This window comes from Squalius cephalus, assembly GCF_949319135.1.
Source record: "Squalius cephalus genome assembly, chromosome: 13".
Classification (NCBI taxonomy): Eukaryota; Metazoa; Chordata; class Actinopteri; order Cypriniformes; family Leuciscidae; genus Squalius; species Squalius cephalus.
Window position 1 is genome coordinate 12,367,040 of NC_137134.1, and position 144,179 is coordinate 12,511,218.

At 40.6% G+C, this 144,179-nt stretch overlaps 2 protein-coding genes and 2 long non-coding RNA genes across 4 annotated transcripts in view; all 4 read right to left on the reverse strand.

Moving 5' to 3' along the window:
- The window catches only part of LOC307170443 (NACHT, LRR and PYD domains-containing protein 3-like), a 93,948-nt gene extending 80,266 nt beyond the window's left edge, over positions 1-13,682 (reverse strand). Inside the window, exons 1-2 of the mRNA XM_079891529.1 lie at positions 13,587-13,682; positions 3,853-4,011 (exon numbers count right to left, since the gene is read on the reverse strand). Of these exons, the coding sequence (XP_079747655.1) occupies positions 3,853-3,995 (143 nt within the window). The 5' untranslated portion in view covers positions 3,996-4,011; positions 13,587-13,682. The remainder of the gene's footprint in view (positions 1-3,852; positions 4,012-13,586) is intronic.
- A 7,939-nt stretch (positions 13,683-21,621) lies between these two features.
- Positions 21,622-22,831, reverse strand: LOC307170343. The gene is made up of 4 exons (XR_013823352.1): positions 22,789-22,831; positions 22,528-22,554; positions 22,023-22,133; positions 21,622-21,804 (listed from the first exon to the last, which is right to left on the reverse strand). It is a non-coding gene; the product is annotated as an uncharacterized lncRNA (long non-coding RNA).
- A 2,797-nt stretch (positions 22,832-25,628) lies between these two features.
- Positions 25,629-94,751, reverse strand: LOC307169583 (protein NLRC3-like; the record flags this gene model as incomplete). Its single annotated transcript, XM_079890317.1, has 7 exons — positions 25,629-26,173; positions 26,362-26,408; positions 30,413-30,577; positions 30,659-30,832; positions 33,063-33,233; positions 89,512-91,371; positions 94,609-94,751. The coding sequence occupies 7 exons, from the start codon at positions 94,749-94,751 to the stop codon at positions 25,629-25,631; spliced, it is 3,105 nt and encodes a 1,034-aa protein (XP_079746443.1).
- LOC307170445 lies at positions 35,314-35,862 on the reverse strand. Its single transcript, XR_013823391.1, has 3 exons — positions 35,667-35,862; positions 35,467-35,558; positions 35,314-35,378 (listed from the first exon to the last, which is right to left on the reverse strand). It is a non-coding gene; the product is annotated as an uncharacterized lncRNA (long non-coding RNA).
- Positions 94,752-144,179: the final 49,428 nt, after the last annotated feature.

Here is a 144,179-nt window from a genome sequence, read left to right on the forward strand (position 1 = left end):
ATGCATATGATGCAAGTATGTGTCATTTTGTCATCAGAGTTACATTTTGACAAATGAATGTTAGGTTTTGATAGTAGAGTTTCAATTTGACACAGATGTGAATGGTATATTTCCCAGTGTTGTGTCATGTTTACTTGTGTGTAGTGTTTTGGCACAATGAGCGAAGTTTTGCAAAATGTGTTCAAGCAATGGGCAAAAACTGTAAGAGGTTATCAGTTGTGGCATAATGTTGATAACCTCAAAAATAAATTTCAACTGGTCCCTCATTTTCTTTACAAAAGCCATAAAAAAAAGTTTTTTCTCTGTAATGTTATATACTGTCAAATTTTACAACTTCGTTGCCAACACAACGCCTAAAAACCAAAGGTAAAATGATGATTTAGACAGCTAAGGTTTAACAGAAGAATTAATGTGTGTGTGTGTGTGTGTGTGTGTGTGTGTGTGTGTGTGTGTGTATGTGTGTGTGTGTGTGTGTGTGTGTGTGTGTGTATGTGTGCCCTTGTTTATATTACATTGTGGGGACCAAATGTCCCCATAAGAATAGTAAAACCTGAGATCACCTACATTGTGGGGACCAGCCAGCGGTCCCCACTTTTCAAAAGGCTTATAAATCACACAGGATGAGTTGTTTTGAGAAAGTAAAAATGCAGAATGTTTCCTGTGATGGGTAGGTTTAGGGGCAGGGGCAGTGTAAGGGGATAGAATGTACACTGTAAAAAATTTCTTACCCTCCCAAATCAAAAATTTCAAGTGACCGATAACATCTACATTTTTCAATTGGCCCAAGTGAAATTCTGTAAATTATAAAATTAAATTTACAGATTTTCACTTGGGCCAATTGGAATTTACAGAATTTCACTTGGGCCAATTGAAAAATGTAGATGTTATCGGTCACTTGAAATTTTTGATTTGGGAGGGTTACAAATTTTTTACAGTGTACAGTTTGTACGGTATAAAAACCATTACGTCTATGGAGAGTCCCCACAAAGATAGTGAACCAGACATGTGTGTGTGTGTGTGTGTGTGTGTGTGTGTGTGTGTGTTTAAATAAGCTACCAGGAGTAACATTTGTAATAAAAACACAAAATTGGCCCTCCTCTCTTTCTCCTAGAGATACAGAGAGAAGACAAAGCAATCGTTTTGTTTCTTAGCACTATCTGATGTTTCAGGTTCGTGTCTCAAATACTGGACAAGTAATCTCACATGTGTTCAGAGGTGACAGCTCCACTTCTGAAACGTATGGGTGGATTCATTGAATTTGTAGACTTTATAGACATGCTGCTGGGACATGGTGCATCATCCTCTCCTCTCCTCTCTTTAGCAGGAGAGTTCTCCTCTGTATCCATTATTACAGATGCTTTTCTGAAAAATGGACGTGAGCGATCCCCCCACCTTGTTACATTTCTGGTGTTCCTGGTTAAAAATGACCAGCCTACAAAATGTCTTATAAATCTCTCATAACTCTATATTATCACCAAATATTGATATTCAATCTTAAAGGAGAACTCCGGTCAATTTTAACATTGAGCAAATTTTTTTAGTAAATTTGGAATGCTGTCAATACAGAGAACAACGACAAAAATCGGTGTTGCCTACACCATGTTATCCTCTTTTTAAAATATGCACCCTGTTGGCTTCAATGGGGCAAGTTTTAAACCTGCTTTTAGCCTCTTAACATCCTTGATGTGTCATTACAAGTGCACAGGTCATGTGAGTGATTCCTTCAGAGTGAACACGGGTGAATCTGACTGCAGTAGATGTGAAAGATATGTGAAAGATATTAATAAAAGTGATGTTATTTCAGCCAGCACACATACCTGTATTTATTTCCTGTTTTCGGTCGAAGTCCAAAGTAGTCGATTGTCGAGTTCACTCGCGTGATCATAGGTGACTAAACCTATGCGCGTGAACTCGACAATCGACTACTGTGGACTTCGACTGAAAACAGGATGTAAATACAGGTATGTGCGCTGGCTGAATTAACATCATTTTTATTAATATCTTTCACATCTACTGCAGTCAGATTCACCCGTATTCACTCTGAAGGAATCACTCACATTGTCTGTGCACTTGTAATGACACATCAAGGATGTTAAGAGGCTAAAAGCAGGTTTAAAACTTGCCCCATTGAAGTCAACAGGGTGCAAATTTTAAAAAGAGGATAACACGGTGTAGGCAACACCGATTTTTGTCGTTGTTCTCTGTACTGACAGCACTCCAAATTTACAAAAAAATGAATGAATGAACCAGAATTCTCCTTTAATTTCTTTCACTTAGCACAGGTTTTGTATTTCTTTTTGGATCTGATTGATCATAGGCCTTCTTTATCTGAACTTACGCTCCTCAATTTCTGACAAAAACAAAAACATTATTTCTGGGTAATTTTGCCAATATTGAATAAAATGAAATATTCTGTATAATTTATCACACTAGTCTAGCAAAGTAGCTCAAAAGGGCAATATGAGTAATTAATCATAACTTGTTATAATTAATTATAAATATTTGGATCAGTTAAAGGATTCATTCACTCCAGAATGAAAATGTCCTGATAATTTACTCACCCTCACGTCATCGTTGACTGATTGTTACGCTAGATAAGACAGTTTTACACAGTTTAACAGTGTTACACAGAAGTAGCTCTTTCAGATATATGCCATGCTGACATGCCACACGAAAATATATTGTAAATTTATCTACATCTATGCATGTATTCTTTGTTCAATACAGCAAAAATCTCACTTGGCTCCAGAGGTCACTGCTCCATTATGAATATAACAAGAACTCATACAGGGGCATTTCACATCTTAATTTTTGGGGGCATTTTTATTCATTTTGTTGGAATTTCCGACCTTGCATGATGACATTTTACACCAAGGCATGATGCTATCTTACACATCAGACTAGTTTACTTGTTAAGCTTAATGGAGATATTTATCCTAAACTAGGTTTGCTCTATTGAGATGTTTTAATAGTGATATAATTTCACAGCAGTGGCAAACAATGTTGAAACTTAGGGCAAACATGATTGTTACCTGGCTGACACTAATGAAGGCAGGTCAAGAACACATGGATGCTGCTCGACTTGCGTGTGTTAACGGTGTTGCTGTCAGTCACTGTGTCTCATTGTGAAGGCTGCGCTCTCAGGAGGACACATTTGCAAAAAGGCCTAAAGAGCAGAAGCTTGAGCACCAGTTGAGGTCTATCTGTGCCTATCATTAGCCAAAGCAGTGATTTAAGAATTTTATCCAAAATCTTAAAAGTATATATATAAAAATATATACCTAATATTGCATGTTTATAATAGACAACACATCCACTCAATTGAATGTATAATACCCAAATTGTCATTAAAGTAATATTATGAGTTCAGCTCAATCAGTTAAGAGGTTATCAGTTGTGGCATAATGTTGGTAACCTCAAAAATAAATTTCAACTGGTCCCTCCTTTTCTTTACAAAAGCCAGAAAAAAACTGCTTACTAAACTTTTCTCTGTAATGTTATATACTGTAAAATTTTACAACTTCGTTGCCAACACAATACAACGCCCAAAACCCAAATATGAGTGTAAAATGATGATTTAGACAGCTAAGGTTTAACAGAAGAATTAATGTGTGTGTGTGTGTGTGTGTGTGTGTGTGTGTGTGTGTGTGTGTGCGTGTGTGTGTGCGTGTGTGTGTGCGTGTGCGTGTGTTTAAATAATCTACCAGGAGTAACATTTGTAATAAAAACACAAAATTTGGGCCTCCTCTCTTTCTCCTAGAGATACAGAGAGAAGACAAAACAATCGTTTTGTTTCTTAGCACTATCTGATGTTTCAGGTTCGTGTCTCAAATACTGGAAAGAGAATCTCACATGTGTTCAGAGGTCACAGCTCCACTTCTGAAATTTATGGGTTCAATCATTGAATTTGTAGACTTTATAGACACGCTGCTGGGACATGGTGCATCATCCTCTTCTCTCCTCTCTATAGCAGGAGAGTTCTCCTCTGTATCCATTATTACAGATGCTTTTCTGAAAACATTAAACAGTACAAGGACATTTTTTTTTAATGAGATTATGCATAAACACTGTGCAAATAAAGTCACTTTTACTGAGGCAGAATCAAAAGCATAGTTTTTAGTGACACTGGGCCTAATTTATGAAACGAACGTATATGTGAAATGACAGAAAACTGGACGTAAGGCCGTTTCTACACAAAACTTGGCATTTATCAATATGGATGTGGGTTTTTATCAATATGGACCAGACATTTCTGGTGTTCCTGATAATTTACTCAGCCCCATGTCATCGTTGACCGATTGTTACACTAGATAAGACGCTTATTCCTCAGCTGGGAATATATAGAGCCTTTGAAGCTGCACTGAAACTGCAATTTGAACCTTCAACCCGTTGGTTCCCGTTGAAGTCCACTTTAAGGAGAAAAATCCTGGAATATTTCCCTCAAAAACCTTAATTTCTTTTCGACTGAAGAAAGAAAGACATGAACATCTTGGATGGCACAGGGGTGAATAAATTATCAAGGAAATTTTAATTCTGGAGTGAACTAATCTTTTAATAGAATTAACTTGATGTAGCTGAATTAATATTACAATCAATTAATCTGTTCGTCCAGCGAATACTTAGTATTGATCATCTATCAGCTCTCAGAAAGGAAAAAACCCTCTTTCTTAGCATGTAGCTGTGATCACATTGTTAAAGGGACATTGATTTATAAGCAGGGACCAGAATCAGAATCACAAGAATGTGCACCAAAGCACTCTCATAATGTTCAACCTGCAAGTTTGTTTTGAACTGCTTTCATCAGGTGGTGCTGCACATTGGTGGTGATTGAGGAGATTACCCCCTTCTATGTTAAGCGCTTTGAGTACCCAGAAAAGCACTATATAAATGTAACAAATTATTATTATTATTATTATTATTTATCTTTTTCAAAATGGCACAAAGTCACACTTGTAATGTGTTTCTGGTCAAAAATTACCGTCCTACAAAAAAAATAGCTTATACAGGTCAGTTATTAACAATAACAGTTATGCTATATTATCACCAAATATTGAATTCAATCTTTTTGTCAACTTGTTTTCTTTCATTTAGGACAAGTTTTGTATTTATTTTTTGAAACGGACTGATTGTAGGCCTCATTGACCTGAGCTTTTATTGGTCAAAAATGACTGTCCATTGAAAATGAATGGGGTAGATTGAAAATAAGAGAAACATTTAGTGTTCAGTGGCATGTTCATTATGTTCATGTTCACATGTGTTTGCAAAGATAAAGGCCTCAAACCTTTGCATGAGTAGATACATGCACACTCGTGCTACTGCACACAGACACAGCCAGGGCCAGAGTGGGACCCATTTCCAGCCCGGGAGTCCAATGCCCAAGGCCATCCCCTCCCACCGTGGTTGAACCTGGATTCATGAAGTCACAAATCTGTTTTTACTATCCTGCAATATTTATTTTTAACATGTTTCAAAAAGAAATATGAAATATAGCTGCGAGCAGCGATTGCGGGCCCAAGCCGGTGGCACCGCCAACCTGGTGCCTTTAGTTACACTAAAGGCACCGGGGTGGCGGTGTCACCGGCTTGGGCCCTCCATCGCTGCTCGCAGCTATATTTATATATATATATATATATATATATATATATATATATATATATATATATATATATATATATCAGACAAGTAATATTCTTTGTCTTGTCACTTAAAAAAAAAAAAAAAAAAAAAAATATATATATATAATGACCTTTTTTTGGATGCTAAACTATTGTTTATTATATGCTTTGTACTTCACTCACGTTCCAATATCGAAGGGAAAAATGATCCTCTTCACATGCGCAAAAATGTCCTTGGAAAATTCACAGTGGAGCGGTGCTTACTGTGATTGTACGAATTGTACTACTGACTATTTAGAGCAGTGTAATCTTTATATGTTAGGTTGACCATTTTATTATTATATTTTATTAAGTCTATAATGAACAGGCTGCAATGTCAAGATTGCAATGCTAGTGTGTGTGTGTGTGTGTGTGTGTGTGTGTGTGTGTGTGTGTGTGTGTGTGTGTGTGTGTGTGTGTGTGTGTGTGTGTGTGTGTGTTCATGTTTTTCTGTCCCGGTGGGGACTTTAACCTGAATGCACACAGACTCATGGGGACTCGTATCACAGTGGGGACCTAAATAGAGGTCCCCATGGGTAAACAAGCTTCATACAGAATGAGTTTTTTTGGAAATGTAAAAATGCAGAAAGTTTTCAGTGATGGGTAGGTTTAGGGGTAGGGTTAGTGTAAGGATATAAAATATACAGTTTGTACAGTATAAAAATCATTAAATCTATGGAGAGTCCCCAAAAAGATAGTAAACCGTGTGTGTGTGGGTGGGTGTGTGTGTGTGGCGTGGGCGCGTTTGAACAGTGGACACATAAAAACATACTCCGTCATTATACAGGACGACATTCAAACTGCAAAGTGTTAACTTATATTTGTGTACAGTCGCAATAAAACACAACATTGTGCTTTTGTAAAATAATTTCAAGCAATCAACCCCCGAAAGGCTCTAATTTTAAAATTAAACTAAAATGCTCATGGCTGCACGGGCATTCATAACGGTGCACATCCACGGCGAGGAACGAGCAGAACAGAGTGAACTTTTTCAGTTAATTCCTACTTCCATAGGAATTAATTTGAAACGCTCGCTCAACCACTATCAATGTCAGTGTGGACGAACATATTTTACTTTCGTTTTTAAGTTGGCGATTCAAAAGCCCCCAGCGGTGTCACACGTCGATTAACCGGTGGTAAAATATTCTCACCGTCACATACCTAGTATATTTTTAAGTAGATACAATAGGCCTACCTGATTTTTAACACAAGAGGGCAGTATAGCCCTATGTATGACTTGACTTTTATGGGACTAAATAGTACAATTACTATTTTTAAACTTATAAATATTTATTAAATTGAAAAAAAAAGAATAAAACGGGTTTAGTTGTGATATTTTTATACTTTTATATAGAAATAAATGGTGTTTAATTACATTTTTAGAAGATGAGGCTTTAAGTGTTACTTTACTTTAGTCCCTCACTATAGCAAAACCGTTTGAGATGTTTAATATCCGTTCACAATTTAGCATCTTTAATGTATCTTTATCATTTTGAAAAAGTTTGGTGTGAATAAAATAAACCAGTTAGGAAGAGTAGCTAAAAACTCAGAGTCTGAAATATCCAAAAAATCCACATTCAAACCAAAATATCTGACTTCCTTTTGCTCTGAGCTAATAACTGTAAATTAGAAAGTTGTCCGGCTCGGTGAGACCAATATATGTACTGATTTTTGTAACTGTTGGTAAAACTAACCCACCCACTTTTGTCAAACGCATGTTGAAAGTGACACACTTCCTGCTGCCAGTTGGTGGCGCTATAACTTTGACTCACGATAGTTACATCCATCTGATCTGCCTCTTACCACGAACACACTGCTAAAGTTTCATCAAGATCAGTTAATGTATGCAGAAGTTATAACACTTCGTCTCCTCTCTTTTCTCGCCATAAATTTGTTTCCTCGCCACGGCCAAACCGTTCGAGATATCAAAAATCCGTCCGCAATTTAGCATTCTCAATGTCTTGACTTCATGCTGACTGAGTTTGGAGGTGATTGAATGAATTCTCTAGGAGGAGTACATCACATTCCACAGCAAGCGTTTTCCAAACAACCCATAATAGCCGACTTCCTGTTGGGCTGGCGTGAAACTTGACAGAGGGAAAGTTGTTCAGCCCGATGAAATCTATATGTGTACCGAGTTTCATATTAATTCATGCAAGCGTGTTTGATATATGGACCAAGTTTTCAGACCCTGTTCAAGAGGGCGCTGTTGAGCCCCCCTGCCACGCCCGTTTCTGAAACTTTTCACATGTCTACTGGCTAATAAGTGTTATGTGTCTGTCGAGTTTCATCCAATTTCAAGCATGCTAAGAGTTTCAAACGCATCCGAAAAGAATATTAAAATTTGATGCGTTGCCACGGCAACAGTATCTAAGATATCAATAATCCTTTCACAGGTCTACATCTGCCGTGTGTTTACATTATACACATAAAGTTTGAAGCAAATCGGGTAAAAGTAAGAGGGTGACTTCAAAGCATTTTGAAAGTGACACACTTCCTGCTGCCAGTTGGTGGCGCTATAACTTTGACTCACAATAGTCACATCCATGTGATCGGCCTCTTACAACGAATACACTGCTGAAGTTTCATCAAGATCAGTCAATGTATGCAGAAGTTATAACACACTTCCTGTGTCCCATTATTCGCCATAAATTAGTTTCCTCGCCACGGCCAAACCGTTCGAGATATCAAAAATCTGTTCGCAAGAATTCATCCTCAATGTCTTGACTTTATTCTCACCGAGTTTGGTGGCGATCGGATGAAATCCCTAGGAGGAGTATTTCACATTCCATTGTATGCGTTTTCCAAACAACGTATAATAACCGACTTCCTGTTGGGCTTTTGTAAAACTTAGAGCACGAAAGTTGTTCGGCCCGATGAGATCTATATGTGTACTGAGTTTCATATTATTACATGCAAGCGTGTTTGATTTATGGACCAAGTTTTCGGACCCCATTCCAGGGGGCGCCGTCGAGCCCCCCTGCCACGCCACGGTACCAGCTTCAGCCCGGCCCTGATGGCCGCGGGTTCTGACGTGTGTGCAAAATTTCAAGAGTTTTTGAGCATGTTAAGGGCCCCAAAAGTGTCAAAAAGGCAAAAAAAAAAATAATGAAGAAAAAAAAAAAAAATAATCCTTACGGAAACAATAGGGCCTTCGCCCTTTCAGGGCTTGGGCCCTAATAATATAATATAGCCAAATAACAAATCACATACTGAGTTTTCTGCTACAAAGAGTCCAATTGTTACTTTATAAAAAAAAAATGAAGGTCTTCATTCAAAACAAAAATGACTTATTGCAGTTAGAAATATACTTTTTCGACTTTTGTTATATATAGTGAGGAAAATAAGTATTTGAACACCCTGCTATTTTGCAAGTTCTCCCACTTAGAAATCATGGAGGGGTCTGAAATTGACATCGTAGGTGCATGTCCACTGTGAGAGACATAATCTAAAAAAAAAATCCAGAAATCACAATGTATGATTTTTTAACTATTTATTTGTATGATACAGCTGCAAATAAGTATTTGAACACCTGAGAAAATCAATGTTAATATTTGGTACAGTAGCCTTTGTTTGCAATTACAGAGGTCAAACGTTTCCAGTAGTTTTTCACCAGGTTTGCACACACTGCAGGAGGGATTTTGGCCCACTCCTCCACACAGATCTTCTCTAGATCAGTCAGGTTTCTGGGCTGTCGCTGAGAAACACGGAGTTTGAGCTCCCTCCAAAGATTCTCTATTGGGTTTAGGTCTGGAGACTGGCTAGGCCACGCCAGAACCTTGATATGCTTCTTACAGAGCCACTCCTTGGTTATCCTGGCTGTGTGCTTCGGGTCATTGTCATGTTGGAAGACCCAGCCTCGACCCATCTTCAATGCTCTAACTGAGGGAAGGAGGTTGTTCCCCAAAATCTCGCAATAGATGGCCCCGGTCATCCTCTCCTTAATACAGTGCAGTCACCCTGTCCCATGTGCAGAAAAACACCCCCAAAGCATGATGCTACCACCCCCATGCTTCACAGTAGGGATGGTGTTCTTGGGATGGTACTCATCATTCTTCTTCCTCCAAACACGTTTAGTGGAATTATGACCAAAAAGTTCTATTTTGGTCTCATCTGACCACATGACTTTCTACCATGACTCCTCTGGATCATCCAAATGGTCATTGGCAAACTTAAGACGGGCCTTGACATGTGCTGGTTTAAGCAGGGGAACCTTCCGTGCCATGCATGATTTCAAACCATGACGTCTTAGTGTATTACCAACAGTAACCTTGGAAACGGTGGTCCCAGCTCTTTTCAGGTCATTGACCAGCTCCTCCCGTGTAGTTCTGGGCTGATTTCTCACCTTTCTTAGGATCATTGAGACCCCACGAGGTGAGATCTTGCATGGAGCCCCAGTCCGAGGGAGATTGACAGTCATGTTTAGCTTCTTCCATTTTCTAATGATTGCTCCAACAGTGGTGGACATTCACATACGATGACAATTTCAGACCCCTCCATGATTTCCAAGTGGGAGAACTTGCAAAATAGCAGGGTGTTCAAAAACTTATTTTCCTCACTGTATATGCCAAACCAATTACATGGTAGGCATCAGTAAGAAGGTTGTACTGTGAGAGCATGAGATACACACAAATGGTAGTGTTTGCAGTAGGAACAGGTCCTGTTCTCCAGTTCTACCTCTGGTTTAAACAAACTCGTGTCGTATTTTGGCTATAGGCATACATATTACGTGTGTTGTTTATGTGTTTGTATTTTATGCTGTATTATAATTACACTGGGTCACCAACTAAGGACAGATTGCAATCTTCAGTAAATTAACACATCCTTCTTGACTCTCCAACCGAGTGTAATAGTATGTTAAGAAGCCTTTAGCGTTATTGTGTGACCTACAGTAAACCTGTAACATGTAGCCAACATTAAGAATATATTGATGTGCCGGTAATAATTGTGACAGCAGTGTTATCCATTACACCTGCACATTTATCAAGAAAAGATATTTGTTAATGACGTTCAGCATCTGTAGTGCTTAATTAGATTTTTTTAATGTTTGACAACATCTTCCTCCACTCTTTGAACAAAATTGTTTTTAACTAACATTAGCCTATTCGTTATTAACAAAGCGAATAAGATGGATGAGATGATATACCCGCATTGTAACACAAGTAAATGAAAGACCTATGGATTTTAACCTTTCAAACAAATGCTTATTTTTTGGTTCATTGTTATTTTTAATGAAAACACAACAACAATAAAATAGAACAATACAAAAAAAAACCTCCTGCATAGTATTAAGCTTGTATTAAAGGAACACTCCACCGTTTTTTTAAATAGGGCTTATTCACCTTCTTTCCTACATTTAGATAGGTGGGCAAATGCATTTTTGTCTCAGTGCATGCATTGTTTTAGTTGACAGGGTCGGCGCTAGCTTAGCTTAGCACAATGAATAGACTCCTTTGTTGCCAGCTAGCATGTCCTGAATAAAAGTGATATATATATAAAAAAAAAAAAACACCTAATTACTTCTTGTGGCCTGCGTATTCACAACGAATACAAATAGCGATGCAGATTAACACTAGGTGATTTCCTATGCAGATATTGACTTGGGACTATATTAGGGGGAAGCACAGGCGAAGCACTGCTACTTGGGCGCAGAGATATCACACCCAAGTAGCAGTGCTTCGCCTGTGCTTCCCCCTAATATAGTCCTTAATATATAAGTCAATATCTGCCTAGGAAATCGCCTAGTGTTAATCTGCATCACTATTTGTACTCGTTGTGAATACGCAGGCCACAAGTAGTAATTAGTATCACTTTTACTCAGGACATGCTAGCTGGCAACAAAGGATTCCATTCATTATGCTAAGCTAAGCTAGCGCCGAGCCTGTCAAACTAAAACAATGCATGCACTGAGACAAAAATGCATTTGCCCACCTATCTAAATGTAGGAAAGAAGGTGAATAAGCCCCATTTAAAAAAACGGTGGAGTGTTCCTTTAACAAAACGATTAAGACGGAATACATAAAACAACAGCATTATAACAAATAAATAAAAGATATTTGGAAATGTCCCTTTTATGAACGCTCAGTTTGTGGTTCAGTGTTATTTGATTGTTTATTTGTTGTTGTTTTCAAAGACAAACTCACTAATATTAAACAAAGAAATATTTTTTTTTACCAACAAAAGTTGCACAGAAGAAAGCCCAATCTAGGCCCTGCCCTGTACAGTTTAAAAAGCGGTACGCAGAGCCATAGGACTATTATTTTGTTGAACAGAGAGACTCAGATTTGCTTGACCAATCGGCAATGTGCAAAACGGATTTTTAAGTAATTTATCCAAACAAAAAAAGTGCAAAACTTTTGATGCATTATGATGATTTATTCAAATATATGACTTAACCTTATAATTATGCTTTTCTTTTTTGTGTGTGTGTGTGTATATATAATTACATAATGTGATGTATGCAAATCCAGGATATTTGGTTTTTTTTCGTATCATTGTTTGTTCATTGTAAGAGATACAACCTTGCTTCACTTCCATAAGCTTGTAGTTATGTGTAAGTTCTGCAATAAAAATAAATAAATAAATAAATAAATAAATAAATAAATAATTTGGCTATAATGTTGAGTAGATTTCCACATGAAGTTCAAACTGCATTAGGCTACTTACTAGATGATATTCACTCTTACGTGTCTCTGTGTCATTCTCTCTTTAATGAAAGCTTGTTTCCGCCACAGAATAAAAAAGGTTATTTATTGCGACCTCTCAGTTCTGACATATTTTTTCCTTAGAATTGTGAGCGAGATATAACTTGCAATTGCAGGTTGTAATGTCCAAATTATAGTTATAAAAAATGAGATAAATGCAATTTTTGTATTTATTAGTTTTTATTTCTTGGTAAAAAAATGTATCTTGTTGCTTTTGCTGAAATTTTAATACACAAATGTAAATTCCTCCGCGATTTTCGGTTATTGGTTTTTAAAGAGGAATTTCTAATATATTTGGAGACATTGAGAGGGATGAAAAGTCCCAAAACAAAGTATTTGTATTCTTTATTTGAGGATTTTGGTTTTATAACATAAAAAACGTAAACTCCTCTACTTCTCCTTTTATTCCTTTACTTATTTATTTTTTCTTTCCTTTCTATAACTTACTTATTGTATGTTGTGTAGAATGTGATGTGAAAATTTAATGTAATCTCAGTCTTTGTAAATCTATCTTTCGGATATGACTGCCTTTCTATTAATGTTCAACAAATATATGAATAAAAACAGTTTTTATTTCATGGTTAAAAAAATAAAATAAATAAATAATACTAATAATATATATATATATATTATATAAAATTTATCCATTATCCGTCTTTGACCCGTGAACCAAAAAAACGAAAAAAAATCAAGCCGATTTTTTTTTTTTTTTTTGAAAAAAAAAAAAACGAATAACAGCGCGTTTTCTCGTTTTTGCTTATTTCATTTCAAATTGAAAAACAAACTATCAAAAAGTACACGGACTACGTGGGTAGCGTACTTTTTACTGTGTGTGTGTGTGTGTGTGTGTGTGTGTGTGTGTGTGTGTACTTGTTTTCATGACAACTGAGGACATTTTTATGATAACACACCTGCAAATGAGGACACTCGGGAAAATAGGTGATTTATGAGGACATTTTGGGTGTCCTCATTTTTCAAATGGCTTTAAAAACATACTTAGCAGTGTTTTTTTTTTTATGTAAAAATGCAGAATGTTTCCTGTGATGGGTAGGTTTAGGGATAGTGGCAGTGTAAGGGGATAGAATATACAGTTTGTACAGTATAAAAACCATTACGCCTATGGAATGTCCTCACAAATCACATAAACATGGCTGTGTGTGTGTGTGTGTGTGGATGAAAACCCCTGAAATGGCCTCTTCTAATGAACCAAAATAAATCAACAGATCACCTGAACGCCTGTTTTTCAGGCGGATGAACTCCGCGGTTTCTGTTACAGGGTATCCTTATTCACCAGCGTCCTTATTCACCAACATGCAACAGTTTCCCCCCTAGAAGCGGCTGATAGTCAGTCTCCCCGGCCCCGTTAGTCTGCCAGGGGCGGCGCGCTTCTCTCCTCGGTGACCGCGGGGATATTGACCGAGTTTCTTGGTTCTCGGAAATCAGTCTCATCCACGAATAAACTAAACTAAAATGAATGTTTGCAGTCAATAACAAGTTAGCCGTCTGGTTTCTCGCTTTTAGTCACAAACAATAACGAAAGAAGCTTTATGCAGCGCTAGAAGCAGGATATCTGAAGGAGATATATCTTGAATTAAACTCTTAAACAGCGAATAAACATAGGCCTACTCAAACAAAATTAACACTTCTTCACAACACTTATTACACCTAACATGTAAGTGTACCACACTTATTTAGCCGTTATGCTATTATAGGCTTAAACTCCGAAGACCCACGGGACTCTCTCTCACGATAAACTCTCTCTCACGATCTCACGATTCTCCTTCTCTCTCATCCTCTGTCTTCTTCCCTTTTTTTTTTGGCGGTTCGCACCAGTTGCGCATTATCGCCACTTACTATGAACTTTAAATCACTAACAGTTACCCATTCCCCATCCCCCCTGCTCAATAATGTGCTACAGTCAGCGATGCGTGTTCTCTCTTCCTGCAAACTAAACAAAATAAAATCACATCCTATTAATTACTAACCTGTGTTCTCCAAATATTTGAAGTAAAGCTGCTCTTGTTCTGGGTTTTCACCCTCTCTACAATCAGAATTCCCTTATATTCACAGTCAAGAAATAACCAATCACCAATAAACATGCTTGGCAAAAACACGTTTTTATAAATCTGAATATTTTTTTGCGTACGCCATTTTTGGCTTTCGGGCGCACGCACACTTTTAGTAAGGATCCTACACACAGTTTTATAAATGAGGCCCCTGGTGCGTAAACATTATGGGAGGAGCTCTAGCTGGACGGGATTTAAAAATTGGCTGGAGACCCAAGTTTGATGTGAAGATGAAAAATGTACCAAGCACAATGTTCTCTCTCCATTCCTGATTTCTAACACTCACTCAGTGTCCGGCTGGTCTCGTGTCTGTCAAAGCAGAAACGAAAGCTGATGCTCTCCGTGTGTTTTTCCGTCATCTCTGGCCGTGTTCATATGTGAATTGCGTGAGCTTATTTCGTTCGTTAGCTTGAAAGATCTGAAAAAGCCCATACATTTGCCCACCCATAGACCCTCCCCTTGAAGAAATCAGGACAGAAGTGGTTAAAAGTGGACAAAAGATTAAAACACCAGGTGTAAACGGGAATGTGTCTTCCTCGACTAAAACGTATCTTAATACCAGGTGTAAACAGGGCCCTTCATGCCATATCTTTCATGCCATGTCCTAGCAGAACCTTAATCAATATATATATATATATTTTTTCTTTATTAGATACAATTGAACAATAGAAAACAATAGTACCAACATGTAAAACAAGAACAGGAACAACCACCAGAGGAGAGAAAAAAAAAGAAGAAAAAAAACATGACAAAACGTACAATAACTAGATGTACCGCATGGTGGTACAAAATATGACCGCCGCTCAGGCCTGCACTGGCTTTCCACAAAAATAAATGACGTGGAGCAATTTGGCTGTATTGCGTGTTTATGTATATACCTAAAAAAGTAGTAGTATGTGCATGTCTGTCTGTCTGTCTGTGTGTGTGTGTATGTGTGTGTGTTTGTGTATGTGTGTCTGTGCGTGTATGTATGCGTGCGTACATGTGTGTGCGCGTGTGTGTTTGTGTGTGTGTGTCTGTGCATGTGGATTTGTATGTGTGTGTATGGGTGTGTGTCTGTGCGTGTGGATGTCAGTGTGTGTGCATGCTTGCGTTTGTTTGTATTCCTGCATGTGTGTGTGTGACAGTTAGGGTTGCCAACTTCAGAAAAGGAAAATGCGGGACAGTCGTGGTTATTTATAGGAAAATGAGGGACACTCAAAATATTTGTACTGTATCACACAGTGTACGTCATTTCAGTGTCTGCAGTTAAGTTTGTGTTTAAAAGGTTATCAGACATAAACACATTTGTATTGCTTAACCTATTTATGTATTTAATTCTAAAAATAATTTGAATGTCATACATGAAAAAAGTCACATTACAAACAAACCATAGTTCAAAATAACAGCATTTATCTAAAATAGAAAGCTTTTTTAACATTATACACTAGGCTTACAGTTCAAAAGTTTGGGGTTAGTAAGATTATTTTTTGGGAAAAAAAATAAAGTAATTGCCTACTTTTATTCAGCAAGGATGCATTACATTAATCAAAAGTGACAGTTAAGATAATGTTACAAAAGCTTTCTGTATACTTTCTAAAAGCTTTAAAACATTAATAATAATCAGAAATGTTTTTTGAGCATATTATTCCCTCAGGTAGATTACATGTTTTCTTGCGTGGCTGGATGTTAGACTCATGAACAATAATCACGTTGTTTGCATTCGCCAAAATTGATTAGCCGAAATCAAAACGTGGACAGTGAAAGGAAATTACCGTTAGCGCGAGACGAGTCTGGCTTGAAGCGGAAGCGATTAAGTGATTAAGTGATTTTTAAGTGATTAAAAAAAGCTGTGATTGGATGATGACAGGTGTCGGTGATCATTCTCAAGTGTCGTGGTCAGCACTGCTGCTGTTGCTGTTGTATCAGTCAGTGGTTTATCAGCTTGTCAAAAAACGGGACACGGGAGGTCACGCACGGGACAAATAAATTAGGCCCAAAATACGGGACGTCCCGCCTAATTCGGGACAGTTGGCAACCTTAGTGACAGTATCATCCTAAACCAGCAACCCTTCGCTCAACACCACCATGTACAGGCCGATGAGTGTACAGTCACTAAATGTGCACATAAATTAATTTATTTTATACCCCCCCCATGGATGAAATTCTACGAAACTTAGCATACCCCCAGAGGATGTCAAGTTAATCATACACATGAAATATGGTGCAGTTCTGAACATCTCAACTGAAGATAGGGGCGATTGAAGCAGAATAATATTGCATTTTCATTTTTTATGGGAGGGGCGCAAATCACAAATGAGTGATTATGGGCTAGGTTGATGTGGGCCCTTAAGAGCAACATACCATAAAAATGTCTTCATCCTCGGTGCCACGGTTCAGGTAGTTATTTAGGAAAAACTGCATTTTTTGGGTTTGGGGGGGCCCAGCGCGGGGGGGAGGGGTATGGGGGGGAGTGGCCCCCGGGGACCAAACGAAATATTTCCGTAAAAAAGTCTAGTGGGGCTACATGCCCACCAAATTTCATGTTCCCCGGTGTTTCGGTGTCCCTGGTATCGTTGACGAAAAATTCAGTAGATGACGAAAAAACAAAACAAAAAAAAACGTTGACAATCCCTATATGACCGCTTTCGCTAGCGGCGGTCATAATAATACAAGAAAAGATAAACAAATAAATAGAGGAAATACAAGCAATTAGAGCATTTTAGGACAAGAAGATGCGACTAAATTCTTTTATTTTAAAGAGAGCACAAAAAAACAATGTTTTCCTTGCTCTGAAACAGAAAGCGTTTGAAGGTGTTGATGAAATTCATTGAGGAAAAACTTTGAATAATGGCTTATGATTAGAAAATGTATATTTATGAATATGAAATTTTGCTAGGATAAGTTATTGATTTATAAAGTAAAATAATTTTTCAAAGTTTTTCTCCGTATTAATAAAACCAAATATAACATATTTCCAAAATAAAGAAAAATGAGGGTACACAAAATTAATAATATACCTGCAAAAGCTCTTCCAAAAAATGTTGGCATAGTTACAGTCCCAAAACAAGAGTACAGTAGTTTCATCTTGTGCATAACATAAATCACATTTTGGGCCCTATCTTGCACCCAGCGCAGTTGACTTTGTACACCGATGCATGTATCATTCCTATTTTGCACCCGCGCACAGCGGACTTTTCCCTCCACAGACGCACGTCGGTAAACTAGGAAATACACTTGCGCTCCCCGGGGCAGTTCAGCGCAAAGAGGAGGTGTGTTCCGGCGCAAACGTTCCCTCATGCTATTTTGCAGGTTTAGAAAACAATTCCGCCACTGACCAGGAAAAACCTAGAGTCAGTGGCGCGTTGCACATGTTATTCATATGCTATTTTAAGGGCGCATGCTTGGCCATAATCAATGTAGCGTGTGCACAACGCGCATACACTTTGATTCTCTCATCTACACACAGCAGCAGTTTTCATTTTTGCAAATCATACATTATTACAATAGATAGATAGATAGATAGACAATTTATTATAAAAGCATACATCTAGCTTACACATTTACCCAAATTATCATACGCCTGTTTAACCGAAGTTAATTTGGGGGGGTTTCTCCCATCCCCAATGTAACTTCTCTCTCTTTTTTACGGCCGTGACGAGAGCGTTGCTCTCCTCGGCTGTGAACCGCTCCTGGCGCGCGCCTGGCAAATCCGCCGTTATAATCGCAATCCGCCATGGAAAAATCGCGTCTGCTCTTAAAGGGAATGTGAGATGTCGCTCTGATTGGTTTATTTCACGTTACGCCCAAACCACACCTATGAATAATGAAGCTACTTCAGACCAACCCATTTTAGTCATTTATCCCGAACTTTTCACTGGATAAAATCTATGAATTGATTTAAATGAGACTTCTCTGACTTTATTTACAATAAGGTTTTTATGTGGCAATAACAAAAATTTTCTCCAGTCCACAATGTTGACAAAATTGCATAAGGCAAGGCAAGGCAAGTTTATTTATATAGCACATTTCATACACAATGGCAATTCAAAGTGCTTTACATAGAAGAAATTAAAATAATAAAAAGAAATAAGAATAATTAAAACAGTTTAGAAAAATAAAATAAAATACAGTACAGTACAGTACAAACAGTCGGACGAACAGTGGCACAGTGCTCATTCAGTTAATGCATAGCTAAACAGATGTGTTTTGAGTCTGGATTTGAATGTGACTACAGTAGGAGCACATCTGATCTCCTCTGGAAGCTGGTTCCAGCTGCGGCTGGCATAATAGCTAAAAGCAGACTTGCCATGCTTAGAGTGAACCCTTGGTATTTCTAGCTGATATGATCCTAATGATCGGAGTGATCTGTTGGGTTTATATTCAGTGAGCATATCTGCAATGTATTGAGGTCCTAGGCCATTGAATGATTTATATACCAGTAATAATACTTTAAAATCAATCCTAAATCTAACTGGGAGCCAGTGTAAAGACCTGAGGACTGGTGTGATATGTTCATATTTTCTAGTTCTGCTCAGAATCCTGGCGGCAGCGTTCTGTATGAGCTGCAACTGTCTTATGGTCTTTTTGGGAAGGCCAGTGAGGAGTCCATTACAATAATCCACCCTGCTGGTGATGAAAGCATGTACAAGTTTCTCTAAGTCTTGTCTGGAAACAAAGCATCTAATTATTGCAATATTTTTCAGATGATAGTATGCTGATTTAGTTATTGCTTTGACAAACTAAGGTCTGACTCTAGTGACACACCAAGATTCCTGACTTCACCTTGAGAACTTCTTTGTTTCCAAATGCAATGACTTCAGTTTTGTCTTTGTTTAACTGAAGAAAGTTTTGGCACATCCAACTGTTGACTTCATCAATGCATTGGCATAGGGAGTCAATGGGGCTGTAATCGTTAGGCGATAGGGCTAAGTAGAGCTGTGTGTCGTCTGCATAGCTGTGGTAAGCAATTTGGTTCTTTCTCATTATTTGGCTCATTGGGAGCATATACAGGTTGAACAGGAGTGGTGCAAGAATTGAGCCTTGAGGGACTCCACATGTCATGGATGTCCACTCAGACTTATGGTCTCCTATATTCACATAATAACCTCTCCCATCTAAGTATGACCTGAAACATTTTAGGACTATCCCAGAAAGTCCCACCCAGTTTTCCAGCCTGTCAGGAAGTATGTTATGATTGACAGTGTCAAATGCAGCACTGAGGTCGAGTAGTACCAGCACTGATAATTTGCCTGAATCCGTATTTAAGCGAATATCGTTTATTATCTTTATGAGCGCTGTCTCTGTGCTGTGGTGCGGTCGGAAACCGTGTGTTGCGGTTTGGAAAACTCCCAGAGAGAAGTGAGGCATTTACCACTTCTAGAAGATCTGCTTCTAAACTGTTTAACACACTTTTGAAAAAAAAATCTTAATTACATAAGATTTGGTAACAACATCTCTCTGAAAGAGAGCACGAATGGAGTATGGAAATAGACAAATCTTGCTCACCACTGTTAGAGTGGGATCAAAAATAGGTGGTATAGTGAACACAGTCCTTTCAAAACCTTTAAACAATGTGACCATTTACTGGACACCATAAACGCAGACACCAGACCGAGCTACAAACAAACAAACGATGAGCCCTGTTAAGCGGTTCAATGAATTTACTAACAACAACAACTAGGCGTGAACCTCCAAAAAAACCTGCGTTACTTACTATGCCGCAAAACCTGTGTTGGATCAATACTCACTATTATGAAAGCAAGTTTCTGTAAGCTCGTCACTGCTGGCACCATTTACTGGACACCATAAACGCAGACGCCCAACCGAGCTACAAACAAACAAAGAGCCGTGATAAGCGGTTCAATATTAACAACAAATAGACATAACCTCCCAAAAAGACTCACGTTCTCCCCTTCGCACCGCCGATACACCAAGAGGCTCACTCTTCACTCACGGCGCACCATTTTTCTGTTCCTCTCAACACCTTTAAAGGGATGCGTCGCTTACGCCACCTGATCCAAATAATCCATGTATGTATCGCTGCAGCCCGGAGACCTGCAGGTGGGAGGAGCTTACGCCGCAAGTGGGAGGAGCTTATGCCGCAAGTAGGCGGGATTTCAGAAATGTGCAAGTAGGAGGAGTTTACGCCGCAAGTGGGAGGAGCTTATGCGGAAATCCCCAAGCTGTCATTGCCGAGGACGGCGGTGAATGAGGATGGCAGGAAGTAGCGACAGTAATGAAAATAAACGATCAAATATTACATTCCTCATCATGGTCGGATTTCTTACAGCTTTGTTATTATTGTGTGTGTCCAATACCACTCACTGTCAATGATGAAGTCACGTCTTTACACCTTTTACCATACTTAAAGTGATGGTGTTTTAAAGGAGAACGTGGTAACTTTTTTAACTTAATAAAACTGTCTAGAATTCATTTGGATGGTTAAACAACCTGTTCTGGTGATACTGGTGACTTTCCCCGCTCCCCCCAGCGTTCCCAGGCGGAAAACCAACCTTGCAACTTGGGGACTACCGTCCCGGCAAGATAGAAATTGGAAGTCTCGTGAGAAGAGAGAACGAGAACGAGAACGAGCGCGAAACACGAATTGCTTTACGGCAATTCGACATAAACACACACGCATGTATGATGTATTACCAGATTACCCACCTCGGTAGACATAGCTCCACATGATACAGTTGGCTTGCTCCGATCAAAACAAACGCACATGAGCAGCGGTAGAGAGGGGGAGGAGGCCGCCGCCGCAAGTGAGTTTTTTACGACCGTGTTGTGAAATATACGCCCCCCCACAGCTGTAGGGGGAGCTCGTGGGGAAAACATGCAACAACAAAAGGAAAAATCAGCGAAGAAGTGACTAGAGTTCGCTAGAGATGCCGAGTTCTCCTTTAAATTCATCAGGCTGTAGGCCTTATTCAAGCATATTTCTGAATATTATATTCTACAATTCTACAGTATCAAGTAAATGAACATATTAAAATGTGATGCAATTGGACTCAGTGAAGTGAATGTTTAAATACATGAAAAACATTTGGCTAATGTAAAAAAACAAAAACAAAGTTACCATCCATCTTTACTGCATAATTTTTTTAAATAGCATAATGAAATAATGTTCTTCTGAACGTGTTACACATACATTACATTTAAATCTCAGGGTGGATAAATTATTTTTTTCAATGAATAAAATCATGTACAAGTCACTCAGAATTGATTGCAAAAGTGTTTATTTTATTTTATTATTTTTAGTCTTTTTTTGTTATTTGTAAGGACACTATATCAGCTCATTAGAACTGATCTGCATGCAGTGAAAACTGCAAAATCCAGGGTGGAAGGTTTCTGAATAAATGCCCTGGAGCTCGCCTCGCTTTCCCTTCCCAGCATAACCTGGTGGATACACAAGAAGCACAATAAGAACTAGGGTTTATAGTTGACATTGAACATTTACAAACATTAAGAATAATTTCTCAGCTCTGTAGGTCCATGCCATGCAAATGAATGGTGTCCAGAACTTTTAAACTCCAAGGGATGACATAAGTAAATTAGATTTTTAGTTTTCCTTTAGACTAACTAGTTTATTCATCACCAATTTACACAAAACGTACCAGGTGTGCAGCATTTGTACTCAAACCCACACTCCAAACAAGTGGAGATTGAGTACATCTTCCAGAAGAGCTGTTTGTAGTGAGACGACTTATTTTTCCAGCATGCAACACCTGAGGTGAAAAAAAAAAATGAACATAACATTTAACATTATCAATGATGTTCTTGTTATGCATTTTATTTTTTAATGTCAATATTTACTTTCTAGCCATAAGAAGCACAATAACATGCGTTTCACATTTATTTCACTGATTGTTATGAGTAATACATTTTATAAAATAATTATGATATTAAAACAAATGTTTCAATTACATTACATTACATTGTGGATTACGCAGAAAAAAGCATAACTACAATGAAAACAAGTTTTAAAAGAATTGCATGCATTGTACAATTAAGTTAGGAGTTGTATTCAAATATCAAATCCATTTACAAAACGTTTAAGACATTTACAATTTGAAAATCAATGCAGTCCTAAAATGTACAAAAATTACACTGCCACAATACCTTATTATGGTCTTCAGAATCCATAATCTGGAGAGCAAATTGTAGAAATGGAATGCAGAAAAGATCTTGTCATGCACGTTACAGATTTTGTAATTTGTGTGCTATTAAAAAAACTACAGAAATTTATTTGGATACACTTTACCCTTATTCTTTTTTTAATACATCAAGACTAAAAACAGTGTACAAACGCCATTATGAAATGGTCTTTTTCAGAACTTATAATGCTTTTTTACAAAACTAAAAACTGTACAACAAGCTTACCCCTTCATCTCAACGGCACGCTGACATGTGAAAGCGGGTTTCTTCTTTGTTTTCTGATGGATCGCAACAAAACTTACACATTACCGCCACCAACTGTGGAGCATAAACCAATAGCTTCTACAACACAGGTGGTACTAAATAAACCAATCAAAATCCTCTGGAAGTTTGTACAGCCCACTTGCGGCTAAAGCTCCACCCACTTGCTGCTAACCCACCCATTTGCAGCTGGCTCCGACCTCCGTTTATACCCTACTCAACTCAACCACCTGACCCGCTACAATGTAATAACTAACGTAATGTTATCATGCCAGTTTTGAAAAAATAAGGACCTGTTTTTATAAAGAATATTTTGATTGTTCCATATGAAATATGAATGTGGAGAAAAGTTGTGTTTATAAATAAGAGACCAAGCCAGAAGCATGTGTTTGTGGAATGAAGAGAGCTTTCCAGGTAATTTTTCAATATTATAATTTTATAACAAAAGAAACTGTGGGCCACCCAGCTGGGAGAATATATAATTTGGGATAAAGTTCCAAATTAAAGAGGGGCATTTTAAGAAGTGCTTCATCCAATTAAATGTAAAAGCGTGATTTAATGTTTTAAAATCTAGAAAATGTAAACCTCCATTTTCATACGTGTTCATTACAACAGTTTTTTTTTTTTAAATATGGTGGGTATGATTCCTCCAAACAATTAAATAGAAGATTATGTATAATTTTACACGTTTTATTGTCCAAATGTAGAGCTAATGCTGCATATGTTAATCTAGATAAACCTTCAGCTTTAGTAAGCAAGACCCTGTCTTTTAATGACATATTTCTTATAAACCATAGGCTTTAGAGAATGCATCTATTACCCCTGGAGCTACTGCAACTTGATCCCTATTTTTTAAGAAGAGAGTGGTGTCATCGGCCAACTGGCTGATGATCTCCCTCCCTGCAATTGAGATACCTTAAAGGTTGCTTTGCTTGATATGGTCTACTAAGAGTTGAGCTGCTAATAAGAACAAATAGGGAGAGATAGGACAACCTTGACATGTACCCCTTTTGACATCAAATCTAGTAGAAGTCCCATGTTTTAATTTAATTGAACTGTTGGCATTACAATATAAAGTTCTGACCGCATCACAATAAGAAAAAAAATGTGCTCAAGAGTATCAAATGCTTTGTAGAAATCCAAAAATAAAATATAACTTTGATCCGAAATCAGATGAGAATAATCAAGAACATCTAAAACTAATCTAATATTATTGGAAAGATGTCTGTTCTTCATGAAACCAGATTGTGTTTGATCAATAATCAAGTCTAAGTCCCTTATTTAAACTTGGTGGAAGCTGGCCAACGTAAATACTTTCATTAACAAAACGGCGCCACTTTTTGGGCAAAGCACTATTCTCACTATTCTTTTTGGGCAAAGCACATAAAATTCTCCAGTAAGCCCATCCGTCCCAAAAGATTTGTTATTTTTTAAACAGTCAACTGAATCTGTTATTTCTTTAATACTTAGTGTCAGAGTTGAGAGAGAGGACCCAAAAGCGAAAGCAGGTAATAATGTCTTTTAATAGAAATTAGGCAATCAGCCGCTTAGGCTGGCAAACAGAAAGTCTCTCATGAATAATCAACAAAAGAAGTTGTAGACCCAAGGCAGGGTAAAACAGGTCCGTATATGAGACCAGCGGTGGCAAGCAGCAGCGGCCGTAGACAGGTGTACTCACGGAACCGTTAACAGCATTTACGGCAGGTGAGCTGGGCAGAGCACAGATTTAGCACAAACACTTAAGGCAGTGGAGGTAGACGAGATGGTCGTGTAGACCAGATGGGACAAGACTTGGTGGTAGAGAGATCAGACACATACATATTCAATGTTAATAATCTGGCAGAGAACAAAGGAAAGAAGAGAACTAGAAGTAGAGAAGCTAATCAGAGAGAAAGAGGGGACAGGTGTGGAATGGATGAGCGTGAGGGCAACAGGTAATGAGGAACAGCTGAGTCAAAGTGAGTGTATGTGTGTGAGTATGTGAATGAGACCAGTAGAGGGAGAAAGAGAGAAAGAGAGAGAATACCAGGATCATGACACTTGGTTTGTCACATAGATTTTTATTTTCTGGTAGTATACTCTTAGGTTTATCTAGAGAGGCAAAAAAAGAGGATGTTGATTGTTCAGAGTAATTAGAGGTATAAACCTTACTATAGAACACTGAGCAGAATTTAGAAATTACAGAGGTAACGGTGCCATTAATACTGATTTGATGTACAGTATTGTAATTAGCACGTTGTTTTTCCAAGCAGAAAAAATACGCAGAATTTTACTCCCCCTCCTCGAGCCATTTCTTTCTGGAGCGAATAAAAGCGCCCTCAGCTTTTCTTTTATAGATCTCTCTGCAATTCTGCCAGACTTAATTGATATTCTTTTGTAAGCATATCTAACCCCTTCTACATAATAGTAGAAATGCTTGATATAACATTATCCTCCTCTGCCCTTCCAGCCCGGACATAGGAACTACCATAAGACCTTAAAAATTGAGGATTCGTACTTAAATAACTCCCAATTATTCGAATAAGAATTTTTTGTAACAGCTTTCTTTAGATAGCATTCAAGTAAGTGGTTCATTTCTAACTTAACAGTTTCATTTTGTAAATACGAGTTATTGAGCTGCCAATAAGACGTTCTGGTGATTCCCTTATCAAGTTCTATCTATATCTAGAAACTTAAACCTCATTTTGTGGAATGTTTTGAAAAGGGTACATGAGCTATATTTTTTTAAACTGAAACTTGTTTTGACATTTTGTTATATAACGTGAATACATTTTTAATAGTGCCTCAAGAGTAGAGAACAGAAATTATTCATCCTCTTGTTCAACATCACACAGAGACACCGAATTATCATAAAGCACAAATCCTGCATAGAGGGGTTCAGTGAATGTGGTGTTGAATGTGTGTAAGTGTCTGAGTGTGTGTGTGTCAGTGATGCCGTAGAAGGACAGAATGCCGGCCGGCTCGTCCACATACACTCCTGCTCTGGTATAGGGAGGTGATGGGGCAGGTATGTGTGTTGCCTTATATTTATACCAGGCAATTAGTTTCTCCCTAAAGAAGCTCAGAATCCAGGATTTTTCATTGGCTCCAAACCTACAGTCAGCTCTTTTTCCTTTCCTCTTGATTCCTTTATATGACACTACCATATCACCCAACCCAGTCCATTCAGCCTCCCAGTAACAGCGTCCAGTCAGACGCTCTTTACACAGAACTTGCTGAAGGCCGTCAAATCTCTCTGGATGTTCAGGATGTGACATCGGTTCTGGATTACATACCAACTTTTTGTTGCCCTCTACAACAGAGAGACGATTGTGTACCGTGTTTGGATCCAATGTGAGACGACAGAAATCTGGACACAAGAAAACAACATTAATAAGGTCACAAAATATGTTTAAGAACCAGATTGGCCTTGGATCTACTTTTCGGCTCTACATTTTTGACAGCACATACACAATCAAAACATTTAATATTTGAGACCTTATTCTGGTCTATTGTGAAATAGTGTCCTGTGAATAAAAGGTATGTGTGTAGACCTACATTTTTGTAGTCCTCCTTTAATCATGGTCTCTCCGCCATGATCCAGACTGTCGAAGAAAAAAAAAAGCATAATGTGCCATATTCTATTCATCTAACTCACCAAAAAGGAAGCAATAAATCTTAAAAATACAAAACAACAAATTTTCACTCATGTCTATGCTAATAACTTTTGAACTAAGGTTTTGAAGAAATGTATGATTCCGTGGCTCATGACAAGAAGATTGCACCATATGATGTTATTTTCTGTCATGAATTTTTCCACTATTTTGATGTTTTGTCCATTTTTCACCAACATTGCTGAAATCATGTTCAGACTGTGCTAGCAAAAAGTTACAAAAAAAGTCAAACAATACCAAATTGTCCCATGTTAGCCATTTCGGGCATTGGCCATTTTGTCATAAAATGCTGTATTTTATGAAAGCTTTAGCATAGTTACAAAAGTTGATTTGTGTCTTCTGCACTATGCCCTGAAACAAACTGTTCATTCAGATTGAGGCCTTGTCCACACTAATACGTTTTCATTGAAAACGCATCTTTTTCTCTCCGTTTTGGCTTTCCATCCACACTGAGACAGCGTTTTTATTAATGTTTTTATTATTATTATTTTGAAAAAAAATCTCCAAAGTGGATAAATTTGAAAATGCTGCTTTCGCGTTGTAGTGTGGACTGTAAAAGGTATTTAAAAACGAAGACGTAAGTTTTGTCACGTGACTCATATTGTACCAATAGACATTCAAAGTGTGGTTGCTAAGTCAGAAGCGAGCCAACAAAGTCAAGATGCGTTTTGTTACGCAGCTTATGTCTATCGTCCTGGCGATCCACCTGTTGCTGTCGACAGTCCTTTCACTGAGTCGGGGAGGCTATGCATCGGCCGCCGCCACAACATATGGGATTTTACGTTATACCCGGGATCAACTCTGGCAACTAAGGGATCTGCACAGCGGAAACTTCCCAGTCGATCTGCCTGAGGAGTGTACACGGACATCCACAGCACAGAGGAAAAGCAAGCCACCTCTACCTACCCTGGCTAACACTTGCTCCTTGGTGAAGTAACTTACAGAGCTACGGAACGCTGTGAGGTACCTCTCAGAGTATCGGAAAAGTTGTCTGTTGTGCTTCACGGAAACATGGCTTAAAGACACGACTGATAACTTAACACTCAGGATCACAGGGTTTAGCGACCCGATTAGACTGGACCGTGATGCACAGGTAACCGGCAAAAGAATGGGTGGGGGAGTGTGTGTTTATATTAATGAGGGATGGTGTGAAAACTACACAGTAAGAGACTCCCATTGCTCGGAGGACATTGAGCTATTGTCGCTGTCGGTAAGACCTTACTATCTACCTAGGGAATTTGGTCACGTGTTTGTCACTGTTGTATATATTCATCCCTGCACTAATACTAAGGTCGCGGCAAATAGGATATACGACACAATGGCTAAATTAGAAAACATGGCACCTGATGCGCCAAAGTTTGTTCTCGGAGACTTTAATGGATGCTCAATCAAAAGCGTATTGCCCAATTACTATCAATATGTCAAGTGCCCGACAAGGAGGGAAAAGACACTCGATCTATGCTTTGGGAATATTAAAGACGCTTACAAGGGCTACGCAAAACCACCCCTTGGAGACTGGGATCACAACGCAATCCAGCTCGTCCCGCAGTATAAACAAAAGCTCAAGACCAGAAAACCCGAGATAAAGACAGTCAAACAGTGGACTGATGAGTCTGTTGAACGCCTTAGAGGCTTTTTTGACTGTACTGTGTGGGACATTTTCGTGAATACTAGTAAGAATTTGTAAGAGTTGACTTCAGTGGTGACTGACTATATTCAGTTCTGTGTGGACTGTATAATCCCAGAAAAAACTTTTAGGGTATTTCCAAATGACAAACCTTGGGAAAATAAAGAATTAAAAGTTGCACTGCACAGGAAAAGGAGAACTTTTGAACAGGGAGACAGGCTTAAAATGAAAGCAATTCAGAAGGAGATTAGACAGATAACAAATGACTGTAAACAGAAATATAAACGGCAGATTGAGGCGAAAATGAGAGGGAATAACCTGAAATATGCATGGCAAGGGATGTATACAATGATAGGGAAGGAAGAGAAGAAAAGGCACATAGATACAAATGGAGATGATCAAGCATTTGCAAATGAACTGAATGGTTTTTATGCACGGTTCAAAACATCAGACTTTCTCCTGGAGCGTGATGCCATTAGACAGCAGCTTCAGTATGGTACTCCAACTATTACAGAAGATGAGGTGCGTAGAGTTTTTAATAAAATTGATTCCAAAAAAGCACCAGGCCCTGATCAAATAAGTGGAAGGGTTCTCCAGAAGTGTAGCCTCATTTAGCCTCATTTTCTGTCAGCTTTTTCAAAAGTCATTAGATACACACTACATTCCTAAAGCCTGGAAGTCCTCGCTCATAGTACCAGTACCTAAGGTAGCAAGACCAGCTTATTTAAATGATTATCGTCCAGTCGCCCTAACATCAATCGTGATGAAGTGCCTAGAAAGAATTGTTCTGAGACATATTCTAAATGATGTGCAATGTAATATCGACCCTTTACAGTTTGCCTATAGAAACAAGAGGAGCACTGATGATGCCCTTCTGTATATGCTCCATGATATCTATTGCCATCTGGATAAGCCCAAACGATATGCCCGGGTTCTCTTTATAGATTTTTCCTCCGCCTTTAACACCATCAGGCCCCACATTATGATGGAGAGGCTGGGGCAGTTAGCACCGGAACACGCCGGAACACGCCTCCTCTTTGCGCTGAACTGCCCCGGGGAGTGTATTTCCTAGTTTACTGACGTGCGTTTGTGGAGGGAAAAGTCCGCTGTGCGCGGGTGCAAAATAGGAATGATACATGCGTCGGTGTACAAAGTCAACTGCGCTGGGTGCAAGATTGGGCCCATAGTGTGTTTATATAGTGTAGGAATATACTATATTTTATATATTATTTACTCATAAGAATTTGTAGGGGTGCCAATAATTGTGGAAAAATTGGAAAAAAACATGTATATCATAATGTGAGTTTCCCCCCACTTTCAATTGTTTTACTTCAATGAAAGGTTAAAATTTTGTGATTTTTTTGGATGAAAGATCAAAAGGATAAACAATGCAGATTTATTTTCACAGCTGCCTTTGCTCATTTTTCCCAATGGCGCCAATATTAGTAGATGGCACTGTATGTATTTTCATACCTCCTCGTGCCCAGTAGCAAGATTTTGGGGTGTGTCTGCTGTAGCAGGCTAAGCCAGAGGGTGTTTAGGGGTGTGGAAAAAGACATTCAGATTTCGTTACAAAAGTGCTAATAAAATTTGAAGACTTGTCAAAATATACAGACAGACAATGGGGTAAAACAAGTATAAACATTGGCATTGTTTTTAAAAGATGGAGGAATTTGATGGAATGTTTGGTTTTCGATCGATACCGCAAACTTATAGAGTTTCTTCTTGACAGGTAAGCTAAACGTCAAGTTTAAAGTATTCCAAATATGTAGGACCTTTTATTGAAAGAAGTCTACTTTTACCTATTGAGACATGTCTTCACTTTAATAGACCCGGAAGTGATATTAGAGTGCGGAGCAGATCACGTCAGACACAAAGATGTCAAGCAGCATGTGTTTACATTTAACGGGGATCTTAAAAAAGAGTCTATCAAGTTATTTTGAACAGGAAGTTGTGAAAAAGAACTCAATGTAGTATTGCGCTGAATGAGATACACCAGAAGCGCTCTCTCAGACAGTGCCCGATCCCGAATTCAGTTCTCTTTGCACCTGATTGTTCAAATACAGACAAAGTTGTAAATTAAATCTTGCGTAAATACAGTCGGTTATGCCTGTCCATCCTGTCCCGTAAACCACCATGAGAAATCTACTCACCCTACATCTATATCAACTCAGTCCCTTAATTTAGAGTAAGGGGTAGAGTAAGTACTTCATGTAAGGAGTATTTTGTGAATTATCAATAAGAATGAAATCATATAAGAATAGGCTACATTTAAATCAATAAAAAAGTGTTCATGTTAACATCATACCAGAGTTTTTCCAGTTTGCAGTTTGGATTTTCCTTCAGTGCAGTGAGCTCTGAATCTCCAGGGTGATTGTAGCTCAGATCCAGCTCTCTCAAATGTGAGAAGTTTAAACTCAAAGCTGAAGCCAGATGAGAGCATCCTTTCTTTGTCACCATACAGCCAGATAATCTACCATGACAGACATCAAAGGCATAAATATACTGTATATAAATGTATATCCCCTCAGTTTTATGACTATTTTAAAATTACCTCAGCTTCTCCAGTTTACAGTGTGGACTCTTCAGTGCATCAGAGAGCAGCTTCACTCCTGCATCTTTCAAGTTATTGTTACTCAGGTCCAGCTCCTTTAGGCAGGAATTTGATGACTGTAGAGCTGAAGCTGCACTTTCACAACACTGATCAGTGAACTTACAGATGGACAATCTAAACAGAAGATTAAATTATTACATCATTGACCCTTATGCAAGAACTGCATTTCCAATGTATTTAATGCTTTACAAAACTCAGTAAACACAGAACATTTCCAAATAAGAACATTATAGGAACATTCTTTGTATGTTTTTTTTTTTTTTCTGTAACCAAAAATTAACTTTCCTAGAAGGTTGCAGAGAGGGTTTTTTGTAACCATCTAAAGAGAACTTATACAGAACGTTCCCTGCAGGTTATTTTTAGGTTTGACTAAAGTGAACCTTCCCAGAACATTATCCTAGTTAAAGTTAATAAAATATTTTTTTAATGTCTGTGTCTAAATTTCATATTTTAAAAACCCTAGATTGTACTGAAGTCATTGTTATTTGGTGCTGAAATAACATCAAATCTGGGTTATTGTGGTACAGTGACAAACCCATACGAAATCTTACATGTTAATGAAAAATTTTTATCTTATTTAATGCTCCATATATTGATTAAACTACAGATCAAAAGACATGGTTTGTATTATTGATGCAGCAGTGCTGGATGATTACTGATGTATAGCAGGGTAAATTATATCAGAGTAAAGAAGTTAGGGACCAAACCAACAGGGAACGTTCTTTTTACGTAAAGAAAATGCACTCGGTTACTAACGTAACCTCGGTTCTCTCTAGAAGAGGGAACGAGTATTGCGTAAGTTGCTTACGCTACGGGTAAAGTCATCTTTTCTCGAGATATTGAAGCCAAAAAAGAAAAAATCCTTAAGCCGAGACATGGTTATGTCCCCAAAGTGCTCGGCACTCCTTTCAGAGCTCAGGTTATTACGTTATCGGCCCTGCCGGGCTCCGGTAGCAAAGTCGATGTTAACCTCCTCTGCCCTGTCAGAGCGCTGAGGATTTACATCACGCGCTCCGCCGCCTTCAGGCACTCGGAGCAGCTCTTCGTTTCGTTCGGTGGGTGCACTAAGGGTCTCGCCATCTCGAAACAGAGTCTGTCCAGGTGGATTGTTGACGCTATCGCTGCAGCATATGCGTCCAAAGACCTGCAGTGCCCTTTGGGCGTTAGGGCTCATTCCACTAGAGGCATGGCCTCTTCGTGGGCTTGGTCCAGCGGGATTTCTATTCACGACGTTTGTACGGCGGCAGGCTGGGCCTCCCCCTCTACATTTGTTATGTTCTACAACCTAGAAGTTCCCGCCCTGCAGGCAAGACTTCTGTCAGTCTAAGCTGCGAGTATGTTCTGCTCAGGTTCGATCATGCGCAGGCTGCTCTCACGCTAATATTAGCTCCCCTGGCTGATCTGCACTGTGTTACGGTGTGCTTATGTACATGCACTGGCCCACTTAGGTTGACCGTCTTATTCCCACTGATCTGTGTCCCCCGGGTGTTCCCTTGGGACTATATGTGGTTGATGCTGGCGCGCACGGCGTTGACAAGGGGTTCCCGTAGCGTAAGCAACTTACGCAATACGAGAGAACCTCTCATAAGAGAACGTACTCGGTTACTAACGTAACCTCGGTTCTCTCTAGAAAAGGGAACGAGTATTGTGTAACCTGCCATGCCCGCCTCGAGCTGGTATCGCTTCAGTTGATGAAAACCAGGTAAGCAGCCCCCGAGCCCTTCCTTATATACCCTAAGCCACACCCATACTGGCGGACTATGACGTGTGAGGGCGCGACGTCACGCAGGGCTCAGCGATAGGCTGCTGCAGTTGCCGCAGGGCAGCCAATGAGCGCGCTAGTAAGCACGCTCTAGGTCTGCTAGCTGCTGCAACGCGTTGACAATAAATACAAAACTAAGGATAATTTTTGGCTTCAATATCTTGAGAAAAGATGACTTTACCCATAGCGTAAGCAACTTAGGCAATACGAGAGAACCTCTCGTAAGAGAACTTTCCAGGATAACCAACTGAGAACATTAGGATATCTGTTCTGGGGATGTTCTGGGAGCCAGAAACTACTGTATTGTTAGCTGGGGCAAAAGATTCAAGAAGAGCTTTCAGTGAGCAGTGTAACTTTCAGTAAAATGTGTTCATAAAGTGGTACAAATGTATCTGATATTCTGAATTGTGACATTCCAAAGAGTTTATCAGTTGTTTCTTCTTTATATATTTCTTCTTTTATATATAAAGTTAAATCATGCTGTAACATTATTAGAAACCGGCATTTCCACTTTTATTCAACAAATCAACTCTATATACTGTAAAATGTAATAAAATATGCAAAGGAATCTGACAAACAAACCTCAATTTTTCTAGTTTACAGTTTGGACTCTTCAGTGCATCAAACAGCAGCTTCCCTCCAGAATCTTCCAAGTTATTGATACTCAGGTCGAGCTCTCTCAATGAAGAATTTAATTGTAGAGCTTCAGCCACACTTTCACAACACTGATCAGTGAGATTACAACCTGGGAATCTAAAATAACAGTAAATGGTTAAGTAGGCCCCATTTAAATAGGAAGGTCACAAAACTGTTTGATCTTAATGTGTATAACTGTTTTTTGCCCTACACATTTCAAAGCACCATTCATCACCATCATAGTAGTATCTCTCTAGAAAGGATTAAAAAAAAAATCGCTTAAAACGATACTAAATACAAACCAACGATAATAATAAAAAAAAAACCAGCATAAATAAAAGCAGATAAAATTAGAAACATACACAGTAGCACTACACACTAATTTGCATAGTACCGACCGCGATATATGAAGAGACCTGGAGTACTGTTATTATCACAGTATTCATATACACAGATTCCACCACACTTCTCCCCAAAATGCTCACATTCAATAGAAAATTACATATTTTAGTGGCGCTTACTCTTTATTAGTAAAGGTGGTCAAAAATCTAAAGTTCCAAATTATTCTAATCTCTATGGTAATATAGTGGTGCAGGTATGACGTCACTTTGTAGGCAACTGGCAGTTCGCATCACACTGGTTCCCTCGACAAAAACCCTCTCTGTGGGTTCAACAGAAGTTTATGATACTTACACGTTTTGTCCATCAAGATAATTTTCACAGATGAAAAAAAACTCTTTTTTCGACAACTCTTAGTTTTTATCTAAAAACATTTTCCCAGAACGTTTGAGTTAGACTAGTTTATAGGAGAAAAAATATAAGCAGAATGTTGCTGTAAAAGTGGACTGAGTTTACCCGTTTGGTCTGATGATGTTTAACCCTCTGGGGTCTGAGGGGTTTTCTGGCCCTGGAGGTGTTCTGACATGCTCTGACATTTGTGCTTACACTGCATGAAAAGAGGTGTATCCGGACCAGTATACTCCTGTATACACTGCTGAAATTCGGAAGAATCCAGGAGTATACTGGCCGGATAGCTCAAATTCCATGGGTCTGTATATATCCGTATACATCCGAAATGATACCAAATCGGATGTATGTTGTGGACGTATACTTCCGTGCTACAGCCATTTGTTGCCATGGCAAGTAATCCCTCAAAGGTTTTTTCAAGAGAACATTTTCACACCTTTGTGCACATTTTGGCCTTCCCCCCTATTGGTCCTTTTCTTTTAAAACCACTCCCATTACCCAGACCACTATTGGAGGACAGGACACATTGAAAACCCAGGAAAGTGATTTGATTGGTTACTTTTAGAACATAGCCCACCCTAGGCCTTATCGCACAGTGATTTGATTGGTTATAGGCCAGCTATGCAGATATTGCTCAGTATACACTAAACCCCCCTTACCCCCATTTTAATACATTCAAATATAATTTTAAAAACACACAAAGAACAATGAGAAAGTCTGACATTTTTATTAAGGTAAATAAAACATTACAAAGAGCATTATAAACAAGCATTAAAAAGGAATGGGGGAACAAAAATATTTGAGGGGATGAAAATGTAAAGGAACAAAAACAAATATAACATGAACATTCCAAAGAACATTATAAACATACATTAAAATGAATGGGGAAAAAGAAATGTGAACAAAGGTGTAAAGGAAAAAAATACAAAACGTGGAGATAAGCAACATGCACATCAAAAAGGAACAAATATACAAAGTATACAATATAAAACGAGATCAATAAATAAATATAGAAATTAAAGTGTATATAAAATATATGTAAATATTAATTTTTTCAAACTGCCATGATGCACTGGTGGTGTGACGTAACGTGGGTCAGCCTCTAGTCTGGTTTGTAGTACCTGGCAGAGAGCAGATAACTCTGTGGTTCTGTTTGGAAGAGACCTCACCATCCACACTGGCCTTCCATCAACAATAGCATCTTCATCAGACATCAACTCTATTGTTGCAGTCTTCCAAAGTTCCCTTTCTGTGTTGGTTTGTACAACACTGGACCTGGTCTCCAGCATCTGCAAAACATAACAGTAATTTAACCACTAAAACACAGAGAGGAGGACAGTTACATTCTGAAAAAAACAAAAACAAAAAAAACCTGCTTTACCAGTTTCTTAACTTACCCGTCTCTTTCGTTGATGGTTCTTTGCAGTGTTCTTCATAGTGTTTCTTTTTACTGGGCCTTTTCAGGCTGAGCCAAAGAATACTTCCTCCGCAAAGTCTCAAAATACGTCTTGCAACCTGTTGAATAAATCATAAATAAATGTAATGCCAATAAAACTAAGTAAAACAGAGGACATTAAAATGATTACAACATCTTTAAGATTACCTTTTGCACATTCAGGGTCAACGTCTGTAAAAGTTGTCCTTAATTCTTCGAAGAGATAAGTGGTCACAGCCAGGTTATGTGATGAATTTATTCTGGGGGAAAAAGTTGCAGGCATCATTAATGAAATTCAGTTTTGGTATTTCAAATCCATATAGTAGTAGATTAAACTAACATTTACAGTATACAATACGCAGTCTTACCCGGTTTGTGGATCGTATTTGTGTGGGTTGTTCTCTGAATTATGGAGGCACCTTACAGATTCCTGTAAAGTTTGAAATTAAAAAGCGTTTAAATGGATTCACAATCTGCAAGAACCACAAAACTGAATTTTCAGTTTGAATAAGTTGGCCATCACAGTAAACATAAGAGACAAAACATATCAGTTCATAAATCTTTAAGACATCACGCAGCCCCTCTGATATCTTTCCGCCTTCTGCCTATACAAGGCCACCAGTGCAGGTGTATGTTGGTCAAGCACAGCATAGAACTGGTTCTGTATGTTGACGTTTGTGATGCGTTGGAACTCAGCACAAAGCTACAAAAACAAAAACAAAAACAAACAAAAATAATTATATAAAAAGACTAATACTCGATTTGCAACAGAAAACACATTTTTGATGCAACATGTTCAGTTAAAATGGTCACATGCAAAGTGATAGTTCTTACACACAGTGAATAGTGGCATTTGCTGTTCCATTTGAATGTGATACATATAAAAAATAAAGCATAGAAATATGTGTGAAGAGTGGCAGAAAAGAGAAGTGAGTCTGTTTTACCTGTGATTCAATCCGAAGAGCCGGCCATTTCCCCAAGAAGTCCTTCACCTGCACAGATAAAACAATCAATATGAAACCAGTCAAATTATGCAATCAACCTCTTTACAAATTAATGATACAAAATTTCAACTGAATGTAACTTATCGATAAAGTTGCTCTCTGGTGACAATGTAGGTCTGCACATGCACACAAAAACAGACAGCAAGATATTTAATTTTTAAGAGACGTTTGATTGATGCTAATGAATTAGGCTCCAAATAAAAGAAATGGTGAAAAATAGTTACAGCCTAAATTAACATTTGAGTCACCTTGATTTTGGGGATGCTCACTGCACTCCTTCCACTTAAACCTATAATAAAAAAAGACGTTTGTAAAGGTTTAATAAAAACTTGCATAGTTCATTCGGTAACTATTATGTCCATAACCTTAACTTTGTTTGAGTAAAAGTTAACATAACTGCTAACGTTAGCCACTAGCTCATTTGGGTGCATGTATATAACATCACATTGAACTTGCTAGAGCAGGGCGCTTAACACAAACATCAGCAACACACTCAAAAACAGAAGGACTATCTCTTGCTGAAAAGAGTTATTGACTAACGTTAACATTATTGCCCTGCCACGACATTAACAGTAGCTGCTAACGTTACACAGGATATTCTGTAACTAGCAGGCGGGCTGACGGCAATCGCGCCCGCGGCACCGCGCTTGCAACTTAAAAATAGCCTCGTCTAACAGTCAAATATCACGTGTAATATGATATTCTTACAATATTACAACAAGCAAAGTAGTTTTGAAGTGTTTTGGTTTACTTACAAGTTGTTTCATTCTTGATACCACGTCGCTCGAGAGGGTAGCCATCTTGGAAAGATTTTTCAGGTAACGTCAGCTGCACGTCATGACGTCATATCACGTGATCGACAGTACGCTTTAAAATAGTGAGTAAACCAGCGGTGTTCACTCAGAAATGCTGAGGCACACAAACATAAAAATACATATTTGTTCATAGACATTAATAGTTTAAAGGTGGATTAACTCAGCAAGAGATTTTAACTGGAGTGACCTCGGTCTTCAATTCAGTGGAGTAGAAAAGCTCAGGTTCCATCTACCTTTTTAATAAATATCACACAAATATCACGCATTACAGCGCTTTTTACAATACAGATTGTTTCAAAGTAGCTTTACAGAGATAACAGGAAAATAATGCAAGAAAGTTTGTTTTCTAGAAGAAAATAGCTTCACAGTCCAGCTTAAGTCAGTTCAGTGGTGATTCATTTTGTTGTATAAATAAATAAATCAATTTAAATGTGTATATATATAGCCACTTTGGAGAAAACCGTGATGTCATCGTCCAGCTCAGTTCAGATCTCATATAATAGTGTCAATGCAGGCAGATCAATAATATTGTTGAATATTAAATTAAATGTCCCCAACTAAGCAAGCTAAAAGCCAATTGTGAAAAAGGTGACAAATGTTGTTGTCTGCAATTTGTAAAACTTCACAATAAAATTTGAGATATTCTGAAATGTTTGGTTCATTTTTCTTTATTTGTTCCATTAAATTTATTGCTGGGAAAAAATGTATCGTGATTAATCGCATCCAAAATAAAAGTTTGTGTTTGCATAATATATGCGCGTGTACTGTGTATAATTATTTTGTATATATAAATACACACGTGCATGTATATATTTAAGATTTTTATTTATTTATATATAAATTATTTATATTTAGATATAATATAAATTATGTATAAATGTATATACACTATATACATGCAAATATTTCTTAAATAAATACATGCATATGTGTGTATTTATACATACAAAATAATTATACACAGTACACACACATATATTATGCAAACACAAACTTTTATTTTGGATGCGATTAATTTTTTTCCAGCACTAATTAAATTCCTTTGTTTATTTCATTAAATATTCAGATGTTTTTGTGAACGTATATGTTCAGACTGGGTGTTTATTTTGTCCTGTTTTTATAAAAAATATTTGATTAAGAGACTTTTTTTCATGCAGTGGTTTTAAGGCCCTGACACAGGCGACGTGAGTCAACCCTAGAGTCGGCTTTAGTCATTGCTAGTTCTTTGACGTCGGTTTTGTGTTTCAGGGCCTTAAGAATTGATTTATTTCTCTTTACAAAAAGCTTGTTTGCTGTAGCCTAACCTAGTAGTCCAGAGATAATTCAATCCTGAAGTCCTCCCTGGCCACCCCTCCCTCTGAGAACAGCCAGCACTGTGTCAGTCATTAACATATGAAAGGTCTTCACACCTAACAGTTGTCAGTCCTCTCACACCCAGCAGTGTTTCAGCTGTATATGTCCGTGAAATTTCACGGATTCCTGTATATGTCCGCATATGTGAGGTTTCCGGGTTTATCTGGAAATATACTGTTCCATGTTACTCTGATCCGCTTTTTCCCACATACATCCGGCAAACATCAAATTACACAGGAGTTTACCATGCCCGTATTTTGCCGGATTTGGGTCTTTTCATGCAGTGTTATTTCTGTTACTTGTGTCATTTTCATGGCTAAAGTCTGATTACACTGTATTTAGCACAAACTCTGCTACAATAATATGTCAGCAGCATGTATGTAAAAGTTTGCAGTTTTGAGATAATGACATTTATGCGTGGTTTGTGAAAATACAAAAAAAAATTGTCACTGAAATAAGGCCATGAAACCCATACTGATTATTTCTTCACAAGACTTTTGAAAATTGTATCACGTAGCCTAGAATATTTGCTCCAAAACTATCTGAAAATCATCCTGACTGCTCATTCAGATAAGACAATATATTGATTTAAAATTTGTAAGACGTGTTTTGTGTAAGAAAGCTTTATGCGAGGAGGCGTGATCACATCATTAATATGTATGGTTTTCACACCTGAGAAAGACAAAGACCCTCCCTAATGGCCCTATTAGGAGCTATCAGGCCCTGTCATTCTGAGCAACCTTGCACAAAGAATGAGGAGATTTAAAAAAGAATGGCTTTTAGATTGTTTGGATTTATTTATAACACAACATAATCCAAAGATAGACAACAAATGACAAAAAAAACATTATTAAAAACAATGATCCAAAGACAGAGACCTTTGTGCCATTCCTAAAAACATTGTACATACCTTTCATTTCCAAGGTGTTTGATTTTCACTTTACCATGTTCATATACAGAGACTCATGTGAATGTTGAAGTCAGCAGGACTCAGTGGCATCTGGTCCCTGAAAAAAAAAAGAGTGAACATACTGATATCAAGAGAAACTATAGGCCTGCACGATTTTGGGAATAAATTTGAGATTTTTCTGGTTAAAATTGCTTTTTAAAATTCACAGAATACACACACACACACACACAAATGTTTCCAACAATATATAATATAATGAACACCAGGTTTGTTGTGCCTTGTAGGCATAGGCTATGCGCAGTGCTGCATAAAATAATAATAACAATAACCTATAGCAGTCTATAAATCTTCCAAAAGATTTCAGTAACAACTACGCTAGAGAAAAATATATTGATTATCATATGTTACTTCAAATGTTTCCATTCGTTATGATGATATGAAATGAGATAATAGTAAAAACATAAAGCCTAATGTTTGGTGCGTTTTGCTTTTCAAATGCCAAAACTCTTTCTTCCAAACTCGACGAAAAGCAGAGACTTGTGAAGTTTTTTCGTTCGCGTTCCATGTGGAGATTTGCATGTGAATCTCTTTGCGCGCGTGGGCGTGGTCAAATTAAAAATAATGAGCAAGCGTTTGAGATACTGGACATCTTGTTGGTTTTATACAAATTACTTAAACAGAGAATATTTGTTTTCAGTTTGAATCCGATCATTTAAAAGTACACACTTAAATGTTTATAAAGGTATATGGCTCATAAATGTGTGACAAGTATCCGCTGAGTTTTGTTTCAGTTTATAGACGTGCTCAAGAAAAAAAAGTTCACCGCGACGGAGAGGCAGAAAGCATACCCTGTTTATTTTCTTTATTTTACAACAGCACAATGTTTTGATTTGATTGTAAGTGGACACATACAAAAGTAGAAATATCACAGATTCTTTTTTCATATTTCTTTTTTCTGTATGACCATAAATGACGGAGTAATTTAAGTTTATTGTGCTAATATGTGAAGAAAATCCAGCAAAACGTGCCAGCGCATTTGCTGACCCCAGAGGGTTAATCTCGTCGACAGCCTCTGTTGTCCCATTTAGCCACTTGTTACGAGTGGGGAAATACTGATGTATTTTATATCGTAGAATACAACTTGAAAGTGTCTTGAGCTTGAATTCACCACAGACCTTATTTCAGCCATTTAAAGGCACACTATGCAAGTTTTGTACCTTAATATAAAAGCTTCGAAATCATTTCGATGGTGAACGAACTCGTAGTAGGGCGCTGAAAAAAACAGCACTGGAAAAACCAGCAATGCAAGTTTGAGAGGTGGCGTCCCAACAAATCTTGCAAGAATCACGACTTGCTTTACGGCACGACGTCACATACATCAACATCATATGAAGCAGCCTCTATGGAAGACACTAGAACGCATTTCAGCCGTGAATCATGGCAGAGTCGACAAAGAAAACGCGGTCGGAAGAGTCAAGGAAAAGAAAACGAGAAAGTGAGACACAAGAGTCCCGCTCGGTCAGGCTTTCACTTGTTGGCGAGAGCCAAAAAGCAGCAAAGGATGCAACAGCGATGCTGACCTGGCATTCTTGTTGATGGACAAGTAAGTAAATCTCTTATTTGTAAACTTGCTTGCATTCTATGTTGTATGTTGTTGCGCTTGCTTCCATGTCATTTTTTATGAAATTGTTCATTCTTCCATTGTTGATAATAAGACCAGTCCACTAATTTCCACATATGTCCACATATGTCCATGTAGCTGTCGATTAGCAGAGCTATTAGAAGACTTGATAACAAACACTCGTTTCTCTTACATGTTTTTGCGTTATGTTTTATTGCCCAGCTTGCCTCACGAGCAAGTTTACCAGCTGAACTCAGGTGTTGTGATGTGTATTTGTCACGTAGTCCTTTGTCTGGTTTAGGTTACGTATGGCATGTGTACTGTGCTTATGCAAACTTTAGCTGGCATATTTGTATGAAATCGTGAAACATTACCTCGTCAGTAGACATCTTCGGAGGCTATCTGTGCCTGTTCGATGTCTGACGCTTCCATCCTACTGAACAGGTACTGGTATAAACGGGGGAGGGGTTCAGGTCGTGAATGCAGAGACTGCTCTGCGTGAGTGGTATTTACGACAGTAACGTTGAATACAAGTACTCCACAGCGACTCTAGGGGTTGCTGTCTGACAAAAACGGAAAACTGCATAGTGTGCCTTTAACCAAAAAAACCATTGTCTTCGGGATGATGTAACCGTAAGTGCTAAAATGCTAACTCATTTCATTTCTGCATTTTGGCCAAGCGGCAGCCTTCCTTTCTCTTGCTTGAAACCAACACAGAAGTGACTGAAACTGCAATTCATCGACTGGTCGCTAGAGACAGGCTGCGAAAGAGAGTCAAACCCATGTTAAAATGGCCAACTTTACAGCAGAAATAACTCTTTACAGCCTGGTGCAAAAAGTGGTTTTGGTCAATATAGCTAATTTTGCCCTTCATGCCAACTGTGAGGGGGCTGCATTTTTTATAACTCATCCATTTAAATTATATTAAGCCTTAAAGTTCTGCATAATTAAGGGTGTGGCCACTTGAGTGACAGGTGGATTGCTGCTACTGTCACTACGAGCCGTTTGTCTGCTGTCTGTTAGCGTCACGTCACATCAGTTAATCCCGCCTTTGTCCCCATTTTCGTTTATGACGGTAATGTCACGCATAGACAGTATATAAACTGGACACAGCGACCCCCTAGGTTTCAATGGAGAACAGTGAAGCAAATTAGAAGCACTCACTTCCTGATGGCTGAGCGTACTGCGCAGACTCAAACTGAGCTTGACGACGTGGATGTGACGTGAGCAGCCTGTCTGACAGTTGTAAGTCTTCTAGTAGCTGTGCCAAGAGAAATCTAAATCATTCCCTTCCGAATCTTGCAGAGATGGAGAGCGTGAGTAGGAGCTGTCCATGAGCTAGGAGCAGGAGCAACTTTATGACTCTCTATGGGCTTCTCCCTTGACTTTATCGGACTTTATGCCTCCACGTCCCCCCGATTGACGAGCTTCTCCTCCTGTCTATACGGTAATTTCCAGAGAGTCACGTGGTTATGACGCAATCGTTAGCCTATTTTTACAAAAACAATAGGTTACTTGCGTAACCCCCGGTTCTCTGATAGCATTAAGTGAGGTGTCTCACTATGGGATACGCCCCTTCCGCGGATTCCACAGAAGTCCTATTACATTACGCCAGCCCCGATTGGCTGGCAGACATGACGTAGTGTCTGGGAGTGGCTACCCCACCCCTCAGTATAAGAGGAGCAGCACTACGTCATTACGACATTCAAAACAAGCACACCTCTTCCTCGCTTCACACAGCAAGGAGGGTGATCTGGTGAGACACCTCACTTAATGCTATCAGAGAACCGGGGTTATGCAAGTAACCTATTGTTCTCTTTCAAGCATACGTTTCGGTGTCTCACTATGGGACATACTAAATCCCGTATTGCCAGATAGCCTGCCTCGAAGTCTCCTGCCAACCACAGCACCACCTCTAGGGCTGGATGAGTCCCAATCATGACTCAACTCCAACGCTCAATACTGCATGTGCTAAAGTTTGAGCTGTAACATTCAGTTTATAGAACCTTGCAAACGTATGCGGTGAGGACCAGCTCGCCGCTTTACAAATATCCTGCATCGTGACTCCTTTAAAGAAAGCCCACGAAGTTGACATTCCCCGTGTTGAATGCGCACGTAAACCAGTCGGGGGCGCACGACCCTTACTGGAATATGCCAATGAAATCGCCTCCACTATCCAGTGTGACAAACGCTGCTTAGTAATCGGCTTCCCCATTCTTGGTTTCATCCAAGATACAAACAGCTGATCACTCTCCCTGAACCCTCTGGTTCTTTCCGTGTAAATGCGTAAAGCACGCACAGGGCACAACTCATTTAGCTTTTGCTGTCTCTGTGAAGCAAAAGGTGGTGGGTAGAAAGCTTTTAGCTCAAAAGGAGTGACAGAATCAACTACTTTGGGTATAAATGCAGGATTAGGCTTCAGAACTACCCCTGCATCCCCGGGCATGAACTGCATACATGCTGAATGCACCGAGAGCGCATGAATCTCACTTACGCGTTTCGCTGAAGCCAAAGCTAACAGCAGCGCCGTCTTAAACGACATTATTTTGAAATCAATCTTGTCCAGTGGCTCAAACGGGGACATTGAGAGCGCATCAAGTACCAGTGCTAAATCCCATGAAGGGGAAAGCGGTTTTGAAACTGGCAAAACGCGACGCGCACCCTTCATGAACCTGCACACTAAAGGATGCTGCCCAACGGTTTTACTATCAAAACCTATGTGACAAGCAGAAATAGCGGCCAGATACACCTTAACCCTCTGGGGTCTAAGGTGTTTTTGGGGTCCTTGAGATGTTCTGACATGCCCTGACATTTTTGCTTTTTTCAGTTGCTTATAAACATATTAATGGCAAAAAAAAAATTACACACTATTTAGCACAAACAGGGCTACCATGAAATGTGAGCAACAAGAATGTACATGTCTGCATTTTTGAGAGAATAATGTTTATGCGTGGTTATTGAAAAAACTAAAAACTAAAGTTTCTGAAATAAGGCCATAAAACACATTCTAAATATGTGCCAATAAGACTTTTGTCTAAAAGATGTCATCGCCTAGTGTTTTTTCTTCAAAATGAAGTGAAAATCACCCTGCCTTATCATTCACATAACACAATACATTGATTTGAATTTTGCAAAGCACTTTCTGTTTGGAAAGGCCATATGCGGAGTGGGCGTCAACGGTCATGTATATGTAGTAGTTCACACCTGAGGAGACAATGGGGCCCGCATACTTAATTAGCCATTCATTCAGGTGAGTCACTGAGCCACAAGAATGCAAGAGCAACAGTTGGAAGCATATCAATTCTTTTTTATTTTTCCTCATATTGTGCTTGCAATTTGGCCTATAATATCCAAGGAAAACATGTCTAGTAATTGTGCAGTTAATTCTCATACTGTATTTTCAGTTTTGGAATATTTATGCTCTCCCCAAATTTGTCAATAATAAAACACAATAAAAGTTATTTAAAGAAAAGGCTTATATTTACCTTTTAATAGTTTGTTTACATCTACCTTGTAAATATATTTTTTTATTAAAAAGGTTACAATTACAACAACAATTCAAGTGTAATCTTTCTTTGTAAAAACTAAAGTATACATTTTATCATACATATTTCAAAGTTAAGGATTTGATTGATTATTTGATAACTTTATTTTTGACAAAACATATTATATTTAACATAAGCAAATATTGGCAAACAAAAGCTTATTTGAGGTGGCAGATATTTTACATTAAAAATGTATAATCTATCCAAAACTAATCAACGAAATGTTGTCTTTCATATGTCTGTAACATAGGTCTTTCATTTTTATTATAAGAAATATAAATGTTAATTTGCAGTTTAAATCCAGGAAATTTGTTAATGAAAAAATTATTAAAAGTAAGATACAATTGATACAAAACGAAATTCGTTTTAAAGAAAGGATTTGTACTTTCTGTTTGAGGTCTCTGTGAAAGTTTGAAAGTCTTTTAGTGATTTTTTTAGAGCGCTCGCGTCCATAATGGAGAACTGTCACGTAATATTGTTTTTTCCTCATAAATGCGAACACGAAAAATAAAAGACAAAAGACTTTTAAGTAAAACTTACTCCGAAATTGTGTTCTCGGCGGAATTCGCTCTTCAAAATGCTGCCGTTCGTCGTCTGAGTTACAATCTTCCTCTGAGGAAAAGGTGCATTCTTCCTCGCCGTCCTCATCTGAAGGGCGTCTTTATTACCGGAGAAGCGTGTCATACTCAAAACGCGATGAACTATCAGTAAGTCTGATGAAGAAACTTTTTATGGCATTGATCGGGGGGCGGGTGCGCTGCATACTAGATCATCTAACTATTTACATGTGAATCGCGCCGGGGGCGGGGCGGCCGCAGCTGATTATAGAGATAATGAGGCAGAAGGAAAAACGGTACCTCTCCTTGCTTTCAAACGGATTACATGAGTTGAAAACATTTGTTTTTTATATAAATTACTTCATTTAAAAGAGGAGATTTCAAGCTTCATAAAGACATATCTCACGTGCCTGTGTGAGAAGTATTCGCTGAGTTATGATTCATTTTCGGACGCGTTTCAGAATGGACTACACGGACAGAGAGAAGGCAGAACTTGCTTCGTGTTTATTTTTCTTTATTTGCCGAAAAGCACAACACTTTGTTTTTATTGTGAGTGTACACAAAAATAATACACACTTAACAGGATAGATTGATGTATAACACAAGCATATAAGATAAAAATTAATATTTTTATTTTATTATTTTTTTGCACTCATACGGAAAAAAACGAGCCTATCGCGCCGGCGCGATAGCCGACCTCAGGGGGTTAACGGTTGAAAACGCTTTCCCTTGGTCTATCAAATCCTGTAGAAATGATAGAACTATTGCCACTGAGCACTGAAAAGGAATCTCATTCTTAGCCGCGCACCAGCGCTCAAACACGCCCCATTTGCAGTCATAGAGAGACCTAGTCGACGAAGCTCTAGCATTCTGTATAGTTCTGATGACATTGTCAGACAGACTGGTTGTATTCAGATTTAACCACTCACAGGCCAGGCCCATAGTGCCAAGCGTTCTGGATGGGGATGAAAGATTTCCCCCCCCTGCCTGTGACAGTAGATCCCTGCGTAACGGGAGAGACCACGGGTCTTTGTACAGCATACGTATGATCTCCACCAGCCAGTATTTCCCTGGCCACCTCGGAGCTATTAACCCTCTGGGGTCTAAGGTGTTTTTGGGGTCCTTGAGATGTTCTGACATGCCCTGACATTTTTGCTTTTTTCAGTTGCTTATAAACATATTAATGGCAAAAAAAAATTACACACTATTTAGCACAAACAGGGCTACCATGAAATGTGAGCAACAAGAATGTACATGTCTGCATTTTTGAGAGAATAATGTTTATGCGTGGTTATTGAAAAAACTAAAAACTAAAGTTTCTGAAATAAGGCCATAAAACACATTCTAAATATGTGCCAATAAGACTTTTGTCTAAAATATGTCATTGCCTAGTGTTTTTTCTTCAAAATGAAGTGAAAATCACCCTGCCTTATCATTCACATAACACAATACATTGATTTGAATTTTGCAAAGCACTTTCTGTTTGGAAAGGCCATATGCGGAGTGGGCGTCAACGGTCATGTATATATAGTGGTTCACACCTGAAGAGACAATGGGGCCTGCATACTTAATTAGCCATTCATTCAGGTGAGTCACTGAGCCACAAGAATGCAAGAGCAACAGTTGGAAGCATCTCAATTCTTTTTTATTTTTCCACATATTGTGCTTGCAATTTGGCCTATAATATCCAAGGAAAACATGTCTAGTAATTGTGCAGTTAATTCTCATACTGTATTTTCAGTTTTGGAATATTTATCCTCTCCCCAAATTTGTCAATAATAAAACACAATAAAAGTTATTTAAAGAAAAGGCTTATATTTACCTTTTAATAGTTTGTTTACATCTACCTTGTAAATATATTTTTTTATTAAAAAGGTTACAATTACAACAATTCAAGTGTAATCTTTCTTTGTAAAAACTAAAGTATACATTTTATCATACATATTTCAAAGTTAAGGATTTGATTGATTATTTGATAACTTTATTTTTGACAAAACATATTATATTTAACAAACTTATTTGAAAGCTTATTTGAGGTGGCAGATATTTTACATTAAAAATGTATAATCTATCCAAAACTAATCAACGAAATGTTGTCTTTCATATGTCTGTAACATAGGTCTTTCATTTTTATTATAAGAAATATAAATGTTAATTTGCAGTTTAATACGTTGCTTATACAAATACATTTTATTTCAACATATTTTAGTCGATATTTACTGAGTGTAGCAATACAGTTTGCTAAAACCGAAACATTCATACACAAACAGAAACGCCTGACTGTAAGTTGTTTTTATGAAATATTAGGGCATATAAATGTTAATTTTCAGTTTAAAACGTTGCTTATACAAATAGCCTACATTTTATTTCAACATATTTCTGTCGATTTTTACTCATCTCAGTACGGCAATACAGTTTGCTAAAACATCATCATTCATTCACACAGAGACGCAATTTAAATTTAAACTGTCTTTTTGCGAGCTGTGGTAAACAGCGCGCATCTCTGCCGTTCATTCATTCATAAACAGAAACCCGATTCACGTGAGAAGAAAAAAAAACTTACAGTATTCCTCAGCTCGCTCCTCGATATACCCGCACTTCTGAGGTACTTTTTTCATTATTGTTATTCCTCACAGCGCTACGAGACGGTGTAAACAAGTAATGATCTGAATAAACTTGTGTTTCCTCGAGCTGATATGGGGGGCGTTCACAGGATTGCGCGGATTGCCTCATTCATTTGCGTTTGAATAGCGCGCGCTCTCCGTAGGCGGAGTCACATTACATTTGAATTAGTTGTAATGAGGTCGACTGGAATCGCTCTCTTTTAATACAGATTTCACAAGATGAGAATATTTGTTTTTTATATAAATTACTTCATTTAAGAGAAGAGAATTCAAGCTTCATGCCTGTATGTCTGTTTGCCTGTTTGACTGAGTATTCGCTGAGTTATTGTTCATTTTCGGACGCGTTTCAGAATGGTCTTCACTGACAGATAGAAGGCAGAACTCGCATCACGTTTATTTTTCTTTATTTGGCAAAAAGCACAACACTTTGTTTTTATTGTGAGTATACACAAAAATAATACACATTTAACAGAATCGATTGATGTATGAAACTTGCTTGTAATATCAAAGTCCACAGAGCAAAATTAATTTCTTTTGAACTGAACTGAAAAAAAGCGAGGTGGTATCGCCGGCGATACCGTCGACCTCAGGGGGTTAATATCAGCTTTAGTCCCTCCTCCCTCACTCTGTAGAGTGTTGGAGATATTAACGCTATCGGTGGAAACGCATACAGAAGAGTGCGGGGCCAATCGTGTGCCAGCGCATCTATCCCCAGAGGCGCGCTCTGATCTTTCAGGGAGAAAAACAGAGGACACTGAGCATTGTCGTGGGACGCGAACAGGTCCACTGATGCTCTGCCGTATATTTCCCAGATCTGTTCGACCACTTCCTTGTTCAATTTCCACTCCCCGTAGAGTGGATTCCCCCTGGAGAGCAGATCCGCACCCTGGTTCATGATGCCCTGTACGTGCGTCGCTCTCAGGGATAAAAGATTGGCATGGCTCCACAAAATCAGTTTGCGTGCCAGCATGTGTAAGGGAAGTGATCTTAGGCCTCCCTGCCGATTTATATACGCCACAACTGTAGTGTTGTCCATTCTCACAAGAACATGATGTCCTTTCAGAAAAGGAAGAAAATGCTTCAACGTTAGAAACACGGCCAGCATTTCCAGATAGTTTATGTGAAGATCGGTCAGATGATGACCCCATCTTCCATTCACCATCCTGCCCTCGTGAATGCCCCCCCCATCCGGACAATGACGCGTCTGTCGTTATTACTTTTCTGGTTTGAACCACACCCATAGGTACCCCCTGAACCAAGAAGGTTGGGTATCTCCACTGGCACAGTGCAAAGACCGCCTCTGACGTCACTCTCACTCTCCTCCGGGAGTGCCTTAATGGGTCCAGCCTCAGAGACGCTACCCAGCGCTGAAATTCCCTCATGAAAAGTCTGCCTAAGGGAATAAACATTAGGGCTGAGGCCATCAGACCCAATAATCTGAGGCATGTGCGGAAGGAAATTTTCTCCCTCTGAAACTCGGCCAGGCATCGGGTGAATTTTCCCACCCTGTCCTCTGACAGTCGCGCTCTGAATGTCACCGAGTCCAGTGACAGCCCCAGATATGTTATAGACTGTGCGGGAGTCAAAACACTCTTTTCGGTGTTTAACTCTAAGCCCAGTTTCTGAATGTGTTCCAGAAGCATAATTGTGTGATTTTTCGCTTCTTGCTCTGACTGAGCTGTCACCAACCAATCGTCTATGTAGGTAGCGAGACGAATGCCCTTTTCCCTGAGCGGGGTCAGGGCCGCTTCTGTACATTTTATAAATACTCTCGGGCTGAGAGACATGCCAAATGGTAAAACCAGGTATTCGTATGTTACTCCCAGGAAAGCAAACCTCAGGAATTTCCTGTGGGGTGGGTATATGTTTATGTGAAAGTATGCGTCTTCGCTGTGATCGATGTGAACCAATCGCCCGGGCGCATCAGATTTAGGAGTGTGGCATGAGTGAGCATTCTGAACTTGTACTTCCTTAGGTATTTGTTCAGCGCACGCAGATCTAATATGGGACGAAGGGCACGAGTTCCTTTCTTTGGGACTAGAAAGTATCTCGAGTAAAACCCACTGCGGCTTTCCTCGGGTGGAACCACTCGTATCACCCTTTTCTTCAACAGGGAGTGTATTTCGTCCTGAAGAACAAGCTTTAATTCTCCCCGCACCTGAGAATGAATTATCCCTTTGAAATGCGGGGGGGATTTGGCAAACTGCAGCCTGTACCCGAATTGTATTGTCTTTAATACCCAGCGGGACTGTGTGCACTCTCGCCAATTGTCTATTTGCAGCGTTCTGGCGCCATCGTGTGGCTGAGTCATGAACGAGTTTGTGGTCTGTACTGCGCATGCGTATACAATTAGTGTTTGGACAGAGGGCTCGATCGCTCCCCAAGGTGATGTTATAATGTGTTCTGTGAACATGTTTTGCAACATTTTTTGGGGAAATGTGTTTTGCAACATTTTCTGGGGATACAATGAAAACTTTATTGAGTTTTGAACATGAAAAGTGCTTGTGACTAGTGGGTGGGTGTGCACCCCTGCACCATGTCTTTTCCTTTTCACCGCTCTGTTTTCCCCGGCCCAACCGGGTGCTGTTTTCCCCACAGAACATCTGTGCACAGAGGAACTCGTCATGTGTTGAACGCTGAACGACTGAGGGTCGGGAGCTAGCAAACTGGGGGGCTGTTGACTCCCTCCCCTGGGGAAGACCGTGTCAAACTGCCTTCTTCTTCCTCCTCGCTCCCTGAAGATGGGGCTGGGGATGAGATTGAGGGGCTGGCTGGACCGTCTGAGCTGCTGCAGGCGGATAGTTCTTTCTATGCCAGCCAGATCTCTGCTCTTGCACTCCACTCGGACCCGCTGCACTCACGATAGGTGTCGGCCGTTTCGGAATGCGAAAGCTGGGAGGTGGGCGGGCCGTAACCTGCGCGAAGGTCTGCCGGGGTGGCGGAGGGGGTGCAGTCTGTGTCTTTCTCGGCATACAGAGTTGCAAAGCCTCGTCATCCTTCTTTTTCTCTTCGCATCTCTTTTGCATCAGTGTCAGAGCAGAGCCAAAAATGCCCTCTGCAACAACCGGTGCGTCCAGGATGGCTTCTTTTTCCCTGTCGGAGAGATTAGCCAGATTAAGCCATCGCCCTCTCTCTTGGATCACCATTGTGGCCATGGCTTTCCCAGCGGCTTGAACCGCACATCTCTGAAGACGCAGAGAGAGATCCGTGACAACACAGATCTCTTCCCAGTATGTCTGACCTGGTGTGGTAGACACTTCGTCCTGCAGCTCCGCTTGGTATGCGGTCAGCAGAGAGATCGCGTTCATAGCCCTGACAGAGAGCGCGACTGCTTTATAAGCGCATTCCGTCATGTTGGACTGGAAACGGTCAGCTTTAGATGGTAAGGTTGGATTTGCAGCCGCCGTGCGCTTCGGTTGCAAGTGCGCGGCAACCAGTGGCTCCATGGGGGGCATTCGGAGAAGGCCTTCCTTTTCCATCCCCTCCACATCGAGAACGGAGCCACCCTGTACTGGCATCTTGCTAGTAAACGGCTTATCCTTCCACGTAACCGCGACCTCCTCCAGGAGCTCTGGGAAAACAGGAAGGAGCTGTCGTGCTGCTCGTTTTGCACTCGGCAGCCTCTTCCCCTCATAGCGAGACTTAGCAGTCTCTGCTAACACGGTCGGCCACGGAATATTTAGTTTCCCTGCAGCGCGTTTGCACACATCTTGCAGATCAACACTGACAAGCGGGGAGGGTGGTGGCCCGCCCGCCTCTTCCGTGGATCCCGCCGCAGCGAGGAGCTGTGCCGGTTGTGCGGAGTGGAGGAATGGAGAGTCCTTGAAGTCTTCCTCTTCAGAAAGAAGGAAGTCCGATTGCTCCTCTCCCTCATAGTTAAGCTCCCTCTTCCTCGTCCGAGCTCAGACTGGGCTCGGTAGGCAGAGGCATGCACATATCGAGCTGCTCACTCCAGGATAAAGCTGCCGTAGTGGGCAGCTCTACAGGGATGGATACCTGCGGGGTGGCAGCTGGCGCGGGGCTAGGTGTCATGAGGGGATCCATGCCAGACAGGCTAGCTTGGCGTGCTAGCCTGCGACGAAGGCTCTTCATGGTGAAGCGTGCGCAGTGTTCACATGAACCGGGATTCTCAATAGCCAATTCTCAGCCCGAGACATGCAGAGCAGACCTGGTGTGTGTCCTTGCATGAAATTTAGTTCCCGCATGAACAGAGTCGCACAGAATCTCCCTCACTAGCCGGGACAGTCTGCATTGCTGCAGCCATCGTCAAACAATCTTTGCAATTGGCTGGAATGCTAATCGAAGGAGCCAGGCGAAAAACGGCGTGGTGGCCAGTAATTCGTCCGGAGGTTCGTAGAAAGTTTGTAGGCTTCTGGTGTGAAGCGAGAAGAGGTTTTTGAATGTCGTAATGATGTAGTGCTGCTCCTCTTATACTGAGGGGTGGGGTAGCCACTCCCAGACACTACGTCATGTCTGCTAGCCAATCGGGGCTGGCATAATGTAATAGGACTTCTGTGGAATCCGAGGAAGGGGCGTATCCCATAGTGAGACACCGAAACGTATGCTTGAAAGAGAACTGCTTCTACGGGGCCATAACGTAAGATACAAGGTAATGGAGCCTTTTATACATTGTCGTGTTTCTTTAGAAATAAACAATGGACAAATGGAGTCTTTAAACGCCTCAGATATAAAGTTATTCGCTGTCAAAGTGACGCCAAAATGAATGGGAGTCAATGGAATGCTAACAGCAGGTGATGGCTTGTTAGCCAATGGCGCCCCCGGGGGTGGTACGGAATTCGAGAGCTCGATTACCCCCCTGACGTCACGGACAAAATATTTGTTTTACAGTCTATGATTTTGGCCCACAAAGTGATGTCAATACCTTCAGCAACTTGACTGACCAACTGGACCCAATTCCGATTTTTTCCACCGATCGGATATGACCCACAAACATGTAAGCAGGAAAAAAGGGCATGGATTCCAATGTTCTCAGATCGGTTTCAGGCCTCATTCATATGTGGAAATAAATCGAATATGAATTGGATACTGTAATGCCAAGCCAGCAGAGGGAGCCATCACCCGAGTACTGACTGAGCACTCCCTCTGCTGCTTCTACATTCACTTCCTGTTTGGGACTACTTAAGCTGTGACCATGTGCTTTCACATCGCGAAGTATTGCCAGTTTAACCTGCCTTACCAAGCGTTTTTCCTGATATTCTGATTGTCTGCATGGGTATGATTCTGGCTAGTTCTCTGACCATTGATTTTACGGATTTCTCTTTCTGGATTGTTTGCTTGTGTGGACTGATCTCAAGGTTTGACTTCTCTGCCTGGTGTCTCTTGGATTATTCCTTGGATTGTCGAAAGATCGGACTGCTTTACTGTTATTGACCCTCTGCCTGTTTCCACGTGTTTGTTGTTTGATATTTGCAATAAACTTCTGCATATGGATTCTAATGCCGCCTCAGCGTCCACGTTACAGAATACTTCGCCTACCATGAATCCAGCGGAGGTTTCCAACTTGCAAGCCGCATTCGCTTACCAAAGCGAGGTTCTGAAGAATTATCAGGAACAACTTGCAAAGCTACAATCAGTCAACGAACACCTGACGCACTATGTACGATCTCTTCCTCCTCCCACACCTTCAACGGTAAGCTTTGCTCTTCCTAATAAGTTTGATGGCTCTGCTGAACAATGCAAGGGATTCATTCGACAAGTAAAGCTATATTTTGAGTTCCAACAAGATCGATTTGAATCTGAGGAGAAGAGATGTGCATTTCTCATGACTTTGCTTACGGGAAAAGCCCTCGATTGGGCTTCAGCGGTGTGGGATAGCGATACACAACTCAAGAAATCCACTGAGTATTTTTTGCATCAACTTCAAGAAGTTGTCGAATATCCCGCAGGGGGCAGGGATATTTCAACACAACTTGCAAAACAAGGTAACCGCACCGCAGCTGATTGTGCTATTGAGTTTCGCACACTGGCAGCTCAGAGTGGATGGAATGATGTCTCTCTTAAAGCTACATTTTACAACAGTCGCAATGTTGATCTGCAAACTGAACTCGCCTGTCGTAGAGAGGATTTATCATTTTCAGAACTTCTCACCATCTAGATCGACAATCTCATGAGACAGACTCCCAAGCAACGTACTAACAGAACAGTTTATAATAATTCCCCTATCAGCCATCTCACAGTTGAAAAATCATCTGTTGAACCCATGCAACTTAACGTTTCTCGATTGACAGAAGAGGAACGAGCAAGACGTCGACAAAATCATCTGTGCTTCTACTGCGTTGAACGAGGCCATCGCAGTACCGGTTGCCCACTCAAGGCCAAGTCTTCAACAGGGGTAAATATTCACAATTTCTCTGTCCTTAAAAATAAGTTGCTGACACTACCCGTCACCATAAGAACTGATACTCTGTCTCTTGATCTCACAGCGCTGATTGACTCTGGAGCAGCTCTGAATATCATCAACAAGGACATAATTCAGAAGTATAATATTCCTACCCAACCATGCATTCCACCCATTCAGATCAAAGCTATCGATGACACTCTCATCAATCAAGGTATCCAATGTCAAACAAAAACCTTGAAACTTCAAACCGGTTTGTTCCATCAAGAAAACATCACCTTGTATGTCGTTGATTTCACCCAAATACGAAGTCATCTTAGGATTTCCTTGGCTCACCATCCACGATCCTTCCATTTCCTGGTTCCAAGGGGAATTAACTCACTGGTCTCCATTCTGTTTGATGAACTGCCTTTCAATTCAGCCACAACCATGTCTCACCACAAGCATTGAGAGTCCCGAAACCCAGGTAAAAGTATCCATCCCCAGTCAATATCAAGATTTGTCTGAAGTTTTCAGCAAGACTAAGGCCACACAACTTCCTCCACATCATCCATGGGATTGCGCCATTGATTTGCTTCCCAATGCCATGCCTCCCAAAAGCAGAGTTTACCCATTGTCCAGGATTGAGGATCAGGCTATGGAGGAATACATTGAGGAAGCTTTAGACTCTGGGTTCATTCGTCCATCCACATCTCCTGCAGCTGCCGGGTTCTTCTTCGTGAGTAAAAAGGATGGTGGTTTAAGACCCTGCATAGATTACCGTGGACTTAACAATGTCACAGTAAAATTCCGCTATCCCTTGCCTTTGGTACCTCCGGCTCTGGAACAACTACGAGAGGCCACCATTTACACCAAACTAGACCTACGAAGCGCATACAATCTCATCAGGATCAAAGAAGGTGATGAATGGAAGACCGCATTTCTCACCACTAGGGGGCACTTCGAGTACCAGGTAATGCCCTATGGGTTCCATGTCCATCAGACATCTTTTCTCGGCTATCAAGTTAGTCACCAGGGAGTAAGGATGGACTCAACCAAGGTTCAAGCAGTCACGGATTGGCCTCAACCTACTACCATTAAGGAGCTTCAGAGATTTCTAGGCTTTGCCAACTTCTACCGCCGTTTCATCAGAGATTACAGCACTATAGCCTCTCCACTCACCTCACTCTTGAAAGACAAACCCAAAAAACTTGGTTGGAATGAAGAAGCAATTCATGCTTGTAACGGATTTATGTTTAAATTACTGACATCACCCCGTGATCAACATCCCCCTCCAGTCTCTGTGATTTAATTAACTCACTGGAATCCTCATTTACAAACCCCTCTATTGTCTTGGACTCCGACGTTCAGGACGTGCAAGACCGATTGGCGCCTACCATTTGCATAAATCATTGATTGCCGATCTGGGGACACAGATCTCTTGTTTCTGAATCAACAAAACATTCTGTTTTACTGCTCTGCGGAGATCCGCTGACCAGCGAGGCGCCATGCTCTCGGGCGATCTCGCAAAACCCCCCCGGGATTTCTTAACACTGATTAACACTTCAAAACAAGAGAACAGTGTTTGACCAGATGTCCAAACATGTGCTGACTGTTAATTTCATCAATTCGGGAAAAACGCACACACATAGCAATTCCCCCGCGGCTCGGAGAGCAAAAGTTCAGCACGCGGTAGTGAACTTTCGGCATCTCCACCACACACACAGAGACACTCTCATACCTGGACATTGTGGTCAAAAATCACCCTTGCCAATGTATTTTTGAAATATATTTGTGTTTTGTGTTATGGTCCCTATACAGCAGACCGCTATAATTTAGTTTTATGATATACTCAAAGAATGAAATGTTTATTATTATGAAAAATCATGAAACTCCGTGTTATTAACTGCCAGAACCACGGTCCGTGGTATCATCATGTTCAGGAAGAACCAACGGCGTTGAATTCTTAACTCAACGTTTAAAATTATGCATTCTTTCATTAATACCAGTTTATCAATGTTTTATAACCAAGTTTATCCCTCCAGTACGTTGCTCCAGAGGGCGTGTACTTAGTGAACAAAGAAAGTTTGGCGCCACACACATCCGTCCAAATGATTGGAGTAGGTACTGAGGAGGCGTGACGTGGTTTCCTTCATAACACGGAACCACGCTCCCTTCTTGGCAGTTCGCCGAGAGAGAGAGACCCGCCTCCTTCCTTCCTCCAAGAAAACTTCGTTTTCCTTTATTATTTCGTTTTATTCTAAGTCTTTCTTTTCTTGATAGTTTACCTCAGTGTGATAATTTTCTTAAAAACCAACGAAACCAACTTAAGACTAAATCATCTTTGGCTAAGTTGACGCACGCTCTGAGTTACCATCGCAACAACCCCGCCTTGACGACGCATCTGACCACGTGTTCCAGGCTCCTTTTGTCCACACAGACGCACAAACGAGGGTCAATAGGCAGAACAAGTAAAGTACAATTTTAAATTCGCAAACCGAAATAAATGCTGTTTAAGTTGTCTAAGAATTGCTAGAAACTGTTGGGGTCTCGTTGTGAAGGAATGCTTTAAACTGTCTTTGCCTTTCTCTAATTCTCTCACTCATTCTTCACACACACACACTTACACTCACACACACACACACCCGCACGCTCACCCACACACACACACACGCACGCGTTCCTAGACAAACACACCCACGTGCTCCCAAACCCACACATCCTCTTACACGCTACCATCTCACACACACACCAAAAACTCTCTCCCTTTCTCTCTCTCATTTTCTCTTTCTATCTCTCTCTCATAATTTTGTTTATTTTATTTTGTTTTATTTCTTATTTGCGATCGTTTATATTGTTTGTTTGTTATGCATATTTACTCCTGCGTGATTGAAATAGTACATGTAATCTTTAGTTGCTTGATTAAAAATTCCATAATCTTCTGAATCGAATTTGTCTCATGGTGTTCCATTGCTAAAGTCCCTGAGAGTGTGATCTGACCTAAAGCTCTACCAGATTTTAATATCACAATTTGTAAATTGCTTAGAACACGAAAATCATCGTCTTAGTGGCCAAAAGAAGGTGATTTTGCCAGTGTTATAGGCCAGTTACTGTTCAGAGATCGTGCTACCGGATGCAGGCCAGACGGTTGCATGATCAATAAACATTAACTCCTACTTAAACTTCCCCGATTAAAATATAATCTTACCTACCTCTATTAATGTTACTACGAGTAATCGTGGGATTATTAATATATGGCGAGGTTTGACCTATTCCCTATTTGGAATAATTTAATTTATGTAAGCAACATATGAATATTCATATCTAATGAATATCTCCTCTCATTTGAGCTAATAAATTCCCTAAACAGAGGCATTGTCGCTACATATTTTTGGTGTTTTTGAATGCTGGCACTTTCAAACTTTACTTTGGGACAAGGATTCAAATTCATATTCATGTGTGATTATGGAAGTTTAATGTTTTGTACGCGCGTTTGAATTTTGTAATTGATAAAGTCGACTGAAACTGATCAACTGGCGAAAAAGCCGTATCAGTAACCAGCCAGTAGGCCCTAGTCCCTGGTTGTGGAGAAAACTGCAGTTACAGTTTTGTGACAAGTCCAAGTTAGAAAAAAAGAAAAATCTCTTTTTGCTTGACTGTATACATGTAATTCTGCCTAAAAAAAGACCTGTTTGAAAAAGGAAAAGTCCTCACAGGCACATTACCGGTATTCTGTAAACCCTGGGAGGAAAATACTCCGGGTCAGAAAAATAAAAGATCTTTGTTTTATGTCGTTAGCAACGACAAACTACGGGTTAAATCTGGATTAGCTACCCAGCGAGAATCCCGTTTAATTTTCTATACAGACCAAGCTCAAGAGATCCGCCGTGATCGTTTAAAATGAAAGCTCTAGCATTAAGTTCTGCCAGGAAGACTTAATTGTTACGTCACTCTACTTTTTATCTATCCAATCACATTCGAACACTTGTGGTATAAAAGATCGGTACTTACTCATGTTTGAGTTCGCAGATGCTGACGCTTCAATTCACCACCATCCTCCCCCACCTCCTCCAAATTGAATCCTTCCCTCCATCCTCCTCACCACCACCACCAGGATGGTCCCTTCCATACCTCACGGGGGTCGGCTGCGCCCCTGCCTTGATCTTCAGGCAGGATATGCAGAGTCCGGACCCTCAGATTGCGAGCTACGGACGGGGCCTACGCCAAAGAACTTTATTGCTTGCTGGGTTGCTAATAAATGGATAATTGTCACAATATTTATTCTCCCGAGTCTTTCTGGTAGAAGTATATTTGCAGTGTGGTTTTGGTGTTTGCAAAAGGTCTGTACGCGTGGAAATTGTGATTGCTGAAGTCAATCTTACAGGCGCGTCTCGTTCTCAAATTACCACCTAGTGACTTTGTTCCGCATAAAGCGCAACACTGCCACCGTGTGGTCAACCGCAGGTAAGACCTGTTGGTCATTTCTTCCGTCTCGATTTTGTTTACTCAAAATTCACGGCGGTTAGTATCTGATAGGCTGTTTAAATATATATTTGTATTTACAGTGTGATAGTTCGTTAAAACAATCCTTTAATTTGGACTGAGACATTTTATTATGAGTTTGGTTCCCGGAAGGGGAACAGAAACTTTAAAATTGTAAAATTTCTCACTCCCAAAACACTGATAGTTCACCTGAGAAACATAGCGCCCCCGTGTGGCAGAACACCCTCAGGTCGGCTATCACTTGTTTGCTAAAGAAAATTTCTGCTCTACTTTTTTTCCATTTCTATCTGTCTCGGTTTATCTAAATCAGAGTTCTCAAACCGGTTCCACGGAGGGCCTAGTGTATGCATGCTTTTGGTCTTTCCCTTCAATTAGTGCCCAATTAAGACCTAGACTACCAGGTGAGGGGAGATCTTAACCAATTAGTGACCTACTCAATCAGTTTGGTTCAAGGTAAAAGAGAAAACCTGCATACACTAGGCCCTCCGTGGAACCGGTTTGAGACCACTGATCTAAATAATCATTTAGTAACAACTTCAATGTTCTGGGGATTATTATTAGAAATCTTTCTAATTCTCTGCTAAATTCCCCCAGCGTATTTAGATTTGATTTGATTTGAAATTGAAACAAATTAATTTGGTTATTCCCACTATAAAATCCCTCACATACCAAGTCGTCATAGCTCCTGAGAAACACAGCGCCCCCAGGTGGAAGCTCCCTTCTCAAGTCAGCTATCAGCTTTCTACAAATTTACTTGAAATTCATTCCATGTATGCTTTCCTCGAATGATTAGTTTATAATCATTACAAAATAACTTAAGTGTTATTTGATTGTTATAAATAATCATTCGAATTCTCTGTTTAATTTCCCCCAGGCCTATTTGGATTTGATCTTAAGCCAATTTTGAATTAAAATTGAAGTTGTGTCTAACAGTTAAGGCGAACCACGGAGAGGAAGAGTGCCCCCTAGAGGCTCTATTAACCCACTACAGCGGTCTACCGCACCCCTTTTCCTGTTTCCACCTGCATTGGGGTACCGCTAACCTCCTTCTGTTTCACCTTTAATTGACAAGACCATACACCTCTTAATTCGTTTTTTCTGCTTCCAGGTTGGTTTAATTTTCTTTTTCCCTTCAAAGTTTTATTTCATTATTTTTGTTTTACCACCTAACCTTTCGCAGGTTCATTGTGATTTCTGTTCTATTTCCACATAACTCAATTTGGTGTAAGCAAGAAATCTTAATTCACTTTGGGCTCCCTTGTTCATTCCATGTTGTGTGTCGTATAGGCAAGAATCTCAGCACCTGCAGTGGACTGTGGGAGTCCCTGGTTGACCTCTGTGGGCGAGTCTGCCGACTGACGTTACTGACCCTGACCGTGCAGTGACTCTTGAGTTTCTTTTATCTCTGCCACTGGGTGCGACACGCAGTAAGTGACATCAGCAATCTGGTGCTTCGGAGTGTCAACCACCAAGCCCACGCAAAAGTCAATTGTTGGGACCGCTGCACAAACTATAGGCAGCCCCTGTCACGCCAGTTTACTGGTGAGTTCTGTGACGCACCCTCCTTTGCATTGCGTTCAGTCGGTTGATATCTCCGGGACTACTAAGATTGTGTTAAGAGTCACCCTGTTTGTGAGGAGAATCCAAGGTCACGGCGGCCAGGTGTCTGGGGCGCCAGAAAGGTTGACCGCACTCAGCGGGGGCCAGCTGGGGTTGACCTCAGTCCACCTCAGGTAAACTGAACTTTGATAATCGAAAAAAAAAAAAAACCTACCTCTCATTATAAGCCACATAATCTTAAATATTCCCCCGCCTACACTTTCTAAGTGTTTGGTTTACTTCTTCCACCCTAAGGCACATCCTCTGCGCTATTAGTGTTCAAATTGCAGCACAGATCAAATCACTCAGGTTTATTCTCACTGTGATATCTTTGTTTAATTTTTGTTTCTTCCTTCCCCTTCGATCTTCTCTTCCTCGTGCCTTGCATGTTCTGTTGTGACTTGTTTTTCAGTTCACCAAAGAGACCCCAAAAGGCTAAGTAATAGAGTGACAGGGCAGTCTCTATTTCGGGTCCTATGCTGAAGTCTAAAGTCAGTTAGCCCAAAGGTTCTATAGACGGCACACCGTACTATAGCTCGTTAGCCTCGAGACAAGCTTGCCTTGGCCCTTTTTGTGTGTGTTGTGTCTCTCTCACCAACAGTGAGCCAAAAATGTCGCGCGCATCCAGCCCCGCGGAACATTGGGACGGTCTTGCTGCTTGGCTAAGTGCCATGACAACCGGTTGTCTACCCAAAGACCTTGGCGACCCAAAACTCCTGACCCGGCAGGAACTGGACTCCAACGTGGACCAGCTCATGTCCCATGACCCCACACAGGCCTACAGCTCGAAAGAATGGAGTCGGATCATCGGAAGCCTCTCTCACTACCTGGTGGCCCAGGCACGTCTGCTGGAGAAAGACAACGCCAATCTGGAAAAGGAAAATGCAGGACTAAAGACTCAGCTGGAGGAGGCCTTCAAACAAAAAGACCAGGCACAAAATCGTCTGGAGGATCTGCTCCTGGAGATCGAAACCGAGGATGAAACACGCCTGGATCTACAACAGGAAGTGGAAAGACTGCAAAAGGCCCTGGAGGACCTGCGTCTGGACACGGACAAGAGAGTGCAGGAGGAGAAACATACCATGGAGGAACTCAATGACAAACTGCTACGGGGCGAAGCTCTCTTAGAAAGAGCACACAATGAATTAAAAGACAGAGAAGCTAAGGCCAAAGCTTGTGAAAAACATTTGCAGAAGGCCCGAGCTGAAATTAACGAGCTCGTCCAGCAGAGACACGATCTTAAAGACGAACTTGACATTGTCCACCGTGAACTCAAACATTCGTACGGACTGCAAGGTGGGCTGGAAGGAGAAACACCCATCACTCCGTTTCCCCCCACCAGTGAGCCTGCACTTCTCAGCCAAGACCCTAAAGCTGAGGAAGTAGCAGGGGACAGCCCACAGCGTGACACTACACCAGCTCACCGCCACGAGGGTCCCGCCCCGGAGGGGCGAGCCACCAGTCACCGCACAGCCTCTAAAGAACTGGACAAGCTGGCAAGAAACATCCCTACGTTCAACCCAAATCCAGCAGGGGGCAGCGACGTGCATTCTTATTTAACAGACATTGATTTTCACTTACAAACTGTGGCCAACGTCACTACTTGGGACAAGTTATATCTTCTCCGGATCACGTCTGGTCGTGACGTGAGGAGCTTTCTAGACCGTCAACCAGAGACTGTCAAGATGAATTACCCACAACTACGACAAGCTTTGATTCGCGAATTCTCTGATCCCGAGTCAGACCAAGGCATAATAGCGGCAATGGATCTCAAACAAGCTCGATTGGAGACCCCGCAGGCCTACTATGGCAGCCTGCGACAAGCGTATTTCGGTCCAAGGAATGAGGCGGACATGGAGGAAGATATCAATTTCAAAACCCTCTTTCTGCGGAATCTCCATCAAAGCCAAAGTGCGCATCTGGGCGTTCTCGTCTGTCCACGGACCATGTCGATTCAGCAACTGCGTGACCTGGCTCACAAAGCATACGTCAAACAAAGAACTGTGTCTGAAAAAACTGTAAAACACCCCTCAATTTGCTCTGTCTCTGGGCACTATCCAGAACTAACACTAGAGGGCGCACAGCATCCCCATTACAAACCCGTCAACAAAGACCCCAGACCGGTCCAATCCAGCAGAGGGCAGTGCGGACGGGGAGGGGGTGCCCGTCCAAGGCAGCAAAGCGACCGCCCCGGAGGATTCTGGGACCGACCTAGTCCCTCCTACCACCAAAAGGGACGGGGTAACTGGGAAGCCGATCGGCGACCCAGAAGGAACCAACCCCCATCTCCCCGATCGTCAAGCCCAGAAAACAGATCCAGGGACCACTTTCGACGGGACACTGGTAAACACAAGCTGGAGCAAACCTCCGACAAAAACAGTGCAGCCACGTCTGAAGCAGCTGAACTTCTGAGCGTACTGAGAGAGTTTCTCCAAAAGAAACCTCACAAGGAAGACAAAGATAAATCAGACACTGCATGACTAAACCACATGCCTGAAACCAACGCCACTCCCAACGCTCCTCCCGCTGACAGCCCACCTGACACTGTTGGTAAACCGCAACCTATGAACCTCGCTGCCACATCACTGAATGACAGCTCCACCCACTCCCTCCAACTGACAGCCTCACAGAACACTGCTGTCAGACCACAAACTGTTAAACTCGCTGTTACATCACTAAATGACAGAGCTACTCATTCCCTCAAGCTGACAGCCCCACAGAACACTGCTGTTAGACCACAGACTGTCAAACTCGCTGTTGCATCACCAAATGACAGCGCCACTCACTCTCTCCAGCTGACAACAACACTTCCTGAACAGGACTGCAGCAGCTCTCACAACAAGGTACCAGAAAGTGCCGTCTTGGTGATCGGACCCTTAATTTCCACACCTGTGAGCTAAATGTGCAGTCCTACAGCCAGAACGACATCCAGCTAAAGAATGTAGCACCCATTCACCTGGCAATTGGTCCTATGAGTGTAGTACACCCCGTCTATATTTCTCCAATGCACACTTATCAATTTCTCATAGGCAAGGACCTGCTGGACCGCTTTGAACCCTTATTAGACTTCAAGCACCTCCAGGTTTGGGCTCAAGTGCGTGAACCCCTTCCCCTCCAGCCGCACAAATCCATTGAACCAGACTGTCAGGTCACAGGGTTCACGGGAATTCCCTCAGCCAGACATGAGGACATAGTCCCCACAGCTGATCAAGGTTCAAGTTCGCTACTCTGCACTTTCAAAACCCCCAAAGACTCTGATGACTACTGCCCCCAAGTGACCACTGACCTGCAACTGCAGGGTATAGCCACAACTGACATTATCCTGGCACTATGGGCAGACAACTCAGCCATAAGTCTCTCCCTGTTCAATGCAATCGTTGATAACTCACCTGACCTGCCCTATACCAGCAAACGCACACGCTTCCCTTTAAACTCAGATCCATCCTCAATGATATCTGCGAAAGGGATCTGTGCTTTGAACTTGAAATGGAATCACCGACGCCTGACACACTACTTCCTGATCCTTCCAGGCCCAACCCACGAGGTCTACAATGGAGCAGATATCCTGATTCGCCTCAAGGCTCATGTGGACACGCTTAAAGGAGAACTCCGGTCAATTTTAACATTGAGCTCATTTTTTTGTACATTTGGAGTGCTGTCAATACAGAGAACAACGACAAAAATCGGTGTTGCCTACACCGAGTTATTCTATTTTTAAAATTTGCACCCTGTTGACTTCAATGGGGCAAGTTTTAAACCTGCTTTTAGCCTCTTAACATCCTTGATGTGTCATTACAAGTGCACAGAAAATGTGAGTGATTCCTTCAGAGTGAACACGAGTTAATCTGATTGCAGTAGATGTGAAAGATATGTATAAAAATGATGTTATTTAAGCCAGCGCAAATACCTGTATAGGTTTTCACGCGCGTGAACTCGGCAATCGACTACTGTGGACTTCAGCCGAAAACAGGATGTAAACACAGGTATTTGCGCTGGCTTAAATAACAATGTTAAAATCAATGTTAAAATTGACCGGAGTTCTCCTTTAATGAAGTTGTATGGGCCCCATTGACTTTACAGCCACCTGTTCCCTTCACTCATGACAATCTACTGTCAGGACAGACCATCCCAGAAGTCTGCACTCTCATCAACGAACAACGAACGGTGGTACCTGCTTACACTAAAGGAGTCGCAGTGAGGCTCAACTTGCGTCGTGGCCAAACCCTAAACCACACGCTGGGTTTCTTCCAACCCTCACCCGAGTGTGGGGAACTCGGACTCACCCTCGAAGCCACACCCCTCACTGAAGTGTCATCTCGGGTAGTCTATATCCTGTTCAATAACTGCACAGCAACTGACATCAGCATCCCCAGGGCTTACCGCCTAGGATGGCTAGTAAGCCACGACTTTCATGACTTTGAACTGATATTACCCATCATAGGGCCCATCCCACCGGCACTGATGCCGGAAGGACATACAGACAACTAGTGTTGTCACGGTACCAAATTTTCAGTATTCGGTACCAATACCAGTGAAAATCCACAGTTCTCGGTACCAATTTCGGTACCAAAGGGGTAGAAATCAATAAATTCTTTGCTGATACTTCCTCGTCATCATGGAGAGCGCAGTTCGCACCGTTTCAAAAATAGTCGATCTCTGAATGCGAATGAACTTACTCTGAATTTTAGTATTGTTTTTATATGAGGATCCTTTTTCAAATACAAGGTCAATATTGATTTTCACTAACGACAAAACAACAAATTATCCGTGAATTTATATGGAAATAATCTTTAAAAGCTTTCCATCTTTACTCTCCTCATGTAACGTTGCATTCGGAGATCGACAAGTTTCTCCTTTCCACAAGCGCTTCCCGTGGCGTCTGTCTTTGCTATGCAACCATGAACATAAGGCGCGCCTGGAAAAACGTGTGCGCCGCGTCGCTTCTATTATGAGCGCGCTTGCCGCGCGCCTACATTTTGGAATACGAATCTGCACGCGCAAAAAACGCGCTATGTGAACGGCCACTTATGGTAACGTGACATTAGCCTAATCCAAAATATTTCCATATGTGTCTCTTTCCTCCTTTCTTATCGGCACAACATCTGTCGCCATGTCTCAGCGCTTTAATAAAGAGGACGCGCAACTGCACGCGCTCAGTGCATGCATGCGCGCATGCATCAAGGAACCGGGTTTGAACGGGTCCTCGGTACCACCGGTACTTAAGAAAACTTGGTACCGTGACGTTTACATTTTTTTAGTACCGACTTGGTACCGAAGTACCGGGTCTTTTGACAACACTACAGACAACACACTGTTCACAGCACCATTCCAATTCATTGCCATCACATCTGTCATGTCGGTGACCAAAGACCAGGGCCCGTATTCATAAAGAATCTTAATGCAAAGAGTAGCTCCTAGTGACAAAATTCTAAGAAAATTCTTAGAAATGTGGGCGTTTACTCTTAAAATTAAAGAAAAACTCCTAGTAAAGAAAAAAGTAATTCAGAAAGCATCTTAACCCTTAAAAGAGGTCTTAAGGTCAAAATTGTTAGGAGCACAGACGAGGACTTTTAAGAGGCTTAAGAGTTTCTTTAGCAGAGGAGAAAATGGCAGAAAGACGAAGAGGGAGAAGAAATGTGCTGCAGACAATGGATGACAGTGAGTTAATAAGACGCTATAGATTAGATCGTGCAGGGATCATGTTTGTGACTGATCTATTTAGAGACACGCAATATCTCCGACACAGCGCAGAAATGCCATAGCGCCTGAAATGAAAGTAATCACTACATTACGATATTTGGCAACTGGGAAAATTCCATGTTTGATACATTAAAACCAACATTCAAACCACCGCTTAAATAGACATGCCAGCAATCAGTGTAACTGGAAAGAGTGGAACAATTTGTATCATTCTAAGCAATCAAATACCTTATAGGAAATCAACAGCATGGTAAATAAAAAAAGGATTTATATACACATATATAATGTGTGTGTGTGTGTGTGTGTGTGTGAGAGAACGATCAAATAGGAAAAATTACGCATGTAAGTTCAAAGTGGAGGCTTAGAATAGACCCTATACTTAAAATCACTTTTTTTTCCCTTCTTGGACAACCAACCAATCACAGTCTTCAAAAGATAGTGTCATACATAGCAACGGGGTCAACCCCGCCTCCTCACTAAGATAAAAGTTTTTGTATTTTCCTTACTCAGAGTTGCTCTCAGATCGGTCCCGAATCGCTCTTAAGCTAAGACTCCTACATAAAAGTTTTTAAGCTAAATTAAGAGTTTTCTGAGAGGATTCTTAGAATCTTTATGAATACGGGCCCAGGTGTGCAGAACGGAGCTGACAGAGGACAGACACCTCGCAGTGTACACAGTCTCCCACCAGCCTGTCAGTGAGACTGACGCACCTGCCATGCCTGTCAAAACCAACCCGACTGATGACAAGCCAACAGATGAACCGTACCAAGGTTTTGAATCTCAAGTGCAACAAATCCTACAGGATGCCGATGCCCTTCAGGACGATGCAGACCGCCAAAAGCTACGACAAGTCCTTTATAAGTTCAAAGAATCCTTTGCAAAAGACTCTTTAGACTGTGGTCTCACCGACCTCCACACAGTGCGTATCCCCACGCACCCCGAGGCTCCGCCCACCTTCGTCAAGCAATACAAAATTCCCATCGCCTCACACGAACCAGTTCAAGAAATCATCGAATCCATGCTTGAGAAAGGTGTTATCCGACCTTGTAATAGCACCTACTCTGCTCCAATTTGGCCTGTTCTCAAACCTAATGGGAAATGGAGGCCCACCATTGACTATCGAAAACTGAATCAACAGGTGCCATTGTCACGGTGGCCCATGACCCAGCTGGAACAGGAAATACCTCGAATCAGAGGTGCCACCATCTTCTCAACACTCGATGTGGCCTCGGGATTCTGGACCATTCCAGTGCACCCAGACGACCAACACAAGCTGGCATTCACTTTCGGCAACTGCCAGTACACCTTCAACAGGTGCCCGTTTGGGTATGCCAACTCACCAGCTGAGTTCAACATCTTCCTGAACAAAGCCTGCCCAGACGCCAGGATGAGAGGTAACCTGATTTACGTCGACGATGTGCTCATGAAAAGCACAACGGTGGCCGACCACCTGAAAGAAATAGACTATGTTTTGAACCAGTTATCCACTGCCGGCGCCAAAATAGCCCTCCACAAGGGACAGTGGTGTCGCAACAAGGTTAATTACGTGGGCCTGCTCGTCGGACCCCATGGCATCGAACCACAATCAAACCGTATTCATGCCATCCAAAACATCAAGCCTCCCACTAACATCTCTGAACTACGAAGTTTCCTAGGGGTATGCAATTACTCTCGGCAGTTCATCGAAAACTACTCAGACATCGCCAGGCCTCTAACAGCTCTGTTGAAAAAAGACTGCCCTTTCGTCTGGTCAGACGCTCAGGAACACGCCATGGCAGAACTAAAAAGACACTTATGCACAGCTCCATGCCTTGCTTACCCTGACCCGCAAAAGGAATTCCACCTAAAAGCTGGGTTTTCGGACCAATGTCTCAGTGCTGGCCTATACCAACTGCACGACTAAGACAAAAAGGTGGTCGCATATGCCAGCAAGACACTTCTCCCTCCAGAATGTAAATTCTCTGACTGTGAAAAAGCTTTACTCTGTACAGTATGGGCCATTCAGCGTTTCTCCAACTACATTGGGGCACAAAAAGTCTTCATAGAAACTTACCACCAGCCCGTCATGTTTCTCAATAGCCAGCGAATTCGAGATGGCGTAGTCACCAATTCACGCATTGCTACATGGCTAATGGCTCTTCAAGGACGCAACGTTGAGGCCCGATATGCACAGAATCACAAATCTGCTCTAGGCAACGGCCTGGCTGCATGTCAAAAATGCACTGACAACTCACCTGCTGCGACGCCGGAAACACCCGAGACCCAGAAGCCACAACTGACCTGTCACTGGTACTTTGAAAAGAATGCGTGCGAAGGTATGCCCACAGCTTACGTTGACGGATGCTCCTACAACAACGAGGGCATCCTAAAGGCAGGTGCAGGAATACTGTGGGTCGACAACCACCCATGCCCACCACAACACTTCAATCTGGGCCCCCAGTCATCACAATATGCAGAGATAGCAGCCATTCTCATAACTCTGCAAATCGCATCTGCCCATAACATCAGAGAACTTCTCATCTGCACAGACTCCAACTATGCCAGACTCAGTTTTGTATGCCATCTCCCGACCTGGAAACAGAATGGTTTCAAAACTGCTAACAACAAGCCTGTCAAGCACCAACACCTGTTCCAGGAATGTGATAACATCACTACGACACACGATCTCACCGTGTACTGGAAAAAGGTAAAAGGACATTCTAAACTCCCAGGCCAAGACAAAGACTTTAACGACCCCACCACCTACCCTATGGCACCTTCGGACCTCACTACTGACTCCGACCTCAGACATCTACACAACTCCAGACACATGCTGCGTGTAAGGGACGACATTCTATGGTTTGACCCTGATGACACCACATCGCCTAGGCTCGTTGTGCCACTGTGTCAAAGGGGGGTAATGCTAATGCACGCCCACAACGCACCATATGCTGGACACCACGGTACCAGAGCCACGTATGAGACACTTAGGCAAGTGGCATATTGGCCACGTATGCAACAGGATGTGGCCGAGTATATGAGAGAATGCTTGGTCTGCTGTCAGTTCCAACCGTCGAACCCAAATCACAGAGCCCCATTGCAACGCAGAGGTAATCACGTTCCCATGGTCAGACCTCCAAATTGACTGGGTAGGACCCCTGCCCAGATCAACAAGAGGCAACAAGTACTTTCTCACGGTGGTGTGCCAATTTACCAAGTGGGTAGAGTGTTTGCCAGCACCTAACGACACTGCCCAAAAAACGGCATATCTCCTGATGAACCACATCTTCTCCCGATTCGGGTTGCCACTAAGAGTCAACTCAGACCGAGGTACTCATTTCACCGCGGAGATCATGCAAAAGATCTGGAGAGTTCTAGGGGTACAAGCTAAACTTCACATCAGTCACCATCCGATCTCATCTGGACAGGTAGAAAGGTCTAACCCGGGGGTCGGCAACCCACGGCTCTAGAGCCGCATGCGGCTCTTAAGCGCCGCCCTAGTGGCTCCCTGGAGTTTTTTCAAAAATATGAAAATGGAAAAAAATATTTTTTGTTTTAATATAATTTCTGTAGGAGGAAAAACATGACAAACACTTCGCACGTACGATCACATCGGTGTGATTAGAACGGTCAGTGCATGACGTGATCATCTGCTAAATTCAAATGTGCTTTCGCGCGTTGGCTGGCGCTGAGCCAGAGACAGGCGCGCTCAGCTGTCATATATCACAACTTTTCAGTGTTTTCAACCACATAATGTTTATTTTAGGTTTCAGACATATAAGTACTAAAAATACATTTAGAGTTTGTAAAATACACACTGATGTTAAAGGAAGAGGCAATAATAATCCTTTCCATTATAATTAGACACGTTTTATTCATAACAGATACACATTGTGTAAGTAACTTTAAAGTTTACTCTATTCTTCTCCTAGTTCACCTGCCACTTACTTTTATGTATTTCGGGAGAAGTGGATGAATTCACGTGTTGTAAATCCAACAGATCTGATTCTCTGAACTGCGTCTGCGGCACAAACTAAGATGGCGGCGCCCATCGCGCATACAGCTCAACTAACGCGATCGTTATAAAGGTGTTTAAACAACAAAACACTTCCACTTGCATATATTTGACAATCGGAATATCATATATGTCATGTCATATCTAGCAAATTTGTGAATATTTTGAATAAAAAAGGAAAAATGACATAAAAGCAGATCATCATTCATTCAGCTCTGTTGTTGCTGCGGTGTGTCACGTGACACGCAATGATGCGTCACCATGGAAACCATAAAGTGACACATTCTAAATAACGGTCGCCTTGAAAAACTCACGCTGGGGGGTCAGTCAGAATATTTTAAACTTACGTGTGAAAGGGTTAAAGTTTTTCAACGTTGTAAAAATAATACACGAATAAATAAAACGAAACATAATACATTAAAATTATAATGAAAGTTAAACTTAAAGCACGATCGTACAGCAGAGTAGTCACGTGGTGCGTCATTCTCTCCAGGATACGCTTGCAGGGAAAATAAACATTTAATCATGAATGCTTATTATGTATTTGTAGCCTACTTATCATTTTGATACTAGGGGGCTAATAAAGCTAATATAGACACTTACAGCATGTGTTGCCTTCATTATAAGGCTTATATAAGGCTTTTAATTTTTTGCGGCTCCAGACAGATTTGTTTTGGGGTTTTTTGGTCCAATATGGCTCTTTCAACATTTTGGGTTGCTGACCCCTGGTCTAATCGAACGGTGGTCGCCATGTTAAGAAAGTATGTGTCGACTAATCAGAGAGACTGGGATGTGAAACTTCCCCTGGTGCTGATGGCATCCAAGTCACCCCGCAGGAATCAACACGGGTGCCTCCGTTTGAACTCATGACTGGACGGCAGATGACGCTACCGTTACACTTGTTGTACCAACCAGGAGACCACAACCTTGTCACCGCCTACACCACGTCCCAATATCTGGACGAGCTCCATAAACACTTTCGCTTTCGCCCAGCAACACCTGAAAAACAGCGCTGAAGGCCAGAAAGCATACTATGACCGAAAGGCCTCACACCAGGAACTCAGCGTGGGCGACAAAGTCCTGTATTACAGTTTCGCCTTGCCACCCAAGCAGCTGTCAAAAAAGTTTCTGCCCCACTGGACTGGACCTCATGAGATTGTGAACAAACTCTCCCCCGTAGCGTACCAAATCCAGCTAAAACGGGGACCAAGAGAACCAGTTCTCAAATGGGTCCACCGCAATCAGATTAGAAGACATGTGGCCCTTAGCAGGGACAGACAGGAAGAGGCCAATGCAAGCTAAACTCAACCGCCGTCATCGCAACGAAAACGACTGTCCCACACAACCCGGAACAACCCTCACTGACCTGTGCCTTTTCACTTTCCCCTTGTTCCTCCGTACCTCTCTCTCTCTTGCCTGTAATAGGATGCTGCTGTGGATTGCCATCATGTGCTTTCAGACGACCAGAAGCCAGCCGCCACCCGACCTCATCTCCCCAGCACCGGCCTCGGGAATTGTGTTGACAGAGCAGCCTGGATTGCTTATCACAAATTGCCGAACCCACACACAGAAGGTGTACGTGCGACTCGACCCTCGGAATGTCTACCGAGCACACTACCCGAGAGCAGTCCCCCAGTACAGTTGGGCTGGCGCCAGATGGACCGAAACTGCCCTCAACCACGCTGAAGCCGACATCGAACACATGCTGAACCAACTCGAGAAGATGACTCTCACCCAGGCCGAATTGAGTGGGCATAACAGACGTTCCAAACGTTTCCTGGGAGCGCTGCTCGGAGCCGCTGCTGCCGTAGGCACGCTGTTCAACATTGGTATGTCCAGTATCAACGCCGTGAACATCGCCACGGTACAACGACATGTAGCGGAAATCCAGATGGAACTTCCACAGTTGAAAGATCAACTCACCACACAAAGCGCATCTTTGACCACCATAGGCAAGACACTGAGAGGTACGGTCACCGTCCTCAACACACATAGTGTCATGCTGAACCAGACTGTGAGCTCCATGAAACAGCTGTTCACAGTCTTCCAGAATGACTTTGCCCAAACCCAGTTGGTCACTGCATTAATGACCGACATGCTCCGAGAAGTGAGCTCCTCCATAGCCAACTTAGCCATGGGCAGAATCCCACCATATCTGATACCCCTGAGCCTGGTGCAGACCGTGCTGGCTTCCGCCATCACCACACCCACTGATCCTATACAAACCCATCTCGCCTACTCCTTGGGGAGCGCCATTCCCCTGTATGTTGACCCCATACAGCGAGAGATGGGCTTCCTCCTCAATTTGCCCATTATAGAATCAAGCCGAATCTACCGACTCAAAGACGTTGTCAACATTGGATTCTGGCAGAGTAACACCCAGTTCAAGGTATGGACTCCAGAGGTGGTAGCTTACCACGGCAGCAACCCACAACTGTACCTAGCCCCTAACTTGCACATGTGCACGCTCACCAAAGACATCCACTACCTCTGTCCTAGCAAACCCTTCCTCCGGGATAACACAGATGGAATCTGCGGCCTACAACAGCTGGCTAACGACGCACGTTGTCCGGCTGATGCTAAGACTCGCGGCCAAGTCACCGGGACGCAAGCCGAAATTGTAGGAAACCGATGGCTCGTGAACACTCCAGTGCGGTCAGCGACACTGACCTACGACCAGCACGACACTGCAACCCGCGTCAATTTGCTTAAACAAAGCATGTGGATTCAAGTCCCACGAGGAGCCATCCTCCACCTGGCCTTGTACCACCTGCCAAGCAAAGAGTACCAATCCGAACTAGAGATTCCATCCTTCTTTAGGGACCACAATTTCACCCTAGATCCAGAACTGGAAAAGTGGATTGCAGAAGGGGGGTCACAAATCGTCGACATAGCTCCCTTGGACTCAGCCCTTCAAGCCTTGTCTCGATTTCCCATCCTGAACACTTCACCTGTCGCCCAAGCCTGGACCGCAGCTGATACTGCACTGTGCATTTACACCATCATCGGACATACCCTCACCTTGGGCTTGGCCTATGTCCTGTACCGAAGAGTCAACGCAATCCGAACCTCCACAACCAAGCTCACAGAGGCAGTCTCTGTAGGCTTACGGAAAAACCCTCGGAAAATTGACACCCCACCGGAGAAGGCTGAAGACCTCATCGAACTAAGCCCCAGTCTTAGCAACCCCTTTCTAGCCTCCTCCCATCCCTGACCTGCCATCTGACCATTGTTACCGTGATGAGTCGACAAGGCCCACAGACACCCTGCCTACTCATCAAGGGGGGAATGTAACGCAAAGTAGATGATCAGATTGTCAGGTCTCTATATGATTAAATTACTGACATCACCCCGTGATCAACACCCCCCTCCAGTCTCTGTGATTTAATTAACTCACTGGAATCCTCATTTACAAACCCCTCTATTGTCTTGGACTCCGACGTTCAGGACATGCAAGACCGATTGGCGCCTACCATTTGCATAAATCATTGATTGCCGATCTGGGGACACAGATCTCTTGTTTCTGAATCAACAAAACATTCTGTTTTACTGCTCTGTGGAGATCCGCTGACCAGCGAGGCGCCATGCTCTCGGGCGATCTCGCAAAACCCCCCCGGGATTTCTTAACACTGATTAACACTTCAAAACAAGAGAACAGTGTTTGACCAGATGTCCAAACATGTGCTGACTGTTAATTTCATCAATTCGGGAAAAACGCACACACATAGCAATTCCCCCGCGGCTCGGAGAGCAAAAGTTCAGCACGCGGTTGTGAACTTTCGGCATCTCCACCACACACACAGAGACACTCTCATACCTGGACATTGTGGTCAAAAATCACCCTTGCCAATGTATTTTTGAAATATATTTGTGTTGTGTGTTATGGTCCCTATACAGCAGACCGCTATAATTTAGTTTTATGATATACTCAAAGAATGAAATGCTTATTATTATGAAAAATCATGTAACTCCATGTTATTAACTGCCAGAACCACGGTCCGTGGTATCATCGTGTTCAGGAAGAACCAACGGCATTGAATTCTTAACTCAACGTATAAAATTATGCATTCTTTCATTAATACCAGTTTATCAATGTTTTATAACCAAGTTTATCCCTCCAGTACGTTGCTCCAGAGGGCGTGTACTTAGTGAACAAAGAAAGTTTGGCGCCACACACATCCGCCCAAATGATTGGAGTAGGTACTGAGGAGGCGTGACATGGTTTCCTTCATAACACGGAACCACGCTCCCTTCTTGGCAGTTCGCCGAGAGAGAGAGACCCGCCTCCTTCCTTCCTCCAAGAAACCTTCGTTTTCCTTTTATTATTTCGTTTTATTCTAAGTCTTTCTTTTCTTGATAGTTTACCTCAGTGTGATAATTTTCTTAAAAACCAACGAAACCAACTTAAGACTAAATCATCTTTGGCTAAGTTGACGCACGCTCTGAGTTACCATCGCAACAACCCCGCCTTGACGACGCATCTGACCACGTGTTCCAGGCTCCTTTTGTCCAAACAGACGCACAAACGAGGGTCAATAGGCAGAACAAGTAAAGTACAATTTTAAATTCGCAAACCGAAATAAATGCTGTTTAAGTTGTCTAAGAATTGCTAGAAACTGTTGGGGTCTCGTTGTGAAGGAATGCCTTTGCCTTCCTCTAATTCTCTCACTCATTCTTCACACACACACTTACACTCACACACACACCCGCACGCTCACCCACACACACACACACGCACGCGTTCCTAGACAAACACACCCACGTGCTCCCAAACCCACACATCCTCTTACACGCTACCATCTCACACACACACCAAAAACTCTCTCCCTTTCTCTCTCTCATTTTCTCTTTCTATCTCTCTCTCATAATTTTGTTTATTTTATTTTGTTTTACTTCTTATTTGCGATCGTTTATATTGTTTGTTTGTTATGCATATTTACTCCTGCGTGATTGAAATAGTACATGTAATCTTTAGTTGCTTGATTAAAAATTCCATAATCTTCTGAATCGAATTTGTCTCATGTTGTTCCATTGCTAAAGTCCCTGAGAGTGTGATCTGACCTAAAGCTCTACCAGATTTTAATATCACAATTTGTAAATTGCTTAGAACACGAAAATCATCGTCTTAGTGGCCAAAAGAAGGTGATTTTGCCAGTGTTATAGGCCAGTTACTGTTCAGAGATCGTGCTACCGGATGCAGGCCAGACGGTTGCATGATCAATAAACATTAACTCCTACTTAAACTTCCCTGATTAAAATATAATCTTACCTACCTCTATTAATGTTACTACGAGTAATCGTGGGATTATTAACCCTCTGGGGTCTGAGCTGTTTTCTGGGCCCTGGAGGTGTTCTGACATGCTCTGACATTTGTGCTTATTTCTGTTACTTGTGACATTTTCATGGCTAAAGTCTAATTACACTGTATTCAGCACAAACTCTGCTACAATAATATATCAGCAGCATGTATGTAAAAGTTTGTAGTTTTGAGATAATGACATTTATGCGTGGTTTGTGAAAATACAAAAAAAAATTCTCACTGAAATAAGGTCATGAAACCCATACTGATTATTTCTTCACAAGACTTTTGAAAATTGTATGACGTAGCCTAGAATATTTGCTCTAAAACGATGTGAAAATCACCCTGACTGCTCATTCAGATAAGACAATATATTGATTTAAAATTTGTACGACGTGTTTTGTGCCACAAAGCTTTATGGGAAGCTCATTAATATGTAAGCTTTTCACACCTGAGAAAGACAAAGACCCTCCTCTAACTGCCCTATTAGGAGCTATCAGGCCCCTATCATTCTGAGCAACCTTGCACAAAGAATGAGGAGATTTAAAAAAGAATGGCTTTTAGATTGTTTGATTTATTTACAACACAACATAGTCCAAAGATAACCAATGATCCAAAGACAGAGACCTTTGTGCCATTCCTAAAAACATTGTACATACCTTTCATTTCCAAGGTGTTTGATTTTCACTTTACCATGTTCATGTACAGAGACCCGTGTGAATGTTGAAGTCAGCAGGACTCAGTGGCATCTGGGCCCTGAAAAAAAAAAATAAGTGAACATACTGATATCAAGAGAAAGGCCTGCACGATTTTGGGAATACATTTTAGATTTTTCTGGTTAAAATTGCTTTTTAAAATTCACAGAATACACACACACACACACACACACACACAAATGTTTCCAACAATAATATAATGAACACCAGGTTTGTTGTGCCTTGTAGGCATAGGCTATGGGCAGTGCCACATAAAATAATACTAACAATAACCATAGCAGCCTATAAATCTTCCAAAATATAACAACTAAGCTAGAGAAAAATATATTGATTATCATGTTACTTCAAATGTTTCCATTCGTTATGATGATATGAAATTAGATAAAAGTAAAAAACATGAAGCCGTTTGGTGCGTTTTTCTTTTCGAATGTATCAAATATGATACATTCAAACGCGATCGCGCTCAAATATAAAACATTATGGTTACCATATACATATCTACGTTTGAGCAGATATCCACAAACACAGTAACAGTAAACACGGGTCTAAATATTATAATATTCACCATATATCTAGCAACAGTTCAACTGTAATGTGAAATTTATGCAACAATAACAAACTAATATGTAAGAATTTCTTACCTTACATATTTCTTGTCTTCAAATCGCATTCTTCTTCTTCTGAGGTAGCCTAAATCCAATGTAAGCTCACGGTGCGCCTTTCAAACTCGACGAAAAGCAGAGACTTGTGAAGTGTTTTGGTGTTTTGTTTTTGAGGTAATGAGCGCGATCGCGTTCCATGTGGAGATTTGCATGTGAATCTCTTTTGCGCAAGTGGGCGTGTTCAAATTAAAAGTAATTAGGAAGCGTTTGAGAAGCTGGACATCTTGTTGGTTTTATACAAATTACTTAAACAGAGAATATTTGTTTTCAGTTTGAGTCCGATCATTTAAAAGTACACACTTAAATGTTTATAAAGGTATATGGCTCATAAATGTGTGACAAGTATTCGCTGAGTTTTGTTTCAGTTTATAGACGTGCTCAAGAAAAAAAAGTTCACCGCGACGGAGAGGCAGAACGCACACCCTGTTTATTTTCTTTATTTTACAAAAGCACAATGTTTTGATTTGATTGTAAGTGGACACATACAAAAGTAGAAATATCACAGATTCTTTTTTTATATTTCTTTTTTCTGTATGACCATAAATGACGGAGTAATTTAAGTTTATAGTTCTACAATGTGAAGAAAATCCAGCAAAACGCGCGGGCGCGTTTGCCGACCTCAGAGGGTTAATATATGTTGAGGTTTGACCTATTCCCTATTTGGAATAATTTAATTTATGTAAGCAACATATGAATATTCATATCTAATGAATATCTCCTCTCATTTGAGCTAATAAATTCCCTAAACAGAGGCATTGTTGCTACATGCTTTTGCCACCCTCAAGTCAAGTTTCACCTCAGCTCCCATCCTGAAACATCCTGATCCTGATCTGCCATTTGTCTTGGAAGTGGATGCATCAGACTGCGGAATAGGAGCCGTTCTCTCCCAACGTCAGGGACAACCAGGCAAGCTTCATCCATGTGCATTTTACTCCAGAAAACTCACGAGTGCAGAAAAGAACTACGATGTTGGTAATAAAGAATTATTATCCATGAAAGCAGCCATTGAAGAGTGGAGACATTGGCTGGAGGGCGCTCGCTATCCGTTCCAAGTCATCACCGACCACAAGAACCTTGAGTATATAAAGGGAGCAAAAAGACTTAATCCTCGCCAGGCTCGATGGGCCCTCTTCTTCACTCGTTTTGACTTCACCGTTACTTATCGACCAGGCAGCAAGAACAGTAAGGCAGACGCACTCTCCCGTAAGCATGACCCTCCTATAGAGGATTTCAAACCCGAAACCATTCTACCACCCACTGTCATTCTGGCTCCAGTCTCATGGGACATCATGGAAGAAATTCAACGCAGACAAGAACAAGATCCGCCACCACCACAATGCCCACCAAACAAACAATATGTACCCCAAGACATGCGTCACCAAGTACTCCAATGGGTTCATACATCCATCAGCTCAGGACATCCAGGTATATCACGCACCCTACATCTGTTAAAAAACTCATTTTGGTGGCCTTCAATGACCAAAGACGCAACCATCTTCATCAAATCCAGTCAGATCTGTGCTCAATTCCCCCAAGGAATTACCCTCAGGCCTACTTCAACCATTGCCCATCCCACAACGACCATGGTCTCATCTCTCTATTGACTTCATCACTGACCTGCCACCATCCGACGGATTCACAACCATTCTAGTCATCATTGACAGGTTCTCAAAGTCATGCCGGTTAATTCCATTAAAGGGATTACCTACAGCCATGGAAACAGCTTTAGCTCTCTTCAACCATGTATTCCGCATCTATGGCTTACCTGAGGACATTGTCAGCGACAGAGGATCACAATTCACCTCACAAGTCTGGTAAACGTTCTGCAAACAATTGGATATTAACGTTAGCCTCACGTCTGGATACCATCCTCAGAGTAACGGCCAGGTGGAGAGACTCAACCAGGAGATTGGCCGTTATCTACGAACCTATTGTAGTAGGGAACAACATAGGTGGTCAGAGTTTCTTCCCTGGGCCAAATATGCCCAGAATTCACTCACTCATGCATCTACAGGCCTCACCCCCTTCCAGTGTGTCCTGGGGTATCAGCCCCCTATGTTCCCGTGGTCGGGTGAACCTTCCTCGGTTCCGGCAGTTGACGACTGGATTAAATGTAGTGAGAGGGTGTGGGACAGTGCTCATGTGCCTCTTCAACGGGCTGTAAGGAATCAGGAGATCAAGGCCAACAGACGCCGACGTCCACACCCTCCCTACGAACCTGGACAGCGGGTCTGGCTCTCTGCGAGGGACATCAAGCTGCGGCTGCCCAGCAGGAAGCTCAGCCCAAGGTACGCAGGCCCTTTCAAAATTCTCAGACGAATTAATGAGGTAACGTACCAGCTGGAACTTCCTGCTAACTACCGTATCTCTCCCTCTTTCCATGTGTCCCTTCTCAAACCGGTCCACCCGGAGGCTGACCCCGACCAGATGACCCCAGAACCACCGCCACCCCTGGATGTAGGTGGTATGCCCGCCTACCAGGTAAAAGAGTTACTGGACTCTCGACGTAGAGGGGGTCAGCTCCAATATCTGGTGGACTGGGAGGGCTATGGACCTGAGGAGAGGTCATGGGTGGCCGCCAAAGACATTCTGGATCCATCGCTCACGGAGGAGTTCCATCGAGCCAGACCTGACCGTCCAGCACCCCGACCGCGGGGACGTCCTCGCCGAGCTCCAGGAGTCGCTCCTAGAGGGAGGGGTTCTGTAATGCCAAGCCAGCAGAGGGAGCCATCACCCAAGTACTGACTGAGCACTCCCTCTGCTGCTTCTACATTCACTTCCTGTTTGGGACTACTTAAGCTGTGACCATGTGCTTTCACATCGCGAAGTATTGCCAGTTTAACCTGCCTTACCAAGCGTTTTTCCTGATATTCTGATTGTCTGCATGTGTATGATTCTGCCTAGTTCTCTGACCATTGATTTTACGGATTTCCCTTTCTGGATTGTTTGCTTGTGTGGACTGATCTCAAGGTTTGACTTCTCTGCCTGGTTTCTCACTAACGTCTCTAGGATTATTCCTTGGATTGTCGAAAGATCGGACTGCTTTACTGTTATCGACCCTCTGGCTGTTTCCACGTGTTTGTTGTTTGATATTTGCAATAAACTTCCGCATATTGATTCTAATGCCGCCTCAGCGTCCACGTTACAGATACGTGCATTTGCGCCATGCCATGTAAGAGGAAAGATCGGATATTCCCGTCAATGCGAGTCGTACATTGGAAAAAAAGTGACTTTTTGAAACTGTAAGTTGTAACTTGACTGCCTTACTCTCTATGATAATTAAGCCATTTTGGGGATGAACTCATTCTAAAATATATTTAGGAGTGGAATCTGGGTCGAGGCAGACTACAATTTCTTACAAAACATTTCGCAGTACAGATATATCTATAAAAATTAAACATCTCTAGTTGAATAGCAGAGTACGGAAGCCCTGAACCGCAAGGTGAGAAAAAAAAATAAAGAAAACTTATCTCGTTATTTCGACTTAAGTCGTTATTTCGACATAATCTCGTTATTTCGACTTAATAAGTCGTTATTTCGACTTAAGTCGTAATTTCGACATAATATCTCGTTATTTCGACATAATATCTCGTTATTTCGACATAATATCTCGTTATTTCGACATAATATCTCGTTATTTCGACATAATAAGGGGACATTCTAATATGCATTAAGCTACATTTAGCGTTCTTATAATGAGTTTCTATGGGAGGAAAATGCTTAACGTCAAATTAAACGCTTTGCGTTCATATTCTGGACTTATCTGATTTTTGTAGTAGCCTATACTTTATTATGATTTTAGTATCATATTGATTAATAAATGCACGCACAATTATCCGTGAACTTGATAAATGTTGCAGATATCTTTTAGGCTACTATCCACAAACAAATTGCTTTCAATTATGTGTGCAAAATTCAGAATTCAACGAATGCAGTGCAACAACAACAATAATAGTTAAATTAATATTAGTATTATTAATAATAATAATAATAATAGTCGCAGTAGTGCTAGGCTAAGGCAGTGCAAGCCAAGTCAAGTAAAACAGAGTTTCTTTGCGTTCATAGTCTGGACTTATCTGATTTTTTTGTAGTATACTTTATTATGATTTTAGTATCATATTGATTAAGAAATGCACACACAATTATCCTTGAACTTGATAAATGTTGCAGATATTTTAGGCTACCCATAAACAAATTGCTTTCAAATGTGCAAAATTCTGAATTCAACGAATGTGCAGCAATTTGTACAAATAGAGACATTTTTGTGTATAAAATACATTTTTGTTTTATTTTGTATTAGTGATTATAATTTGCGCGTCCATTTATTGACGTCTGAGTCGATCTCATTTGAGTGTATTTGGCAATTTGCTTAACGTGGAATAAAACGCGTATATTCTGAGCTCATCAGATTTTGTTGTACATATACTTTATTAGTATGATTATTTACTGTGTTTGGTCTGTTAGTAAATATGTTAAGGTTTGTATTCATTTCGATATGCCACTAGAGGGCAGAATAAGACCGGGAATTATAGAATGCATTGTAGTTATGTTGACCTACTGTTTTCATAACACTGGATATTCTACTAATTTATACTTTTCTAAAACGTTGCATATTAATGGCAATTAACTTTGGCAATTACACTAATAATAATAAAAATGATAACAGCCGCAGTAGTGGTATAAGGCAGTGCAAGCCAAGTCAAGTAAAACATAGTTTCTGATCTGGCCAATAATGACCAAGCACATGAAGCAAAATAGGCTATCTGCGATTGAGTTGTGTAAAGTTAACAAATAAACCAAATCTAATAGATAAACTATCAAGCTGGCTGAAAGCGCAATACTGACAACAAAACTAGCACAAAACTATGTGTAATTGCCAAATAAGTTATTTGCCATTAATATGCAACGTTTTAGAAAAGTATAAATTAGTAGAATATCCAGTGTTATGAAAACAGTAGGTCAACATAACTACAATGCATTCTATAATTCCCGGTCTTATTCTGCCCTCTAGTGGCATATCGAAATGAATACAAACCTTAAAGGAGAACTCCGGTCAATTTTAACATTGAGCTCATTTTTTTGTACATTTGGAGTGCTGTCAATACAGAGAACATCAACAAAAATCGGTGTTGCCTACACCGAGTTATTCTATTTTTAAAATTTGCACCGTGTTGACTTCAATGGGGCAAGTACTAAACCTGCTTTTAGCCTCTTAACATCCTTGATGTGTCATTACAAGTGCACAGAAAATGTGAGTGATTCCTTCAGAGTGAACACGAGTGAATCTGACTGCAGTAGATGTGAAAGAAATGTATAAAAATGATGTTATTTAAAGTCCACATGAAATCAAAATTGACCATATTTACTTTGTTTGCCTAAATTGATCGTTTTGTAGTGAACAATTCATCCATGCAAGTCAATCCACACACAAAAAAAATTTTGGCTTCGTAATCTTTAATCAAAATCTGAAAATGCCCCTCCCCTCTGCTTTGGAGGACCTTCCCTGATGACGTATGTTTGAGGACTTGGGTTGGGAAACGCTGAACCACTCCCCTCAAACCGTTAGTCTGTTATGAGCAGAGATGGAGAGGAGGAGCGCTAGAGTAAAACCCTGCCCTCTGTTCAATATTCCGTTTCACTGGGAAATACGTCATAACACTGGAGAAAAGTCGTTTGCAACTTCCGGTTCACGCGGACTTTAAGCCAGCGCAAATACCTGTGTTTACATCCTGTTTTCGGGTGAAGTCCAAAGTAGTCGATTGCCGAGTTCACGCGCGTGATCATAGGTACTAAACCTATGCGCGTGAACTCGGCAATCGACTACTTTGGACTTCACCCGAAAACAGGATGTAAACACAGGTATTTGCGCTGGCTTAAATAACATCATTTTTATACATTTCTTTCAACATCTACTGCAGTCAGATTCACTCGTGTTCACTCTGAAGGAATCACTCACATTTTCTGTGCACTTGTAATGACACATCAAGGATGTTAAGAGCCTAAAAGCAGGTTTAGTACTTGCCCCATTGAAGTCAACAGGGTGCAAATTTTAAAAATAGAATAACTCGGTGTAGGCAACACCGATTTTTGTCGTTGTTCTCTGTATTGACAGCACTCCAAATGTACAAAAAATTAGCTCAATGTTAAAATTGACCGGAGTTCTCCTTTAAGGTTTGTATTCATTTCGATATGCCACTAGAGGGCAGAATAAGACCGGGAATTATAGAATGCATTGTAGTTATGTTGACCTACTGTTTTCATAACACTGGATATTCTACTAATTTATACTTTTCTAAAACGTTGCATATTAATGGCAAATAACTTATTTGGCAATTACACATAGTTTTGTGCTAGTTTTGTTGTCAGTATTGCTCTTTCAGCCAGCTTGATAGTTTATCTATTAGATTTGGTTTATTTGTTAACTTTACACAACTCAATCGCAGATAGCCTATTTTGCTTCATGTGCTTGGTCATTATTGGCCAGATCAGAAACTATGTTTTACTTGACTTGGCTTGCACTGCCTTATACCACTACTGCGGCTGTTATCATTTTTATTATTATTAGTGTAATTGCCAAAGTTAATTGCCATTAATATGCAACGTTTTAGAAAAGTATAAATTAGTAGAATATCCAGTGTTATGAAAACAGTAGGTCAACATAACTACAATGCATTCTATAATTCCCGGTCTTATTCTGCCCTCTAGTGGCATATCGAAATGAATACAAACCTTAACATATTTACTAACAGACCAAACACAGTAAATAATCATACTAATAAAGTATATGTACAACAAAATCTGATGAGCTCAGAATATACGTGTTATGGTGGTTGGAGGTAGAACCCAAACGCAGACGATATGTGCAACACAAAAGGTTTATTTAAGCAAAAACCAGAAAACAAAACCCACGAGGGGGCAAAACAAGGGCAAGACAGACAAGAGATGACTAGACTAGACTAACACTTTGCAAACTAGACTAAAACAGAAACAGGAACAATACTACTACTTAGACAAGACTTTCAACAGGACCTTCAACAGACTTACTCAGGAACAGATCTCACAGTGATTAACAATGAACCAGCACAGGACAGCAAACACAAGGGGATAAAATAGGGAGAAACTAATCAGGAACAGGTGACACAGGTAAAGCAATAATCTAATAATTACAAGATGAGATAACAAGGGGGCGGGGCAAGAGAACGAGACAACACAAGCACATGGCACAAACAAAAGGCCATGTGCTTGCACACAAAACACGGGTCTGTCATGATTCTGCCTCAAGACTAAAGAAAATCACGGACACGAGTGCAGAATCATGACAGAACCCCTCCCTCAAGGAGCGGCTTCCAGACGCTCCTCAAGGGAACATCAAACGCGGGACAAGACGGACTGAGACATAGACACGAACCAACAAAACATGACAAATACTAACAACGGCAAACATGAATAAACAATTGCAGGGTTGGGGTGAAAAATCAAAAACAACAGACAAGGCAGAGGAGGTGGAGACAACACAGAGTTCATGGGGGAATGTCCAGGGTGGATGGGAGGACTGGGGGGTAACACAAAGTCCTTGGGGGGCAGTCCAGGGTGAACAGGCGGGTCAGGGGTCTTGGGTCTTCGGGATGAGGGTGTGGGCTGCGGGCAACGGGTCCGGGCAGGTTTGGGTGGGGACACACGAGGAGCAGTCTTAGGAGAAACAGACCGGGGTGAAGTGGTGACAGGGGTGTCCGGGGAAACAAACAGAGGTCGGGTGACAGCTGGTACGGGGCTGGACACATTAGCTGGGACAGGGCTGGACACATTAGTTGGGACAGGGCTGGACACAGACATCCTCCTGTCTGCTGGGACAGGGCTGGACACAGACATCCTCCTGTCTGCTGGGACAGGGCTGGACACAGACATCCTCCTGTCTGCTGGGACAGGGCTGGACACAGACATCCTCCTGTCTGCTGGGACAGGGCTGGACACATCTGCTGGGACAGGGCTGGACACATCTGCTGGGACAGGACTGGACACATCTGCTGGGACAGGACTGGACACATCTGCTGGGACAGGACTGGACACATCTGCTGGGACAGGACTGGACACATCTGCTGGGACAGGACTGGACACATCTGCTGGGACAGGACTGGACACATCTGCTGGGACAGGACTGGACACATCTGCTGGGACAGGACTGGACACATCTGCTGGGACAGGACTGGACACATCTGCTGGGACAGGACTGGACACATTAGCAGGAACAGTGCAAGCGGTGGCTGACTTAGGAACAGCGCTCTGAGTGGCTGGCCTCAGACCAACACTGGCTGCAGCTGACTGGGGTACGGCGCTCTCGGCAGCTGACTGGGGTACGGTGCTCTCGGCAGCTGACTGGGGTACGGCGCTCACAGACTCAGGACAAGACATGGCGGGGACTTCAAGGATCTGGACAAGACGTTTTAAGTATTGAGACAATGCATCGGCAACAACGAGGACAGGCATCTTCTGAGAAGCAGAAACCGACCGCAAGACAGCTTCAGCAGCTGAATCGGCCGCTGCTCTCTCTACAGCACACACGACTGCGGGCTCGGGAACAGCGTTTGCAGTGGCGGGCTCTGGAACAGCGCTTGCAGTGGCGGGCTCTGGAACAGCGCTTGCAGTGGCGGGCTCTGGAACAGCGCTTGCAGGGGCGGGCTCTGGAACAGCGCTTGCAGGAGCGGGCTCTGGAACAGCGCTTGCAGGAGCGGGCTCTGGAACAGCGCTTGCAGGAGCGGGCTCTGGAACAGCGCTTGCAGGAGCGGGCTCTGGAACAGCGCTTGGGACAGCTAGAGATGAAGAGCGAGAGGCTCCCTTTCTCCTCTTCTTTCTCCTTGAACGCGAAGCCGAATCTGTAGCTGGGCTAGCGACCAGTTGGAGATGTTCAGCTGGAATCGTAACAGGAGCAGGGATGGCGTTCTCGGGCAGCGCTGACTCGGTCGAGGAAGACTCAGACGGGGAATCCCAGGAAACTCGTCTCCCTCGTTTACCACGGAGAACAATGGGAACAGAAGAGGCCTCAGGAGAAGAAGTGGAACTAGCCTTATCACCAAGGGCAATAACGGCCAGGACGCGACCCTCTGGGATCACAGGAAGCTTGGCAGAAGGTGGAGAGGACAACCACCATTGTTCCCGGAGCTCCGACTGCCACTTGAGAAGAGACACACTGTCTGCTGGGTTCAATGTTGGCTGGTTCATTCTGTTATGGTGGTTGGAGGTAGAACCCAAACGCAGACGATATGTGCAACACAAAAGGTTTATTTAAGCAAAAACCAGAAAACAAAACCCACGAGGGGGCAAAACAAGGGCAAGACAGACAAGAGATGACTAGACTAGACTAACACTTTGCAAACTAGACTAAAACAGAAACAGGAACAATACTACTACTTAGACAAGACTTTCAACAGGACCTTCAACAGACTTACTCAGGAACAGATCTCACAGTGATTAACAATGAACCAGCACAGGACAGCAAACACAAGGGGATAAAATAGGGAGAAACTAATCAGGAACAGGTGACACAGGTAAAGCAATAATCTAATAATTACAAGATGAGATAACAAGGGGGCGGGGCAAGAGAACGAGACAACACAAGCACATGGCACAAACAAAAGGCCATGTGCTTGCACACAAAACACGGGTCTGTCATGATTCTGCCTCAAGACTAAAGAAAATCACGGACACGAGTGCAGAATCATGACAATACGCGTTTTATTCCACGTTAAGCAAATTGCCGAATACACTCAAATGAGATCGACTCAGACGTCAATAAATGGACGCGCAAATTATAATCACTAATACAAAATAAAACAAAAATGTCTTTTATACACAAAAATGTCTCTATTTGTACAAATTCGTTTGCACATTCGTTGAATTCAGAATTTTGCACATTTGAAAGCAATTTGTTTATGGGTAGCCTAAAATATCTGCAACATTTATCAAGTTCAATGATAATTGTGCGTGCATTTCTTAATCAATATGATACTAAAATCATAATAAAGTATACTACAAAAAAATCAGATAAGTCCAGACTATGAACGCAAAGAAACTCTGTTTTACTTGACTTGGCTTGCACTGCCTTAGCCTAGCACTACTGCGACTATTATTATTATTATTATTAATAATAGGCCTACTAATATTAATTTAACTATTATTGTTGTTGTTGCACTGCATTCGTTGAATTCTGAATTTTGCACACATAATTGAAAGCAATTTGTTTGTGGATAGTAGCCTAAAACATATCTGCAACATGTATCAAGTTCACGGATAATTGTGCATGCATTTATTAATCAATATGATACTAAAATCATAATAAAGTATAGGCTACTACAAAAATCAGATAAGTCCAGAATATGAACGCAAAGCGTTTAATTTGACGTTAAGCATTTTCCTCCCATAGAAACTCATTATAAGAACGCTAAATGTAGCTTAATGCATATTAGAATGTCCCCTTATTATGTCGAAATAACGAGATATTATGTCGAAATAACGAGATATTATGTCGAAATAACGAGATATTATGTTGAAATAACGAGATATTATGTCGAAGTAACGAGATATTATGTTGAAATAACGACTTATGTCGTAATAACGAGATATTATGTCGAAATAACAAGATATTATGTCGAAATAACGACTTATGTCGTAATAACGAGATATTAATGTCGAAATAACGACTTAAGTCGAAATAACGAGATATGTCGAAATAACGAGATATGTCGAAATAACGACTTAAGTCGAAATAACGATATATGATGTCGAAAAAACGACTTAAGTCGAAATAACGAGATATTATGTCGAAATAACGAGATATGTCGAAATAACGACTTAAGTCGAAATAACGAGATAAGTTTTCTTTATTTTTTTTTCTCACCTTGCGGTTCAGGGCTTCCGTAGCAGAGTATTAATTTTGTTTGTTTGTTTTAAATAAGAGCCAATCTGGCGCAGAAAAGTGTTGCTTTTGAAATCATCCTGAGTGCTCTTTGCCGCTGTTATCAGTGACGGCGGCTTGAGCACAGACCTGCGGTTCAGTCCCGTCATGGAGACTTTCTATTTGTTCCAGTGAAATCACAAAATAAAATGCACGCAAATATGTCCCTGCTGCTCTTATACAATACAAATACTCTTATACAAAAAAGATATACAATCTCTAAAGAACACATATGGTTTAAAAAAACAAAAACAAAAAAACAAAGTCGAAACATTACGAGAATAAAGTCGAAACATTACGAGAATACAGTCTTCCGTAGAAGTTGCGTGTGTGTGCATTCATAACGGTGCACAGCCACTGGCGCGGAGCACGTGTTTCCAATTCGTGTGTGTGTGTGTGTGTATAAAGAAATGCGCAGTGGTTAAGATTTATTTACAACACCAGAATAAACGTGTGTGTGTGTGTGTGTGTGTGTGTGTGTGTGTGTGTGTGTGTGTGTGTGTGTGTGTGTGTGTGTGTGTGTGTGTGTGTGTGTGTGTGTGTGTGTGTGTGTGTGTGTGTGTGTGTGTGTGTGTGTGTGTGTAAAGAAATGCGCTTGTGAAGTCGAGCTGCCTCGGACATGGATCTACACAAAATAGTAGCTTTTTACTTTTATCTGGGCTTTCAACAAAAGGAAATTCACAGGTGCTAATCTACCAACATGCATTACCATGGCGTTGCCTATAGATGAGCACACAGACTCCGCTGGAGTAGGTATCACAATCTGGTCCAAACTTTATGTGGCAGTGTTTTTGACGTGTTTTCGTGCTCGTCTAAAGGCTACACCATCTGGGTCGAGAACATTTATCAGTAACCGGACTGTCTCCCTCTTCACCGTAAATACGTTCTGGATACATTTTAAGTGCATCATTCTGTATCCAATCATTTGGCCGGATCCCGTGATTTCCTCAGATATAATAACCAGAGATTCCCTGATATGATTGTAAAGTGCTTTGAGTGTAGGCCTACAGTAGACATATGAAAGCGCTATATAAATGCCTCATTCATTCATTAAGCTGTTTTCCAAAAACTATAATGGTAGCCTAATGCTATGTTGGTAGATTGGCACCTGTAGAATTTCCTTTTGTTGAAAGCCCAGATAAAAGTAAAAAGCTATTATTTTGTATAGATCCATGTCTGAGGCAGTTCGACTTCATAAGCGCATTTATTCACACACACACACACACACACACACACACACACACACACACACACACACACACACACACACGTAAGTTTATTCTGGTGTTGTAAATAAGTCTTAACCACTGATTCTTATTGCGTCCACTTTCTGAAGGCCAAATAAAGTGCTGCTTTTGCTTTCGTATAAAAACACACCGTCTCACAACATGCCGGCCACAGCACTACAATAACTGAAGCCACACCTTCTTTCTTTGTGTATGCATTTGGGCGGCATTATGCAAATATTTCCACCTAATGACGTGGGTATGTGAGGGAGAATTTGATCGAGGTGTTTTAGCTAGGTCTGGATCTGCCTTTTCTTCTAGATGGAATAAATATTTTTGTGGGAGACTTTGTAACTTTGCAGATGTGATAGATGCACAAACAGCTACATAACACACTAAAGAAAAAGGAAAACAAGAAAAATCATCATATGACCCCTTTAAATCAAAAACAACTGCTCATACTGCATGTGTGTAGCATCTTTGTTTGGATTGTGATTAATGCAGTGGTTGCCTCTAATTTCAAATGGCTATGGATATTTTTTGTTTAAGGCCAGTTTGGCCTGTTCTAGAGAAAATAAACAACAAATAAATTTACTTGAACAGAGAAAAAAAAAATCAGCAGTACAAAAAAGATTCATAACCGGCAATGAAAAATCATGATCGCTAGAAGATAAACTGTTATTATATTGAGATTACAACTCATTCTATGTTTAGACTTCTCTTCCAATCTTGCTAAACTGCTCTGGCACAGTGATTACAAAATATTTTTAAAATATGCCACTTTATGACAAAATGCTTACAGTGCTTTTCTGCAGTTCCTCACAGCTGGTATCAGTCTTCTTTTGCCTTCTTCTGATGCGTTTAATTTCTTGGAGTCCAGTTCATCCAGCGGCTCATCTGACATTTGAATGATGTAGGCTATTGCTGAGCAGTGAGCAGGAGAGAGTTGCTCTGAGTCCATGCCTGATTTCACAAACTCCTGAATCTCTCTGTAGAAAGTCTGATCATTCACTTCCAGCAGACAGAGGAACAGATTGATGGATTTATCAGCTGAGAGTTGTTCATCACCTTTAATTTTATCTTTAATATACTTTGCGGCACTATTGATGGCAGAAAAGTGCTTCAGTAGGAAGTGCAGCAAGAATCGCAGAAATGCCCAGAAAGAATCACAGACTCTATTGATGATATCTCTGGTGTCCTCTGTGTGTCTCAGTAGATCCTGTAAGAGTCTCTGATTGGACTCCAGTGAGATGCCCAGCAAGAATCGCAGGAAAAGATCCAAGCGTCCATCCTGCAATGATTCATCAATTACCTCTTTGAGCCGCATGTCCAAAGACTTTTGCTGGGAGTGAAACTCAAAGAAAGCTGCCAGAAACTCCTGAAAGCTCAGATGTATGAAGCAGTAGACTTTCTTCTGATGAATCACAGATTCCTCCTTAAAGATCTCAGTGCAAATCCCAGAATACACTGAGGCTTCAGTGACGTCTATGCCGCTCTCAATCAGGTCCTCCTCATAGAACATCACATTGCCCTTCATCAGCTGTTTGTGAGCCAGTTCAGCGAGTTTCAAAATCATGTCTCTGTTGGACTGCAGTTTCTCTGGATCTCTCTCTTCATACTTCTGATTCCTCGTGTTGATCTGAATCAGCAGGAAGTGGATGTACATTTCAGTCAGAGTTTGAGGGATTTCTGCATTGGCATCTTGTTTCAGGATGTTTTGAAGCACAGTGGATGTGATCCAGCAGAAGACGGGTATGTGACACATGATGTGGAGGCTTCTTGATTTTTTAATGTGTGAGATGATAATGCTGGCTTGATGCTTGTCAATGATTCTCTTCTTGAAATATTCCTCCTTCTGAGGGTCATTGAATCCCTGAATTTCTGTCACACGGCTGATGTATTTGGAGGGGATCTGATTGGCTGCTGCTGGTCTGGAGGTGATCCAGATGTGAGCAGAGGGAAGCAGATCTCCTTTCATGAGGTTTGAAATCAACACACCCACTGATGAAGTCTCATCGACATCAGAAACTTTCTCATCATCAGAAAACATCAGTGTAATTCTGCATTCATCCAGACCATCAAAGATGAACACAACTTTACATTCGTCATAAATCTTTGAGTCCAGTTCTTTAAGTTCAGGATGAAAGTCCAGCAGAAGACTGTGAAGACTGTACTGATGATCTTTAATCAAGTTCAGCTCTCGAAATTGAAGCACAAACATGAAATCTACATCCTGATTGGCTTTTCCCTCGGCCCAGTCCAGAATTAACTTCTGCACTGAGACGGTTTTTCCAATTCCAGCATTGCCTTTAGTAAGAACAGTCTTGATGTGGTATTTCTCCTCACATCCTGGTTTAGGTAAGGGTTTAAAGATGTCATTGCAGTATATTGGAGTATCTTGTGAAAGTTGTGTTCTGGGTGTTTTCTCCATCTTTAAAATCTCATGTTCTTCATTCACCCCTTTAGCATCTCCCTCTATAATGTAGAGCTCTGTGTAGATCCTGTCCAGGAGGGTTTGATTCTCTTGTAGATTGATTCCCTCAAATAAGTGCTCATACTTGTTCTTCATTCTGGTTTTGTGAGCGGTTTTGACTGTCTTCATGGCATCACTCACTGCTTGGTAAGAATCCTGCAGTTCTTCAGTAACATCCTTTTCCTCACTGCAAAAACATCAAAAAGGAAAGAAATTACAGCATTTAATCTACACTTCTCTGCACAAGTGTTACACAGAAGTAGCTCTTTCAGGTATATGCCATGCTGACATGCCACATGGAAATATATTGTAAATGTATCTACATCTATGCATGTATCATTTGTATAGACAAAAATCTCACTTGGCTCCAGGGGTCAATGCTCTATTATGAATATAACAAGAACTCATACAGGGGCATTTCACATCTTCATTTTTGGGGGCATTTTTATTCATTTTGTTGGCATTTTCGAACTCACATGATGCTATTTTACACATCAGACTAGTTTGCTTGTTAAGCTTAATGGAGGTATTTATCCTAAACTAGGTTGGCTCTATTGAGATGTTTTAATAGTGATTTAAAGGGGACCTATTATGCAAAATTCACTTTTGTATGGTGTTTGGACATAAATGTGTGTTGGCAGTGTGTGTACACAACCACCCTACAGTGATAAAAATCCACTCACTCCTTTTTTTTTAATCCCCATAAATCATAAGCAGTCTCTCCAAACGACCTGTTTTCAGAATGTGGATTTAGTGACATCACTAAAGCCACAGGCCCCGCCCACGAGTGTTCACTGACACTGCCGTTATAACTTAGACCCGCCCTGATCGAGTTCACTGCGAGTTGTACACATCAGCCATTGCTGCAGCAATGCACTCACGAGAAGCGTCAAAGCATCTCCCAAGCGTTGGTGTTGTAGCTGGATGTATTTATTCACATAGCTCTCTTTATTTACTCTTGAAATCTGCCAGCCACTGAAGACGAGGTGGATTCATTTTGTTTTCAAAGAAAATGCTCCCTCAACTCTACAGAAATTTATGTAAGTTACTTATGCACTTCTTATACTGTTTACTCAGCTCTAACAGTGATTTTCTGAAGAAAAACTGATGCTTCATCTTTTGTGTGACATACAGTAAACTTTATTAAACTCATCAGTATATTTTGTGTCATCATTCAGACAATTCAGATCGTCAGACGGAGTCCTACAGCAGGCTTGCATTAATAGTGTATACAAGCAATGCCAAATAGGTTATAATCATAATTAAACTAAACTATACCTGTTCCAACTCCATACAGCATATATTCTCTGACTCTGTAGGCATTTTTATGGTCGAAATGAACACCATTACTGTGACTGTCTGTTTTATTATTATCATCTTCCCTGTTCTGGCTCTGATCGCGGCTGCTTAGGCTCCGCCCCCTGTGCCGTGAACCAGCAGCTCATTAGCATTAAAGGAGAAGCACTAAAACAGTGCGTTTTTCACAGACCCAAAAAATGATGATTTAAACGTAATGTAAATAAAATTCTGTTGGGTATTTTGAGCTAAAACTTCACATACACACTCTGGGGACATTGGAGACTTATTTTACATCTTGTGAAAAGGGGCATAATAGGTCCCCTTTAATTTCACAGCAATGGCAAACAATGTTGAAACTTAATGGCAAACATGATTGTTACCTGGCTGTCACTAATGAAGGCAGGTCAAGAACACATGGATGCTGCTCGATTTGCGTGCGTTAACTGTGTTGCTGTCACTTGCTAACCGATGTTAGTCGTCAGCATTTGTGTTTTAGCATTCTTTATTAAGAATTAAATAGGCTTACTAGTAGGTTGTTCTGATTAGCATAATTTTCTTTAACAAATAATGAAAACATTTCAACATAAAACATTGAAATAGAAAAATATTAGGCTCCATCAATGCGGCTTTGCATGAGCATAATACATTAAGCTCATTCTCTAGACAGCGTTCAGACGATAGCTCTGTGGTCAACGCAATAACAGTCAGCTTCAACCGTTCTGAGTTCGCATCTCAACTCCACCATATTCATAATTTTGTCTCTAGTTTAATATTTGTCAAAAATAAAAACTTTTGAAATGTTCATTTATTGATTTGAAACACTTTTAAGAGCTTTGTTGTGTTTGATTTGATTTGTTGTGTTTTCCTGTCATTTTTATTAATAGGCGTTTAGACGATAACATTGTAGCCTACATGCTGTTAACCGATGTTGGCCGACAGCATTTATGTTTTACCGTTCTTGATGCTTAAATAGGTTACTGTTTATTAAAGTCAAGCCAAGTCAAGTTTATTTATATAGCGCTTTTCACAATACAGATTGTATCAAAGCAGCTTCACAGTATTAAATTAAAATAATACATCAATGTTTGTTTCTAGTGGAAAACGTCCACGTTTGGTAATGCTGATCAATAGTATTGATGATTGATTAATTAAATTAAATATCCCCAAATATCCCCAACTGAGCAAGCCAAAGGCAACAGTGGCAAGGAACCGAAAAAACTCCATCAGGTGACCTAATGGAGAAAAAAAAAACCTTGGGAGAACCCAGGCTCAGTCGGGGGCCAGTTCTCCTCTGGCGTTTATGAACTAGAGGTCGGATTTTACTGTAAGATTAAAAGTATTATATGAATGCCTGGCTGAAGAGATGCGTCTTTAATCTAGTTTTAAACTGGGAGAGCGAGTCTGAGCAACGAACAGTATTGCTGTCACTGTATCTCATTGTGAAAGCTGCGCCCTCAGGAGGACACATTTGCAAAAAGGCCTAAAGAGCAGATGCTTGAGCACCAATTGAGGTCTATCTGTGCATGTGCCTGGCATTAGCCAAAGCAGTTGTAATAATTGTATCTAAAATATTCTGTTGTATATATATTTATACCTAATATTGCATGTTTGTAATAGACAAAACACATCCACTCAATTGTATGTATAATACCCAAATTGTCATAAAGTATTATGGGTTCAGCTCAATCAGTTAAGCTCAAACAACAGTACTAGTGGCATAATGTTGATAACCTCAAAAATCTATTTCAAATGGTCCCTCCTTTTCTTTACAAAAGCCAAAAATTACAAAAAAAGTTGCTTACTAAACTTTCTCTATAATGTTATATAAAATCTACTTTGCCAACAATACAACGCCTAAAAAACAAATATGACTATAAATGATGATTTAGACAGCTAAGGTTTAACAGAAGAATTAATGCGTGTGTGTGTGTGTGTGTGTGTGTGTGTGTGTGTGTGTGTGTGTGTATAAAAAAGCTACCAGGAGTAACATTTGTAATAAAAACATAAAATTGTCCCTCCTCTCTTTCTCCTAGAGATACAGAGAGAAGACAAAGCAATCGTTTTGTTTCTTTGCACTATCTAATGTTTCAGGTTCGTGTCTCAAATACTGGAAAAAGAATCTCACATGTGTTCAGATGTCTCAGCTCTACTTTTGAAATGTAAGGGTGGATCCATTGAATTTGTAGACTTTATAGACACGCTGCTGGGACATGGTGCATCATCCTCTCCTCTCCTCTCTTTAGCAGGAGAGTTCTCCTCTGTATCCATTATTACAGATGCTTTTCTGAAAACATTAAACACAGTACAAGGAAAATTATTTTATTAGGTTATGCATAAAACACTGCAAATAAAGTCACCATTACTGAGGCAGATGCAAAAGCATAGTTTTGAGTGACACTATCTGCATGTTTATCCCTCATGTTGTGTTCGGATCATTTTGACCCGGAGAAGATGTTCTTTTTCCTGTTATCGCATTAGACTTTACTCACCCAGCTATAACTAAAATTGAGAATTTCTGGGATTTTTTTGGGGGGATTTTTTCCCCCACCTTGTTATAATAATAATAACCAGCCTAAAAAAATGCTTATAAATCTCTTATTACTCTATATTATCACCAAATATAGGATTCATTTTTTTGTCAACTTGTTTTCTTTCAATTAGCACAGGTTTTGTATTTCTTTTTGGATCTGATTGATCTTAGTAAGCTTATGTTCTTCAATTTCTGAAGAAAAAAAACAAACATTATTTGTGGGTAATTTTGGCAATACTGAAAATACACAGGATTCGCAAACGCTTGCTTTTTCATTCAAACCTTTATTTAACCAGGATAAAAAACTCCTTGAGATTAAAAATCTCTTTTACAAGAGTGTCCTGGCAAGTGGCAGCAGCGCGGTTTCAAATAGACATAGAGACACTTACAGGTAAATACATAGACACACTTTCACTCATCATATTCAAACAACAATATCATCATAAAAAACCTGAGTCCTAAATCAATTTAAAAACAGTGACAGACAGACTGCCTTTCTGCAAGGTCCTTTAAAAAGCCTTTAAAAGAATAAAGTGAGACCAACTCCTTCAACTGTAGTTCATTTTGAAGCTGATTCCATGCAGATGGTGCTGCAAAATGAAAAGCCCTTTTGCCAAAGTCAGTGCAGGCTTTAGGGACTGTCAATAAGAACAGATCCTGTGAACGCAGGTGATATGTCCCTGCTGACCTCGGAAGGATATAAGTGTTCAGATAAGGAGGAAGAAGTCCTAATACTGCTTTATAAATAAAAAGATGCCAGTGCATCCAACGCCGAACAGAGAGGGAGAACCACTCGACCCGAGAATACAGCAAACAGTGATGAGTGAGAGATTTTAAGTTTGTGATGAATCTTAAGGCTCCATGAAACACTGTGTCCAAAGCATGAAGACACTGGGAGGTTGAATGCATATATAAAATATCACCATAGTCCAAGACAGACAAGAATGTTGCATTTACAAGTTGTTTTTTTGCTTCAAAAGATAAACAAGACTTGATTCTAAAGAAAAAACCTAACTTCAACTTCAGTTTTTTAACCAAATCCTGGACATGCAATGTAAAAGACAGTGACTGATCAATGGTAATGCCCAAGTACTTGTAATGTAACACTTCTTCAATTTCTGTACCAGAAAGTGTACAAATGGTTGGGACATTGTTTTTAGTTGATTTTCCCTGAGTGAAAGTCATGACTTTAGTTTTTTTAGAGTTTAGAACCAATTTTAAAGTAGCCAGATTATGTTGCAAGATGTTAAAAGCAGATTGTGAATTTGCTTGATCTAATGTGGACCCAGAACAATAGAGAAGAGTATCATCAGCATAGTAATGATAGTTTGTATTATCTATATTATTGCAGAGGTTGTTTGTATAGATAATAAAAAGAAGAGGCCCAAGGATTGAGCCTTGAGGCACCCCTTTTGAAATATTTAGGGAGGCAGAAGTGAGGCCGTCTACTTGCACACATTGTGTTCTCCCTAATAGGTAACTGTTGAACCATCCCACTGCTTGTTATGAAAGTCCAATAGAGATAAGTCTTTGAAGGAGTATTTTATGGTCCACTGTGTCAAAAGCTTTTGACAAATCAATAAACAGTGCTGCACAGTGCTGTTTATTGTCCAAGATTTTAACCAGGTCATTGACAACTTTTGAAACAGCTGTTATTGTACTATGTTGTTTCCTAAAACCAGATTGAAATTCATTCAAAATATTGTTATTAATTAGATAGTCTTTCAATTGCATGCTGATAAGTGATTCCATTAATTTGGCTAATACTGACAATTTAGAAATAGGCCTATAGTTATTTATATTTGCAGGATCACCACCTTTGTGAAGGGGGAGAACATTAGCAGATTTCCAGATGGCTGGTACTTGATTTGTGGCTAAAGAAAGGTTAATTAAATATGTAACTGGATTTGCTATCAAATCTGCTGCTATTTTTAGAAAATATGGTTCCAATTTGTCTGGACCTGATGATTTTTTTGTATCTAGATCCTTCAAGGCCTTCCTTACTTCTGGTACAGTTACTGTCTTAAAATGAAATGGTTGAGCTGACAGTAACTGATCAACAGGACATGCAGTGGAAGAACTGGAAATTGGATTATGTAATGTTTCATAAAGGGAACTAGCAGCAATGAAATGATTATTGAAACTATTCAAAATTTCGTTTTTGTCAATGATTTTTTTGTCATCAACAACAATACAATGCTCTAGAAAGATGGTTCAGTACCCAGTTTATTTGGACCAACTTGCTCCTCAGAATCACAATCTGTAAGTATGACTAATTACTGATATATATTTTCTACCAGGAGTTCAAATGACTTAGTTTTTTTTTTTTTTTTTTTTTTTTTGTGAACAATTTCTTTTATTTAGTTTCATACTAACAAACAGAAAATAGAATAAACAAGGGATATACATGTACAAAAATACATTATACACCCCCTCATTCCCTGACTCGCTCAACCCATAAACTACGTACACACACCCACCCACACACATACATACACAGACAATACAAGCAAAACTAACACATTTCTACATGTTATTATCGAATCCCCCCCTACCCTCCCTACTGAGTGATCTACCATGTCTCCCTCCCCCTCCCGGCAAGAGATTTAGTAACTTGAAGAGTTTACGACCTAGATCTTATGGTCTTTTCCTTAGCACCGTGAGACTGTGCCACAGAGAGCTCTAAAGTAAGAATATCTAACAGCAAGTTCCACCAATGATGTAGTGAAAGAGTATGTGGTGGTTTCCACCGTATAACCAGGATTTTCTTTGCAGCAGATAGGCCAGAAAGCCAAATTCTATTTTCATGCACAGACATCGGAACCCGAGAGTTATCATTTAACAAGCATAATACGGGACAACAAGGAATCTCTTTACTGAGAATTTCAGATAAAGATTTAGTAACTTGTGACCAAAAGGACTGTACTTCAGAGCATTCCCAAAACATGTGAAGAAAAGTACCTATACTGCCCTGTGAACAGTTGACAGAGGGGAGATGACTCTAACTTAATCAAATGTCTGATTCTGGGCGTTAAATAAGTTCTATATACAAATCTTAAATGAATGGATCGATGATTAGGATTTTTTGATGCTTGGTTAATATTATTCCAAATAGTTTTCCAAGCTATTGTAGGGGAAATGAAACTATAATCATTTTGCCAAGTTGTTTGAATTGTAATTAGTTTATAAGAACTTTGCATTATTTGAGAATACATTGTGGATACAATTCCCTTAGTGTTTACGTTGTACAGTTGATTTGTAAAGTCATGTTTTGGAAGTTTAGAGTCCCATGGGACTCCATATGCCTTTAAGGCAGAACGAAGCTGCAAATACAGAAAAAAAGAAAATCCAGGTAAATTATAGCTTTCCTTCAAATCTTGAAATGTACGGAGACCATTAGTGTTGAATAACTGTCCAAGTAGATAAATTCCATTGTTTGTCCAAATTGGGTAGGCCACTGTCCGACCACCCAGCAATAAATTATGATTATGAAATATTGGAGTATGATAATGCCACTTTTTTTATAATAAGTATTGTTAGACGCAAGCTTCCAGGTTAGTAAAAGATTAAAAATAATAGGCCCGAAACGCATTTTGGCTTGTTTTAAAGGAACTTCTGCATAAATTAGATCTTGTAATCTATACGGATAAACTAATTTCTCTTCCAGAGAGCGCCAACAAACAGATTTTGTGGGGTCTAGCCAAGATTTTATAGTGCGCAATACGAAACACCAATGATAGACTTTGAAATTTGGGACACCCCAACCTCCGGCTAATTTTTCTCTCTAAAGAGTTGAGAGTTTAATCTTTGGTCTTTTGTTATTCCAAATAAAACCAGTGATTAAACTATGTAAACTATCCCAGTACTCAATCTGTGGACTCAAAGGCAACATAGAGCTAACAAAATGTACTTGCGGTAACACCATCATTTTTATAATAGAAATCCTAGCATCAAAAGATATAGGCCTTGACAACCGTTTCCCCAAATCTTTTTTGATTTTTTCCAGGACTTTTATATAGTTTTTACCAACTGTAGATTCTAAAGTTGGAAAAATGTCAATTCCTAAATATTTAAATTGGTTTACAATTGGGATCTTAATTTGAGTTAAATCATCGCCAGAGCTACTTAGGGGAAGGAGAGCAGATTTTTGCCAGTTTATTTTATATCCTGAGATATTACTAAAGTCTGAAAATAGCTTCAGGACATGAGGAAACGACTGCGAAATTTTACTAATAAAGGGAAGCACATCATCTGCATAGATTGATACATGGTGAATGGTAGAGTTTATTATGATGGGTAAAATATTTGTAGATTGACGTACTTTTTGAGCAAAAGGTTCAAGAGATAAAATAAATAATAACGGAGACAGTGGGCATCCTTGGCGAGAACCTGTAGAAATTGTAAAATGTGAAGAGCAAATATTGCCAGATAACACCATTGCACATGGGTTTGTGTACAGAACTTTAATATACTTAATAAATTGTTCACCAAGCCCCATGTGATCTAATAAAGCCCAGAGGTAATCCTATTCAAGTCTATCGAAAGCCTTTTCTGCGTCAAGCATTAAAATTCCGCATGACGTCAGAAAATCTGAGGACTTAATAGAGGATGTAATAATAAATAATCTTCTCATATTGTCTGAGCTAAAACGGCCTTTCACAACGCCTGTTTGATCACAATGAATAAGATTACCAAGATGTTTATTTAAACAGCGCGCTAATACTTTGGCATATATTTTCATATCAACATTAATTAATGATATAGGACGATAACTAGCACAGAATATTGGATCTTTATGTTTTTTGAGAAGTAGCGATATTAATGCTGTATTTGTTTGTCTTAAAAAATAACCTCTTCTAATACATGTATTTATCATTTCCAGAAGCATGGGACCTAATTCAGACCAAAAAGTAATATAAATCTCAATGGGAATACTGTCGGGTCATGCTATACAGATGCTAGTCACCCAAGTTTCTGAACTAATGAAACAGGTACAGCAATTAAGCATTGAGGCTGCTGCTTCTCAACAACACACAACGGCAGATCCACCGACTCCAGTGATCCAGTCCACCTCCTGCGTTCACCGTTCCGCCTCCTGCGTTCTACTCTGGTGAGTCCTAGTTGTGTCATTCCTTTTTGACCAAATGCTCATTATACATCTCGCTTCAACCTTCCGCGTTTCCAGCGGAGGAGTCCAAGGTGGCCTTTGTGATCACTTTACTCGCGGGAAGAGCGGGCAGCTGGGGAACGACTGTTTGGGAGCAGAGACTTCTGTGTTGTGCGTCCTTTCAAGCTTTCTCTAATGAACTCAGAAAGGTTTTTGATCGCGCTGCTTCGGGCAGAGACGCGGCGTGTCTTCTTGCAGAACTGCGACAGGGGGAACGAATGGTAACAGACTATTATATTGAATTTCGTACGTTGGCGGCAGAGTGTGGCTGGAATGCCGAAGCTCAATGGGACATGTTTTTACACTGACTTTCTGAGTACATAAAGGACGAGATTTACGTCTTGGAATTACCCACCTGGGTGGATAAATTGATTGATCTGGTGGTTCAAGTGGATACCAGACTACGTCGACGAGGTCGTCGGTCACCGCGAGTCAGTGCCAACGTTACATCTACACCTAATCCTACTTTTAATTCTCCTGGCGAAACTACAGCATTTCTTCCTGATCCTGAGCCCATGCAACTGGGCAGGTCTCATTTATCATCACGGGAGAAACAGAGGAGGAGAAAGTGGGGATTATGTTTGTATTGTGGAAACGCCGGTCACATTGCACTGCAGTGTCCAGTAAAAGCTAGCACCGGTTAGTAGGTAAGAGGTTACTGACGGGTGGGATTGCACGGACTGAATCCTCTTTTTCTGCCACTCATCTTCCAGTAAGTTTAAGACAGCAGACTCAGAATTTCGACTGTGAGGCTCTAGTAGATTCAGGAGCCGAGGGTAATTTTTTGGATATTGATCTGGTACACAGACTCCAGATACCAGTGGTGGCGCTCTCCAAGCCCATTTCTGTGGTTGCACTTAATGGTCAACTTTTACCCTCTGTCACACACTCTACTGTCACCTTAAGACTAGTCACTTCTGGTAATCATTCAGAGAACATTGACTTTCTATTGACTGACACTCCTTCTACTCCTATGGTGCTTGGTCATCCCTGGCTGGCACTCCATAACCCGCATATTAACTGGTACGGGAATTCTGTTTTCTCCTGGAGTGAATTTTGTCATGCTTCTTGTTTAATGTCTGCGTGTTCTTCTGTGTCTTGTTCTGTGTTTCAGGAAGAACACGCGGGATTTATCTAACGTGCCACGTGAGTATCTTGACCTGAAGGAAGTGTTCAGTAAGTCCCGGGCTGCTTCTCTCCCTCCACATCGTCCCTATGACTGTGCTATAGATTTACTGCCAGGTATGTCTCCGCCTAAAAGCAAGTTATACTCACTTTCTGCTCCAGAAAGGGAGGCCATGGAGAAATATATTTCTGAGTCTCTGACATCCGGGTTCATTCGCCCTTCCTCTTCTCCAGCGGGGGCAGGGTGCCGTTGATGTCTTCAGCCTTCGAGCGGTTGCAGGGAGCATCCGTCTTCACAAAATTGGACTTACATAATGCTTATCATTTGGTTCGCATAAGGAAGGGGGATGAATGGAAGACTGCTTTTAACACCCCAAGGGGGCACTTTGAATATTTGGTCATGCCTTTCGGGCTGTCTAACTCCCCTGCAGTTTTCCAGGCACTCGTGAATGACGTGCTGAGAGATATGGTAGATCAGTTCATATATGTTTACCTGGATGACATATTGATATTTTCTTCTTCTCTCCAGGAACACGTTCAGCACGTCAGGCGAGTGCTCCAGAGGCTGTTAGAGAATGGGCTTTTTGTCAAGGCGGAGAAATGCTCGTTCCATGCGCAGTCGGTTCCATTTCTGGGTTATATCATCTCCTCCGTGGGTGTGCGCATGGATCCTGACAAGGTTAAGGCTGTTCAAGGTTCGCCAATTTTTTTTTCACCGGATGGATTACTCCAACCGCTGTCTGTCCCTTCGAGACCCTGGTCCCACATCACGCTAGATTTTGTCACTGCCCTCCTGCCCTCCCAGGGCAATACGGTCGTTTTGACCGTAGTGGACCGGTTCTCGAAGGCGGCTCATTTCATCCCCTTGCCCAAATTACCGTCTGCCAAGGAGACAGCGGTTGCTGTCGTAGATCACATCTTTCGTTTACATGGCCTCCCGATGGACGTGGTCTCTGACAGGGGTCCCCAATTTATTTCCAAATTTTGGAGAGAATTTTGTCGATTACTGGGGGCGAGTGTCAGTCTTTCTTCTGGGATAACAGCAACGGCCAGACCGAGCGTGCCAACCAAGACTTAGAGAGAGTGTTGCGATGTTTGGTTTCTCAGAATCCTTCCTCCTGGAGCCAGAATACTCTCATGGGTTGAGTACGCACATAACTCCTTACCAGTGTCATCCACGGGCCTATCTCCATTTGAGTGTAGCGTAGGGTACCAGCCACCTATTTTTCCCAGTCTGGAATCCGAAGTCGCGTCCAGAGGTGCCGCCGCACTTGGAGTAGAGCCCGAGAGACTCTCCTCCAAGTGGGAGCGCGCACGAAGGCTCAGGCCGATCGCCACCAGTCAAAGCCTCCCGTTTACGTCGTGGGTCAAAAAGTGTGGCTTTCTTCCAAGAATATTCCTCTCCACTCCGTTTGTAACAAATTAGCTCCCAAATTCATAGTCCCGTTCACCGGCACCAAGATTCTTAGTCCGGTGGCAGTCCGCCTCAAACTCCCTCCCGCGTAAGGGAGAATTCATTTTGTTTTTCATGTCTCCAAATTAAAGCCCGTGTTTCATTCACACATTAATCCGCCAGCCCCGGTTCCCCCACCACCGCGACTCGTAGATGGGGAACCCACCTATTCAGTCAATCGTATTCTGGACTCGAGAAGGAGGGGACATGGGCTTCAGTACTTGGTGGACTGGGAGGGTTACGGTCCGGAGGAGAGGAGTTGGGTTCCTGCTAGGGACATACTGGATCACTCCTTTATCGATGATTACAATCGCCAGGTAGGCACTCTTAGGGGAGGGGGTACTGTCACAGTTCATCGATCCGTGTGTTCATTTTGTGTATCTGTTGGTTGTTGTGGGTGTGGGGTCTGAGTGTGTAGTGCTTGTTTGTTGCTTAGTAACCAGCTGATCACTTAATCAGCCCGCAGCTGCAGCTAGTTACTTCTGTTGTTAGCTGCCTATATCTAGCGGGAGTGATTATTGCTTGGTGTCAGTTCGTCACTCGTTTGTGCTCTCTTACCCAGTTCCGGTGCCTGAGTTTCCTTACAGAGTTATTTCCTCGATCTCGTCTGTGTTTCCAGACTTCTGGAGATCGTTTATCAATAAAATATCAATATACTTGCCAGGCCAACTTCCCAGTAGATCACTCAATCCCCTCCCAATCCCTTTATCTATATTATCGTCCATGATTAGTGGATGCAGAGTTGTGCTCCTGTGAGCACCTATTCCCCTTCTTGCAGCCACCAAAACTTTAAAAAAATTAAAATAAAAAAGAATAACATCAACAGTTATGCTTGCTTGTTAAATTAATGAAAGAAAGTAGGCTGTTCATACATTTAGGTCATACATATCCACATCTATCTAAAATAGTAATTAAACCCACTTATCTTTGTTAACTTTCAAAACAATAGTTCCTATATTTCCCATCTCTGTTTGTAGCCTAACCTACGGATTAATTAATTTGGAACGTCATTTATTATCCAGTCCAAAATAATATTAATAAAACATAAAGGAGAAAAAGCAAAAGGGATCAGCCTACTTGGCAGATTCACTGCTGTCCTGAGGCAGGGAACTGATCATCTCTGACCCAACTGCCCCATCATCCGAGCCCAATAAACGGTCCAGATTGTGGCTGTTCGCAAATTTTTCTGCCGACTCTGCACATTTGAACCAATGTTGTTTTCGTCAACGATGACGATAACGAAATGATTTCGTTGACGCACCTTTTTTTTATGACGATAACGCGACGATGACTAGCTAAAAATGGCTCTAAGTTGACTAAAACATGACGAGACGTTTTCGAGTTTTCGTTGACGAGACGAGACAGAACGAAAATGATTATAAGTCTGACGTTCACAATGCATGTCATTTCTGCCTATTTTGCGTGAAATCTGTCTGTTTTGGCGCCGGACTGGACAAAAGCGAAACGAACTGCGTGAGCGAGCGACAGTGCGCGAGAGAGACCGAGTGTGTCTGCGCGCGAGAGAGACCGAAAGTGCGCGAGAGAGACCGAGTGTGTCTGCGCGCGAGAGAGACCGAGTGTGTCCGAGCATTAGTTTATGAGGGTAATTGGTACAAGTAATATATAATTATTATATAAATTAGATTATAACATAAATTATAACATAAATTATTATTTAACTAATTATATAATAAAGCCACAATTGCCAAAGTAAGAATGTTTTTATTCCTGGCTTTTTTGGAGTAAAACAGTGATTCCACTGTTACCACTTTATCTGTGTGTAATGTTGTAGTAGCTCAACGTTTTTTGCTCTTTAAACCATTCCTTTATTACTGTGTTTACTGGTGAAAATAGCCAATGTGCTGAAATTTTAGAAGAGCATCAATTCATGGAAAAAATATAACTTGAAATATGGGGATAAAAGGTTTCTGCCCAATGCGACAATGAAGTACAGCTTGGCAGCACTGCATCGCCATCAATGAGAAAGTCTAGTTTATTATGCAAAAGTTTTAAGGTTAACTGTTGTTTTATGAATTTCAACACTTGCTACAACCTGTCAAACCTAAGCCCATTTCCAATACTTTTTAACCTAAATTAATTTGTTAAAGACTACTTCTTTTTTTTTTTTTACTAAAATTGACTAAAACTTGACTAAAACCTTTTTGTGTTTTTGTCGACTAAAACTTGACTAAAACTATCAAGTTTATAAGTGACTAAAATGTGACTAAAACTAAAAAGCATTTTCGTCCAAAAGACTAAGACTAAGACAAAAACAACACTGATTTGAACAGCATGACTTCTTTTCCGATGGTTACCTTGAGAGTTGCTGGATGAAGTAGAAAGTTAGCATTAGAAATGACTTCGTTTTGTGTTTTATATTGTGTAGGTCTCCTGCTAACTGGCTAACTCGTGTTATTACTGTCTTACTGAAATACTTCTGCTAATCAGCTGTGGGCCACTATTACCTAAAACGTACTCGGTTACTAATGTAACCTCGGTTCTCTCTAGAAGAGGGAACGAGTATTGCGTAAGGTTAGCTTACGCATCGGGAAAGTCTTCTTTCTTCGAGATCTGAAGCCAAAAAATTATCCTTAATTTTGTATACATTGTCAACGCAGTGCAGTGCAGACCTAGGCAGGCTGTATAAGCGTGCTCATTGGCTGCTCGGCGGTAACTGCTTAAGCCTATCGGTGAGCGCTCTGAACGCGGCAACCAATGAGGGCGCTTCGCGCCCTCCACACCCTTCTAACCGTCAGAATGGGTGTGGCCAGCGTGTATATATTCAGTGCTCATAGGCTAAAATTCTGGTTTTCGCAGTCTGAAGCGCAAAAGCTCGTGGCGCGACACGGCAGGTTACGCAATACTCGTTCCCTCTTCTAGAGAGAACCGAGGTTACATTAGTAACCGAGTACGTTCTCTTACGAGAGGTCTCTCGTATTGCGTAAGGTTAGCTTACGCATCGGGAACCCTTTGTCAACGCCGTGTGCGCCGAGCATCCAGCCCATGAATCCCAGGGAAACCGGGGAAAACACTCTGCTGGGAAATGTGGCCGGTCGGAGAGACGGGCCAGCGCAGTACAGGCACTTCATGCAGCATATGAAATAGAGCGGCGCGGCCGGTCTATAAACATATAACAGTACAAACAGTAGGGCCGGCAGAGCGAGCCCATACAGTACATAAGCACTCATAAGGGTAGGAGAAAAACGACATAGTCGGTCTCACATGAAGGGAAAAATTTCCGCGCGACAGAGAATAATACGGGCGGCCAGCAGCGCGGGCCATCACCGACAACAGCGCGTAACGGGAAATAGGAAACAGAGCGGATCAGCCGGTCTGAGTCAAACACTTCACCCTGAGTATAGTACCAGAATAGCGCCAGCATATGAACGTAGTCTGCACACGAGAAATGGGCAGAGCATACATGTCACTTATGCTGACAGTATTTTTGCCAGTAGGGCAGGAACTTCCAGGTTATAAAACCTCACGAATGTTGACGGGGAGGCCCAGCCCTCCGCCATACAAATACCATGATTAGAAATTCCGCTGGACCAGGCCCACGACGAGGCCATGCCTCTAGTGGAGTGGGCTCTGATGCCCAGAGGGCACTGCAGGTGTCTGGAGGCATAAGCTGCTGCTATCGCGTCCACTATCCACCTGGACAAGCTCTGCTTCGAGGCGGCAAGACCCTTGGTGCGTCCGCCGAAGGAAACAAAGAGCTGCTCTGAACGCCTGAAAGCGGCGGAGCGCGTGATGTAAACTCTCAGCGCCTGGACAGGGCATAGGAGGTTATCACTGTCCCCACTGTCGGATGCTGGCAGAGCCGAGAGGGACATAACTTGTGCCCTAAACGGGGTTCCAATCGCTTTGGGGATGTAACCGTGTCTCGGTCTGAGAATGACTTTCGAGTCATTCGGCCTGAACTCAAGACATGCAGGGCTAACAGATAGCGCGTGCAAATCACCCACTCGTTTGACTGAAGACAGAGTTATCAGAAAAACGGTTTTAAGCGACAGATACTTTAGATCCGCGGATTCAAGCGGTTCAAAGGGAAAAGCCTCTAGGGCCGCTAGGACCAAGGACAGATCCCACGAGGGAACCGAAGGGGGCCGCGGGGGATTCATCCGTCTAGCTCCTCTGAGGAAGCGGATAATGAGCTCATTCCTTCCCATTGCCCGGCCGCGCGTCGTCTCAGCGAACGCTGCAATAGCGGCCACACATGCTTTGAGCGTGGAAGGGGATCTGCCCTTTTCCAACAGCTCTTGTAAGAAGGAGAGCACCCGCGGGACCCCGCATGCGCGCGGATCCAAGTTTTTAGTAGCGCACCATTTAGAAAACACCGACCATTTAGACGCGTAGAGCCGTCTCGTGGAGGGGGCTCTCGACTGTGTGATCGTGTTCACGACCCCTTCTGACAGGTCAACGGGTATCCGTTGATCACCCATGCATGCAGCGACCAGCGCTCTGGATGGGGATGCCAGATCGATCCACCGGCTTGGGAGAGGAGATCCTTTCTCACCGGGATCGGCCATGGGGGTGAGTGCGACAGCCTCACTAGCTCTGGGTACCAAGTTTGGTTTTCCCATCGCGGGGCTATAAGCAGCACTGAGTGGTGCGTTTCTCTGATCCTCGAAATGACCTGTGGCAACAGGGAGATCGGAGGAAAAGCATACAGCGGGAGGCTGGGCCATGTCTGGGACAGCGCGTCCTCGCTCTTCGAATAAAACTTCGGGCATTGAGCATTGTCTTTCGACGCAAAGAGGTCGATTTCCGCTCTGCCGAAAAAGCGCCAGAGAAACTGGACTGTCTGGGGGTGCAGAGACCATTCTCCCGGGGGAATGTTGTCCCTGGACAGTCTGTCTGGACAGACATTCAGGTGGCCCGGCACGTGCGCGGCTCTCAGCGAGCGCAGCGAGCGGTAAGCCCACACGAGAAGGCGTTCTGTCAGCCTGCACAGATTCCTGGATCTGACACCGCCCTGTCGGTTCACATAGGATACCACGGACGTGTTGTCCGAGCGGACTAGCACATGGTGATCCCGTATGAATGGGAGGAAGCGCCTGAGCACGTTCTCGACCGCTATCATCTCCAAACAGTTTATGTGGAGGCATTTTTCCCGGTCTGACCATAGGCCAAAAGCCGGTTTGCCCTCGAACAGAGCGCCCCAGCCTGAGGTGGAAGCGTCCGTCGAGATAACTTTGCGGTGTGAGATAGCTCCCATTGTCACTCCCCGCTGGTACCAGTCGGCCGCTAACCAGGGCTTCAGAGCTGAAACGCAGCTCTGAGTCACTCTGATGCGAATACCGCCGGAAGCCCATGCTCTGTGAGGCACTCGGGCATTCAGCCAGCGTTGTAGCGGGCGCATTCGTAAAAGACCCAGCCGAAGCACTGCTGCGGCTGAGGCCATACAACCCAGTAACCTCTGAAATGTTTTGAGAGGTACGGTGCTGCCCGGCCGGAGGAACGCGGCCAGGCGTCGAATGCAGCGCGCGCGCTGTGTCGACAGGCGGGCCGTGTACTGATATACCTGACCGTCGAAGGCGAATCTCAAGAATGGCCTGTGACGGGGTATTATCTGGATCTGAAAAGCACGCGTCTTTTAGATCGAGAGATATAAACCAGTCCCTCGGGCGAATTTGCGCGAGAATTTGTCTGGTTGTGAGCATTTTGAACGGTCTTCTCATAAGAGCCTTGTTCAAACGTCTCAGATCCAAAATTGGTCTGAGAGCTCCGTCCTTCTTGGGAACGAGGAAATAACGGCTGTAAAAGCCCGACTCGCTCATGGAAGGGGAAACCGGTTCTATAGCCCTTTTGCACAGAAGCGTAGCTATTTCTGCTCGAAGTAGATGTGCTACTTCCCCATTCACTCTGGTCTCGATACGCGCTTGAATCGCACGCAGCGATAGCTGGCCGTTTTACACACAGTGTCCCGGTGGCTTTAGACGGGGAACATAAAGTGTGAGGCGCAACGCGCGATGGCGGCGTCGGGGGCGAAAATGTTCGTTAGTATGTGTGAGCGCTCGAGGGCGGGCACAGGACTTACATTCAGGGGCGGGCGCGGTGCGCGCGCTCTTGGTGCTTAGATACGGCGGATCGCACGTAGCGATAGCTGGCCGTTTTACACACAGTGTCCCGGTGGCTTTGGATGGGGAACATATAGTGTGAGGCTCGACGCGCGATGTCGGCGTCGGGGCGAAAATGTTAGTTAGTATGTGTGAGCGCTCGAGGGCGGGCACAGGACTTACATTTAAAACATGACCGGTCGTGCGAGGCCGTGTGACAGAGCGGGCAGTGAGTAGGTGTGGGCACGGAGAAGTGGACACGTGACCTACTTTTAACACTAAAGCGGCTTTTGCCTGCTTCATGAGAGTGGGCTCTGTGAGAGACACGGGATGTATAATGCTTGTGTACAGGGGTGAGCACAGAACGTGGGCACATTCACTGTACTAGAAACACATACGGCGTCAGCCGTGCAACCAGACATTATGCTCTTTTGAAATTTCTCTGGGTTGCCGTGAGAACGGCGGATGCGCGCAGGCGAGCGGGTAGATATACCGGCTCGTTGACTGCGAGGTAAACAGCTGCAGTAGCCGTGGCAACGGGGACTGACAGAGCGTTAAGCTTCGACGGTGGTCCAGCCGTGGGGGTGCGGGATTTAACCGTCTTTTCTTCTCTCGTTTAGACGCTCAAAAATACTCGAGCGCCCTGAGAAGGTGTGGTGCGAGAGGCGGGTTCGCTTTCTGTAAGAAAGACTGGCCGCGAGCTCGGAGAAGCAAGCAGCATAAATTTGTATCTGCCCCGAGAGCTGGGATCGAACGCAGATCTCCCGCATGAAAGCGTATGATTCTGCCACTGAGCCACAGGGGAAAACACATTAGCTTTCAGTTAGCGCGAGCATTTCATTTCATTTTTTCATTTATTTTGGTTTGGTCATTTACAGATCATTCAAACAAATCATTCGAAACATAAAATACAATAGATGACCAGGTGCAGGCAGAAGCTAAAGCTTATTGTGCCTGCCCTTAACTTTAGAATCATAAATGCAGCACATTAATGACAACATCTGTTCATAAAATTAACACATTAGTGGACCATTGTCCACACCAGAAGCAAGCCTATTTAATTAATTTTCATTTTGTTGAATATTTTTCCATTATTATTCTCTTGTAAATATTTTTAAACTGAAAAAGAGATGTGGCTTGTTTTAACTCATTACAGCAACTATTCCATAATTTAACTCCTTTATTTGATAAACAGTGTTCTCTTAATGTAGAGTGTACTTGTGGTTGATTAAATATACATAGTCCTCTGAGATTATAATTACTTTCTCGCTGGGTAAACAATATTTGCAAGCATTTAGGAATTTTATTATGTTTAACTTGGTAAATAAACTTTGCCGTGTACAAATCGACTAAGTCATAAAACTTCACAATTTTTGATTGAAGAAACAGTGAATTACTTGATGAATTGTAAGATGCATAATTAATTAATCTGATAACCTTCTTTTGTAATAGAAAAATTGTATTGGTTCTAGTTTTATATGTATTTCCCCATATTTCGATACCATACGTTAGGTATGGTGTGACAAGTGAACTATAAAGTAAATGTAATGCATTTTTGTTCAAAATATATTGCAACTTATACAAAATTGCAATCGTTTTTGATACTTTCTTTTGAACGTTTAAAATATGCGGCTTCCATGTCATTTTACAAGAAATTACTCCAAGAAATTTTATATGATTTACTCTTTCTATTTCATTTTCGTTAATAGTGATCCTGATCTCATTATTTATCTCTTTATTACTAAATACCATAAATTTCGTTTTATTTAAATTTAGTGACAATTTATTCAAATCAAACCAATTCTTTAGTTTATATAATTCTCTCTCTACCACCAACACAAGCTCTATAGGATTTGGGCCAGAACAATAAATTGTTGTATCATCCGCGAAGAGAATGAAATTAAAACATCCGATACTTTACAAATATCGTTTATATATAACAAAAATAACTTGGGGCCCAAAACGGAGCCTTGCGGAACCCCACAATTAATTCTCTGTAAGCAGGACGCAACTCCATTTAAATTAACATATTGAAAACGGTCTGTTAAATAATTTTCTAACCAAGAATGTACATTTCCCCTAAATCCATATTTTTCCAGTTTATGTAATAATATTCTGTGATCGATGGTATCAAAAGCTTTCTGTAAATCTAAAAAAACTCCGATTGTATGTAATTTTTTATCTACTGATTGTGATATATTTTCTACCATTTTAACAACTGCCATTGTTGTTGACCTATGAGCTCTGAAACCAAACTGATATTCATTCATTATATTGTTCACTTCAACATAGCTATCTAATCTTTTAACAAATAATTTCTCTAATATTTTTGAAAATTGTGACAACAGAGAAATAGGTCGATAGTTACAAAACAAATGTTTGTCGCCACCTTTGTACAATGGAAGAACTTTTGATACTTTCATTTGATTTGGGAATATACCAGTTTTAAAGGATTGATTACAAATATATGTAAATGGATAAATAACATTTTCAATAATATTTTTAACCATAAACATATCAAACCCATCATTATCAGTTGACTTTTTATTCTTGCAGTCTTTCACTATTTTCAATATTTCATCTTTATTGGTTGGGTTTAAAAAGAATGAATTTGGACTTTCATATGTAACCCCAATTTCCATTCCATTGTTTGGAATGGGTACAATTTTCTTTGCTAAATTATAGCCTATATTTACGAAATAATCATTAAACTCTTTAACTATTTCCTCCGTACGACGTATTGTGTAGTTGTCTTTATTAAAGTAATTAACACTATCCGTATTGCAGTGTTTTTTATAAATTAAATCATTAAGTACCTTCCATGTTCCCTGAATGTTTTGTCTATGTTGTGTCAACAATTTTGTGTAGTACTCTTTCTTACTATTTCTAATTATATTAACTAATTTATTCTTATATGTTTTATATTTGCTTTCAGCATCTTGTGTTCTGGAATGTATAAATTTCCTGTATAAATTTTTCTTCTTGCAGGACTTTATAATTCCTTTAGTAAACCACGGTTTCTGCATATTACATTTATATGTTATCGTTTTAAATGGGCAGCATTTGTTATAGATTTCTAATAATCTCTCTAAAAAAATACCATAGGCTTCATTTGGATTTTCATAACTATAAATCTCATCCCAGTTACACTTATTTAATTCCATTTGCAGTGTTTCAATTGCTTCAGGTGTTCTATGTCTCACTGTTCTTGAATATATAGTTGGACCTGATGGTGGTTTAAACACATTTTGAAAACATGCAAAAACAGGCAGGTGGTCACTAATATCGGTCATTAAAATACCTCCATCAATTTTACCAATGTCATTTGTAAATATATTATCAATTAATGTTGCTGATACTGTTGTTATGCTTGTTGGCTTTGCTATCACTGGGAATAATGTACTATTATAAAAGGCATTAATAAATTCTGTGGTCTTCTTATGTCCACCTGGATTAAGCAGGTCAACATTAAAGTCACCACAGACAATATTTGTCTTATTTCCATTTGAATTGAACATGTTTCCTACAAACTCATTAAAAATATCCAATGATGAACCAGGTGTTCTATATATACAACAAACAATTATATTCTTTTGTTTTTCCATATGAATCTCAACAGTAACACATTCCAATATATTTTCAATAGTGGTTGACATACTAGCCATTATATTGCATTGCAGACTTGAGTCCACATAAAGAGCAACTCCACCTCCTCTCCTATCTTTTCTATTCATTACAAACATTTGATATCCCTCTAATTCTACATCTGCTAATTTGTCTTCGTCCAACCATGTTTCAGAGACAGCTACAACACTACATTTTGGGAGCAGGTTCAAAAAGTCTTTGATTTTTGAAAAGTTACTCCGCAAACTTCTACTATTTAAATGTATTACAGAAAAGGTATGTTTCATATTCACTCCTCTCTTAAACTGTTCTTCCGTATAATAGTGACAATTTGGCTGACTACACAAATATTTGTCCGGATCAATATCTCTTTCAATATCATACTTGCTATAATTTGTATCATCTATCTCGACACCTAAATGTAATATATTGTCATCATCAATATTACATACTGCCATTTTTAAAAAATAGACTAATGTAACAAAATCAAACGTAAACTAAACTAAATACTCTACAAGTCCATACGATAGTCCTCATGTCCATTAACAACAAAAGAAGTATATCTTCATAAAGTTCATCACCCATTTTTGCAAAGAAAATTGTAATCTTCTTATCCTGAAAAGTGGTCTGATCGACGGTATTGAATAGGTATCTCATGCAGTTTGCAATTAGAGTTACTTGAACTGTTCCAAATCTTTTGTTTCCCTTACCGTGATCACCTTTGATTCTTCTGGCATCCCATTTGTACGGACAAGAACACGACCATTTCTGGTCCATGTCGCCTGTATCTTCTTTTGTTTCCACAAACTCCTCGCTTGCCTCGCAATATCTGCATTCTTTCTGGTAAGGTGTTCGTTAATATACACGCCGCTTCCCCTTAGCTTGCGTGCTTGTCGCAGTAGGTCATCCTTGCGCTTTCTGTTCGCAAAGCGAACTATTATCGCCGGGTTGGCAGGCTTTTGCTTACTGGGAAGCAGGTGACAAGCCGATATATCCTTCGTGTCAATGGTGATGTCCTTTGTTGCAAGAAAAGTTTCCACTTGTTGCTCCAATGTTTGTAGCTCCTCTGCCGGTGCGTTTTCCCCCTCCATAGCGCGCCCGGTGCCAGCTGCAGCTACTCGGGCGTAACTTCGGTGCTTTGTTTCCAATCCATTAATGATTACTTCGTCTACTCGCATATACTGTTCTAGGTCATCAATTCTTCTCTCTAGCCCATTTATGACCTCGTCCTTCTCCGAAAGAAGTACTTTTAGATTCTTCACTTCATCCAACAGCGTCACTATCTTAGCTTGCTGCTGCGTCAAGGTGAAGATGTCTTTAGACATAGAGTTTAGCGATCTCTTGATTTCTTCCAACTCATGGTTTACTTCCACTTGTGGATCTATTCTCTTGGGCGGCATGTTTAATCCAGTTGAACATCAATAAATGACGATTTTAGATCAGTTTGCTTCTCCAGGTTCATCAGCGTGCTTCAGCGTGCTTCATTCATTTCCTCCATGCGTGCTTCATTCATTTCCTCCATGCGAGCATATAAAAAGCGACCTCATGTGTCGCGTCGGCGTTTGTTTGCAGGCGTGCGTGTGTTTAAAACAGGCTCGTTTACTGCAATAGTAATATTTCCAGTCGCCTGAACTTAAGAGGGGACTGAGAAATGTGTGAGGATTGGCGGTTGTCCAGCCGTAGCGAGACTAACACACTCTCTTCTCTTTTCGCCGGTGAGTGAGGCGCGCACGCTGAACGCTGCTCGTGACCGTCCGCTTTGTCATCCCTTGAACGGCGCAATCTGCGCGGCCCAACGAGGGAGAGAGCGGGCTTGTTTTCTGTATGTAAGAAAAACTGGCCGCGAGCTCGGAGAAGCGAACAGCATAAACTTTATCTGCCGCGAGAGCGGGGACCGAACCCGGGTCTCTGGCTTGACAGTCTAGGATTCCGCCACTGAGCCACAGGGGAGAATACATTAGTACTCGGTTAGCGTCATCATGTCTTGTGACGGCGTTTGCTTGCAGGCGAGCGTGTATTTATAACAGGCTCGTATACTGCAATAGTAACAATTCCAGTCGCCTGAACTTAAGAGGGGACTGAGAAATGTGTGAGAAATGGAGGTTATAGTCCAGGCCATGGCGGGACGAAAACACTCTGTTCCCCTTTCACCGGTGAGTGACGCGCGAGGACGGAGTAGCTTTCTTGTAACGTAAAGAGAGCTCCAAGACCGTCCGCTCCTGCCATCCCTTGTGAGCGGCGCAGTTTGCGCGGCTCGAACAGAGGGAGAGGAAACTCGCTCCGAGACCGTCCGCTCCTGCCATCCCTCGTGAGCGGCTCAGTTTGCGCGGCTCGAACAGAGGGAGAGGAAACTCGCTCCGAGACCGTCCGCTCCTGCCATCCCTCGTGAGCGGCTCAGTTTGCGCGGCTCGAACAGAGGGAGAGGAAACTCGCTCCGAGACCGTCCGCTTCTGCCATCCCTTGTGAGCGGCGTAGTTGCACGGCTCGAACAGAGGGAGAGTACGGGTATCTATCACATTCGCCTCATCTCCTGACGCGGCGGCGGCGCGGGCGAGAGCCGGCGGTTGAGCGGCCGGGAGGGAGAGGGCGAGAGAGAGCTCGAGGGAGAGGTTCCGGCGAGCTCCTCAGTCACAACAGTCTCCGGTGGTCGCTGCGAGCGGCGCTTCTTATTGCGCGGCCCGGCAGGGACAGGCGGAGTGACAGCTTGGTCGAAAGCTTCAAGTCGAGCCCGCAGGGTCGACATTGAAAGCTCTTCACACTCGGAGAGTGCGGTGGCGGCGTGCCCGCGGCCCAGGCGGAGAGCGCAGAGAGGTGGCGGTCTCCGTTGCTGAGCGGGGCGCGGCACGAGCCGCAAAAACGCCTCGTGCTCTTTTAGAATACACACAGAAACAGTAATAAAGTAAAGGATATGTCGCCGGATAGCGTAGCAGGCACGGATGGCTGAAGGCGGCGAAGACGGCCGGCTTCCTCAGGCACTGTCCTAAGCTTGCTGGTCGCTGGTTTCAACGGCGGCGGCTCTCAAGATCCAGCGATGCGAAGAGCGTCGCTGAAGACAAGAAAATCAGAATTTTAGCCTATGAGCGCTGAATATATACACGCTGGCCACACCCATTCTGACGGTTAGAAGGGTGTGGAGCCCTCATTGGTTGCCGCGTTCAGAGCGCTCACCGATAGGCTTAAGCAGTTGCCGCCGAGCAGCCAATGAGCACGCTTATACAGCCTGCCTAGGTCTGTCGGCTGCTGCACTGCGTTGACAATGTATACAAAATTAAGGATAATTTTTTGGCTTCAGATCTCGAAGAAAGAAGACTTTCCCGATGCGTAAGCTAACCTTACGCAATACGAGAGACCTCTCGTAAGAGAACTGTGTCTATTAATGCAGATTTTTGTTCTCACTACTTTGAGTAAAGATAAAGGATGGAGCTAAATTTGTCGGATAGTTCCAGTCCTTGATTCTGATTGGATGAGCCGCGTTCGAAGCCGTTGTAAAGTACTCAACAAACACACACCTGTGACCGCATTACATAGAACTACTGCGCAACTGCCGTTTGTGATTCTTTGTTGCTGCATGTGTTGCTTGGCAACCTCTATAAAACTACATTGCTTGTAGTAGTGGGAAGTTCGGATCATTTTACTGACTCGGATCTTTGAGTCTCGTTCAGCAAAATGAACGAAATCTTTTTTCGAGTCATTTCGTTCATTTCGTTCATTTCAGCAGAATATAATTAAAATTACATGTTAAATAGCCCAACACATATAGTACTTGTGAAAATGTTGATTACATTTGTAAAAAATAAGAAGAAGAATTATAAGAAACTGAAATGTTTAATTAATTGATTAGTTGTTGAGTCTTAAGTTCAGGCTATTGCAGTTTTAGTTCATCTGACCTCACCTACTGATCCGAGACGTTCTTTCTTTTGCAACTTCATATTTATCACGTTTGTTCTCCTCCTCTCGTGTCTTCGGGTTCGTGTCGAGACGTTAGTTGTCGACTCGTCTGTGTCTGACTCTGATCTGGGCCGGGCCGTGTGACACAGGTCCGGTCCGGACTCTGGAAACACATGATTAGTTCATCTCTCGAGTCTTCGGGTTCGAGTCCGAGTCTTTCGTTCTTCCTGTCAGTCCCATAGAGGCTATGCTGTCAGTAACGGAAACCGAAATGATTAGTTCATCTCTCGAGTCTCGAGTCTTCGGGTTCGAGTCCGAGTCTTTCGTTCTTCCTGTCAGTCCCATAGAGGCTATGCTGTCAGTAACGGAAACAGAAATGATTAGTTCATCTCTCGAGTCTCGAGTCTTCGGGTTCGAGTCCGAGTCTTTCGTTCTTCCTGTCAGTCCCATAGAGGCTATGCTGTCAGTAACGGAAACAGAAATGATTAGTTCATCTCTCGAGTCTTCGGGTTCGAGTCCTTCGTTCTTTTGTCACGTGACTTGTAACCGTATTGAACACTAATTCACAACCTTTTTACAAACAAGCGCGTAGTTATTTTTTTTATTATTATTATTTTTTTTTTTTTTACTCTTACAGTTACGTGATGCGTTTCTGTTCTCAAGATTATTTTCTATAACATTGAATGTGATATTTAAGAGTTGGTTAATGCAAAGCTTTATCCATATGATAGGGGAAACCACTTTGATGAGACTTGTATACAGTGGATTATAATTTTCAGTTAATTTCATAAACATATACAAATATGGGAAATATATTGACTATTCAAATCTAACTTCACAAATTCAAGTCAATTAGACTATTACTAATTTTGTATCATCTGTATTTTATTTTTCTCTATTGAGTTGTTATATTATTTTGTTGTCCTTGTGTTATTAATGAATAAAAATCAGTTTAAAAAATTGAAATGAAGTGTTATGTATTTTGGATTCATGTATATTTTTGAGTCATTCACTATGTTTTTTGTCCATAATAAATCACCTAAAAAGTTTGAAACCTACACCTTTGTACATAGCTTATTATAACACTGTACACATTCTTGACTGGTTGTTTATTTATTGTTGTTGTTTTTTTGCCAACAAAGCTTTAAAACACATTGGATAACCATCCAAAAAGGAATTAAATCAAATTAAATAAAAATAAATACAAATTAAAAGAACACTATAAAGCCACAGAGCATAAATCACAATATAAAGCCTAAAAACAATATTTCACAACAAGCCAGGCTTTTCAAATAAATGAATAATTGTGAAACACACTGTGGCTATATTTTAGGGCCTGCTTTAAGGCATGTTTGCATTCAAAAAAACAAGCTCCCGGACCTTGGCTGGGCTGAGCCTGTTTCTTCTGTCCGAGATAATCTGCCCCATCTTAGAAAATACTCTTTCCGATGGTACAGATGTGGCCACGATGCAAAGTCTAGCCTCCATGACCTCAGAAAGGCTTTTATAAACAGCTGAACATCTCCTCCACCATGCCAGAGGGTCCGATGTGCGGGGTAAGAGTGGCTCCGCAAGGTAGGCCCACATCTCCACCATAGCATCTGATGTAGTTGAAGTGGTAGCAGAAGGCCTCAAGCTTGCTACCCTCTCATCGAAGTCTTCCCAAAACATGGCCCCTGCACTGGAAGACGCACCAGAATCTGGAGGATGCTCCTCTTCAGTGTGAGTTGGGTTAATAGCTGCTGCAGCTGCTGTAACCCTTTTCACTGTGTCTTCGGCTGCCTGGTGGTTGACAAAGGCTTGCTTTTTGAACCTTGGATCCAAGCAAGTTGCATCCGCAAGCTTCTCAATGAGCTCCACTCTGCCAAATCTTCTATTCATTTCTGACATCAGGGTGTCCACTAGTTTTTTTTACAGGCGCAAAGCTGGAGGGATTCCTTTGATTCTGGGCAACAATCCTCTGAAGACCTCTAGTCATCAATATGATTTTGGAGGCAGTCACAAACCTACAAAAATGTACAATTGTTTACATACTGTACATATAACAAAGCCAAAATCAGCATTACACATACTAGAAATACATGCATGATTAAGAGATATAGAGTTTAAAATGTGGTTTTGATATGAATGTTAATCAAAAAAATTTTATTTAAAAATACTTACTTTTCTGCACTCACTTCGGTAGTGACCTACTCAAAAGGATGAATGATATCCACAATTTCTCTGCACATTTCCCATTCATCTGGCGACAAGGTTGGCAGAGATGCATTAGTGAGAGCCATTGCAGAGATGATTGGCTCTTTGATGTCAATAAATCTTTTCAACATATAAAATGTTGAATTCCACCTTGTGGCCACGTCTTGTTTTAAGCGCAGCTGCTCTTGACCCATTTGTTTTTGCGTGGCCTTCAGCTTATCTGAAGCAACTGTGCTTCTATAGAAGAACTCAACCGTTGTCTTGACCTTTTGCAATATTGCTTGGACCTCTTTCAGTGCAGCTCTCACAATAAGGTTCAGCAAATGTGCAAAACAGGGTATGTGATAGGCTTGTTGCGATAGTCGGTGTTACCGGTGATACACGGTGTTTAACCCACCTACCGGTCATAGCACTTGACCACCGGCACCATCGTGTTGAAGTTTTAGCCTATAGTAATAAAGCACTTAATTCAGTTAGTGACTACGTGCCTTCGTAATTTAGCGTAAGCGGAACGTTCACATATCGCGCCTAAAAACGCATAGAAAACGCAAGGCGCGCCGCGTTCTCCTTTTTCCAAAGCGCTCGGGTGGTTGCGCTCCGGAGGCATCTGTCGTTGCTAAGCTTGGTTCTTGTCACGCGACCTGCGGTGAGCTTGCGGCATTCTGAAAAGTTGAGATGTTTTTATCTCGATGCGGTGCGGACGCGCTTGGAAAAAACGAGCTTCCATTATGAGCGCGCATACCGCGCGCCTACATTTGAAATAACGAACTTGCGCGCGCAAAAGACGCGATATGTGATCAGGCCTTTAAGCAGCAGGTGTCCGATTTCATTTATCATTTGAGGAGAGTGAGGCGAGCTAACTGGCAAAGGATGGCGGAAGATCTGGTTTCAAAGAGAAATGCAAACGTGAGTTTAATTTTTATATTAGTTTTTTTTTTTTTTTTTGCACTTAAGTGTCCAGTGATTATTCGGGTAGGCTACCTTATTTAACGAAGTTTTTGATGTTTGTTCGTTTCATATTCGATGGTTGTGCGGTGTTTTTTTTTTTTTTTTGCTGAAAAAGGCAGGCACTTTATTTAACGAATAGTGATTTTTTTATATAATTTCTTGTTTGATACTTGCACGATGTGTGCAGTGGTTCGTTTTAATAAATGCACTTTAAAGGTGTTTCATAAGTGCTTTTGTTTAGTTTTTACATGGTGTGTTAAGTTATTATTCATTTTGCAATAAAGATGTGTGTAATACAAGCGAGTGTCTTATTGTTTTGTGTATTTTTATTAAGAATAAAATAAATTAACCCATGATTAATTCAAACAAATGCTACTGAATTGCCGCTAATTAAAGTGAAAGTAAAATTGAGACGTGTGCACGTCCGCATTTTCGGCCAACCGAAATCCCTGACATGCAACCCCGGTGACACCGGGATTACCGGTTTTTTTACACGTCGATTAACCGGTGGAAAAAATCCGTCACCGCAACATCCCTAGTATGTGATCCCAGTGGAGGTGGTCTTTCAGGGCTGAAACGATGTTGCTGGCATTGTCTGTGACACAGGCTACAATTTTGTCAACCACACCCCATTCATTGGTAACCCTGGTCAGCTCACTTGCCAGGTGAGCAGCAGTGTGTCTGTCAGTCAAGACAAAGCAGTCCAGGAGATAGGAGGTCATCTGAAAGTCCTCTATGAAATGACAAGTCACAGCCATGTAACTTGTGGTAGTCACAGAGGTCCAGCAGTCTGTTGTAAGACATACGCTAGATGCACTTTTGATTTTGTCCATGATGTCTGCTCTTAACTTCTCATACAGCCTAGGCATTACAGTTTTTGTAAGTGTTTTTCTGCTAGGTAGGCTGTATGATTGGTCCAGAAGAAATGAGTATTCCTTAAAGCCCTTATCCTCCACTATAGAAAAGGGCTGAAAGTCGCAAGCAATCATTTTGACCAGAGCCTCATCTAGTTTGTTCTGTCTCAGTGGATCCATTGGTCGTGTTATGAAACTGCTCATAGAGCTTTGCTGTTGTGGCCTCCTTGACCTAACTGCTCCTTGGATGGTGGTGGGTGCTGCTGGTATACTGGATTCTGCTGATGAGGTGCCAGCCAAAGAAGTCGAATATCCAGCTGAAGAGGTGCTGGTGGTGGAAACAGCTCCAGCTGCTGCAGAGCCACCATCTTCAATCTCTGTTCTAACTTGTGCTAACAGCACAGTTGGATGTGAGGTTTTCAGGTGTCTTCTCAAATTTGAAGTGCTTCCTCCTTTGGTGGAAAAAAAATTTCTTGCAGATGTTGCATTTTGCCTCAATGGCCGAAGTTGCCACAAAATGAGTCCAAACATCACTCCTTTTTCTAGAGCTCATCCTGATCTGTCTGAGTGTCTTCTCTGCTCTTCACCTTGTGCAAAACAACGGGGGATGGGACGGGCGTGTCACTGTCCCCTTGGTGACAGCTTTGAGAGACAGTTGCAATATAACTCAACCAGTACAATCGTACACTCACTGTACGCAGTAGACCAATCACAAGACTGAGTTGTCTGGCCAATCAGAGCAGAGTAGCTCGCAGAAAGGAGGGATTTAGAGAGATTGATTCATCCATCGAGTCGTTTGAGAATCATTGAAAAATGTGGTGATGTGCAATGTATATTGAAAATTAGTGTTTTTTTATAACCTTTGATGCATGTAAACCTGTTGTAGACCTCCAAAACAACATTAGGAGATTTTAAAATAGCATAATGGGGCACTTTAAAACAACTGATCTGTCCAACACTGAACGTACGAGAGCACTGTCTGAATCGGCGTATAACATAACATTTACTCAGAACACTTCTGAAATGAGAAAGTAAGTGTGCTTTAAATTTAGCCTTAATAATCCACAGTATTTTCAGGTTATTTATATTGACAATGTGTAGTAAATTACCCATAAAATCATTTAGTTTAGACTGGAGTGAGGTGAAACCAAAACAAAGCAAGTTGTTAGTTTTTTTTTTTTTTCAATTTTATTCTATTGTATAGACCCCTTTTCATTTAGTAAACATTGTGAAGTTTTTTGTGGGCGGGGCTTATGAGGAGGCAGAACGATTCCCCTGGCCACTTCACTAATGCTAGCAAGTTTGTTAGCTTGTTTTTTAACAATGACTGGAGAAAATATGGATAAAAATAATATTTCTTTTGGTATCAAAATAGGTTTTATTTCACAGAATTAAACATTGTCAAAATTTTATAAATTTTGCATTTAAATGTTTTAAAATTAGGAGCTTAAAATCTGCTGACATAAAAAAAGTGACATAAATCACAGGGATCATATGGACAGAAAAATCATGAGACAGTTAATCTTACACCTTGAAGGAAAACATTGAATGAAATTAAAACATATTGAATTTAAAAGAAAAATGGGAGAAGCCACTGTTTGTAGATGTAGAAGGAACATTCAAACTAAACATATTGAATGTTTGTCTCTTTAATCGATAAGTATGGAGAGGATGGAAAAACGATGTGCTGTGTGACAGATTCACACAGACAACATGACCCTACATCTGTTTGTGAAGTGGTCAGAGTTTAAATGTAAGATACCAAAAAAGCTGGTCATTCAAGTTAGCACACAGGTCTCTTTTCCTGAGAGACAGCACTAGTAGACACTATTCAAAACCTAGTTTGGATGGTTTGATTTAATGAATTGTTAATATTGGCATATGAAAACAACTTAGTAAACAACTTTTAAGAGAAGCATTGCCACATTTTTGGAGTCATTTAACTCTTTGCTGTCCAGTCTTTAAGATTCCTGAAGATCACTGGCTTCTTCTAGTGGTGAAATTCTGATGAAGCTTTTGAGGCTTCAGGGCAACTCCAGTGAAAAACATCACCTGGCTCCCAAATTGATTAATATGTTGTTACAATGTCTGATCATTAATGCATTCATCCAGTATAATGCTAAATTTCTTTGATAGTGCCTAATAATACTGCAGCCCTTATTGTAACTGAATTCCCTTCCCTTTGAAATAAACTCCTTCCAGTAATGACAAAACGAGCAAGCTCAACTAAAGGCATAAAGGCATTTTCAGTCATAAAGGAACTGACTATAACCAAACAGCTGTTCATCTCATAGCTTTTCAAAGGCAGGAGCCCCGGAACAAAACATTAACATCTTATGAAACTTCATGAAACCCATGCTCAGTGTCACCCTTTCTATAAACCAAAAATTCAACATCATCCACAGAGCACCCACAAACGCTACACATGCTATACCAAACCCCCATTTCTGACATTACATGAAATTTAATTCACACCAAGTATTCAGGTCTCAAGGTCATAGAAAAAGTCTTCATAAATATCAACAAAAATCAAGCAGGGATAATTTTAAAAAACAAGATTTTATTTTAATTTTAAAACAAGATCGATCTTACATACACATGTAAACGCCACTGATCTCTGCAGCTGTGGCTGAACTAAATTAAAGGAACCGTATGTAAGATTGTGGCCAAAACTGGTACTGCAATCACTTTCAAATTACTGTAGAGCGGTGTATCCCCTCCCCCTCCCCCCTGACTCGAGGTTGCCAGTTAGGCTGTGACGAGTCCTACACAGCAAGTTTTTTTTCTGTTAATTATGTTTATGCTTCATGAGAGATGTTTCGACGTATTTCAGATTCGACACATTTTTTATCCGACACGTTTGTAGCAGCAGCTGTGGTAACTAGAGCAGAGCTGGCAACCCGGATGCCAAAACACAACTGACTTCGTGATTGGTAGATAGGTGGAGGGAGAGGCATCAGGCCAAAACACAACATGACAACATCCACATCAGTTGAGGGCTGCAACTTCACTTTTAAATGACAATATCCTGGCCGGACTACTGTTGTCAGTGATATAAGTATTTGAAATGAACATGATTTCTTAATGTCTAGTGACATATCAGGGCCATTTTATGATTAATTGAAATACATTTCTTACATACGGTTCCTTTAAGATTTTAACTATAATGAAGTTAGTGACGATGAAAATGAGGACTTTTCTAAAGGGGTAGATCACCAAATAAAATTTACATTCTGTTATTTACTCATCTTCACTGTAATGTATTTGAGCGATGTTCCAATAGTTTTTTTAATATCCTCGTTCCACATAAGGTGTTCTTACAAGTTCGGAACGATGCGAGGGTGACCAAACGATGACAGAATATACACTTTAGGTTTAACTATTTCTCAAATATATATTAAAGAAAAGATGACAAATGTTGGCTACAAAATTAGTCCCATCATATTGTAGCTAATAAAGCCACTGCCTTTGATCTCAAATAGTGTGATGCCTTATAATTCCAGTTATGTTAAAGACAACACATAAAGGTAAACCTTGAAATGTTCACATACTTCACATAGTTGCATCTGCATCTAAAAAGTAATTAGCATGAATTTGTAAAAGAGAATCAAAAGTTGAGAGCAAAAAAAGAGAAAAAGCATGCTGATGTGAATTAGGGACATTGGAGGGATTTTTTTATATTTGAATCGCAACAATTCAACCTGGCAATATTCAGTAGCACAGTTCTTAGACATTTCTTTTTAGTTCTCAATTGACTGGAAAACCACAGGCTCTGTGTGACAGTCTCTTCAGGTTACTGACTCTCACAGCACAGCTAGCCAAGAACCCAACCCCACTGCAGTAGAAGAGTGGAAAGCATCCATGTCAGCATGCCTCATGCATGAGAGAGAGAGAGAGAGAGAGAGAGAGAGAGAGAGAGAGAGAGAGAGAGAGAGAGAGGAGAGAGAGAGAGAGAGAGAGAGAGAGAGAGAGAGAGAGAGAGAGAGAGGTTTAACAAGACTTTATTATTTACATAATAAAAACATTATTCACAACATCATCAAATACTCGTTAATCAAAAAAAATAAAATAAATTAAAAATTCAGAACCAACTGGCCCTCATCAATTTCACACAAAACATTATTAAGACACCAAATATCATCAAAACATCCCTCATTTTTTATAAGCTTATAATATACAAACTCTATATTTAACCTGGCAGCTACAAGGTTCTTGAACATTAATTCAGCATCAGTACTAAGAAGATTCAGCCCCTCATTCTTCCTCGTCTTCCAAATTGCTAATTTTGCAGTTCCGATCAAGTAGTTTAACAAACACGCTTTCCTTCTGATTAAGAATCTGTACATCACACCCCCAATAAACACTTCTTCTAAAAAATTCTCATCAAATGCTTGAAACCATCTATCAAGAAGATTAAAAAGACCTTTCAACCTATTACATCTTAAAAACAAATGTTCCAAATTTTCTACCATTCCACAAAACCTACACTGTTCCCCCACTGCTGGATTCAGGTGCGCTACATGTCTGTCCGTAGCTATCGCCCCGTGGATAAGCCTCCACTGCAGATCAGCGGTGCGCTTCTCTATGGGAGGCTTATACAGGGCTCTCCACCTGTCCCTCACGAGGAAGTCCGGCTTCAACAAACCTGGCCACCTGGAGGCTTTCTGTCCTTTAAGAGAGTCCTGGTGTAAAACTTTGACTGTAGAGTAATATATTGCTTTTTTTTATGCATATTCAAAATATTCCAGCTGCGGGGTTTTAAAAGATAGAATTGACCCCACATCTTCATCTTCATTTTCCGTCTTTATAAGATGTGAGATTTTAATTCCTGGGAGTTCCTGTTCATTCGTCAAGTCCATCAGAGTTCCTCTCCCAATGTACTCTCTGTAACTGCTTGGTAAGGCATTGACAATCTCCTCCATCAACTTTTCTGTCAAGCGTGACGATCTTAAGCCAGTCATTTCCTTAAGTTCCTCCAACGACTTCCATCCATCTCTATTCAAGAGGTGTCCCAGCTTGACAATTCCATTTCTCTGTAAGCATGCACTTACACTTACAGAGGACAAAAGTCTTGTTAGAGTCATTGGATTAAAAAACAATGGTTCCTCTAGAACCCAGTTCCCAGGTTCATCAACCTCTCTTTCAACTTTAAAAACAGCTCTCCATGAATGCAACATTGTCCGGTAAAAATGCGAAAGCTCAGACATGTTTATCTTCTCCAGGTTCATTAAAAATAAATGTCTATCCAATCCAAGACCCCCAGTTTTCTGAAGAATTGCCTTTGCAGTCTGAGACCAAACCAAGTCCTTATGGTAGAGAAGTCTCTGTGCTGCTTGGATTCTGAACGCACAGATTCTGCTCCTCACGTCCACCAGACCTTGGCCTCCTTCTTCAACTGGAAGATACAGTGCTGCTGCACGAATCCAGTGCTCTCCACTCCAGAAGAAATTCACAAGAGTCCTTTGTATCCTGCAGATCAGCTCATCAGGAGGCTCCAGCACCACAAGTCTATGCCACAGGATAGAGGCAGCCAGGTTGTTTACCACCAGAACTCTTCCTCGGTACGACAATTGTGGTAATAGACATTTCCATTTAGACAATCGAGCATTCACCTTCTCCAGCATTCCCTCCCAATTCTTTCCTTTAAATGCTGTATTTCCTAAAAAAACACCTAAAAATTTTAACCCTTCTCTTACCCACAGCAATCCACCTGGTAACTTTGGAGGTCCTAACCCTCCCCACTGACCAATAATAAGCCCTTCACTTTTCCCCCAGTTCATTTTTGCTGAAGATGCCCTCTCATATTTACTAATAATTCCAGTTAAAATGTCAACATCATTTTGACTCGTGATAAAGACTGTGATATCGTCCGCATAAGCAGATAAAGACACCCTACTACTGCTATTTATACCAGGAAGTAAAATTCCATTCAGATCTCTCCTTATCCTACACAACAAAGGCTCAATAGCGAGACTGTACAATTGTCCAGAAAGTGGGCAACCCTGCCTAATACCCCTTGATACCGGTATGGGTCCACTTAATCCTCTACCAGCTTTAACCATCACAAAAACATTTGAATATAATAACTTAATATAAGAAATAAAATTCTCCCCAAATCCAAATTGTTTTAAAACCTTAAGAAGATACACATGGTCAACCCGATCGAATGCTTTCTCTTGGTCCAAACAAAGAATACCCAGGTTTAAATGATTAAATTGGTTAAAATCAATTACATCCCTCAATAAAAAGAGATTATCCATGATTGACCTTTTGGGAATGCAATACGTCTGGTCATTTTGAACCAATAACTCTAGATAACACTTTAACCTATTTGCTAAACACTTTGACAGTATTTTATAGTCCAAACATAATAGAGAAACTGGTCTCCAATTCTTTAGAAGACCTAGATTTCCTTTTTTTGGAAGCAAAGACAGTACAGCTCTTCGGCAGCTTATAGGAAGTGTTCCACTTTTGATGCTTTGAATGAGTACTTCATACAGATCTTGTCCTAATATATTCCAAAAAGCTTGGTAAAACTCAACTGGCAGTCCATCAATTCCCGGAGAACGTCCTCTTGATAACTGTTTCATTGCTTCTGTAATCTCCTGAAAAGTTATTTGACTGTCTAGTGATGTTCTCCCCTCATCTTCCACCTGAGGTAAATCACTCAGCAAATCAGAAGCACTCTCAACTTCACAGTTCTCAGCTTCATACAAGTTTTTGTAGAAGTTAACCGCCAGCTTCTTTATTTCCACCGGGTCTGACGTTATAGTCCCATCAGGCCGTTGAAGGTGATACATTTGTTTTTGTTGGGAGCTTTTCTTTTCAAGGTTGAAAAAGAATGATGTAGGAGCGTCCATGTCTTTAATAGAACAGATTCTCGCCCTTACAATTGCTCCTTTCACTTGCTCCTGTAGTAACGAGCCAAGTTCTTTCTTTTTCTTATTCAACAGCTCACTCTGCCCAGTTTCATTATTATTAAAAATAGTACTTTCCATTCTTTGAATGTCTTTCTCCAAGCTTTTTACTGCAAACTTCACCCTTGATGTATTATGTGAACTGTAATTTTGACAAAATATTCTTACATTTACTTTGCCAACATCCCACCACTGACACATGTTTTCAAAAGACTCTTTCTGCATTTTCCATTTATTCCAGAATAATTCAAAACTATCACAAAATAAAGCATCTTGTAATAATTTAACATTAAAATGCCAAAAAATAGTTTGGCTTTGTAATTGCCTTCATGTTTAAATCAAATAAAACCAAATGGTGATCTGAAAACCCAACAGGTACAATAACAGCATTCATCACCTTATTATTCCATGTTTTATCAATATAAAATCTGTCTAGCCTTGCCCCACTAACCCTATTCTCAGATGCTTTAACCCATGTATATTGCCTAATTCCTATGTTTCTTTTCCTCCAAATATCAATCAAATTAAGCTCTTTTATAATTTTTGATAATACCACACTTGACTCATTATGAGGTTCCTCCCCATTCCTATCAATTATAAAATCCACAGTACAATTCCAGTCACCTCCAATGATAACACACACCTGATCTCCAATTTTTTGAACAGCATTTTTTAGTTTCATAAAAACCTCCACCCGCTCAGGCCCAATATTTGGTGCATAAACATTTATAAGCACAAACACAGTTCCCTTATATTCTATATGCATTAATAATACTCTTCCCTTTACAACTTCTTCTACAACTAAAATATATACACTTATATTTTTTGAGAATAATATGGCTACACCAGAACTCAAATTTGTCCCATGGCTTAGCACACATTTTCCTTCCCACCATCTATCCCATTCCGACTCATTTTCTGTATTAGAATGTGTCTCTTGCAAAAAAAACAATATCCACCTTCTTAATTCTACATAATTCTGACACCATTGCCAACTTATTTCCATCCCTACCCCCATTTATATTTAAGGAGCCTGCTCTCAAAAACTCCATAAAAAGGGAAAAGTATAAAAAGGACAGAAATAGAGTGAAAAGACAAAGAATAGCCGACACCCTGTGTGTTTTAATCATTTTGTGAAGCATTTGCCTTACTCTTTCTTAACTTCGTTAAAATCTTCCTTAACCGAAATCTTTTCTGCTTGCTAAGAACCTCATGACTAACGTTTCTTTGTAACAAAGTCACCGACACTATAAATTTCCCTATATCTGGGAAGAAATCCTTGACTTCCACAGTCTTTCCAAAAGTTGCATCTAGAAAATCATTTATTTCTTGCAGTGTATATGTGTCCTCCATGATTTGTGAACCAATATCTGAAATTTCAGAGAAATTATCATCATCTCCCATTTCAGAATCAGTACACATTTCAACACTGTTAAACACTTCAGGATCATCAGTTTGAACCATTTCAACATTTATTTTTCCTTTGGTGACATCATCAGTCATCACACTACTTTCCCCCATTTTAGATGCATCGTTTTGTCCAGTAGAAATCTCGTTTTCATCAACATCATCTCTCTGATCATTACTGTCAATAAAATCAGCATTAACAACGTTCCTTTCCTCTGTAATCTGAGCTGGTACTCTCTCATCATTTGTTTCACCAGTGTTAATCTGGACATCTTCATTTTGTTCCTGAACATCCTCAGCACCAGCACTAGGCCTATGTTCAGCTACCTCTTCCTGCCTATCCTGGGCCTTATGTGGGCACGCCATCCGCTTATGCCCAATATCGCCACACTCAAAGCACTTCATGCTACCAGTATTAGCGTACACCACATACGATTTTCCCTCGTGGCCAACTCTAAACGACACATCCAGCTCTGGCTGATTCAAAAACATAAACACTTGCCTCCTGAAAGACATAACGTGCTTCAAAGCTTCATTTCTGCATCTCAGTGGAATAGTTCTAATCCCACTTGCAAACTTTCCATATCTCGCTAACGCTCTTTCAATTTCATCATTCTGAATGAAAGGGGGAACGTTAGACACGGTTATACGGGTTGTTGGCGTTACCAGCGGTGAAATGGTAAGAAAATCTCCACCTACCACAATTCCTTCGCTTATCAACCGATTTGCCAGTTCTTCCTCCTTTACAAACACCACTACCGCCTTATTCATCCTCGACGCCGAAGAAATGTTTTCATATCCGATTAGTTCTCCAACCACCAGTAACACATCCTCCACCGTCACGCCTTGTACAGGCACACACCTGACGCCGTGACGGAGCGACACAGGTGACACCACCACCTCCGCGGCCGCGGGGTGAGACGCCATCTCGGTGCCGCCACAAAAGTTTCCAAATAAACAAAAGTCTTTGTTTCCTTGGTCAAAACGTATTCCTCTTCTAATACATTTTAATTAAAGTGCAGTAGAAAATAGAAAAACGAAAAAAAGTAAACTCCCGTACTCCCCGCGAAAGAAACCCTCACGCACACCCCAAACGCTCCCCGCCGTGCACCGGAAGAGAGAGAGAGAGAGAGAGAGAGAGAGAGAGAGAGAGAGAGAGAGAGAGAGAGAGAGAGAGAGACTTTGACTTTTACAACCTCTTTATTCTACATAAAAATGTAGATATACATTATTCCTTCACATTCACATTAAACACACATTTTTTTAAGAAATAAATAAACATATATAAACCATGTTCTTAACACATTCAATTATAAATCACCCATTAAAAAAAAATTTCATTACCAATTAAAACCCAACCCCTACTCATTCACTGAAACCAGTGCTTCCTTAACACACCATCTCCATTTAAAGAAAATAACATTATTAACATGCTTGTAATATGTATATTCTATAACCACTTGTGCTTCCACTAAGGATCTGAACAAGGCCACCATACAAATGTCTCTTCCTGCATTCTTTTCCTGATGAGATTTCAAAATTGCTAATTTAGCTTGACCAATGACAAAATTAGCAAGTACACATTGTTCTCGTAAAGATTTCTTATAATAACAGCCCAATATAAATAAGCTATTGGTATACAGAAACCCTAATTTTGTTATTATTTTTCTCAACAGTTCAAAAATAGGATCAAGTCTAGGGCAGTCACAAAAGATATGAAAAATAGTATCAAGAGCATCACAAAATGGGCAATTCGATGTAACATTTTCATTCATCCTGGCAACAAATTGATTTGTAGCTAGGATACAATGGATCAGTCTCCAATTAAGATCACCACATCTCTTAGAAAGTGGAGGTTTATAGTCTCCAAGATGGAAAAGTATAGAGAGTTGAGCTCTCCATTTAGTATCAACTTTTCCTTTCAATTGACCCAAATGTAAAGTTTTAACGCATATGTGATACAATATTTTTTTCCCTATACAATCAAAAAACTATTTTCCATAGCCTTTCAATAAGGAAACAGAACCAGAGTCATCAATGCCACATTCTTTAGGAAACACCCTTAACTGAGGAAAGTTCAGCCATACTACACCATCTTCCAAAACATGATTAAAAAAATGATTAAATGATAAAGGAATGGAGGATTTAAAACCCCTAACAAATCCTTCTATAATTCTAAGAAAATTCAAGCCAACTTGATCAGCAAGTGACTGTGAAGTTCTCCATTGTCCTCTTCTTAAATCAATCAAATCAATAACTTTAGTGACACCAGTATTCAAAAATCTATTGATTAAAGATTGAGATTGAGAATTGAGATTGAGAAGATCAAATCAGATTGATTTGATGGAAGCTCAATAAGAGGATTTAAAAAAAATAGGTTCCTCCACACCATAATGCTCCTCAACAGTTCTTGATATTTCAAACAAGTCCCATGATTTGATCACTGAGACATAAAACCTAAAAGACAGATCAGAAAACTGTTTGACAAAAGTTTTCTTCATTAGGAATAATTGTTTGTCAATACCTATTCCACCAATCTCTTTAAGTATAGATCTCCCGAAACACACCCAAGGCACATCATTTGAACTATACACTAGTTTCTGCAATGTTTGCATCCTCATTGCCAAGATCTTTGACTCCAGATGTATAAGCCCTTGACCTCCCTCTGCCACTGGAAGGTAAAGGACTCCTGGAGGAAGCCAATGACATCCATCCCAGAAAAAAATTAACCAATGCTTTTTGAACACATTTAAGCAAGTCTTTTGGAGGGTCTAGAACAGTAAACTTATGCCACAACATTGAGGCTATTATGTTATTAATGACCAAGCATCTTCCTCTAAAAGAAAGATGCGAAAGTAGCCATCTCCATCTCTGAAGCCTACCATTAACACGATCAATTAATCCCTCCCAATTCTTCTTTTCATATTGTTCATTCCCAAAATAAACTCCAAGCATTTTGAATCCATCCCTGCCCCATTTACACTGTTTTGGCAATTTTGGAGGTACAAAAATTTGCCAATCACCCAGCAAAAAAGATGTACATTTTTCCCAGTTAATGCAAGCAGATGATGCTTTTTGAAAATTATTTAAACAAGAAGTTAACCTGGTAATATCATCAGAATGTTTTATAACTATCGTTACATCATCCGCATAAGCAGTAAGTTTAATGGGAGCAATTTCAGGGGAATCAGGAAGAGAAACACCACATAACTGTTTCCTCAGCATAATTAAAAGCGGCTCTATAGACATCGCATACAGAAGGCCTGATAGAGGACAGCCTTGCCTTATGCCTCTGGTCACTGAAAAAGATCTAGTCAAAGATCCATTAATCTTAAGCATACTATAAATATCACTATACAGCAGCTTAATACAAGATACAAAGTATGGACCAAATCCAAAAGCTTCCAGAGTCTTAAACATGTAGTGGTGGTCTACTCGGTCAAAGGCCTTCTCCTGGTCCAAAGAAAGTAAGCCAATGTCCAACATGTATCTTTTTGCAACAGTAATGATGTCTCTCACCAAGAATAAATTGTCAAAAATTGTCAGCTTAGGGATGCAAAAAGTTTGATCCACGTGGATTATGATTGCCATATGTTGTTTAAGTCTGTTAGTCAATGTTTTTGACAAGATTTTAAAATCAACACATAACAGTGAAACTGGTCTCCAGTTTTTTAGGCATCCAAGGTCTCCTTCTTTGGGGATCAATGTCAACATTGCTCTCCGGCAACTTAAAGGCAGAGTCCCTCCATTAATGCATCCTTAAAAGGACATCATACAAATCTCGGCCCATTAGTTTCCAAAAGGATTTGTAAAATTCCACTGAAAGTCCATCTAACCCAGGTGACTTCCCGAGGCTCAACTCCTGAACAGCCTGTGAAACCTCAGAAAAGGTTAAAGGATTATCAAGCTTTAACCTTTCATCCTCTGAAATGTTTGGCAAATCCTGTAAAAATTGGTCTGTTGTTGAGTCATCACACTGGTCAGAACAATACAAGTCCTCATAAAAAGAAATTGCATGAGACTGAATCTCTTGTTGATTAGTTGTCACTCGTCCATTTGGAAGTTTCAATTGATGAAATTGTTTTTGCTCCCTTGGCTTTTTTATAAGTCCAAAAAAAAAAGTGGTGGGACTGTCCATTTCATTAAAGGAGAACTCGGCAACTCTAGCGAACTCTAGTCACTTCATCGCTGATTTTTCCTTTTGATGTCGCATGTTTTCCCCACGAGCTCCCCCTACAGCTGTGGGGGGGCGTATGTTTCACAACACGGTCGTAAAAAACTCACTTGCGGCGGCGGCCTCCTCTCCCTCTCTACCGCTGCTCATGTGCGTTTGTTTTGATCGGAGCAAGCCAACTGTATCATGTGGAGCTATGTCTACCGAGGTGGGTAATCTGGTAATACATCATACATGCGTGTGTGTTTATGTCGAATTGCCGTAAAGCGATTCGTGTTTCGCGCTCGTTCTCGTTCTCGTTCTCACGAGACTTCCAATTTCTATCTTGCCGGGACGGTAGTCCCCAAGTTGCAAGGTTGGTTTTCCGCCTGGGAACGCTGGGGGGAGCGGGGAAAGTCACCAATATCACCAGAACAGGTTGTTTAACCATCCAAATGATTTCTAGACAGTTTTATTAAGTTAAAAAAGTTACCAAGTTCTCCTTTAAGTTGGGAAAATCTAGTTCTTAAAAAGGCAAATTTTCCTCTTTCCTCCAACAGATTTTTCAACAGAAGCTTATTCTCTGTGATGTGATCAACAGAAGTTAGGTCATCACGAACATTCCTGACGCTTTGTTCAAGGATGCTTTGTTCTAGAATCTTCATTTCTTCTTTTAGGCTTCCGATACTTTGTACATATTGTTGGCAAAATATCTTTATATGGACTTACCAATATCCCACCATTGACTTAGTGACTGAAATCTATTTCTCCCTTCTCTCCAAGATTCCCAGAAAATATTGAAAGATTGAAGAAAATTGTGATCTTGTAAAAGTCTATTATTGAAATGCCACTGTGATTTATAGATTTTAGAAGATATAACAGAGACAGACATTGAAAAATAATGGTGATCAGAGAGAAAGGAGGGAGAAATACAACTATTAAAAAAACTATCTCTGTGTCTTTTTCTAACATAGAACCGATCCAATCTGGCTCCAGACAATCTATTTGAATTTCTCTTTAACCAAGTATATTGTCTCATCCCAGGAAAAGCCTCCCTCCATAAATCTACAAAGTCATGGAAATCAATCAGATTTTTCAAAATTCCAAATAATGGATGGGGTGCATCATGATTCCGATCTAAAGATGGATTTATTGTACAATTAAAAATTTTGTAAGTCTGTATGGGTTTCTTGAAGCAAGATTATATCTGCTTTTTTAAAGATTAAATAATCAAATAAAGCAGCTCTCTTAGTTGTGCCCCGGCAACCATTAACATTAAAGGTCCCGATGTTTAAGATTGTCATGTGGTAAATAAAAAAGGGGCACAAAAAAAACCCCAGAAAAATAAATGCATGGAAAATCATGGCTATATTATTATTTCTTATGACAGACTTTCAATCTTTGCTTAACAGCACTCATGTGTTTCTTAAGTCTGTAACGTTTGGGCTGGTCAATTTCATCAAGTGTAGCTTTTCTCATAGCCATAGAAACAGATTCAACAAAAAGTTGTAAATCAGGAAAATAAGTCTCAAGTTTAGGTCTTCGCTGATTAAATGTAGCATCAAGGAAATTATTAATCTGCTGAACAGAATAAAGAGACTTCAGTTTAAAACTGGAGGCTTTCCCTTCAAAATTTCTTTGAGAATTTAATTCAGTCACACCCGTTTCATCTGATGCATCACTATCAGCACTATCATAGTCAATCAACTGAGATTCACCTTGTTCTAGCTCTAGTGGTGATGAGTGTTATATTCTGTGACAATTTTTCAACCAGCATTTGAGTCTCCCCCGCAAACTTACTCTGTCCATCAGAATCATCCACTTCATTTTTTTCCGCAGTAACTACTACAGAGTCATTTCCCCCTCCATCATTCAAAAGTGCATCTGAATCAACAGAATGTTCGTTTGCACTCACATTGCTTGGTGATTCAAGTACAATTTGATGTGCTCTATCACCAGACAGAGTCATCGTCTCAACTTGTTCTTCATTTTTCTCACCCGCACTATGGTTTTCTGTAGCTGGAATTACTTTCTGTACATTAGCAGGTTCATCCTCATTTTCCACTACACTCACAGCCTCAACATTTAATGGGCACGTCTGCTTTATATGTCCATATCTGCCACAATTAAAACATTTCATCGACTCTGTGCTAATAAATATTGTGTAATCCTTGCCTTGTAAAGTCATCTTTGCAGAGACATTTAAAGATTGACAATCTGCATTCAACACCATGTGTGTTTGGTGCCTAAAAGACATTATATGCTTCAACTCAGGTTTTTTTAGGCCAAGAGGAATCATCTTTATAGGCCCCACTAATTTACCGTAGCGAACAAGTAAGCGCTCTAATGAGTCATTAGGAATGAACGGGGGTACGTTAGATAACATCACTTTTTTTGCCAGATTAGATAGCGGTAAAACTGACAAAAAAACATCTCTTACAGACAAACCACGCTCAACCAAAACGTCTACCATAGACTCCTCTTTAAGAAAGACAACAATGGCTTTATTCATTCTAGATGCCGATAAGATATTACGAGCACCTAACTCATCTCCAATAGCATTTAATTTTTTTTTTTTTTTTTTTTATTGGAATATGCAAGATGTACATAAATTGGGATCACAAACAGGGAAAACAAATAAACAAACAAACAAACAAGCAAAACAAAGCCAATACAGTCAGGAACTGACAGGTGTGTGCGTTTGTGTGTGTGCGTGCGTGCATGTGTGCATGTAAAGGTAACTGGGTGGACGTGTCACAGTACATACTTTGAAAAACAAGAGATAGAGAGAGAAAAAAACAACAAAAAAACGATATATATATATTAAAATAAACATACATAAACATGGATAAGTCAGTATATGAAAACAAATAACAGATATTAATAAAACAAATATAAAGAAATCAATCAGTGGTAATGAGTGACTACTAAAAATACTATAACGTCTACTACTACAACTACTACTTCAACTACCACAACTACTACAGTCTCTACTTCTACAATAACTGCTACAACTACAACCACAACTACTACTACAATCTCTACTACTACATTAACTGCAACTACTACTTCAACAACCACAACTACTACAGTCTCTACTTCTACAATAACTGCTACAACTACAACCACAATTATTACTACAATCTCTACTACTACATTAACTGCTACTACTACTACATCAGCAACTTGAATAATGACAATGGTCAAGGCCGCATTAATGCACGGGCTTACCTGGGCTGAAGCCCAGGGGCCTCCCATATTAAGGGGCCTCCCATGTTCAAGTTTATGATGAGCTGAAAAGGTCATATTGTTTTAACTTGTCAGATTTTGTCGCAGTATGTCGCTAGTCGCTTGTGGACGTTGGTGCTGTCGCTCTAATGTTATTGTTATGGTGCGTTCGCACCAAACGCGAATAGAGCGTCTGGCGCGAGTGATTTCAATGTTAAGTCAATGCAAAGACGCGTTTACGCGCGTCTAGAGGTCCCGCGGCGCGAATGAGGCGATACGGTGCGTGTCCACTACAGTGTCAAAAGTCCTCTCAGTGCCTAACGTCTCCGCTTTGTGGTGTGTCTGTTGCAAGTGTGTTTAATCGAAGTTTTTTTCAACACACGTACAGTATAATCATCAGCGATGCACGCGATTACATTTAGAAATAGACAAGCTTTGTTTCCAAATGCACCAAGCAATGATCCTTTAAATTTTATTAACTTTTATAAACCCAGCCAATATAATCACAATGAACACATCCAAAATAAAATCTTTAACATGTAGGCTATATAACAACTGCAAAGCATCTAATTTGTAAACAAAATGATTTACGCACTAAATCCAGTATAAACTCACTGAGACTGTCGACAGTTTCTTTTCCATGCATCATTTTATTATATCCATGTTTGTGGTTAGTTACAGTCAAATCATATAAAAGAGTGAAATCGCCCTCGAACTCTTCTGTCTTGCCTGCACTGCACTCGAGACGGTGACGGGAGCTGAGCTCCACTGAAAGGCTTCTTTCCTATTGGTTGTCACTCACGAAAATCGCTTCTCATTTGCATAAAGTTGAAATTTAGTTGCTGCGTGTGGTTGTTAAATAAAGTGTCTTGTGTCTTGTGTTTATGTCCTCAGTGATATGTTAATAACAATATTAAAATTGAAAACATTATTAAAAAAACTCACTGTTGTAGGTCTCGAAAGAAACTAATGCATTCTGTGATGTAGATTACCTAGATATTACACTTTTTTTAAAAATCGAGGGGATGGGGGGCCTACAAAACCTCTCAGCCCCGGGGCCTAACATTAGGTTAAGGCGGCTCTGAACAATGGTATAAATACTTGATAGTAATGATAATAAGATAACAGAAGGACAAATCAGAACAGTAATAACAGTAATGAAAACAAAAGTATAAGTAATATTGATGATAGTAATGATATTAATGATATTAATGATAGTAATGAAGAGGTGAGGTGAGGTTAGGAAGTCAGGGAGGGGACTAATAATAATAATAATAATAATAATAATAATAATAATAATAATAATAGGAAAAGGAAAGAGCAAAAAAAAAAAAAAAAGAAAAAAAAAAGTAAATAAATAAATAAATAAGGAGTATATATATATATATATATATATATATATATATATATATATATATATATATATATATATATATACATACATACATACATACACATACACATATACATACATATATACACACACACATACACATATATATACACATATATACACATACATACACACACACACACATATACATACATACACACACACACACATATATATATACACATATATACATATATATATTAGGGCTGTCAAAGTTAGCGCGTTAATCACGCGTTAACGCAAAATCATATTAACGGCACTAATTTTTTTAACGTGCGATTAACGCAGCGCGTATTTTCTGTTTGACCCGTGGCCCAACCCCTAGTTGGAGAAATGGAGATACACAGTGTTGCTAACTTAGCGACATTGCAGAACCCTTTAGCGATTTTTTCCCTTCAACAAAGCGCCCAAACCTTATTTAGTTTCTGAGAATCTACCGGTACCGCCGGTACTGCTCTCTCAGCACGCGCGTGCACCTCTCGCTCGCTCGCTCTCTCTCTCTGCGTCTCGCGCGGAGGAGCAGCGCTTTAACTCAGTTAAGCACAGATATTATGTTGCTTCTCTATTTTTACAAGTATAGCCGAAATCAGAGGACAGATATTGTCTTTATCTTATGTGAATTTGATTTCACCAGACGACGGCTCGATTATCAGGATTTTTGTGCAGATTAACGTCTTGGAAGGGAGAGCTGGTTATGTCTTAATGGGTCGCGTTTCAGTCACCATTTCAAATTCATTCCGTTGTTTGACAACAGAAACAGTAAAATATACCAATGAAAACAGTTTTATTGAGAATTTAGCTTCATCAAAATGGGCACAGAGAGAGACAAACTACAATGTAATAGGCTAATAAATAATAAATGTACATTTAGTATTTTCAGAAGAGCTGCCCTGTCATGCAAAAATCTAAACATGTTTGTGTTAGTAAATTGCTCAGTGCAAAGAAAGAGAAGTAATGGTAACCTGGCATTTTTTTGTTCTTTCTACGTGTCTAATAGACATGAACAAGTTCTTTGAAAAACATCTGTGACCTTTGAAACATGTCTCGTCCTTATGCTCTATATTGACTATGGTTTCAATAATAAACATACATTTGCATAAAGCATCTATATTTATCCATGCCCACGTTGATTAGAGTATTACAAACTTGAAAAGTATTAATTTAAGGTAGGCTACATTTAGAACAATTAAAAAAAATATGCGATTAAATGCGATTAATCGCGAGTTAACTCATGACAATATGCGATTAATCGCGATTAAAAAATTTAATCGTGTAAGAACAATGGGTCGTACATTAATATTAATATTAGCTCAAATGATCTATAGGGAATTTTAATAATTAATCATGAATATGATTAATATTTTGTATGTTACAGTTACATTAATTTATCGCAGCTGAACTAGATTGATATATGAACGATTACCATAACGGGTTATGGTTCGTCATTAATACATCAATTGTTCTCATTTCAGCTCGAAGTTATGGGATAATCTTTAATGGAATTAATTTAGTTATCAAACAATCTGTTTGTCCAGCGAACAGATTGTACGTAAGATTAAATTAACTCTCAAGGAAAATTATCCTTCTTACAAGCACGAGAAAGAGTATCTTTTCCAGGCCTTGAAAAGACACTCTCGGTGTTTGTAGACTAAAATTAGGTTACTTAAATCGTAGCCTACCAAGATAAAGCATATAGCTAAGATCGAACATTTCAGGGACTAAGTAACATGGGCAATTAAATCAGAGTCAGTCAAGGGCATATGGAATTTAATAATTGGACTAATACTACATCGAACTAAGGAATACAAGTTCTACAATTTACACGAGTAAATATGTATGTACAGGACACGTAAACAAAATACAAGACTAAACGGATAACAGATGAGAGAGGGAGAGGAAGGGAGAAAGTGAAACTAAAGTTTCAGGACGAGAGAGATCACCGAGATGATCTCAGCATGGCAAAAATCACAGACAGTAACCCGTAAGAGACAACAAAGAAATCACATTGTAAGTTCAATTCAATAATCGATACTTGCATGGCACACGGTTCTCTTTGTATTTGCTGAAGAAGAGCTCCTTTAAGAGCGGGGCGTGTTTCCTCGTGTCTTCGGGAGCAGCGCGAGTCGTCTGAGGGGAGACGTGCGCGTGCTGTGTTTCTTTAAGAAAACAGGGCTTGCTTCGGTGAGCGCGGCCGCGGGATGTTCAAGTCTCTTTAAAGTTGGAGTTGCTTGCTGCGTGTGCTTCGCTGAGTCCGAAGAAGAAAATAAAGATAAGACTTAAAGAAAATAAAATATAAAGCCCCCTAAACGGGAGCCATTGATGGTCTTCCTGATGAGGAGGGTTCGAACAAGCAGGAACAAACAAGACGAAAGAAAAAAACCGGACTCAACTGAACGGAACGCGGAGTGTAACCGCTTTTCTAGGGCACAGGAATTTCACTCCTCCCTGGGGCTTGAGCCAATTGGAATGCGAAATTCCAGGCGGGAGAAAAGTTCTTTGTCTCACTATGAGTTTGATTTGCATGTTTTATGGCAGTCTTAGGATCATGCCATTTCTACGTTAAACAATTATAACTGCAGTAAAATGCATTTTATCATAATTTGGTATCCATATCTTTCCTACGGGTATATGGAGGTTTAATTCAAGACCAAATTTGGTATGTTTAAAAGCTACGGCCTAGAAGTACCTTCTTACTCTGTAAGATAAGTATTAAAAGTTCGATTAACAAACTGGGAATAAGACTAACCTAAAATGTGATGTGCATTTACAAGTGGGAATGAAAATTGGACTTTTTTTTAAAAAAGATCCACATGGCATATCTATGATTGTAACAGGGTGCACATCTGAAACATTATTCCTTTAAGGTTTACAAGAATACAACAACCCATCACAGAGAAGAACAATCGTGGAAAAGAGAAATTACATTCAGGTTTACATATTTCTTCAATGGTTATACATATAGAAAATGTAGGATTTAAGTAGGGTTAAAGATTAACACTGCTCCACTCCTAAAATCTTTGTTGCTGGACATTCCTTTAGGCAATAAAACACAGTTCAACACATGGGGGAAGGGATTGCCAGAGAATGTTAGTGAACCTTCTCTAACTAAAACACTATTGATTAAAGAATACATTTCAAAACCACACCTCTAGAAAATCATAATTATATGATCAAACAAATTACTAACATGCATACAGGAAGGTCAAACCCAAATCTGAGTTACATACATTAAAACTATATTTCTATAGGAGGATGTTTGTGTGTGTGTGTGTGTGTGTCTGTGTGTAGAAAGTTTCAAGTTTCGTTATCTCTCTGTGGTCCAGAGAGGGGAAAGGGGGGGTTCGGAATGTCTCTGAGGTGAAATTAGTGTCGTAAAAGTCAATTGGCCGACTAGCCCCATACAGAAATGTAATATATGTCAATATATGTAAATTACATATATAATGTTAGTGCCCATGTATGTTTGCTGCATATATGAGAATATATGCAAAATTCATATATGTAAAACACATATACATATATGAAACATATATTTCAAAATATATCAAAAATGGCCGTTTTCATGTAAGTGCCATATATTTTCCCGTATATGCACATAAATGTGAAATATATGTAAGACGCATATATGTATACACGCATATATGGCGCATATATGTATACACGCATATATGGCGCATATATGTATACACGCATATATGGCGCATATATGTATACACGCATATATGGCGCATATATGTATACACGCATATATGGCGCATATATGTATACACGCATATATGGCGCATATATGTATACACGCATATATGACGCATATATGTATACACGCATATATGACGCATATATTTATACATATATGTACTTATTTCTATAGTACATACTTTCACATGTATTAGGGATACAAACCTTATATCTGAATGCCTTGAAATTAAATGCCTATAGTTTGAGATTGTCTATTGTGTGAATACCAAATATAGTATTTTAATACAATAATGCAGTGTTTTCTTTGTCATTTTTGACAAATACATCCACAAAGTACCATAACCATATGCCACAGCTTTAAAAATGCATCAGTATCACATGCATGTACACTGTAAAACTTTTCACTGTAAATTTACAGTTAAATACTGGCAGCTGGGTTGCTATCCACATACTGTATTTTTACAACACTACTACAGTAAACAGCATTTACAGTACTCCACTGTAATTACCAAATACAGCATATACCACATTTTACATTAAACTTGTCGACAGCAATAAATTGTATTTTTACAGGGAATACTGCTTTTATTATTACATAATTAAAATATTATACTTTAAGGTTTCATAAGAGTAGTCACACTAGGAAAAAGAAAACATTTTCTGGGTTTTAAAACATTTATTTAGTTAAATTGCCTTCTGTGAACATGTTGGCTGAATTACTTTTTAAACATAAAATGCAATTTTAACACTTAAACAGGTAACAGTTAGCACTTAATTAAAGGAATAGTTCACCCAAAAATTTAAATTAGCACATGATTTACTCACCCTCAAGTCATCCTAGGTGTATATGACATTATTCTTTCAGACGAATACAATCAGAGTTCTATTAAAAAATGTCCTGGCTCTTCCAAGCTTTATAACGACCATAGTCCATAAAAGTGCAAACGAAATCCCATTTAAAGTCTGCAAGGTTTCGCAGAAGTGAGGACACCTGTAGGCTTACAGTGGTGTTCTTGTTTTGCGCAACTTGGCCAGTTTTCTTTGAAGTTACTTGTCCTTTCTTTGTTTTTGATCCACGTTCAGGATTGATGTCAAGAAAGCGTCTAAAAGGCAGAAAAAAACAACAATTAAATATTATTAACTGAGTGTATATATTTTGACAAAGAGAGACAGCACAAAAGCGGTCTAAAACTGAACAACATGAAAAAAATAAAATAAATGCAATGTTGGATGTTGTGAAAAAAAAAATGCAATGTTGGATGTTGTGATCAATAACTGATATTTTTTCTGCCCTGGTAAAATACATCAACTCAATGTGTCTGTTTACATGCACACTGTCAACTAACTAAATTTTTGGAAGTGGGGTTGCCAGATTTAAAGTTTTATTCTACAACTTTTGTCTACTCATCACCCAGCTCATTAACAATATCATGCCCTCATCCGGTGCCATCAGAGTATCAGTGGAAAGGCAGTCTTTAGACTCTCCGTTTATATAGAGCACACACTGCCAGAATCCAGCCCAAACCTTTGTGACAGAAATAATTTAACTTAATTGCAAGCCTTGCAAGTTTATTGCATATATGACAACATGATTTACCAGACTAAATGCATGTTTGCACCCAAAATTTTTAATTCTGTCATTATTACTCACCCTCAAGACTTTTGTTCATCTTCGGGACACAAATGAAGATATTTTTGATGAAATCTGATAGTTTTGTCCTTCCATTGATATCAATATCATTGCAACTGTCAAAGCCCAGAAAAGTGGTAAAAACATTGGTAAATATATAGCTACAGTGGTTCAACCTAAATATTATGAAGCAGGGTTTCTGCACATTTTTTAAAGTCAAATTTAAGGCTTTTTAAGACCTTTTTAAGACCCGAAGAAATCAAAATTAATACCATGCATTAGGGGTGAGCAATATTGACAAAATATGTCTCAATCGATATTTTCAAAGTTTTCTTGATAATAATTAGATAACATTTTACGGATTGTGTTTCTGTGCTTGGTGCCATGGCTTGTTTAGGCCTGTTGACAGCTGACTGACAAAGATATTCATATTCTATGCAGTGGTCAGTTTACAGCAGTGACAGAAATTAACATTTTTTATTAAGGGGTAATATATTTGCCACCTTAAATTGATTTCAAGGGGCATTTTCACCTATATACGGACATTTGTAGATGTTTCAACAAGATATCTTTCACATCTACTGCAGTCAGATTCACCCGTGTTCACTCTGAAGGAATCACTCACATGGCTGGGCACTTGTATGACACATCAAGGATGTTAAGAGGCTAAAAGCAGGTTTAAAAATTGAAGTCAACAGGGTGCAAATTTTAAAAAGAGGATAACACGGTGTAGGCAACACCGATTTTTGTCGTTGTTCTCTGTATTGACAGCACTCCAAATTTACAAAAAAATTAGCTCAATGTTAAAATTGACCGGAGTTCTCCTTTAAGGTTGCACTAGTTACATGGATTACTTAAACAATGTTTTTACTAGCTTTCTGGGCCTTAAAAGTTGCAAAGACGTTGCTGTCTATGGGTGGTTCAGAAACCTCTCAGATTTCATCAAAAATATCTTAATTTGTGTTCTGAAGATGAACGAAGGTCTTACAGGTTTGGAACGACATGAGGGCGAGTAATTAATGACAGAATTTTCACTAATCCTTCAACTGAAAACAACTTGCACCGATATATCTTAAAATATATGACTGCCACTGTTTTATCTCAAGATGCACACCAGTAATGTTTTTTTTTTTTTTAATGATACATTATTATAAAAGCTGCTTAAATACCCTAATTTTATTAAGGCCTAGACCTGGCTTAAGCTAAGCCCTGTATGGAAACCAGGGCCATATTGTTCATACCAGTAGTCAACATAATAAATACTGTCAAGTCAAGGTTAGTGACACAATTCAGTCTAATATATATATATATATATATATATATATATATATATATATATGTATGAATGGCAAATATGCCAATGACTAACCTCTGACCAAACTCAAGGTGCTGCCTCTTCCTGGTACTGCAAGCTGAAGTTATAGG